At 43.4% G+C, this 144,179-nt stretch overlaps 1 protein-coding gene across 2 annotated transcripts; it reads right to left on the bottom strand.

The window, feature by feature from the left end:
- Window positions 1-39,039: 39,039 nt before the first annotated feature.
- SH3BGRL (SH3 domain binding glutamate rich protein like) lies at window positions 39,040-130,990 on the bottom strand. Of its 2 annotated transcripts, XM_029606546.1 has the most exons (5): window positions 130,793-130,990; window positions 74,306-74,491; window positions 72,468-72,509; window positions 56,133-56,213; window positions 39,040-42,897 (listed from the first exon to the last, which is right to left on the bottom strand). In XM_029606546.1, exons 1-5 carry the CDS (start codon window positions 130,835-130,837, stop codon window positions 42,865-42,867), a joined length of 387 nt encoding a protein of 128 aa, XP_029462406.1. In that variant the 5' UTR covers window positions 130,838-130,990; the 3' UTR covers window positions 39,040-42,864. The 2 variants fall into 2 exon arrangements, with proteins under 2 accessions (XP_029462406.1, XP_029462407.1); XM_029606547.1 differs by lacking the exon at window positions 72,468-72,509 and having other exon boundaries at window positions 130,793-130,978.
- Window positions 130,991-144,179: the final 13,189 nt, after the last annotated feature.

Raw genomic sequence — 144,179 nt, 5'->3', positions numbered from 1 at the left:
AGTGGTATCATTGTCCAGGATGGATTGTAGATCTTTGATGATATGTTTCAGTGGATTCAGCTGGGAGCTATAGGTGACAGCCAGAGGTGTTCTGCGCATGTTGTTACAGATTTTACTTGATCTGTGGCAGGGATAATCAAACTATATTTTTTCCTGTGGCCACATTTCTGACTACTGCCTGCTCCGTAGGCCGGGGGTGGGGAGTATCCTATCCCTGGAGAAAACAGGAGCAGGAGATTCCCCCAGGAGAAAAGAGGCTCCCTTGAGAAAAAGAAAAAACACAAAAATAAGCTTCTACCCTTACTTTTCCCCAGTATGAAAGAGGGAAAAACAGGTAGTTTTGGAGTCTTTCCCCTCCCCAGTTTCTCTGTTCAGTACCAGCAGACCCCACAGCATCATGATTCATTGTGCCCATCCACCCCAGCTCTCATTGGAAAGAAGGAGGAATCCATTCTGCACTCCTCAGCAAACCTCCAGAAACACACCAGTTCCCTCATGACAGAATGGCAAATTCCAGCCCTCAATCACACACCCGTGGTCCCGCATATCATGCAGGCTAAGCAAAACATCTCCCACAACATCAAGAGGAGGCCTCTGCCAGTCTCAGAACAGTTATCCCAACATCTTACCCCTTTAGATCATTTAGTTTCCTTCCCTCTATGCCATTGGCCAGGGATCCTTGTTTCCAGCTCGATTCCTCCACTCTCCAGATTCTTTCAGGATGGTTAGAGTCCTGGGTACCAAGGGCCATCATCTTCCAATGGAACAAAAATAGTTTCTGAACCCAAAAATAGAGAAAATCAAGAAAGAGTCTGGAAGGGTGGAAAAACTTCCATGCCTCAACAACAGAGAATATAGTCCAACAATAGTTAAGATAAAGATTAAACAGCTCTGCATCAGATTACTGTCAGGTCCATCTTCTGAAGGAGAGATAGTACACTGCAAGTCTTCCCTACCCCGTGATCCAGCCTTGAACACAGGAATGCCCTAATCCATTGCACAAGGGGGACCGGCTCTCACAGGGAATTCTCCAAAATGGCTTAAAAGGGTAAAATCAAGCAGATTCAGGTCAGACAGGAGGCTGACCTCATAAGGGAAAATTCCTTACTCCTTTCCCATAAATAAGGAGAAAAATATATAGCAGGAGACAATGAGCTCCTATCTGCAGGAAAGTCTAACTCAAAATCCTATCTGCACAGAAGCCGAACTAAAAATCCATGAGGGGATGATAAACAGCTAGATCACATCATCTACAGCTCCCACATGGGGGAGCAAAACCCAAAACTCTCTTCACCAATTGCTGCCTGAACCTCTCCAGCTGGTTTGATCACTCCTGTTAGCTAGGGATACCAAGGGTTCTCAACATAAGTAATATATGGAACTCGAACAAACATTTTTAAAAATGAATTACTCAACCTGAATCAATCAACTCTAAATGAAACTCTCACATTTAGACATCTTTAGGTTTGATCATTAGGAGCAGATGAATCCGGTCCTACTTTTCAACTTTCATCTTGAGTAAAGAACTGAGGTTGCCGTGTTAATCCATTTGAATATATAGAAATTATATATATATAGTGTGTGTGTATATATATATATATAATAACTCAATACATGTATGCCTAGCTATCAAGAACAGGTCACTGAAGAGAAAGCTCAGCCTGTTCACTGACTCTCCTGTTCACTAACTCTCGGAAGCTCAGCCTGTTCACTGACTCTCCTGTTCACTAACTCTTGGAAGCTCAGCCTGTTCACTGACTCTCCTGTTCACTAACTCTCGGAAGCATGTCTGTTGACCTTTATTTCTACAACTTTCATTTAAAATCTCTAGTTTTAGAGGGTTTGCTATCCTAAAAGCAAGGCTACCAGTCCCCGCATACTTTTGAAGGCTAGAAGAAAACCTTAGACCAAACAAACATAGCACTACCGATGTGAAAATAACGTGTGGCCATTCCAATCAGGCACCTAAATTACTATACTAAAGATAAGTGCATCAAAGGAAGGGTGCTCAGGCTTTCTAGGATTGAAGCTTGCAATGACTACAAAATAAACCACAACTACATCACATACATTACTTCCCCTGTGCTCACTTTGGCAGCATAGCAAAGAAAAGCGCCCACTAAACAGTGGAAAAAGACAAATTGCAAAATCATGTACTCATGAACCACTTCCACTTTTGTCATTATCGCAGTGCGCGGAAAATATATAGTGGGTCAGGAAGTGTGTTCCATTTCTACATAAATTACAGTGTGACAATATTTTGTGATGCAATAGGCTTATCTTACTTATGAGGGAGAGCCATGTCCTCACATTAATCATTTCTTCTCAGTTTTGTTCTCTACATGATTCTGGGAGATGTTCGAGCACAGGTTTAAGAACCGAAGGGCTAAACTGAGCATCACTTCATTCTCAATCCATTTGCTTAAATGGAATGCAAGCGCCTTCCTAGGACACAATTTATGTATTATTTATGGATCTCCTCTTCCTAAAAGCTGGAGGCGATTTACATCATAATAAGACAAAGGCATGCAATCAACACATCGTACAATCAATAAAATATGGTGCAAAGTAACAAATTCATAAAAAACACAACAAAATTATTAGAGTACTTCAGCCCAAAATAACTTGAATATTGGATAAAAACTCTAAAAACAGAATATTAGTGACTCTGTTGTTAGCAATAATTGTAGTCATTTGAACTTTACAATGGGGAGGGTTTGTCAGAAAATGTTTTTTTAAAAAGCTTGCATCTCTGATTTATTTTTTTCTGTTTATGGATATCTGTTTGTGCTAGCTTACTGGAAAAACATGTGCTTATGACTTCGCTTGAGAAGACTATTTTTTATCATTTGGATGTAATATATTTAATGAAATATGCATAATAAAGTGGAAAGAATATTCTCTATATGTACTCAATGCCATCCAAAAGACTATTTTAACTCTAAACTGTGTGTGAAGAGGCACCTAATCCATCCATCGAACAAAAAATCAGAAATGTTTATGCGCAGTTCCCAGCTATTGCATGATGATAGCCTGTCTACCCTATTGTTATGTACAAAAATAGGGGAATAGGCATGTACCCTGGAAATAGCACTTATTTTATTGTTGCCTTGAGCTTTTGCATATTATAACAATAATAATATAAAGCGAGATCTTATTATTTTGATAAAAATGGTCTCCATCAAAACACAAGAACAATAAAAAGATGAAAGTAACATCACTCTTATCAACATCAGAGAATCTCACAGTACATCCTTCATTTGCTTCTGATTATTTGGTATATGCATAAAATACTTTCAACATTTTAAAAATAATTTTTACGATGGCCCTTATTTATAAATAAAATGTATTGGCTAAGTAAGAGCGCTCGAGATACAAAAGTATAGACACAGCTGATTGACTGACATCTTTATTGCAAACTGTAATATGATAAGGCACTGTGCCTATTTGCAACTAGTGAGAGTCTGGGACTGTATATAAACTATCAGGTCAATAGAGTAAAGTGCGGCCGCGGTTACCCTGCTTCTAACCCGCTTTCTACTCACTTTTCGGCCGCGTTAGTCCAACCCGCGATACACTATCCCCTTTAACCCATTCTTACCGCCTCTTTAAATCACCGGGTAACCCCTTCCGCCCGCGGCATGTATATTAGATGTAACGATCAAATTAGCTATTCCCTCCCATACAGTAACGCGCACCTCGACTATCGCTTTTTTAACCTGCCGTTTTGCCGCGCGTTTAACCTGCTAACTTACCGCCCTACCCTTACCCCTGCGTTAGAGGCAGGGGTAAGGGTAGGCGGCAAACTTTCCCCCAGCCCCCCGCTCATCTGCCCTGGCCGCGTCCATGGGTGCTGGTCTCCGAGGCAGCCCCAGTCCTCTCTCCTCTCCTCCCGAAGCAACAAAAGCGGAAAAAAGCGAAAAAAAAAAAAAAAGCAACGAAGCGACTTATTTTCTTGCAGCCCTCCTCCGGAGACGGACAACGGCGGAAACGGACCGCGGCTCCCCTGCCTCCCGGAGGCAGCTGCTGGCGAAGATGGATGCCTGCACGGGCGAAAGCAGCCCCTGTGCTTGCAATTGGGCCGCTCAAGGCGTGACGTCACGGCGTTTGGCATCACGGCATGTGTCGTCACGTCTTGAGCGGCCAAATTGCACGCACAGGGGCTGCTTTCGCCCGTGCAGGCATCCATCTTCACCGGCGGGGCCGCTTTCACCGCCGGCTGCCCCCCGGGAGGCAGGGGAGTTGCAGTCCGTCTCCGGAGGAGGGCTGCAAGAAAAGTAAGTCGTTTCGTTGCTTTACACTTTACATGTCGTTTCACCAGTCCTCTCTCCCCCCCTCCCTGCGCCTTGCTTCGGGAGGAGGGGAGAGAGGACTGGCAATCCCGAGCGTAGGAGAACCGTCCACTTCCTGGTACCTGTCATTTCAAATGACATTTGAAATGACAGATAACAGCGTGTCCGTGAAGCGTTAGGCCAGCACACCTAGGATACTGTATAGCGCTCTATACAGTAAAATGGGTTGCGCGGGCCTAACGCTTCACGGACGCTTCTTGGACGCAGCTTGCATTTGCATGACATTTCAATACGGTATCGAGCAGTAGGTGAGCCGGACTGTGCGTGCGGCAACGGCAGGTGCGCCCGACACTAACGCAGCTCTTCCTATCACTCCTTACTGTATCGGCCTGTATGTGAGGTTACCAATTGGCTCCTTTTTTTTCAGAATAGATTGATCTAACCCTGGATTTACTCTGTGGCCTGCATAGATGTAGTTCTTTTTTTTTTTTTTTTCTAGATCAAAGTATTGTGGTTGGCGTGTTTGTCCATTTGAATATGTAGAAATAAGGGTCAACAAACAAGTTCTAGGTGATGCCTTTTTATTGGACTAAACCAATAAATCTGTGACTAGCTTTTAAAAGCTGTGCTCCCTTCATCAGGTCAGTGAAGAAATAGCACAGTTACTGGGTTTAAACAGAGCAGAGTCAGCTAGGCCTGAGGTTATATTTATATGCCATTACAGTTCACTAAAGGGACAGGCTGAGTTGCAATGGCATAAGCAAATAACCTTTTACCTAGCTAAATCTGTTCTGTTTAAACATAAGAACATAAGATTTGTGGAGATTTCAGGAGACCAAGATGGCTGCCAACTAGCGTGCATGCATAGACGCTCTCTCTGTGGACCTCTTAAAATTTCTTCTTTTACTTATTCCTATTATATGCCGCATACAAAAAGAAAAGCAAAAGTAAGACAAGTTGCGACTTCTTCTCCAATACCTGATTCACGGCAGCAACAGATAGATTCGCTCTTTGCATTGCCTCCGCAGTTACCAACGGAGGGAGGGGCCGCTGGGGAGCTCGGTGGGGAGCAAACACCAACCCCCTTGGCCGAAGAAACATCTTTAAGCCCCAGTACACCATTGGCCCCATTGCCACCTTTTACAGTACCTGATTTTACCTCGAAGGACAATATACCATCATCACCAAAAGAATCCCTGGTGTTAAACGCGGTTTTCCATATCTCCTCAGGCTGGATACGCACGAGGTTGTACGCTCCACATAGATCAAGCTTCATGAAGATCTGAGCTCCTTGTAGACGGTCGAATAATTTGCTGATGAGAGGTAGTGGGTAGCGATCTTTACGGGTAATGGCGTTTAGCCCCCGGTAATCGATCCAAGGCCGAAGTCCTCCATCCTTCTTCTTAGCAAAGAAGAAGCCTGCTCCTGCTGGCGAATCAGAAGGCCTAATGAATCCCTTCTCAAGGTTTTCCTTTATATATTTGGACATCACCTGGGTCTCGGGGAGCGAGAGTGGATAGGTCCTACCCTTGGGAGGTGTAGTACCGGGTAGGAGTTCGATAGGACAATTATATTTTCGGAGTGGAGGTAATGTGTCAGCTTTCTGTTTTGAGAAAACATCCTTGAAGTCATGGTACTGAGCTGGCAAACCAGCGAGGGTGGTGGCCTTCAGGACGGTCACTGCTGGAGATACTTGTTTCAGGCAATTCTTTTGGCATTGTGGGCCCCGACTGAACTAGCTGTTGTACTTTGGACATTGAGGCGTGGGCCCTTGGTCACTGTAAGAGATGGCACCTCCCACAGGTGCGGGGACTTGCAGCGATAGGCTAGCTCCAAGCAGAGATGGACACAGAGAAATAACTTTATTAAACTGCAATGAAGATGGTAACCCAAGGAACGAGTAATGATCCCAGTCAAGAGATGAGATATTCAGATGGCAAAGTTCTGGCTGTAGGCTGCTGAGTGAAAAAGGCAGTTCCACAGTCTCACCAGGTCGTGAGAGGGAGATGGGTCCGGTAGTGGTCCTTGAAACGGGGTAGGCCAAGAACCACACAGAAAATAAGTAATTAGAGAGGGAAGTGCAGGATTTTGTTGGCTATTTGGATTTAAAGTTGGCTAGTTCAGCTTTGCTGTCTGTTTCCCTCAATCTTTATTGACTCATAAGGCATTCTAAACTGCTTTACTAAGGCTTTTTTCTCCCATTCTGGGTCTGTGGGAATAAAGCTTATTAAGTCAGGCCCTTAATTAGAAATTTTTATCCCTTCAATTCTTGTTATAAGTTTGCTTTTTAGGTTCTGTTGCTCCACCTACTAGGAGTGTTCCACTCATTACCCTTGTCTTACCATAATAATTTTTTGATACTCGTGTCCCAGTGTTCTGCCTACAGTATCAGTTATCCAATTGTTTAATTGGTATCTATCTTAAACTTTGTTTATTTTTTATTCTGACATGTTACTCCTTTAGCTGAATACAAATTAAAATTTTTTTACATGACATCCCGTTGGAGCTCACCTTCATGTTGAGTCTACTTTTAGGTCCTCCTTTCATGTTTAATGTATGTGATGAATTGTTTTACAGTCCTCCTTCACGTCTGACATGGAGCATCCATTTTTGATTGGCTGCCAAAATTTTCACGCCAAATTGTTTAAAGTTAGTTACCGGCTTCATGGCAGCGTCGCACTCCCAGTGACGCTGTCTGTGAAACCGGCCCAGGTATTTTTCAATTTTATTTTCGTTTTTTTGTTGCTCACTTTGCTTAAAATGATGTTAGGTTTGTTTAAATTGATGCCAGTTATTTTTATATCTTTTCCTTTCACTTTCTTTTTTATTTACATTTGTCTGTTTAATTACGTTCGTTTATTTACCTTTGCGTTTGGTTTCACTTTCTTTCTTTTCAGCGGTTTTTTATACTGATTATTGGATTTTCTAAGCCAGATAATTTCCGTGTTGATTTTGTTTTTTTATGTTAGAAAAATAGTTTATATTGGTATTTCAATATTTTTATGTTTCACACGGTGTCCTGTTGTAGTTCTTTCATTTTCAGTTTTTTAACATCCGACATACAGCAACTAATCCTGATTTTCTGTTGAAGCTTTCACGTTATTCTTGCTTTAAAGTTTTTTAGTTTTGTAGTCGTTCCACTCTTAATGCCGTTGAATGCGAGTCCGATTCACCATTCAATTGTTTTTACTTGGGTCCGAACATGTCATACCTCTAACCCTGTGGAAATTTTCTATGTTTTAGTTTTCTTTTCTTCTGCTTTTCTTTAATTTCTTACGTCCGTTTTGCCGGAATATGCTGTGCTAGATTATTTACTGTTATATCATATTTTTTACAAAATGTTAAATTTATCAAGTTCTATATATAGGTACTTGGTCTATATGTTAGTATCATTTCTAGTTATGTCATGAAATCTTATTAAGTCTGCCAGCTCCATTTCTTTGTTGTCCACCTTTTTGAATTGTTGCTTTTGTAACATTTTTTCTGTTTCATTTTCTAGAAAAAATAAAATATTGTTCTGTCCCTCCCGATGCAGCCTTGCGGCGAAACATGGGTCTGTGTTGGGGGACCCGTCCTGAATCATACCCTGTTATAAACACTGTGAAGTTGTCATCTCAAAAATATAATTCTTTCACTTAAAATGTGTGGACATTGAATAATTTTCTGCACATTTGCTTGCTTTATTTGATTGGTTTGCGTGTAGTAGTGCTCCCTTCTTGTTTTTTGGATCAGAGCTCTTTCTGCCATCCAGAGCAACAACAAGCAATTTCAGAAAATAATTGTTTTGTTCGTGGAGTGCGTGGGGAGAGGGCTGGGGGGGGGGGGGGGGGGGTTGGTTATTGTTGTGCTCATGGAATCTTGAGTACGAGAAAGGAATGTGTTTTTTTCTGGCTAAGATGGGTTTTTGTTCAAATTTGAAAGCAGCAAGAATTGGGAAGCATGGGCCAGTGCCCCAGACTGGTTACATGAGCTACGCACACAACCTCGGACCTGATGCCAACTCACAGTCTCGAAACACAACAGTTCTGAAACAATGCATTCATGGTAGGTTCTACTGGCACCCCAACAATTGCTACTTGCATTCCGTGTCCTGCACAGGCAGTTTAAACTACAAGACTGTGCACAACATTCTCAGCAGAGAAGAGAACCTCTGACCTCCTGTGATGCACAAAGCAACAAAGTGATGTGGCCTGGATCGCCTTTGCACTACAACAACTTTGAGTTAGTCTCACGTTGGGGCGACTGCTAGAACCACAACCCACAAAGAATCTAAGGCGACAGAGAGACCGCGTTTGACCGGCCACCAGAGGCCTTCGTGCACTATAGTAACTGCTGTAGATTCTATGGAATATAATCACTGATGAAAGAATGCATCACTTAGCAACCTGTGAAACATTCTGACATGTTATACACCTTGTCATTTCCAGACAGGGAAGAAAGGCTTGAAAACTTTTATCGGTCATATTCCTCCCACGTCTTCGTCCAGCGGGACCTTTGTCACACGCTGCTACCATCACAAAGAAAACAAAAATTCACTTTTCATGTCTGAAAATAAAAGAATGAGTATTAAAGTGTATTACACCAGTGTCTCAGGATCTAGGGAGGTAAGCAAAAAAGATGTCTGTGTGAACAGTGATAAGCACACAATTTATTTTTTTTGTTTTCATCTGGATCCTTTTGGTCTGCCACTTTCACAATCTGAAAATGACCCGGAAGGGGGAGATCAGCAGAAACATGCATGGGATCAGTTTGAGTTCATACTGAGATACAGCAGAAATGGCATAAGCTAATCTTGCTGTATTCTAATCTGTCATGTCTTTTGTTCATGCATTGCCCCCATCTTAAACACCATTTCAGAGCAGCTCTGGGTGGGGAAGGTCAGGATCTGCAGCTCTCTTGTGTGTGTGGAAAATGAAAAAGAGCTAGAGCCATTAGGAAGGTATCAGAAAAGGTGAAAACACAGTAAAAAGAAAAAATTCTAAAAAGTAATTAGAAAAAATAAAGTGCCGGGGAAGACTGGTGAGACTAGAAAGCCAGCTTCACACACACATACTTTGCCCCCTCAAGTGAGAATGATGCCAACCCAGTCGTATTTAAATTTGCATTTATTTAACTTTCTGGTTATTATTTATTATTATTTATTTATTTAATTTTATATACCGGCAACCGTTTGCACATCGTGCCGGTTTACAAGTAACTTACAACAAAAGATATATAGGCGTAGCCTTTACAGAGAACGGTGTTATAAACATAAACGCAGTAACAGAATAAATAACTAAATAACTAAAGGGAGGGATGGAGGGGGGTAGTCGAGACAAAATGGGGGGGCAGGGGGAGGGTGCAAACAGACACAGGGGATAAGATATGAATTGGGATTCGAGGGAGAATATGTACACTGTTTATTATACAAAATTGTATGAATCATTAGAAGGGGAGGGTATTGGGTGTAGGACCTGAACGGGGGATGTTGGAGAGAGATGAGGGTTGGGCTAGCATGTTAGTTGGTGGAGCTGATGAGGAAAGGGGGTAAGCTTGGAGGAAAAGCCAGGTTTTGAGTTTCTTTTTGAAAGTAGGTGTGGAGGTTTCGGTACGTAGGTCCAAGAGGCATAGAGTTCCAGAGGGAGGGCCTGCAAGGGAAAGGGCTCTATTGGTGGTGGAGGGAGGGATAAGGGTTCCACGGAGGGAAGCACGGGTGGGTCTTGTGGAGGTACGAGGGAGGAAGGTGTGGGTTTAGCCAGTTTGTAGTGTTCGTTAGTAATAATTTTGTGGATGAGGGTGAGGGTCTTGTAAATAATTCGTGAGTGAATGGGAAGCCAGTGGAGATCAATGAGGGTGGGAGTGATGTGGTCTCTCTTATTGACATTGGTGAGGATGCGAGCAGTAGCGTTTTGGAGGAGTTTGTAGAGGTTTTTGATGTGGGTAGAAGGGAGTCCAAGTAGGAGAGCATACAGTAGTCAATCTTTGAAAAACTTATGGGATTGGAGTACTGTCCGGAAATCGGAAAAGTAGAGAAGGGTTTGAGTTTTTTGAGGGTTTTGTAGTTTGAAATAGCAGCTGCAGCAGCTGCAGGCATTCTGAGTCCAAAGCAGACCACATGTAGCACATGGTATATAATATACCACTAAAACAAACTGGTGCCAGTCTGTCTGCAGTGAGTGTGGCCCATTCCCAGAATGATTAGTCAGTTTTGACTTATTTCTAGTTAGAATGGGATGCTGCTGGCCTTTTTGTGTGTACCATCAAAAGATGATACCATTGTGGCTGTCGTAGCAGTAGCAGCAGGACACAATTTATACTAGAGACGTGCATGAAAAAAAATGTGATTTTGTTTAATTTTTCATTTCCAATTTTTGCTTGTTTATTTCACTTTAGCACGTGCTTAGTGGTTTTAGCACACACTAAAACCATTTAGTGTATGCAACAGTTTCTTAGCATTTTGTGTTGCTTCACAACATAAACAACAAATTCTGTTGTTTCCATGTGTTTAGCGCTGGCAGTATTGTCAGAGATTGTTGCAAGCCCCCACCTGGTCAGCTTGTAGAAAAGTCTGCATTCATGCAAAATCAATTATACCGTATCCAGTGAGTATGATGGGAGGTGGGGCAGGTGGCAGTTCAGAAGCTTACTTGGATTCCGTGGTGATGAGTTTCTAGATGTCGATTGAGAATAGGACACCAGTGGCAAAACTGGCGATGACACCAATATGGCTATTATTGTTCATTGCATTGTTGCCACTGTAAACAGCATCTTTCTGATTTCTCGTATGTGCCTTCTGCCCCATAATGCCTTGCTTTTAATTGCCAGTAGTGACTGCTACTTGTTCTTCAGTTCTTGTATCACTTCTGTGCTGTGACTATTTTAGTGGGGGGTTTTGAACCACTGACATAAACAAAATTAGAACTAAATCCTACATAAATCTTCACCATTGTTTGCCTTCCAACCAGTGTTCACCTGTTCATTTAAGGGGAGTAGATTTAGCAGCACCACTGGCCAAAACTATGGGCTATGATTTGTCAGCAGCTGCCCACTGAAGAAAGTAGAAAAAAATATGTTATGTGTGTATGTATTCAGGTTTCTTATAAGCTGGTTCAAGGTTTATCTCAGTCACCTACATTTGTGCCATATCCAGGAGGCTACACAAATTTGGACCTTCAGGAGAAAACCTTATAAGCTTACAAGCTTGTAAAAAGTTTCATGCATCTTCACAAGCAATACTGTTTTCAGGGGCCTTCACATTATTGGCTTCAGTGGGATGAATGCAAAAGAACAAGAATAGAAGAATACAAGTCTTTTCAGCATCGTAATCAAATATAAGGTCTCCTGTAATCCTTTTCGTGTGGTGTAGAAGCACAGAGTGTTCACAAAAGTCAGTAATCAGCTTGAGCAGAAGATACTGTCACACAGAGAAGATGCTGCCTCTCTCCAGCACACCTTTCACTGGTGTTCAGTCCACGAGATATCGAAGAGCAGATCCTCCTTTTGCACCTGGTGAAACACTGAATGGGTCATTACTCCCTTCTCATACCAAGCCTTGTGCCATATTTGTACGGAAATATACTTGCCCACGTGAAGTTTCTTCACAGGTCCTGGGTTTAAGATGATTTAAAAGGTTGTTTCAACACCATCCTGAGTCTGTGGGCTAAACTACCCTCCTCCTGCGTCTGTTAATCTGATGAGAATTTGCACTTGTACTTACATGCTGGCCCAGGACTTCCCAGACCTGTTCTGGTGAATTCACAGCCAGTCAGATTTTCAAGATATCCACAATATACATGCATAAAATAATATTGATGGATATTGGGTCTCTGGTTTTACACAGCTTCTGTATAACTAAGCATAATCAGTATGGGTATCCTGAAAACTTGACAGGCTGTGGGGGTCACCTGGCCAGGTTTAGGAAGTCCTGGGCTAGCCACTCTTCTCCCTAGCTGTGAATTTTTTTTAATTCTGGTCATCCTGAGATTGGCCATGAGTAGTAGGGTGAATGGGGGAAGGGGCAAACGTTTTCCTGCTCAGACTAATATGGATTAGCGGGTGGGGGTGGAGTGGTGCAATGGTGTCAACTTCTCCCTACATCAAATCTGGATTGGCATTGGAAGGAAGATAAATTGTTTCGCTCCCCCAAACTATCTCTATCACTCCTCTCTCCCCTTTCTGTCTCCAGGCCCAACGCCCTACCTGTTCAGCTGCAGCTACTCCCTCCTTTTCCTGGCCCCAGCGGGCTGCCATGATGCCTGATCCTCCCCCTTCCAGCCCACGGGAACCAATGTGCCACTGCCTCCTCTTCTTCTGCCCTGATACAACACTGGCTTCTTTTTTGCCGGCACAGGCAGACAAGATCCCTGCTGTCTTCTAACAGCCCATGTGGGCTGCCAGAATGCTAACTTTCTTCTTCCAGCCTGCACAGGAGGATACAGTTGGTGACAGCACCTAGAGATTGCCAATGTTTCTCTGTACAACCAGTTAATTCATACTGAACCCCCTTTTTTCAAGATGGCTGCAGACTTGCTCCCATTCGAGCTATTTTTTCTTCCTGATTTTATTTATTTATTTGTTTATACAATTGCCCATTTTCCATAAGAAACGTAAGGGGAAGTTTCAGACTTTCCCCTCTCAGTCTGATCCATGTATTCCTGGCACTGTGGAATGGTCTATTGAATGATCAGGCACTGGAGATATCCCTGGTGTTACAGATTCCCAGCCCACTCTGAGTCTCGGGGCCTAAACTCCATCCCCTGTATCTATCGGTCCAGGTTTACTTGGATGCGGCTACCTCCTAAATGGAGCAAATGTGCCTTGCAGGGGAGAAAGGGTTCAGCCTGTTTTGGGACAACAAAGACGGATCTCAAAACTTGAAGATGCTGGCGTTGTGCTTGACTCAAGGCCCTACTGTAGGATGGCAACAAACAGCCTGCACTCATACCAGGATCGAGTAGAGGGTGTCTCCTTCTGAAATTCCCTGTGCCTGGACCTGTAGGTAATGCAGTCAGGAGAGCTAGCATAGCACCAGGGAAAGTGACACTGGAGTAGATATAGGTAGCTAATACCCATATGCACAAATCTCTATCAAGATGCATAAATTGATCTTTGTATATTCCCTTCTGAGATAGTGTTCAAACTACAGGTCCAGGATTTGAACAACGCAAGAATAGAATAGTACCTGGCAGGGGTTGAGGAGAGGGCTCTTCCATCTAAGCTTGTAATGCTGCCCTTATACAGGACAATCTTTCACTTCTAACAGACTTGAACCGCTGGAGGAATGCTAACTGGAGTATACATTTCAGGCGTATCAACTTTCCTAGATCTCCTGTCTCTGTCCCCAAGTAATATACAGCGCCTTGGAAAAGTCTTCATACCTTTGCAAATGTTGGAGATCTTTAATAATTTCCTCAGAAACTCTCCCACCTCTCTCAAATGTAAATTATTTAACGGGAGGAAGGATAGTGGCGGATACTCCCACCGTTGTCTGACTAGCCCCAGATGTTAGCAGTTTTGCTTGAGGGGGACACAGGATGGAAATGATAAGCTGTGCCACTCTTTTGGTTAAATTTGCACTGGACCCAGACTGGAATTGGACATTTCGACTTTTCTGTCACCATAAAGATTTCTTGGACAAAAGTCTGTGTTTTCTGATATCTCTAAAACTCACAGGGAAAAGCAAGAAGTAATGTCCTCAGGTACTAATTTTGTTTTACAATTTTCTTGTGTGTGATTAACTATCAAAGGGTTAATTTTGTTTTTTCCTGATCCATAGCATTTAACTGACTTTCTGAAAGTTTTAGGGTAAGAACATAAGAATATAAGAACATGCCATACTGGGTCCGACCAAGGGCCCATCAAGCCCAGCATCCTGTTTCCAACAGTGGCCATCCAAGCCATAAGAACCTGGCAAGTACCCAAAAACTAAGTCTATTCCATGTTACCATTGCTAGTAATAGCAGTGGCTATTTCTAAGTCAACTTAATTAATAGCAGGTAATGGACTTCTCCTCCAAGAACTTATCCAATCCTTTTTTAAACATAGCTATACTAACTGCACTAACCACATCCTCTGGCAAACAATTCCAGAGTTTTAATTGTGCATTGAGTGAAAAAGAACTTTCTCCAATTAGTTTAAATGTGCCACATGATAACTTCATGGAGTGCCCCCTAGTCTATTATCTGAAGAATAAATAACTGATTCACATTAACCCGTTCTAGACCTCTCATGATTTTAAACATCTCTATCATATCCCCCCTCAGCCGTCTCTTCTCCAAGCTGAAAGTCCTAACCTCTTTAGTCTTTCCTCATAGGGAGCTGTCCATTCCCCTTATCATTTGGTAGCCCTTCTCTGTACCTTCTCCATCGCAATTATATCTTTTTTGAGATGCAGCTACCAGAATTGTACACAGTATTCCAGGTGCGGTCTCACTATGGTGCGATACAGAGGCATTTATGACATTTTCCGATTTATTCCCATTCCCTTTCTAATAATTCCCAACATTCTGTTTGCTTTTTTGACTGCCGCAGCACACTGAACCGACGATTTCAATGTGTTATCCACTATGACGCCTAGATCTCTGATCTCTTGAGTGTGTATGTCGCAAAGCTCAGGGGAGGGGAGGGAATGGATTTACAGTAATTGTGATTATTAGGTTATATTTTGGCCCTTCAAGATAAGATGAAGTATCAATCTTTCTGTTTCCTTTCTTTCTTCCCTTATGATCCCCTCTTACTGTAAAATAAGGAGATTTTTTTGGTTTTGTCTTATTTCTTTTTTTTTATATTGATTTGTTGTATTGCTTTCAAACTTGATTTGTAATATTTATAAATGCATAATAATAATATGCTGAGTTTCCAGATGTGGAAAAACAGGAGTTTTAATGTATTGTCTATCATGTTGTAAAATTCACTTTGATAACATTTTCTCTAACAATCTTGAACTGGACAGCAGGTGGCAGTATAACAACACGTATTCCATAGGCACCAGAAGCTGCGCTAAATGGGGTGCATCCCAGAGTCAGAGCTAGCTAATGATAACACTCTGCTGCTGCGGCTCCAGAAGAGAGAGAAAAAGTCCTGCTTCAGCTCAGAAGTACAGCTGTGGGTTTACAGCACAAAGGTTACATCGACTCGCCTATCTGATAAGATGCAGCATTTCAGAGCATCCCCAAATTTGATCCTTTAGAGCTGCAATCCAGTTAGATTTCAAATATTTCAGTATGGAAATCCTATTTTCATACAAATGAGGCATTGCATGCAAATGGATCTCATGCATATTGTGGAAATCCTGAAACCCGACTGAGACTCCCAATGTGACCAAACAGTTTAAGTATAGTAGTTAGTGGGTTCTTTCCCCCTGTTTATTGTTTGCAGTTTTTCAAGCTTTCAGTTCATTGTAAATTCCTTTTTGTGAATAAACTTTTTTTTAGTTTATCTGCACTATGTTTTTTGTGACTGATTAGCAACCCAGGTAAGTGACTTGCTATAGGATCCCAGTAATTTTAGTAAACGGTCTGTGAGTGCCTTTCTACGAGCTCTGAGATCTCAGGCTGTTGTGAGTTGCAGTATCTCCAGCATCCCCTCACGCAAGGTCCACTCGCTTGTAAGCAGTGAACTTGCCCAGAGGCAAACAGAAAACCTAGTTGACCGGTAGGAAGTTGCCAGGAGAAAGTCACATGTACAAATGCAGGCAAGGCCCATGCAGTGCTTGCTGGGATCCTTAAGTAGCCTAGGGTTTAATCCCTAGCAGATGGCAGGGCTAACACAAGGGCATTATATGACACCAAGTGAGCTTATCTCTAGCATGGGCAAAGGTACTGTTATTAAAGACCAAGTAGCTAGATTCATGGATTCCTTGTAGATTTGGATGCGCTTCATTCTCTCTCTCAGAGCTAGCACCAAATATCCTCTTCACAACAACTAAGGGTCGCTAAACCCCTTCTACCGGTAGCCTTCACATCAGTCCAAATTTAGCTTTTGGATAAAAATTACTAACTAAATAAGAAACCCCCTATGAATGCTTGAAATCAAAATAGCCAACTATGCTTTTTTTTTTTTATCAGATGATGCTTTGATGTAATTTGGGAAAGCTTTCCCAGATTCTTCCAATTGTGAGCTGAGCTGGAAATTTGCTGACAATACAGCACCAAACAGTGGTGATCGCACTGCTACCTGGCACTGATGAGGGGAGTTTTCTTCTACTTGTCTATTGCTGCTTTGGCTGCTGTTAGGCTTCTTTTACGAGAGGACATGGTTTTAAATGGCATACCATGCTGCCAATTTTAACAGAGGCGATGCTGCTGCAGTCACTCCTGGGGCAGCTCATCTGATTTTGCTGTTGCTTCTAAGGAAACAGCATGCTCTTGACTGATTCCTAAATCCACTTCTCTTAACCTAGGCCTATAATACCTTACTTGCAGTTCTGATTTTGGCTGCTTCCTCTTCTTCTAGTACTACTTCTGCGCTCTGACTTGGTTTTTGTGAAGGAGGTATAAACTGATTTAGCAAAGATTTTACATAAAAAGTAACCTTTGATAAAACAGAATCTGGGTGGCATACGTGAACTCTCCACTTTCTTCAAACAAGCTCTCACGTTTGTTACCATTTCTGCTTACTTCAAAGAGTGTTATAGGGTGTGGTCTCATTCTTTCAGGGTTATTCATCAAAGTGACGTTAACATGTTAACCCCCGCGATAATACTATAACGCACACAATAGTTATTGCAGCTCGCCGGCATTTGGAGTGAGGAAAGTCAGGCTAAGATGAGATGTCTTCAATGTTCTTTCACCCTAGCTTGATAGTTCCCTGGTAGAGAGTCCATCAAGCTAGGGTGAGGAGAACATTGTAGAAATCTCATCTTTGTGTGACTTTCCTCACTCCAAATCACTTCAAATCTTCACCGAGGTCAACTGTGCTATTCATGCATCTCACTCTACATGTAAAACTGGCCCCAAAAACCCTAGACCACCACCAAATCCTCACCCCTCGAGTTACTAGCTGGCCCTGCTATAGCAGTATAAATAGTTGACTACTATGTCTGCCACCCCAGAGGCTCACTCTCTCTCTACTCCACTCCACAACCACAGGTTAGGATGATTGCGTCATTGGAAACTGGGAAGAGGCAGTACGCTGCCCCCAGGGGGCACCGACACTCCAACCTTCCAGCTCAGGACTCCTCCAAAGTCATGGCTAATTCAGCCTGTTTATCAGTGGAAAAGAGCAGTTTGCTTACCATAAACAGTGTTTTCCATGGATAGTAGGATGAATTAGCCATGTAATTCCCACCCACCTCCCTGGACAATCTCCTATCAGACTCCGTTCAGAGCTTGGATAAAAGACTGAGGCGGATGGGAGTCACATGGGAGATACTCCCACAAGGGAACCATAGAGCCCAGTTCTGTGTGCTTTGAGAAAGCTCCGCCACCTAGAGGACATTCCCCCCAAAGTCATGGCTAATTCATCTGCTATCCACGGAAAACATCGTTTACAGTAAGCAAACTTGCTGTTTTGGTTCAAAGGTGATGAAAGTATTTGTATTCATTATCTTATCCATATTGAGGTGATACATCTCTGGCTTATATATTCTGGGATGTAGCAGAAGACTGAAAATTTTGCATAATGTCTCCATCACAGAATAGAGCAAGGAGAGAATGGCTTTACAATAGAAAAAAAAACTTCTGAGCCAAGTTGTCACACCTGTGTTTTGGTTTTTGTCTTCTTTATTTAGATCAAAACAAGACAAGCAGAAGTAGCTCGAATTTAGACACAAAGAAAATTAAATTGAACTAGTGGACATATCACTTCATGAAACTTACTGAAGGAGATTGAGGCAGAAGGCTGGGAATCCTCTGCTGTACCACCTCAGATATCAATGGAGATGTCTACTGTGGAGTAAGAAGTAATAATAGGGTTTTCTTCTTTTATATTAGCAGGTGTGAACAGGGTTTATATAAGCATTACTGCTAATTTATTATACAATTTACATAACTGAACATTCATTACATAATTAACCCAGCCAGCTTTTCCTTTACCATATGTTTTGCTCACATTCCTAAGTCTATAAGAATAAATACCTTTTTTTTTTTTCATGCATCCAAAGAAACCCAAATAATTTGTAACTGCTTACTTGCCCTTGGTTCAAGTGCCCATGTGATCGTGGCCGAAGAACACAGCAGCTTTACTTAACATCTAGGGACAAACACAGAATATACTTCTAGCAAAGGACATTGATAATTTATAACAGAATTCTTGTCTCACTGCTGAGTGACTGAACACTGGTTCTACAACAGACATACTTAGGCTGTTTATATTGATTACAAGCTTCTTGAGTTCCTTTCTAATTAAGGGCCTGACTTAATAAGCTTTATTCCCACAGACCCCAGAATGGGAGAAAAAAGCCTTAGTAAATCAGTTTAGAATGCCTTATGAGTCATAAAGATTGAGGGAAACAGACAGCAAAGCTGAACTAGCCAACTTTAATCCAAATAACCAACAAAATCACTGCTCCATTATAGGACAGCCAAGAGACCTTGTAAACACATTATAAAGCTTTCTGATATTGGCTTTCATTTTGATATACAATAACCTCCCACTGAAAACTGGAATGGGACAGTTCTCTTGCAGAGAATCGTTCTATTGTATGTCAGCCCTCCTCTAGAATCATGAGAGATTAGTACATTGTTACCCAATCATGTCATCCTCCATTTCTTACAATTCCACACCTTAGCTGATATTGTTTAATGAACTTTTCTTTAATTATATTTCTTTTAAAATTGTTTCTGTAAGCAACACTTCTCTTGTCAGAGTGGTTTCTGTAGGCTAGCTGGAACACACAATGGCTAAGCTGACCCGGTTCCCAGAATCCTCATCAGCAACCCCTCTGACAAGAGAAAATGTCTCTGCATGCTGTGATAAACAGATGCCTCATCCTGTGAAATCTACAAAACAATTATGCACAGAGAACAATCTCTGTGGGGCAGTGTCAAATAGCCCCACATTAGCGGGAAAAATGTCTGGGCAATTTTTACCATCGCTATAGGGGCAGATTTTAAAAACCTGCGCGCAGGCGCCAGATTTGTTCGCGGCAACCCTGGCGCGAACAAATCTATGCCCAATTTTATAACATGCGCGCGCAGCTTGTGCGCATGTTATAAAATCCAGGGTCGGCGCAACGCAAGGAGGTGCACAATTGTGCAACTTGCGCGCGCCAAGCCGCGCAGCCTGCTTCCGGTTCCCCTGCACCTTCCCCTGCCTACTAACCCGCCCCCCCAGCCCTATCTAGAACCCCCCCCTTACCTTTGTTGAAGAAGTTATGCGCGCCAGCCGACGGCCAGCCCGCAATCCCGGGCACAGCGGCAAATGGCCACTGTGACTGGAGGCTCAGGCCATGCCCCCAGACCGCCCACGCCCCGCACCTTTTTGCAAGCCCCGGGACATACGCGCGTCCCGGGGCTTGTGCGCGCCGCCGAGCCTATGCAAAAATAGGCTCGGCGCGTGCAGGGGTTTTTTTTTAAGGGTTACTGCACATAACCCTTTTAAATCCGCCCCTGTGGGTCTGCGCCTACCCCAATAGATACACAGAACATTCAACTAATGCGCCTAAGTTTGAGAGTTCCACACGTAATTAATTATAAAAATTACACGTGCAAGTTGAAAAGTACATGGACACACACAAACTGATTTTGGAAATTAGCATGCCATTGCCTTTGGAGATTTTGTGTACTTCACGGCAAACACCTTTCCAATCTGGCTTTTGCAGCATAGGAAAAATAGGCTGGGATGACTAGCTGGAAGTGCTTGGTTATTTACATGACTCGGGGATGTTGCTGTAATTAAGGTCCTTCACAATGAACACTGAATAAGTATTGTATTCCTACTACTGATTTCTGAAAATCACTCTTAATTTAATTGTATTCTCCCCCACAGAAAAAATAAGTGTTATTTAGCCAAACATTTTTTACTGTCAAGCTCTTTACATTTATATTTAATCAGGATGGGGTTTTAAAAAAATAATCAATGAAGGCTATCCAGCAACGTCTTCATTATCTTAATATTATAAAAGAATTGGAATTATGCATGCAACTCATATATTAATAAACTTCTTCTAGGACTATCAGATGATGTATGAAGCAAATGAAAACTGTGAGTTTTTTACTTTTCTGACGATGGCATCAGCAGGCCCACCTGAGTTAATATAAATCTGCCCACCGTGACCCACACAGTCCACACCAGAGCTAAATCTAGAAGTTTTGTCAAACTTTTAAGATTAAAAATTTTAAAGTTTCTTAGCCTTGTTATGCGTGCGCTTGCTTCCAAAATAATGTGTTACAAGAGTTTTGTCTGCATAGCAAATTTCATGTGAATTTGTATATCCTATTTTAAAAACTACTTTAATATAACCAGACAGTTCCCTGAATGGTTTCCACAGCATTGATATTATGTACGCAGTGACAGAACAAGGCATGAAGGAAGGAGACAAGCGCATCCGAGAGTCCTTCGCTCTGTCGCCAAATTACTTCAGCCTAGAGCATTTGTATGGTAAGCAATTCATAAACTGAAGAAATAAAATAAAATAAATCAGTCTCCCTTGAATTGTATAAACTCCATCCTCTCTGTGAAAAATAGAGGCTAGCAAGTAAGTTGTAGGTGACATCCTTTTTCTGGACCACCAGCATACATGTGACCAGCTTACAAGAGCTCTGCTCCCTTTAGTAGGCCAGTGCAGAATGAGCTGTGGAGGATGTTAGCCTGACTGACCAAGGAAATTACAGGTTGCTTTACAGTGGTAGTGTAGCATCCTCCTCAGCTTATTATTCACTGACCTGATGAATGGACCACAGCTGTAGAAAGCTAGTCACAAAGTTAGTCCAATAAAAAGGTCTCCCTTACAGCTTGTTTGCTGACCTTCATTTCTATGTATCCAGCAGACTACTAATGGTAACCATATGATTGCCATATAATAAACACAAACCTACCCAGTAATTTTTTTTTTTTAAGCCTACAGCAGTTTGTAATGCAGGAGCCCTTCTTGTATGCTGGACTATTGAATACATCATAGTTTCTGTTTCTACCTTCAGATCTGCTCATTGACCCAATACCACACGTTCCTTACTCAAACATGTTAAGTTGCATGATTCTTTTTTTTTTTTTTTTTTTTAAATCATCAACACATTTTCTCCTCCTTTGTACTGAGATTTGCTCTTATTCCCAAATACTACTTTCTAATTGCCTAGATCTTTCTTTTGCATTGAAAAGTCCAAAAGCCCAGTCTGTTAGGCTCCATCACCATGGGGATGTTCATTCACAACTACCTGGGGATTTTTTCCCTCTCTATTTTATATTCTCTCCCAATTCACTAAATCCATTCGTTGCAGCAAAGGTCCTTGGTCAGATCCATACACCAGGGCTCCCTCCAAAACCCTGTCAACCAGAGACTCCCTCCCCTCTATACCTTGGTAACATCAAGCTAGGTTGAGAGAAAATTGCACAAATTTCATCTTTGGGTGAGTTTCATCACGCCAAAGGTAATCAAATCTTCACAAAAGAGCACTGTTCTGTTCATACGTCGCACTCTGAATGTCAAAGTGGCCCCTAACCCTTACACTAAAACCTAAACCTCACCTCGAGTAGCTAGGTGGGCCTCATATAGAGGTATAAATACCTACCTAGTATGAGGACCTTATAGCTAGGCGCTCTCTCTCTCTCTTTCCCTCCCTCCCAGTGGTGTAGGTAGGAATTACAACAATTCTGGCACTTACCGCAAAGTGCGAAAAAGTTATCGCAGTTTGCAGTAATACCTAAGCGAAGTACTAAAATAGCGCACTTTGTGATAAACAGCCTATTACCATGAAAACACACCCCTTTTCCTATCGCATGCGATATTAAGTGTATTTTGATAAATCCAGGCCTAAGTATGCACAAAAAGAGCCACTTTTCACTGATAATCTCTCAAATGGGGCACATTTTCAAAGGGTTACGCATGTAACCCCCGAAAAGCTGCCCCTGCGCGCGCCGAGCCTATCTTACACAGGCTCGGTGGTGCGCACAAGCCCCGGGACGCACGTATGTCCCGGGCTTGCAAAAAGGGGCGGTCTGGGGGGCTGGGCGGGGCCTGAGCCTCCAGGCACAGTGGCCATTTGCTGCTGTGCCCGGGATCGCAGGCCAGCTGTTGGCCGGCGCGCAAAACTTCTTCAACAAAGGTAAGGGGGGTTCTAGGTAGGGCTGGGGGGCGGGTTAGGTAGGGGAAGGGAGGGGAAGGTGCGGGGGGGGGGGGGGGGGCGAAAGGAAACATAGAAACATAGAAATGACGGCAGAAGAAGACCAAACGGCCCATCCAGTCCGCCCAGCAAGCCTCACACATTTTTTCTCTCATACTTATCTGTTTCTCTTAGCTCTTTGGTTCTATTTCCCTTCCACCCCCACCATTAATGTAGAGAGCAGTGATGGAGCTGCATCCAAGTGAAATATCAAGCTTGATTAGTTAGGGGTAGTAGGGGTAGTAACCGCCGCAATAAGCATGCTACACCCATGCTTATTTGTTTTACCCAGACTATGTTATACAGCCCTTATTGGTTGTTTTTCTTCTCCCCTGCCGATGAAGCAGGGAGCTATGCTGGATATGCGTGAAGTATCAGTTTTTCTTTTCCCCTGCTGTTGAAGCAGAGAGCTATGCTGGAAATGCATTGAAAGTGAAGTATCAGGCTTATTTGGTTTGGGGTAGTAACTGCCGTAACAAGCCAGCTACTCCCCTCTTTGTGAGTGCAAATCCTTTTTTCCACATTTCCTCTTGCTGTTGAAGCTTAGAGTGATGTTGGAGTCACAGTAACCATGTGTATGTTTATTGAATAAGGGTATTGTCTCCAGGCAGTAGCCATCATTCTGGCGAGTCCCCCACTCTTCATTGGCGGCCTCTTGAATTTATGGATCCACAGTGTTTATCCCACGCCCCTTTGAAGTCCTTCACAGTTCTGGTCTTCACCACTTCCTCCGGAAGGGCATTCCAGGCATCCACCACCCTCTCCGTGAAGAAATACTTCCTGACATTGGTTCTGAATCTTCCTCCCTGGAGCTTCAAATCGTGACCCCTGGTTCTGCTGATTTTTTTCCTACGGAAAAGGTTTGTCGTTGTCTTTGGATCATTAAAACCTTTCAAGTATCTGAAAGTCTGTATCATATCACCTCTGCTCCTCCTTTCCTCCAGGGTGTACATATTTAGATTCTTCAATCTCTCCTCGTACGTCATCCGATGAAGATCCTCCACCTTCCTGGTCGCCCTTCTCTGTACCGCTTCCATCTTCCATTCCCTCCGAGGCCGCTCTGATTTCGGAGCGGCCTAGGAGGGAATGGAGGGAATGGAGGCAGGCTGCGCGGCTCAGCGCACACAAGTTGCACAATTGTGCACCCCCTTGCACGCGCCGACCCTGGATTTATAACATGCATATGGCTGCGCGCGCATGTTGTAAAATCGGGCGTAGATTTGTTTGCGCCAGGTTGCGCAAACAAATCTGCGCCCGCGCACAGGGTTTAAAATCTGCCCCATTATGTTTAGCATTTAAGCAAAAGCTACCCTGTGCATAAAAACTGTTTAACAAGTCAAGACCCAAAATAAGTTACAGACTATGAAATGTCACTTTTGTCTCATCTTAAAACACACTGAGACTACTTGTTTTATATTTTCTTGGAAAAGGTCTCTTCTTTCCAAGTATATACATTTATCTGATAAAGTTGCAGCTGCTATCGGCAAAATATGTCACTCTACATTGTAAATAACTAAAATACATGAAATTGATATAAATTCAATTTTAAATAGAATAAATAAAAAGAAAAGCACATTGCCAGATACAAAACAAAAAAAACCTTTTGAGCACAAAATCAAATTAAACCACACAACAAACCAGATGCACATCACAAGAGGAATTAAATGTGAAATGAAATAAAATAAAAGTAATAAATACATTAATGTAGTATGCATAGTTCTCTTCTCCAAGCAAACCAGCATCTGCAGCATTACCAATGAAGGCTTGCAGTTTTCTCTTCTGGCCACTAGATGTCAGCAGAAATACTGATAGTAACAAGCATCAGAAGCCTGCCAAAAATGTCTGCACTTGGACTTTGAATTCTTTCTCCCACTATAAGATTGGCTGTATTCTGCTGGTGGAACTCTGATTGGATAAAAGAGAGAGCCAATCGGCTTGCAGCACAGTATTGCTACCAGTATAAGAGAGAGGGAGGGCTGTTTTCAGTTTGCTGTTATACCCAAGAATAAGGAACCAGAACTCAAATTATATTTTTGCCAGCAATTCCATATTAAAATAGACAGACTGAACTGGTGCGGGTTTTACCTACTGCAAGGATGTAGACATAGAAATGCTTTTCCTAGGGAAATCAAAAAACTAAAGTCTATGCATGAGGCAGGATAAAACCGGAATGAGTTCAACCTGTCCCTTATGACATTGAAGTATAAAAACCCTAGCTCAGAATCATGCTTCTTTCTCAGAATAGTGGGAGAAATAGGTCAGCCTAGTCTTAACATTCAGTGAAACATTCACGGATAAGGGTTGAAAAACCAGGAGGGAGAGGGTGTATCTAAGAAATCTATTTTTAGTTTCAGGATGGTAAAAATTTCTCTGGTACTGGCAATTTTCAGCAACAGCTAGAAGAGTGAACAGCAGTGGGGAGGACTGATCAGCAGGAAGTGCACATGCCCACAGTGTTGGGGCTCTCAGTATCTCTTGCTGTAGCCATGGTGCAATGAAATGACACCCTTTGTTTTGAGAAAGAGGCAGGAAGGATTAAAATAGCACATAATTTGCCAGCACGCTAATATGCTGTGGTTAGGAATGCTACAGGAAGTCTCTTTTGACTTGCAGAATGCTTCAGCAAGGTAGGAAACCAACAGAAGATCCTATGGGTATGGTGTTTAGGCATCAACAAGCATAGGACCAGAAGAGATAATCACAGCATATCCCTAGCTGCAAAGACAGGAAGGAAAGCCGGCGATCAATTAGGGTGCAGGCATGATGGGCAGTATAGACATAGCCCGTTGTTTCTGGAGCACTTGGAAGCAGAGACTATTACAACAGATAGATTTCTTACTGCATTCTGAACAGCCCTTGGCAGAAAAAGCTGGCCCAACATATTGCTGAGAGGGTTACAAAAGACTACTATAGCTAAAATGAGTGAGACTCGTGGCTGTCATGGAGAACACAAAACAGCAACATACACACATTCTTGAACAGGCGAGTCATATTGCCGGCTCCCTAACTTGCGGGCCGATACAGTAAAGTCCGTGGGAGAGCGGGCAAACACCTGTTCTCCCGGCGTGCGCACAGGCCACTCTTCTGTGCGCGTGATTCAGTATTCAAATTAGGGTTGGCGGTAAAAAGAGGCGCTAGGGACACTAGCGCGTCCATAGTGCCTCTTTTTCAACAGGAGCGGCGGCTGTCATCAGGTTTGACAGCCGATGCTCAATTTTGCCGGCATCAGTTCTCAAATCCGCTGACAGCCACGGGTTTGGAAACCGGCCGCCGGCAAAATTGAGCGTCCGGTTTTCAACCTGCAAGCTGCGGGCCGACTTCAATTTTTTTTTTTTTTACCTTTTTGTAACGTTCGGGACCTCTGACTTAATATCGCCATGATATTAAGTCGGAGGGTGCACAGAAAAGCAGTTTTTACTGCTTTTCTGTGCACTTTCCTGGTGCCCGGAGAAATTAGCGCCCACCTTTGGGTAGGCGCTAATTTCTGAAAGTAAAATGTGCAGCTTGGCTGCACATTTTGCTTTCTGAATCGCGTGGGAATACCTAATAGGGCCATCAACATGCATTTGCATGTTGCGGGCGCTATTAGGTTCAGGGGGGTTGGATGTGCATTTTTGACCCCTTACTGAATAAGGGGTAATGCTAACACATCGAAAACGTGCGTCCAATTGCGGGTTATCAGCCTGTTGGAGAAGCTAAGGAGCCACTTAGATAAGATTTTAGAGCGTGCTGAGGAGAGCCTATCTTGGTACATGTGGGTACCAATAACATGGGAAAGTACAGGAGGGCAGCTCTGGAGGCTAATTTAGGATTTTAGGTATGAAACTGAAATTCAGAAACTCCAGGGTTGCATTTTCAGAAATGCTCCCCATTTCAAATTCAGGACCCCAGAGGCAGGCTGAACTCCAGAGTCTCAATGCGAGGATGAGACGATGGTGCAGAGAAGCGGGGTTTATATTTGTCAGGAACTGGGGAAGCCTATTCTGGCAGAATGGGCTTCACCTTAACCAAAGTGGAGCCAGGCTGCTGGCACTAACCTTTAAAAAGGAGATAGAGCTGCTTTTAAACTGGATAATAGGGGAAAGCCAATAGTTGCTCTGAAGCAGATGGTTCAGAATGATATATATTTGAAGGATACTAACCAAATAGGGATGATAGGGCATCCTGATCGAAAGGTTGTAATAGCCCATGTGCCTTCTCTGTACCTTCTCCATCACAATTATATCTTTTTTGAGATGCAGCGACCAGAATTGTACACAATATTCAAGGTGGGGTCTCACCATGGAGCGATACAGAGGCATTATGACATTTTCCGTTTTATTCACGCACCCTTTCGTTCATAGGAGCAGATCTAAACACTATCCAGGCCAAAGTGTTCCTTCCAAACGACAGAGGACACTCTTATCAACTTTGGCTAAAGCAGTGCAGACTTGTCAAACTACCACAGCTTGTCATCTGCTAATCCTCTTGGGTCACATGGAGTCTACAGTTCATGTCACTCCAATGGCTCTACTGGCCATGAGGATAACACAGTGGACTTTAATGTCCCAATGGTCCCAGTCAAGCCAACCCAAGTCCCACATTGTCCAAGTTACCAGCCAGCTACGTCTCTTACTAGCTTGGTGGTCAAGGGAGTCCAGTCTTCAGACAGGACTACCCTTCCAGTCGTCAGAACCTCAAATTACTCTAACAACAGATGCATCCAATCTGGGTTGGGAAGCACATGTCAAAAACCTCCAAACCCAGGGAACCTGGTCCAAACAAGAAGCGAAGCACCAGATAAATTTCCTGGAGCTTCGAGCAATTCGATATTCCCTACTAGTTTTTTTTGATTGCCTCTCCAACAAGGTAGTCTCAATTCAGACCGACAACCAGGTAGCAATGTGGTACCTCAACAAGCAAGGGGGCACAGGCTCCTTCCTTCTATGCCAGGAGGCGGCACAGATCTGGGTCTGGGCTCTCTCCCACTCCATACTACTACCTGGCAGGTGTGGACAATGTGATATTGGACAATCTCAGCCGGACCTTTCATTCCCACGTATGGTCCCTGGACCCCACTGTAACAAACAATTTTCCACCAGTGGGGCCGCCCACACATGGACCTCTTTGTATCAGTTCACAACCACAAAGTGGACAGCTTCTCCTCTCTATGCCGTAGCTACAACAAAACACCACAAGATGCCTTCACCCACTCGTGGGCAACGGGTCTTCTGTATGCCTACCCTCCACTTCCACTCATCAGCAAGACTCTCGTGAAGTTACGGCAGGACAGGGGCACAATGATCCTCATAGCCCCTCACTGGCCACGACAGGTTTGGTTCCCCATCCTCCGCGACTTCTCAGTCCAGCAACCAATTCGCCTGGGCACAGATCCAACCCTAATAACACAGAACAACGGGCTGTGGTGTCATCTGAACCTTCGCGCCCTATCTCTGACAGCTTGGATGTTGAAAGGTTAATCCTGCAATCTCTCAACGTCTCTGACAGTGTGTCCCAGTCCTCATAGCTTCACAAAAGCCTTCTTCTAGGAGATCGTATTGTTCCAAATGGAAAAGATTCTCCATATGGTGCACTAATAAGGAAATAGATCCATTTTCCTGTCCTATTCCAAAGTTCCTGTACCTTTGGTATCTCTCGGAAGCTAATCTACAGGCTTCCTCCATCCGTGTACATATCAGCGCCATTTCAGCTTACCACAAAGGTATAGGAGATACCCCGATCTCGGTGCAACCCCTGGTTGGGCACTTTATGAGAGGATTACTACAACTAAAGCCTCCATTGTGTCCTCCAGTTCCAATGTGGGACCTTAATGTTGTTCTAGCACGGCTAATGCAACCACCATTCGAGCCTCTGCATTCCTGCAAGCTTCACTGTGTACAATTCTGGTCACCGCATCTCAAAAAAGATATAGTTGCAATGGAGAAGGTACAGAAAAGGGCAACTAAAATGATAAATGGGATGGAACAGCTCCCCTATGAGGAAAGACTGAAAAGGTTAGGGCTATTCAGCTTGGAGAAGAGACAGCTGAGGGGGGATATGATAGAGGTCTAGGATCATGAGAGGTCTTGAATGAGTAGATGTGAATTGGTTATTTACACTTTCAAATAATAGAAGGACTAGGGGGCATTCCATGAAGTTAAATGTGCTACTTGCTAAGACTAATCGGAAAAAATTCTTTTTCTCTCAATGCACAATTAAGCTCTGGAATTTGTTGCCAGAGGATGTGGTTAGTGCAGTTAGTGTAGCTGGGTTCAAAAAAGGTTTGGATAAGTTCTTGGAGGAGAAGTCCATTAACTGCTATTAATCAAGTTTACTTAGGGAATAGCCAAGGCTATTAATTGCATCAGTCACTAACCAACCTCTTTCCCTTTTTAATCAATTCACCAACTTGAACGTGCAAGGGAATCCTTGTCTGGTGGTTTTTTTTGTATGGAGGTTTCTGACAAGGGTAACCGATTTGCAGTTATCCTTTTCTTTTCCTCCGTCTATTATTCTTTTATTATTTTCAAAACTATTTCTAAAGATATTCACTTTTTTTATTTTTTCTAATTTTTCTTAAAGTCCCTTCTCCCCTGCTGCTTTTCCAACCCACTTCACATAGTGCCGAAACATGGCCCGTGTCGGACATGCAGCTCCGTACCCATGAAACATCAATAAAGGTGGCGACCTTGATAAGTATGAAACAGTAATTGAAGTGGATCGGAAAAGCAGCAAGGGAGAAGGGACTTTAAGAAAAATTAGAAAAAATAAAAAAAAGTGAATATCTTTAGAAATATTTTTGAAAATAATAAAAGAATAATAGACGGAGGAAAAGAAAAGGATAACTGCAAATCAGTTACCCTTGTCAGAAACCTCCGTACAAAAAAAACCACCAGACAAGGATTCCCTTGCATGTTCAAATTAATTGCATCAGTAGCATGGGATCTTCTTAGTGTTTGGGTAATTGCCACGTTCTTGTGGCCTGGTTTGGCCTCTGTTGGAAATGGGATGCTGGGCTTGATGGACCCATGGTCTGACCCAGCATAGCAATTTCTTAGGTTCGATACCTCACTTGGAAAGTGATCTTTCTAGTTGCTTTAACATCGGCTCACAGAGTCAGTGAACTACAGGCACTGGTAACATACCCACCATATACCAGATTCCTTCAAGATCATGTGGTACTCCGCACACACCCTAAATTCTTGCCGAAAGTAGTGTCATATTTCCATTTGAATCAGTCAATAATACTTTCCGCCTTTTTTCCAAAGCCTCACACACAATCAGGTAAGCAGGCTCTGCATTCCTTGGACTGTAGATGTGCTCTTGCTTTTTATTTGGACTGCACTGCAGCCCATAGGAAATCCACCCAAATGTTTGTCTCCTTTGATAAAAACTAATTGGTAGCTTCGGTGGGCAAGCAGACCCTGTCCACCTGGCTGGCGGACTGTATCTCCTTCTGCTACCAACAAGCAGGCCTACCGCTACGAGAACGCATGAGAGTGCATTCAGTAAGAGCTATGGCAATATCTGTAGCACACCTACATTCTGTACCTCTTGCTGACATCTGCAAAGCTGCAACATGGAGTTCTCTTCATACTTTTACATCTCAGTACTGTCTCGACAAGACTGGCAGGCAAGATTCCAGCTTCAGTCAGTCTGTCTTGCGTAATTTGTTTCCAGTTTAATAACCCAACTTCCTGCCAGTGACCCACTGTGAAATTCAGGCTGCCCGACTAACCAAAACCACCCCAGGTGTTGTGCCTGTTGCGCGTCATTGAGTGTTTTTGGCCTATTCTTTTCAGGCATCCTATAGCTCGCTACTCACCCACATGTGAGGACTACCATCCTGCTTGTCCTGAGAGAAAGCAGAGTTGCTTACCTGTAACAGGTGTTCTCCCAGGATGTTAGTCCTCATGAAACCCGCCCACCACCCCGTGGAGTTGGGTTCACTTACGTTTTCTTATTTTATTTTTCGCTCGTACTTTTATTACAAACGAGACTGAAGGGAGATCCCTGCTGGATGCAGGGTTGGGGGCATGCTGAGCATGCTCAGTGTGCCAGTCATAGTTTCTAGAAACTTTGGCAAAAGTGTTCCGTGATTGGGCTCCATCCTGATGATGTCACCCACATGTGAGGACTAACATCCTGCTGTCCTGGGAGAACACCTGTTACAGGTAAGCAACTCTGCTTTCTTCATTTGGATTCCTTTTCCATTTTTTGAAGGATGCTCTTTTGGCTAGAATAGAATAACAGTGGTGGCTGACCAGAATGAACAGACAGATGATGAAATGCTAACAGAAATCAGGGAGGCTAACAAAATTAGTAATAATGGGTGATTTCAATTACCCCAGTATTGACACAGTAAATGTCACATCAGGACATGCTAAGAAGGTAATAAATGAATGCTTCATGGAGCAGCTGGTACAAGAACCGACAAAGGGGGTGGGGTTGGAAACTATTTTAGAAGTAATTCTTAGTGGAACACATGATTTGGTGAAAGAGATAATGATGTTAAGGCTACTTGTGGTCATAACATGATCAAATTTGACTTAATAAGTGGAGGGAAGATGCTAATGAAATTGTGATTTCAAAAGGGAGATTATGGTAAAATAAGAACAATGGTTAGGAAAAAAACTGAAAGAAGCAGCTGCAAAGGTCAAGAGTTTACTCAGGGATCTGTATTGAGACCCGTACTGTTCAATATATTTATAAATAATCTGGAAAGAAATACAAGTGAGGTAATCAAATTTGCAGATGATACAAAATTGTTCAGAGTAGTTAAATCACAAGCAGATTGTGATAAATTGCTGGAAGACCTTCTGAGACTGGAAAATTGGGCATCAAAATGGCAGATGAAACTTAATGTAGATAAGTGCAAGGTGATGCATATAGGGAAAAATAATCCATGCTATAGTTACACAATGTTAGGTTCCATATTAGGAGCTACCACCCAAGAAAGATCTAGGCGTCATAGTGGATAACACATTGAAATCGTCGGTGCAGTGTGCTGCAGCAGTCAAAAAAGCAAACAGAATGTTGGGAATTATTAGAAAGGGAATGGTGAATAAAACAGAAAATGTCATAATGCCACTGGGGAACGCCTTGATGTCCTGGGTCCAGAGGGGGATGGGGCCCCCTTCTCCCCGGGACTTCTTCGTTGGTGGCTCCGTCGATGCCGATGGCTTGCTGGTGGAAGCATCAGAGATGTCTCGTCGATGACGGTGCTTCTCTCGATGCTCCGTCAGGATCTTCTCGGGCACCGAGGAAGATGACATTGTTGCCTTCGAACATATGGAGGTTGGTGAAGGAAGGTCATCAATGACTCGATGTCATTGAGACTTCGATGGCGATGGAGTCAATGAGGACTTACGACTCTGTGATGTTTTAGCTGGATCAGATGGAGATAGTCGCTTAAAGAGAAGCTCCATCTTTTCCAAGTGGGCCCTGCTTCCTTTTCGCGTCATTTGGGCAGTTAGTGCACTATTGGATGTCGTGAGCAGGTCCTTGACATAAAACACACACGTCATGAGGCTCCGCAATGGACATCCTTGGGCACTTGGGACACTTACAGAACCCGGTCGCCATGTTTTTAGAAAAATAAAGGCATATGCAGACATATTGTTGATAATCTGTAAACAATCATTAAAATAAACTACGGTACCTGAAGATTGGATGGTGGCTAACATAATGCCAGTTTTTAAAAAAGGTTCCAGGGGTGATCTAGGAAACTACCGACCAATGAGCCTGATGTCAGTGCCGTGAAAAATAGTTGAAATATTCTAAAGAACAAAATTACCGATCAAATAGATGGACATTGTCCCAATAAACTAAGTCAGCATGTATGTAGCCAACAAAGTCTTGCCTCATCAATTTGCTACATTTGTTTTTTGAAATCATGAATAATCATGTGGATAAAAGTGAGCCAGTTGGTATAATGTATCTGGACTTTCAGAAAGCATTTGACAAAGTATCTCATGAGAGTCTTTTGAGGAAATTAAAAAGTCATGATAGGAAGCAATGTTCTGTTGTGGATTGAGAACTGGTTAAAATATTGAAAATAGAGAGTAGAGCTAAATGGTCAATTTTCTCAACAGAAAACGGTGAATAGCGGAGTGCCCCAGGGATCTGTACTAGGACTGCTGCTTTTTAAAATTCATAAATAATCTAGATATGGGAACGACAAGTGAGGTGATCAAGTTTGCCGATACAAAATTATTCAAAATTGTTAATCACAAGAGGATTGTGAGAACTTGCAAGATCTTGCAAGACGGGGCATCCAAATGGCAGATGACATTAGGACAGTACCTTTTAAACAGTTACACAGGCACACATTTGCATGCGTTCATCAGCCTGCATCCAAGGATGTGGCTATTTTATAACTTGTGCACTTAGGGGTAGATTTTCAGAGCCCTGCTCGCCTAAATCCGCCCAAAACCGGGCGGATTTAGGCAAGCAGGGCCCTGCGCGCCGGGAAGCCTATTTTACATAGGCCTCCCGGCGCGCGCAGAGCCCCGGGACTCGCGTAAGTCCCGGGGTTCTCGGAGGGGGGCGTGTCGGGGGCATGTCGGGGGGCGGGCCCGGTCGTCGCGGCGTTCCGGGGGCGTGTCGGCAGCGTTTTGGGGGCGGTACGGGGCGTGGCTACGGCCCGGGGGCGTGGCCGCGCCCTCCGTACCCGCCCCCAGGTCGCGGCCCGGCGCGCAGCAGGCCCGCTGGCGCGCGGGGATTTACGTCTCCCTCCGGGAGGCGTAAATCCCCCGACAAAGGTAAGGGGGGGGGTGTAGACAGGGCCGGGCGGGTGGGTTAGGTAGGGGAAGAGAGGGGAAGGTGAGGGGAGGGCAAAGGAAAGTTCCCTCCAAGGCCGCTCTGATTTCGGAGCGGCCTTGGAGGGAACGGGGGGAGGCAGCGCGGCTCGGCGCGCGCAGGCTATACAAAATCGATAGCCTTGCGCGCGCCGATCCAGGATTTTAGTGGATACGCGCGGCTCCGCGCGTATCTACTAAAATCCAGCGTACTTTTGCTTGAGTCTGATGCGCAAGCAAAAGTAGGCTGATCGCGCTTCTTTTAAAATCTACCCCTAATATTTTAAATAGCCTGGCCATATGCACAGGTGCGCCAAATTTTCTAAGTGGGTGCACAAATTCCCTTCTATCGCGTAAATCGGGAGATTTTAAAAGGGGCTCATGCCTATGCCATTCCCACTATACCAGTTCATTCACCAGTTCACCCAGTTAACAGCTAGATCCTCCAACTCCCCCTGGTTTGATAGCCTACACTCTCTCCACTTACCCCAGACCCTTTAAATCCCTCCAAAATGGTTCGATCCTTTCATTTTATGATTTAAACATTATCCATAGCAGAAGTAAAATTACATGGCAGGGGACCTGGACACGTATTTATGCACGCATCTCTTGGCCAGGCCCTGAAACGCCCATGCCCTGCCATTTTTTGGAAATTTTTCATATGCATGCCGTGGCATTTACATGCATATTTTGGCATTTTTAAAATGCAGTTAGATTGCATGTCCGACTTATTCGCACATCCAATTAATGCACGCACCAGGCTTTTAAAATTCATTTTCAATTGAATTAGCTTATTCAAATTGAATTAGCTTCTTCATTTGAATTGGCTTATTCAAATCCCAAGACATTCAAATCTGCCTCATCTACACCCCTCCTGGCCTACTGGAACACAACCCTTCCCCCCTTATAGAATTTATCTCCAACAACCTCAATATAGACTTTCCTGCCATCATACTAGGAGATTTTAATCTCCATGTGGATTCCCCTCTCACCTCCTCCTGTAAGACCTTCCTCAAGTCCCTAAATGCCCTCGGCTTCTGTCAGCTCATCTCATCTCCTACTCACAAAGCAGGCCATACCCTCGACCTTATTTTTGTCAACTCCTATATGCATTCCCCCTATTCATCCATTTGTAATCCCGTTCCTTGGTCAGACCACACACTCAATGCATTCCTGTCTTTAAAACTTTCCAACACACATATCCCCACTGACAAGAAAATCCTGCTCCACTCAGGACTTGATCACCTCCCTCTCCAAATCCCTGAACAATCTTGGCCTCTCCAGTCCTGATGCAGCTCTCTCTTCCTGGAATAACCTCACCAATAACATTGCTGATGAATTATGCTCCCTCACCAGCAGAGTGATTAATCACACACACACACACACACACACACACAACACCAGAAAACCTTGGTACACACCCGAATTTAAAAAAATTGAAAAATGAACTTAGAGTTAAAGAACAAATTTGGCACAAAGACCCCACCCCGAAGCACCTATCCACATATAAATCCACCCTTCACACCTACAAACTTTCCACATCGCAGATCAAACGTGACTACTATGCTGCCAAAATTCATGACTACCAGTACAATGCAAAAGCCCTATTCTCATATGTGGCAGACCTCACAAAATCTACTCCCCCTCCTATCACTGACGAAGAAGCCAAATGTAAATCTAAAGAACTCGCCCAATTCTTCAAAAATAAATAGCAAAGATCCTCCTCCGTTTCCCCACTACCCCTATACCGGCCAACCCCATCTCAAAAATCCCTAAAGCCAACCTAGATTCACTTGACCTAACCTCAGCTAAGCAAATCAAATCTATCCTAAATAAAATCAAACCTGCAACCCACCCATCCGACACCATCCCTACTAAAGCGCTGCTTACCATCCCATAGCCAAACTCCTAGCAGACATAATTAACTGCTCCATCTCCCTTGGTAAAGTCCCTGATCCCCTCAAACTTGCCGTAGTCAAACCCCTCCTCAAAATACCCACCCTCGACCCCTCCTACCCCTCCAATTTCCATCCCATCTCCAACCTCCCTCTCCTAGCTAAAATTATGGAGAATGTCATCAACTCCCAGCTCTCCGAATACCTTGAAGATCACAACATCCTACATCCATCCCAATTTGGCTTCCGTAAGTTTTTCAACACAGAAAACCTTTTACTTTCGCTCCCCGACACCCTCCTTAAAGGCCTAGACCATGGTCAATCCTATATCCTTGCCCTCCTTGATATCTCTTCAGCATTTGATACTATAAAAGTCACAATATCCTACTCACTCTCCTGTCCGAAATTGGCATTTCAGGCACAGCCCTCTGCTGGTTTACATCCTATCTGAACAACAGAAACTACATAGTTAAAATCGGAACCTCAGCATCCTCTCACGTCTCGCTCACCCAAGGTTTCCCACAAGGCTACTCCCTATCTGCCACCCTTTTCAATATATATCTGCTACCTCTTTGCCAACTCCTTTCAGACATGGGCCTCAAGTTTTTCCTTTACGCGGATGATGTCCAAATCCTCATCCCAATACAAGAATCCCTCCCCAAATCTCTAAAGCTCTGGGAAAATTGCCTTGGGTCTATTAACTCCCTCCTTAACAGTCTCCACCTGGCCTTAAACACCTAAAAAACAGAGCTCCTCTTCATATCCAACCATCAGAATCCCACGCCTCCCTCCCTTTGCAACCCTGCCCTCCCCATGACCTCCTTCACTGACAGTATAAGAGACCTAGAGGTCACTATTGACCAACACTTAAACTTTAAAAAACACATTAACACTACCTTAAAAGAAGGCTTTTACAAGCTCCATGTACTCAAAAAACTTAAACCCTTGCTCTATACGCATGACTTCCATACAGTCATTCAAGCGACCCTGATCTCAAAAATGGACAACTGCAATTCCATGCTCCTAGGCCTACCGTTCTCCACAATCAAACCACTCCAAATGTTGCAGAACTCGATGGCCAGAATTCTTACTAATACCCGTAAATCTGATCACATCACCCCTGTTCTTAAAGAACTCCATTGGCTCCCCATCTCCTCCCATATCCAATACAAAACCCTCACTATCATCCACAAAACTCTCCATAACCACAATCTCCATTGGCTCGATGATGTCCTCTGCTTTCGCCCCTCTAATAGACCCACCAGAACAGCCCACAAAGGTACCCTCCACGCCCCCACACTTAAAACCGCACACCTCACCAGTACAAGGGAGCGAGCCCTATCTGTTGCAGGCCCAGCCCTTTGGAACAGCATGCCCCCTGAAATCTGACTAGAGTCATCTAGTCAAAAATTAAAAAAAAACTTAAGACATGACTCTTTAAACAAGCATACCCTGAATAGGACCCTTAATCATCCCCCGCTTACCCTTATGATAATATTCATTAAATAGTCTCTCTTTTATACTCCTACAATCTGTAAATATGCTACTCTGCCATGTTATCTTGTGTATAGTTATTTTGTATAAATGCAAAACTTTGTTCCATGTTATACTTGTGCTTCATGCAAATTAATGTTTTTCTTCTAGTTAATCTGTCCTTTTTCACCCTTTGTACTTTGCCTTCTACCTTTCCCACTGCTCCCCTCTCCTGTTTTTTGTAATTTCTCTCAGTTACATGAAAAACTGATATGATGTACCCACGAATACCGGTATTAAAAAGTTGTTAAATAAATAAATAAATTTTTAAACGTGGACAAGTGCAAAGTGATTTACATAGGGATGAGCAATCAAATTTATAGCTACACAATGCAAGGTTCCACTTTGCGAGTCACCACCCAGAAAAAAGATCTAGGCACCATCGTGGATATGTTAAAATTATCTGGTCAGTGTGCAGCAGTAGCCCAGAAAGCAGGTCAGTTCTGCTGAATCATCACCTTTGAATATCATTTCTGACATGGGTATCTCTTATATCTTCCCTCAGTGAATACCAAAACAAATAATTCATTTAGTCTCCCTGCTATATGTTTGTAATCCCTAAATATCCCCTTTACCGTCTAATGCTCGAACTGAGTCCCTCGCAGACTTTCTATTTTGAATGTATCTGAAAAGATTTTATGAGTTTTTGCTTCCATGGCAAGCTTCTTTTCAAATTATCTCTCTACCTTCCTTATCAATGCATTGCTTCTAAGTCGCCAGTGCTTATGCTGTTTCCTGTTTTCATTTGGATCCCTTTTCAGTTTCTTGAAAGATGTACTTTTAGCTATTATAACTTCTTCTCACCTCACCTTTTAACCATGCCAGTAGTTGTTTAGCCTTCCCTTCTATGTTTTCTAATATGTGGACTACATCTGGTCTAGGCTTCCAAGATGGTATTTTTAAACAAACTCCATGCTTGATGTAAACTTAACCTTTGTAGATGCTTTCAGTTTTTTTTCCTAACCATTATCATAGTTACCATTTTGAAAGTTAAATGCTGTCGCAGTAGATTTCTTTAGTGTCCTTCCTCCAGTTATTAAGTCAAATTTGATCATGCTGTGATCACTATTGCCAAGTGGCCCCAACACTGTTACCTCTCACAGCAAATCCTGTGTTCCACTAAGGACTAGGTTTAAAATGGATTCCCCTCATTGGTTCTTGTACCACCTGCTCCAAGAAGCAGTCATTTATTTCACTTAGGAACTTTACCTCTCTAGCATGTTCTGATGTGACATTCACCCAATCAATTCTGAAGTAATTGAAATCACCCATTATTGTGCAGCTGATTTTGTTAGTTTCCCTAATTTCTTTTAGCATTTCATTGCCTTTTCAATCTGGCCAGGTGGAATATAATACATCCCCAACTGCTATTTTATTCCCCTTTTCATCTTCAATTTCTATCAATAAAGATTCAACATTGCATTTTGTTTCTTGCAGAACTTTTATTCTGATTCACTCAATGCCCTCTCTAATAATTAAATTTGGATTCATTGTTGGAGGATGTGGTGAAAGCTGCTAATGTAGTTGAGTTTAAAAAAGGTCTAGACATGTTACTGGGAGAAAAGGCCATAAACCATTATTAAGATGGACTTAGGGAAATCCACTGCCTATATCTGGGATAAGCAGTTTGGAATCTATCCACATTTTGGGATCTTGCCAGGTACTTGCGACCTGGATTGGCCACTGTTAGAAACAGGATATTGGGCGCGATGGAGTTTTGGTTCGACCCGGTATGGAAAATCTCATGTATTAAGGCACAGTCAGAATGTCTTCAGTATTCTGGGAGAAATTCAGATGCCAGAACTACTGGTTTCAATATGTCACACAGGAGTTATGCCAGATGGATTCCAAGATTGCTATAGTTTTTTTTTTCTCAGCCTCTTATTGGGTCACATCTCCATACCACCACATGCTGCTCAGCATAGAGGAGGTGTAGACCATCTCCTCAGTATCCTCATACTTTCCCCTACATGCTATTTCTCACTCAATCACATAGAATACCATCCCTTTCTATTAAATATCAGGAGAAGAAAAAAAATGATCTCCTTGCTGTTTTCCTTATGTTGTTCTTAGACTGCCAAGGCTTCACAGGATATTACTCCACTGTCTATGGAAATCAACGTCATACACTTAATTCACATATAACTTAACCAAGCATATCTCTCCTTTAAAAGCACAGCAAGGCGAGCAAAATCTCAGAGGGAGTGTTTTAACTAACACACGCTTTTATCCATTTCTGTCCCAAATTTGATTGTGCTCTCATAAAAAAAAGTCATAAAAGAAAAAAGGCAAATACAACTGCTTGTCATATCTCTAGAAAACTTTATTTGTACAGTAACCACCACTGTGACCTGAACAGCACAGACAAATGCAGGCATGCAAATCATACTGCAGGCTTAAGGAGCTCATTTCAGTAAAGATTTTTATAGTATTCATAACCATGTTCTTTGCTTTTAAGACATATTTAAAATGTAAAAAAATACAGAAAAAATACAAATTGGAAAATCTCAACTATGGCAGTAAAAACAAGACAAGCACATATGCAAACATTTTAGAATGCTGTAAAGGCACATTAGAAAGATCTTAGAGGAGGACACAATGGTTTATTTGTAATTCAACTGGAAGCGAGGCCAGCAGGAATGAATGAGAGTTACAGAACTAGGAACTGAAAGAAGTACAGAGAAACCACAAAGCTAGTTTAAACACTGGTTAAGAACTGTGCTCTATTTCAGTTTAAATTATGAGAGAGGCAAAAGGCTATACACACCTCTCCCACTCATCACCACCAGCAGAAAGTTTAGCAGCTTGAATACAGGCCAGCATTTGTGCATCCTTAAAAATCTTGGAATGGTATTAGTGAAGACGATTTAGTTTCATGGATACCCTGTGCTACCATTAAAAAGAGGGACTCTTTTTCTATTGATATTTAAAGACTCCCCACCACCTGTACATAAAGACAAGATTGGAGGCCACTTAAACAGGAACATTAAAAAAAAAAAAATCTCTGTTCTATTGCTCTTAAAAAATCTTCCATGCTGAAGGAACATTAACCAGTAAGGAGTGATAAATTAAGAAAATTAAAGATTTCTAAGAATTCATTCTTCAGCACTTCTCAGATTCAGGCCCCTTCTTCCATCCACCCTCTCTCTTTTTTACTTAAGTGAAAAGAAAAGACAATTAGGGTTGTCAGATGGTTCCATTTTTTCAGGACAGGCCAAAGCAGTCCTGGTTTTACCCCATGGCATACACAGGAAGTCCCAGCATGCAATGGGGTAAAACTAGGAACAGATCAACCTGTTCTGAAAGGTAATAAATGGGGGGCCAGTCCTCAAACCTAGAGCAATCTAAGATTGTGTCACCTGCTATACTATATAAGCAAAACACTCAGAATATAATTTATGAAGGGCGGTCACATTTTATGTTTGTGCCTTCAATTTGCTAAGGATTTTGCCATAGAATTCGTGGCTTTTCAGGACAGCGGGGCCTGATTTATCAAGAACCTTTTTGCATTCTGTAACACAATTCTCGATAAGCAGACCCAAAGATATTGAATTTGCTACCTTTGTTAAATATCACAACTGCAATGGCTTGAGTTTTGAACTGAGAAATTAAATCATCCTACCACATAACATCAATGCATACCCCTCTGAGCATTGCCATCTACTGGCAGTGCTACAACACTCTAAAAATAAACATTTTCCCTAACTGCTAAACAGAACCGTTAAATTAAGTTCAACATTACATATTTCTGTGGCAGCCTTTCATTGTCACTGCAGAAAAAGCAGATTGATAAAATCTGAGAACATGTAACCATATATTTTTTGGAATATTAAATTCATTTTTAAAGTCGGGACAGAAAAAAATAAGAACTGCTCCTGCTGAGGCAGTACTGCCCAATTTGCTTACTGTAAAGCTCAGGGCAAACAAGAGGCAGTTAGAACCTCCGCACATATGGCCATACCTATACCTGGCACTAGCATTTCATTAATATGAATCATTTTTAAAAAAATGGTTGCAAAACACCTGACTATAGATTTCTCAATAAGGCATTCTTCTACTGTGGTGAAATGAGACAGAAGTCTTCTGATATCACAATGCATCCACCACAATTGCTTTCATAAATCTGGCAATCTCCTTAAAATTAAAGTTCTTGCAAAAATTAAAGATGTCAGGAAAAATTCATGTATCTTGGGAGAGGCGGAAGACAGACCAAAAAAAATGTAAATTTGTTTGTTTTTCAGCATTACATTTAGCTGCTTCCCAATTTGTGCATAGTTGGAGGGGGAAGAGAACTTGTGTGTCTGCTCCCATATACTACAGAAATGTACTCCGTGGTGCTTTAGTAAACGCTGTGAAGTGCTGCATTTGAGTCTGATCCCCTTACACAGCCCTACAGCTACAAATAAAAATGAAGGAATTAAACAACATTTCTCAGTGAACATTTGCCCAGAATGAACAGAAAATGTGGAATATGTCTGGTCAAGTTCTGCTCACCCTGTAAATTACTTAGCTTTATGAATGTACTTGGGGTAGGCCTCGTGTCTCAGTGGCAGTGCTATGTGTTGCCGTGCAGAGGGACCGAAGTTTGATTCATGGACCAGGCCTGTTTCCTGGACGGCTGGGGCTGAGGGTGCTCCGGAGGCAGCATCCCCAGCTTCTCACAGGGAGGAAAGCCATGGGCTTTGCTCAACAGTGACTTCTAGCAGCCAGATTGAAGGATGAAGATGGCATGCTCCATAGAGAGCATGGCTGCTTGATCCCTGGCCATGAACCATTGCTGTACTGGCTGGCTTTAAAGGGAGGGATAAGGCTACAAAACAGAATAAAATAGCCCAGGTGTGAAGGATTATAGTGCTAGCTCTCAACCCTACTTCTGACTGAACTGGAAGAAAAAATGAGAAAGAAACTACCAGGTAACAAAAAAAAAAAAGAAAAGAGGAATGTACATTATTTCCTGCAATTATAAAGGCTGTGTAGCACTGATGCACTAAAATACAAGCTTGCTCATATGAAAAATGTTTTTTGCTTTTGTGTTTCAGTTTTGTCTAAATTTTACCTTCCCTCTCTGCTCTTTGCCACAGATCTGAAATGCATGGTCACCATTTTCAAAGTACATTTGGATATATCCACTGTGCTCCTCTGAGCAGGCATCAATGCATCTATAGGATATCAAGTTTAATAACACATCTGATAAATGGAAGGCTCTGTTTAATGCAATAAGCCGATGTTGTTCTACTGTAAGTTACTTGTATAACCACCGCTTCCTTTTAAAGCTGGCAAAATAATACAATAAGAAGCTCCCTTGCTTAAGAATTTAAATGGCACTATTTTGAAAGAAAAAGGTGACAACAGCACACCTGCATATTCTTCTAAACAATAACAGTGAAGGAAATGCGTTGAAAATCAATCTGGTGGCATATCACAGACAATTCTCAGTCTAAATGTGGTCTACAAGAGCTGCAGAATCCAGCAGCAGCATCTCATGCCTATCTTGGCTTTTGTGTGGAAAGGTCCCACTTTGGTCAAGCAAATATGGAATTAAATGGCAATGGTTTTTTTGGGTTTGTTTTTTTTTTTAAAGATGTATATAAATCACACAATGCACTTTGTTACAGTACATAGAGGCTCAATCTGTGTCCCAGAAAAACATAGAACATCAAATCTACAATACGCAGTCATCAACTATTCATTTTTTTACCCAAATATCAGAAACTCTGGACGGTTTGATAAATGTTGAGGCAACTCAGGTAACTGGTCCTAATTATTCTTTATTTTCTTCCGTTTTATGGTCAGTAATTAGATTATTCTTCTCTGGTTATTACTGCCGAAGTATGTGTTTCATTTCTCTGCAGAGAGGCTGCAAAACTATAACCAATCACTTCTTGGTCTATAGTTTCCAAGGATTTTTATCTTTTCATGATTTTTTTTTCTTTCCACTGATTCCAAACTGTTCACACTTCAACTGCAGGTCTCATTCTTCTCTCTTCATGTGTTGTGAACGCAGCAATCACAGCTATAATCAAAAAAAACTTGGTAGTAAACTATTGTTTTCCTTAAAGCAAAAGACAAAATTTGCTATTCATGTAAGCTATGGCGATTCCCTTTAGATAACGGAGAAGGCAGTCGAGGTTCATGCATTCTGCTTTGCCTGTGCTTCAGCTTCCTGCAAAACACAGTAAAAAGTCACATTAAAAGAAGTTCTGAGGAGGTGCACACAGTTCAGCACAAAAACTAATGTTCAGACCAGATGGAGTTTGAGGGGTGGCGAAGATATCCTGGCAGTTTCCTCCAGTTCAACTGGAACCAAGTTTGTGAAATAGTAACAGTTTAAATGTTAGTAAAACTTTTCTTATCTGCTCAAGTCAGCACGTGGCTGATTTCCAGGCTCCCCATGCTGGGGCAGGCTGGGTTGCTGTTGGCCTGGCTAGAGAGTGCACAGGTACATCAAAGGAAGGCTACATTTTTTCAACGATATTTGCATCCTTAATTAGAACCATAGCTGGAAAATGGTGTCCTGAGCCTTCATTTGCAACTATGATGAATTTTTTTTTTTTTTTTATATCCTTTCCATAAATCACCAAGCTCAGACACTGCAGTGACAAACCTTGACCAATGACCCTGCACGAGGGCTCCTTCTGGACCCTACAATCATGGGCCCTCAATCTGGCCGCTAGGTGTCGCCACTGCACAATGACTGGGACGCCCTCACCCCAGGTTCTGTGAACACTGCCTTTGTAGCACACACTACCCTGGCCAAACCGGAAGACCTGACCCTGGAAATCAAACCCGGGTCCTCTGAATGGCAGTGTGCAGCAGTGTCAATGAGCTACAGGGCCAATCCATATTATTTTTGCAATGTAAACAAATCATTTTATTTATGTATGGACACTTGATATTCTGCCGTTTCCCAAAGTTGGTTTCAAGGTAGCTTACAATCAATAGAATGTGCAATTAAGAGTAGCAGTGGTATCCAACATGGGAAACCCATTTGTGAATAGTTTCTAGGCCCAGTTGAGAATGTACGTGGGGCTGGAGTTCAGGGAGCTGAGTCAGAAGTGGGTCTCTGAGGAAGGCCTGGCTGAAAAAGTCATGCCTTTGATTTTTTTTTTCTGGATCTTAAGGTAACAAGGCTCTGGGCACAGGGTTAGTGGTACAAAATTTTCACTTCCCAGGCAGCTACTCTCTTGTTTTCAGTCATTTTGCATTAACCTTATGCTGTATTAAGCTAGCACAAATGTATTAAGTTAGTCCAAATATATATATATATATATATATATATACATACACACATACACACAGCTTGCTTACAGACTTGTTTCAACATATCCAAATGGACTAGCACAGCAACCACTCAACTTCATCTTTTTCTTCCAATGCAAAGAGAGCTTCGTCCAAAAATAAAAAGGTAAAATAATCATGACAGCTATACAAGTAGCAGTGACTGGGATGTAGACTTTGATAGATGGACAACTCTGTGGCAACTAGAAATGGGCTGCGAATGGGGGGGTGGGGTGGGTCCAAAACTAAAATGGAACAGAAGCATGCTTACTCTGCCATCAGGACCAGCTTTAGCACCAGTGGTGACCTGTGCTCTCTATGGCTAGAGAGGTGGGGTGGGGGGGGGGGGAACTGATACTCCCTGGTGCACTGCGCTTGGCACCCCTTCAAAGCCACTGTGCCCTTGAAGCCCATCCTGTCTGCAACACTTCTATGATGCAATTCACAAGAAGATTTTTCTGCAGCTTCTTCTAGGCTGTGTCTCAGGCTTCTGAACTTGAGACCGGGCAACATCAGTCTCAGCTTCCAGACTCTGTTTTAGAGCCATGTAGCACTCTTTTATTGATAATCTAGCGACCAGATGAAGAACAGCACCGAAAGTAGCTTTGAGGGAGTGCCATCCTGTGCCAGATGAATGCAAAGCTCTGTGTATATACACACAAGGGGTGGATGAACAGGGAAAGCGCTGAAAGCTATGTATGATGACTCGCTGATAACAGCAGGTGAGCAGAAAGGATTTGTAGGGGGAAAATATACATTCTTACTTATACTATGCTTTTCATATCTCTGGGTCTGCTAACTGCCCTCTGTAAGTTAATATTTGCATGAGCTATTTACTAAAGCACGGAAGGGCAAGTACAGCATGTTCTCAAATGGCTTGGCAAATTGATTGGGAAACTGTGTGAAAAATGAGTTGTAGATCAAAGGCCTCATGAGCTGTACATGGTATTTTTTCAGCCTAGATAGCTCTCCATCTCACATTGAGCAGGAGAAATGCTGAGCTCACTGCACGCCATCCACACTCCCTTTAGTTCAGCTGTGTAATGGAGGCGGGGGGGGGGGGGGGAGAGAGCAGAACGTCTGTCCCAATTTTCCAGAACATGTTTACGCAGTACAAAATCTGCCCAGTTAATTACTGCTGCTTGTAACTGCCATAACCATCTGGATTTGCATTAAGAAAAAAAAAAAAAGTGTTCTTGCAACTGCAAACCTTGAAATGCAAAATACGTCTTACTTGGAATCACAGATTGGTGTCCTAACTCAATTCATTGTCGGGTCTATCCTGTAAAGTGCGGCCGCATTTACCCTGCTCCTAAGCCGCTTTTTACTCACTTTCCGGCCGCGTTAGCCCTTCCTGCGATCCCGAATCCCCTTTAACCTACTCCTACCGCGTCCTAAATTCCCCGGGCAACCCCTTCCGCATGCGGCATGCATATTGCATGCAAATGAGCGAATTAGCTATTCCCTAGCATCCCGTAACCCGCGCCCCGACTATCGCTAGTTTTCCCTGCCGTTTTGTCGCGCGTTTAACCTGCAAACTTACCGCCTACCCTGACCCCTGCGGTAGAGGCAGGGGTAAGGGTAGGTGGCAAGCTTTCCCCCAGCCCCCGCTCACCTGCCCCGGCCGCGATCATGGGTGCCGGTCTCCGTGGCAGCCCCAGTCCTCTCCCCTGCTCCCAAAGCCAAAAAAAAAAAAAGCGAAAAAAACGTTGCAGCCCCCCTCCGATGTCCGGACTGGGGCTGCCACGGAGACTGCAACGGCGAAGCAACGGCGAAGAAAAAAAAAAAACAAAAGCAATTTTGTTTTTTTTTTTGCTTCGCCGCTGTGTCTCTCCTCCTCCCGGAGCAGGGCGCGAAAAGCAGCCTTGCTCTGGGAGAAGGAGAAGAGACACAGCGGCGAAGCAAAAAAAAAAAACCCAAAAGCAATTTTGGTTTTTTTTTCAAAAAGCGACAATTTTGGTTTTTTTCCAAAAGCGACTTACTTTTGGGATCTGTCAAGATCCCAAAAGTAAGTCGCTTTTGGACGCCTGCAGAACTATGATTGTGTTCCTGCTGATGGCTTCAAAAAAGTAAGTTCTGCAGGCGTCCAAAAGCGACTTACTTTTGGGATCTTGACAGATCCCAAAAGTAAGTCGCTTTTGGAAAAAAACCAAAATTGTCGCTTTTTGAAAAAAAAAAAAAAACCAAAATTGCTGGCAGCTGAGGACAGGGAAATCCCAAGAGTAATAGACTGGTTTAGCAGGACTCAAGGAAGAAGATTATCAAGTAAGAATAATTTAACCATTTTCAGCCACAACCTAGATGGCTAGATTATGACTGAAAATTTGCTAAAACATAGCTGATTAAGTCCCCACTCAGTGGCATCCTGAGAATCTACTCCTGTGTTTATAAAAGAAAACCTGAAATGTTAAATGGCCATTTCCTAAAAGCACTCAAAGTACATAATAAGCAAGATAACATGTTTGCAAGGGTCTTAATGATTTTATATAGAGTCACACACAGGTCTATCCAGTACCGAGCGGTAGGAAGAGCTGCGTTAGTGCCTACGGCACCCGCGGTTACCGCCCGCACAGTGCAGCTCACCTACCGCTCGATCCTGAACACTAATTTTATTTAAATGTAAACCGCGTCCATAATGCCTTAGGCCCGCGCAACCCATTTTACTGGATAGAGCGCCTATACAGTATCCTGGGTGCGCGGGCCTAAGGCTTCACGCCACGCTGGTATCTGTCATTTCAAATGTCATTTGAAATGACAGATACCAGGGAGGAGGGGAGAAGAGATGACAGCGGCGAAAAAAAAAAAGCGAAAAAACCAAAAGCAAAAAGTTGCTTCGCCGCTTCACTCTTCCCTCCTCCCGGAGCAGGGCGCGAAAAGCAGCCTTGCTCCGGGAGGAGCATATGTGTGTGATTGAGAGTGCACATGTGTAACTGTGACTGAGAGCCTGTGTGTAAGTGAGAGCATCTGATTGAGATCATCTATCTAAAGTGTGTGAGAGAGAGCATGTGTGTGATTGAGAGAAACTGGTCAGAGAGGTGATGTGTGTATATAGGACACACAATGGAAGTGACTGGTTAGGGAGATGACTGGAGTGTGTGTGTGTGTGTGAGAGAGAAAGTGATTGTGGGAATGAGAAGTCTGTGCATGTGGAGAGAGCTAGCATAGGAGTGTGTGTGAGACACAGCATGGGAGTGAGAAGCCTGTATATATAAGATAAAACATGGAAGTGGGAAGCCTGTGTGTGTGCACGAGAGAGAGACTGTTCGGGAAGGTGACTGGTGCATATGTGTAAGAGAAAAATTGGTCAGTGTGTGTGTGTGTGTGTGTGTGTGTGTGTGTGTGTGTGTGTGTGTGTGTGTGTGAGAGAGAGAGAGAGAGAGAGAGAGACTGATCGGGAAGGTGACTGGTGTGTGAAAGACAGAAACTGGTCATGGGGGTGTAACTGGTATGTGTGTATGAGAGACAGAAAGACTGGTCTTGGGCACTAAGGAAGAGGACCATGAATACAGAGCTTCAGCCACTACTGCTTCTGATGTGTGCTACTGGCTGCATGGAACAGGAGTAGGAGAGCTGCTGGAGGGGGTTAGTAAAGGTGGCTTTTTAAGTTTATTTTTCTTGAATGACTGCCATTTTAATTACTGAATATTATGTGATGTATCTGCTGTTTTGAAGTATTTTATTGGTGTTTGGAGAATTTTAAATAATTTGTACGAGTTTTTAATTGTTGGATATTATTCTGTTCATAGTTGTGAAACATTTATTCTGCTTACTCATCTGCTGACCACCCTTCCTCTCCTGAGTTCAGCATGACAGACACCCCAAACGAGTCTCTCTGCCTCTGCACACCTCGTGGATGTTTGGGGGCTGCAGTTTTGTCTCCCAAAGATCCATGGTCAAGGGACTTTGCCCCTGCCATAGCATCTGTCTTCTACATGGTGCAAAAGGCCTGGTGCATTACCAGAACCAAATCGGGAGAAAAGCCCACTGGATGCATCCCTGCCAAGCCTGTGGCAGGTTCTGGAACAAAGTCCTGCTCTGGGTCTAGTGCTCTGTTCCCTTGGAACCTTTCAACATCCCTCTCTATCAGAGGGACTTATCATGGCCATGTGCCCTGGGTTTAGGGCTTTTTCTTCCCCAAAAGTGCCCAGTGTGACATCCAGAGTTGCTGCACTTCTCTCCCATGGCCCTTCACTTGAGGGGGTTTCTCACTGGGCCCTTCCCTGGGTTCTACATCTAATGCACTGCTGCAAGAAGGGTAGAATGAGTCTACTACACTGGCCACCTTCCTGGTACCACATGAGCGAAACTTGTGGCCCAAGCACATTCAGCATTTCAAGTCACCAACCGCTCGAGTGGAGAGGCTTTCAGGCCTTCCTTCAGCAACTTTAAGGCAAGCAGTTAGTTTCCTATCAGCTTGGGGCAGGGTTATCCCTGTGCTTACCCCAGCCTAACGCTGCTTCAGCTGAACCATTTCCCATGCACAGCAGGTTGGGTGGGGGGGGGAAGGTTGTGATACTGCCACTGATATGCAGACTTGCTCCAAACTCCCCTCGGCGCAACATGAACTGTGCTTTGCACCCTCAGTTTTACTCACTAACTCCAGAGGAATGTGCTTTCATTGCCGGCTGTTGCCCTAAAACATGGTTGTCCTGCCTCAGGCCTCTCCTCCCCAGGAAGTCTGCTCTTCCTCCCCCTGTTTTTTTTTTTTTCTTTTTAAAATCAGCTTTATTTGACTTAATCCTGCAGTACACAGGAAAGGCAGAAGCTCAGAGGGAAGGAGGCAGAGGGGGTTTAGAGAGGAGACTTCTAGCCCTAAAATTTGGAAAGGCCAGGTCCCTTCCTAGGGTGGATCCTCGGTCCCTTGGGAATAGAGATCCAAGTTCTAAGAGCCTATGACCAGAAAAATTTCTGGGAAGCAGCCGAGCTGGGAAAAATCAACCCTGAAAGGTTGTTTTCCCAAGAGCTTGGTAAACTTTACGAGGCCAGAGCCGTACCCCAATTCTGGGAGTGAGCAATGAATCAGTTTATTCTTGTCCACAGCTGCAAGAGACAGACACTACTGACAAGGGCCTCCAACCACTCCTCCCTTTGTGCAAAAGAGTGACATTATAAAGTGGGTGTAACCTTTGTCTCCAGCAGTTGAGGTAAAGGGAAATTCCAAGGGTAACTGACTGGTCTAGCAGACAAATGAGAAATTACTACTTACCTGATAATTTTCTTTTCTTTAGGATAGTCGGATGAATCCAGAACAAGTGGGATGCACCCCAGCTACTCCCAGGTAGGGGGCTGCCCACGGTCCAGACAAAACCGCACACGAAAAGGCCGCATCCTCCCGGGCCTGAACATCCAGGCAATAGTACCTGGAAAAGGTGTGCAAGGAGGACGACGTTGCAGCTCGGCAAATGTCGATGGTAGACAACAATATAACTTCTGCCCATGACCCTGCCTGAGCCCAAGTGGAATGAGCCCGAACCTGAAGAGGCAACGGCTTTCCAGCATCCACATATGCATCTGTGATTACCTTCTTAATCCAGCAAGCTATAGTTGCCTGCGAGGCTGGCTCTTCCCTGTCCAATACCGCCATGAAGGACAAAACAGGCGATCCGACTTCCACAAAGGTTCAGTAACCTCCAGACACCTGACAATATGTCTCTTGACATCCAAGGGTTGCAACAGGCGATACTCCTCTGTATCTTTCTTTATCCAGAGACGGCCTGATTCAAGTGAAACCCATTGACTACTTTTGGTAAAAATGAAGGAACAGTACTCAGCTGTACTGCCCCTGAAGTCACCTGGAGAAATGGCTCCCGGCAAGACAAGACCTGCAATTCAGAAACCGTATGCGCCAAACAAATTGCCACAAGGAACACAGTTTTCAAAGTCAGCAACTGCAGTCAAAATGTAGGGCCTGCCAAAAACTTCAAGGCCAAATTAAGATTCCATGGGGGCACCGCAAAAATGCAAAGGAGGACAAAGATATTTCACTTCTTTCAGAAAACAGACCACATTAGGATGAGCCAACAAGGATCCACCATTTACCTGACCCCTGAAACAGACGAGAGTCACTACTTGTACCTTTAAGGAATTAAGAGCCAACCTTTATTCAAGCCATCTTTCAAAAATTCCAAGAAAGAAAGGAAGGAAGAGCACCTCGATCCTCACACCAGACCTCATAACAACCTCCAAATTTACACATAGGCCAAGGAAGTGGAGAACTTTCTAGCTCTTAGCAAGCTGGAAGTCACTGCGGCAGATTATCCACGTTTCAGCAAGCGAGCCCTTTTAAGGGCCATACCGTAAGACAAAATTGAGTCGGATCTTCATGAAGGAAAGGTCCCTGCTGCAACAGGTTCCTGTGTGATGGAAGTCGAAGAGGCAAATCCAGCAGGAGCCTCCGCAGATCTGCATACCACGGTCTCCTGGGCCAATCTGGAACGACCAAGAGCACCATCCCCCTGTGGTGCAAATCAATCTGTCTAACATGGGCCATGGAGGAAAGGCATGCAGCAACTTGTCTGCCGACCATTCCTGCACTAGGGCACATTCCCCAATGACTTCAGATTCCTTCTGCGGCTGAAGAATCATGGAACCTTCACATAGTGCAGATTCGCCAACAGGTCCAGGAGACCCCAGAGATTCTGTTTAGCTGAAACACCTCGTCTGACAACACCCATTCTCCTGAGTCCAGACTCTCTCTCTGCTGAGAAAGTCTGCTTTGCCTGCAATGTGTGAGGCTGAGATCATCTGGAGATGCACCTCCGCCCATTCCATAAGTTGATCTATTTCCAGTGACACCTGCTGGCTCTTGGTACCTCCCTGCCGATTGACGTAAGCCACTGTTGTTGCATTGTCCGACCTTGCAGTCTGTCGCTGAACTGCAAACATGCCAACCAGACGGCCCTGGCTTCCAGTCGACTGATGTTCCAGAGACTCTTCTGCACACCAATGCCCTTGTGCTATCAGCTCCTCACAGTGAGCTCCCCAACCTCGGAGACTAGTATCTGTTGCCAGCACTAGCCATTCTGGTGGAGACATGGAGAATTCCTTCTTTAGATGATCCACCTGCAGCCACCACTGCAGTTGGGAGAATATCTCCATCAGCAGTTGGAGCCGAATAGAATTGTCCTGAAACTGGGGATTCCACAGAGGCAGCAGGGAGCATTGAAGTGGATGCATATGTGCCCTCACCCACAGCACCACTTCCAAGGTCGCTGCCATTAAGCCAAGAACCTGCAGGTAAGACCATACAGGTGGGTACAGAGTGTTCAACAGACTGACAGACTTGAGCTAGCAACTTCCAAATTCAAGCTTCCGGTAGGAACACCTTGCCCTGCTGTGTGTCGAACTGACTGAGGTATTTTATTTATTTATAAAATTCTTATATACCGTCGTTCAGATTGGCCATCACAATGGTTTCCGAAACATAAAATGCAAATAAAAGAACAGTTAAATTTACATAATACACAACTACTAAATTATTATATAAAACACAAATAAAATAACCGGATAATATGAGCTCGCTCCTTTAAAATAGATTAAATTAAACAAAATAAAACACAATAAAATACATTCATAATAAAACAATATAAAGTAATCTAAAATGCATAATATATAAGTAATTTTTTGTCTTGCACTCTCAGCTGTAAAAATAGCTGCTTCGTAGGTATATAAATAAAATAATTGCAGGCTCGCATCAGCTAAAAAGGTGGCAGCGGGTTCCATAACTGCTCTGAAATTTATTCCAGAATCATCAACTTCCTGAGAGAGAAGCAGTCAAAATCATGCTACTAGGGCGCAACAAGAAGCTATCTGTAAAGTAATTGCCACTGCTTCAAAGGCTTGCTTAAGGATAGTCTCAATCCACCTGTCATGCATATCCTTCAGGGCCGCTCCTCCCTCCATGGGGATAGTCATCCGCTTAGAGATGGTACAGACCAGCGCATCCACTTTGGGAAAATGTAAATGCTCCCTCAATGGTGGATCCAGGGGGGTACAGGCCTTCCAATGTCCAAACCCTTTTGAAACTTGCCTGTGGAGCTCCCCATTCAAGATGAATCAATTCCTGCATGGTGTCCATAACAGGGAAAAAAAACAAGAGGCTTTACGCAAGGAAACCAAAATGGGATCTTCTTCGGCTCAGACAAGGAATTTGCACCAGGAACACCCAGCATCTTCAAGTTCTTGGAAACCAGGGCCAGCAGTTCCAATCATGGAGGAATTTCCCCATCTTCCAGGGAACCAGGATCTGCCTTATCAGTGCCATCCGGGTTCCTGTCGGTATTACCCACAGCGAACTGAGGTTTTTCTGGAGCCTAAACATAGGACTGGATGAAGGCGGGGCCACCAGCTGAGGGTTCTACCTGACAAGAGTGGGCAAAGCTGAGGACTGCACCTGAAGAAAGGATTGCAAACCTTGAAAAAACTCCATCCAAGAAAAAGCAGCCGGATTAAGCCAAACCCAGAAGGAACTGGAGTGGGGTTCACTGAACTGCCATCTCCTGTGGAGGAACCAGTCAAGGAAGTTCCAAGATCCAGTGTACCTCCAGACAGATCCTTAACCAGACGATCATCAGGCTGGGAAGATCCAGGCTTAGTGAAATCAGAGAAAGCCAACTCTTCCTGAGCCTCTAAACAGTGCTGACACAGGTTAGACGATATGTCAAGCAGAGATGCCTGAATATGACAGATAAATAGAGAAAACGGTGCTTAGGTTTCTTGCTCATTGGCGCCATCAGTGCACAGGTGACTGAGAATGTGCATCCAGCTGGCTCACACTGAAAATTTCAAGTGCACAAAGTTTATGCGCACAAAAACTAGGCGCCCCAAAAGTAAGTGCTGCAAAAAACACACGCACAGACTGTATGTCAAGGCCTGGGTGCACTACCAGCGCTGAGAAATTTGTGCGAGCAAAAGGTGCACCTAAAACTGAGCACACAACGCATGCACAGAGAAGACGCACCGCGCACACGACGTCCTGTAGAGGGCAGTAAGGCATGCTCAGATGCGCATGAAAACACCACCATGGCCTACAGGCAAAAAGCCTAACTGTGAGGCCTAGCCCACTGGCACCACTTAACCTTTTAGGCTGCCTAGTTCCCCTTACCCCCACGGGAGCGGGAATGAATGTTGGAACAGCACGCTGAACACGGAGACTGGAGTAAGTCCCGTAAACCCCTCTATACTGTCTCTGTCTTAGAAACTTTTTTTTTTTTTAAACTTACCCAAGCTCAACTCTTACCGGCTAAGTACAGAGACTGTCTCCGGCTGTGGGGGGAGAGGTCATGTACCGTCACTACCGTGCTCAGCCTCCTTTCCCGCTGCCTTTAAGTTGTACAATCAGCTAAGTCCACACAGGGAAACCCACCTACCAGATAAAGACACACATCTGAGGGACACGGAAATCACCTCAGGAATTCTCAACGGGGGGCGGGACCATTTGATATCACTGCAAGAGAGTGGGGCTTTTCTTTTGTTAAATTCTCTTTCCAAATTCTAAAGCAATCCCCATAAGGAGAGGCACGTCCACCATCTGCTGGAGACGGAGAATACTGGCAGGCTAGTGTCACTGCGGAGTATATGTACTGTGACATCAGCTTGTTCAGACTCCATCTGCTGGCAGGAGAGCATAACCCACTGGTCCCGAGTCCATCTGTCTACACGCTAGAAAATATCTAAATTCTTGACCCAAAAACAAAACCATCCTTGTAATGAAAAACTAGTCTCCAAAGGGGGGCAGAGTCAAGATGGCATCTCGACTGGCTACACACAGACTGCTCTGGAGTTTTTTTTTTTTAATTGTTTTTTAAGATTTCTTAAGAAATAATGCCCCCAAAACGAAAAGGGAAGCAGAGGACTTACCCCTCGACGTCCTCGCTACCCCCCGGGCAGAAAACCATTCCTTGATGCACCATCAAACCTAAGGAGGAGGGCTTGAGTGGTCCGGCTGTCGGGCCGGTGGAAGGAGACTGCGACTCAACTTCGGAAGTTTCCCTCAGCCCCTTGGATCAGAGGCTACTTCCAGCTGAACGGGGAACTTCGACTCAGTGCCTGACAGGAAGTCCCAAAGTGGATCTTCGTGGTGTCTTGGCAGAGGGGGCTGAATTGGAGGGTAACGCTGTTCAGACGCCCAGAGAGTCCGGAGAGAATACCGCCAGAGGCTTTGTGCTGGGGATGGCAGGAGATCAAGCCAGTGGATGTGGTGAGAACCTAGATTCCATTACTCCTATTAAACCTGGCGAAGTAATAAGCATGAAGAGACCGGAGATAGTGACTTTAGAATCCCTGTGGTGTTTAACATCTACTTTGGCTAAATCTTTATCAGAGTGCTCTGTAAATATAAGTGTACTTTTCTCTCAGATGTGCCAGCTGAATGAGAACCTTCAAAAATCAAAGCAGGAAACAGTAGGTAAATTCCAACAAATTGAAGAAGAAATTAAACAAGTTAAAATGGTGCAGTCAACTATGATGCAGAACTATGGTGCTATAAATAGAAAAATTGAATATATGGAGAATGTGATGAGACATCTAAATCTTAGGATTTTAAACTTTCCCAGAGTAATAGGAGAATCACCTCGTATAACCATGGAAGAACTTGAAATTTCCTCTGAAAAAACTCCGCCTCTGGATAAAGTATGCTTTCTCCCGATAAGTAAAGATCAGAAAAAACAAATAACTCCTAATGTTCTTGAAAATCTGACTGAATTCCTTGAATCATCAGCATATGAAATAGCGGAGAACACAACATTCCTTATCTCTTTTTTTAATGAAAAAGACTTAGGGGTCATTATGCGGGCTTATTTTAAAAAGCCCAAAGCAAATTTCATGGGTGCAGTAGTCAGAATCTAGCCTGACGTTACAAAGAGTACACAACAGAGGAGAAAGGCATTTCTTGATGTAAAACAAGAGATACTAGCATTGGGAGCATCTTTTAATCTACGCTTCCCATGTAAGTGTACCGTAAAATATAAAGAGGACACATATTTTACCAGCCAGAGCACCTGATGAGCTTTGTAGAAGGGAAAAAAGCTTTGTTACAACTGAGCAATAGGAATTCTGATTAAAGTAATGGTTTGTGAGACCCATATGTTTAAATTAGTTTAATGTTGTTTCCTCTGTAATCTCCTAAATGTGCAGTTACTCTGTCCCTCCCCCCCCCAAGTATAGGGGTCTAATGGGTATTATATATTTGGAAAAAGATTATTTTCCTTGATTTATTTTCGTTTTTTCTCATTTATAAAAATATGTTCATCCATGTAAAATAATACCATATTTCTGTTTCAAAGTGGATACTTTGTAAGTTTTTTGAAAAAATTAATAAAGACAAAATAAAAAAAAACAAAAAAAAACCTAGTCTCCAAATCCAATCTGGCTCCAACAAGATATTAAGTTAAACTAAAGCTATCCATGAGTCAAGTCACCTTCCCACCTTCTTTATGCTTTCTACTAGGCAAAAGGTAAACCTTAGCTATAGGTGGAATTGATTCAGCAGGAATCAGAAGATTGTTGAGTTGGAACAGCAAATGGAATCTGTTAATGTAGCAACAGTTAAATATTCAGCAGCTGGTTAAACTGGAAATGTTGGAAAACCATTCAAGGAGATTGAGATTTTTGAATTTCCCTAAATTGCCAAATTCAATCTCCTTGAATATGCCGTATTGCTTGAGCTGGGGAACATCTCAACGAATACAGCACAGAAAAGATGGCTGATGCATCCATTCCTTGGGGCTCAACAAAACCTCATACAACTGAGGTTCCACTGTCGAGCCTTCAGTGGAGGACTCCTCCAAAAGACAAACCACCAGGGTTCTGCATGAAAAAAAACCCAAACTAAGGGTTATGAGGAAGTGGTTGACTCCAGGAACTGGCCTCGCTTTAGCCTTCCATCCCCATAACACAGGTAAAGGAAAAAGGAAATAAGTATTTTTATTGAAAACATGAGCACACAATCAAAGGTGTTACAGTCAGGTACCACCTTGGATTCCCATAAAACTCATTTTTCAAGAATGGAGATGCAGTTTTTAAATACCGCTTAAACAGAATGAAGATTTTAAAAAAAAAAGTTCCTAGAAGTATGGTTACAAATTGGTACATAAAGAGTAGAAAGAGAAGTAGAAAAAATACCTTTGAACCAGGTGGAGCGGTCAAGCCTAAAAATGCATACACTGCGTTGTTTTCTCTGGCCTCAAAGAAAGCATCATAATCCTGATGGGGAAAATGGACAAAGGAGTTATAAACCATCCAGAATATAAGAAGCAACAATACAAAGTTAGAAACCTTCACTAAAAAGTTCTTACTCTCGCATGGAAAGGCTGCTCATCATCTTGCTTAAGGATAGGCAGCCTACAAATCCTCAGTTAACACGTGCACGCAAAACATACTACTCAGTTCTACTCATTATACAGGGTGGCCCATAGAAAAGTAGCCGGCCTCCAATGCCACCCTGTAGGTTAAATACATTTGCAGGGGGAATTGGGTGGAATAAAAAGAAAAACAAACCATTTGCTATAACGTTTCTCTGAATTATAAGTAAATGAGATTTCCAGAAGACTGCCGAATGCAATGACATCTCCAGGATTGACTTGCATCTTGGTTCTGCCCCTGCTTTGCAGGCTGTAGAAAGATCATAGAATGTATAGAAGGGAAGTGGGCAGGAGCTTGCCAAAGCCACCAACCTGCTCTGCATTGCCTTGTCATGCGTAAGCATGAAGCTTAGCAGAATATAACCCTGTCCATCCCGACCAAAAAACACCAACCTCTGCTTATTTATTTATTATTATTCATTTTTATGTACCGAAGTTTCATGAGAACATCTCACATCGGTTTACATTAGTTAACAAATATTCATTTAAAAATATTTGCATTTCCAAAATTAAATGAAGAGAAGTAAATACAAAGTTTCATAATAAGCTAATAAAAACAAATAAAATAGTAAAATAATCATAAAATGTAAACAGTTAAAGAAGCAGAACAATAAGATCAGAGATAATACAATTAACTAAATATTTATATTAAAGGTGGTATATAATCCTTAGGTTAAAACTCTTGGAAAGTTTGTTTGAATAGCCATGTTTTAATATCCTTTTTAAATATTTTAATGGCCGATTCCATCCTTGGTTCCTGCGGTAGAGAGTTCCACAGCTGGGGCCCGGCAATGGAAATAGCCCTGTCTCTCACATTATTTAAATGAGCAATTTTAGGAGAAGGTATGGTAACATCCCTGTACCTGCTGATCTTGTAATTCTTGATGGGATATGAAAATGTATCTTTTCGTTGTAGAGGGTTTTATGAATTAGTGATAGAACTTTATGCTGAGCTCTGTATTTGACAGGCAACCAATGAAGGTCCTTTAATATCTGCATAATATTATCAGATCTTCTAGTTCCTGTCAAAAGTCTAGCGCTGAGTTCTGTAATAATTGCAATGGTCTAGTAACATTCGCTTGTAGGCCCAAAAACATCGAATTACAGTAATCCAATTTTGACAAAACAAGTGCTTGTAAAACTGTTCTAAAATCTTTTGGAAAAAAGGCTTCAATCTTTTAAGAACATTCAATTTAAAATACCCATCGTAATTAAAATGCAACTCTTGCAGAAACCACGAATATTCCCAGGTCCAAAAGATCAGGTTATTTAAAACCTCATAGGTTACCATCTGCTTAAGGGAAGATCTACCTTAAGCTTAATAATAATGAGAAATTACTACTTAGCTGATAATTTCCTTTTCTCTAGTAAAGACAGTTAATCCAAGACTAATGAGTTATGCACCTCTACCAGCAGATGGGAACGAAACAAAGCTGACGTCACGGTATATATATATCTGCTCCAATATCAGCCTGCCAGTCTTCTCTCAAAAGCCATCTGTGGACAAAACTAACAATTCTTGATTATAACTATTAACAGACAACCACACAAGCACTCAGCCAACAGGAAACACTGAGCTCAAACAAAGAGTGTAACATAATTAATCTAGGGACTGAAACTGACACCGGTTATCCCTGGAAAAACAGCCTCTCAAGACCACCACAGAATCACAAACCGGCAGCCAAGGGCAGGAAGGTGGATTAACCTGACATCACTAGAGAACAGAAATTATCAGGTAAGAAATAATTTATCATTTCTCAGCATTCAGACAGGTTAATCCACAACCAGTGGGATGTACCCAAATTATTCCCAAAGAGGGTAGGAGGCTGCCCACAATCCGACAACACCACATGTGCATAGGCTGCGTCCTCCTGGACCTGCACATTCAGTCAGTAATACTTGGAAAACGTGTGTAAGGAGGACCATGTCGCAGCCCAGTAAATTTCGACAGGAGGCAACAATCAAAGCTCTGCCCATGACACTGCCTGAGCCCTAGGAGAATGAACCCTAACCTGCTTAAGTAACCCCCTTAATCCAGTGGGTTATTGTAGCCCGCGATGCCAGCTCACCCTGTTTGCCCCCACCATGGAGCATAGTTAGTCGGTCTTTCTAAGAGGTCTAGAAACCTCCAAATTCTTCAAGAAATGTTGCTTGACATCCAAGGTCTACAACAGACTATATTCATCCACATCTTTCCCTATCCAGCGTCGGCAGGGAAATCGATTGATTCACGTGAAAGTCCGAAACCACTCGCAGGAATGGTTCCCAGCAAGAAAGAGCCTACAGTTCGGAAACTCTATGCACAGAACAAATCGCCACAAGAAAAATCGTCTTCAAGGTAAGTAATCTCAAGGACAGGATACACAGTGGTTGAAAAGTGGGACCCACTGGAAAATCCAGAACCAGATTAAGGCTCCACAAAGGCACTGGCAACCGTTAGGGAGGACAAAGATGCTTTACCCCTTCAAGAACCAGGCCACATCCAGATGGGCCGACATGGATCCACCAATCACCTGACTCCTGAAACAGGCAAGAGCTGCCACCTGAACTTTAAGGAATTAAGGGCCAAGCCCTTAATCAGCCCATCCTGTTAGAAATCCAAAATGAGCGGGATCTTAACCGAATGGAGGATGAACCCCTTGTTCCTCACACCAAGTCTCAAACAATTGCCAAACTCGAACATAGGCTAAGGAGGTGAAAACCTTTTGAGCTTGAAGAAAGGTGAAAATCAGAGCCATGGAATAACCACATTTCAGCAAATGAGCCCTTTCAAGGGCCACACTGAAAGACAAAATTGAGTGAATCAAAACAGACCCCCTGTTGTAACAGATCTTTGGACCGGAAACCAGAGAGGAGAGCCCAAAAAACATCTCTGCAGGTCTGCATACCACGGTCTTCTGGGCCAGTCAGAAGCCACCAGAATCACCATCTGTGTGCCTCTTGATCCTCCAAATAAACCTGCCCAACAAGAGCAACGGGGGGGGGGGGGGGGGGAAGGCAAACAGAAGCTTGCTCTTCAGCCACTCCTGCACTAGAGCATCAATGCCCAGAGAATTTAGATCTCTGCAACTGAAGAAACAAGGAACTTTTGCATTGTGTGACGTCGCTAGTAAGTCCAGATATGGTAGGCACCAGCGGCACACTATGAGCTGGAAAGCTTCATCTGACAATGCCCATTCTCTTGGATCCAGACTGTCTGCTGAGAAAAAGAGCTCTCACATTGTCTGATCCCGCAATGTAGGAGGCAGCGATCTCCTGGAGATGTACCTCCGTCCGTACAATGAGTTGGTCTATTTCCTGTGACACTTGTTGAATCTTGGTGCCTCCCTGGTGATTGATGTAAGCCACTGTCATCGCACTGTCTGACATTACTCGGACCGCTTGACCCTGCAAATGGTTGACGAACTGCAAGCATGTCAACTGAATGGCACGCGCTTCCACATGATTGATGCTCCAGAGCAACTCCTCTGCACTCCAGAACCCCGGCACCATCAGTTCCTGACAATGAGCCCCTCCAACCCTGGAGACTTGAATCAGTCCTCAGCAGCAGCCATTCCAGAACTTTCAGGGAAACTCCCTTCCTTAGATGATCTGCCTGCAACCACTATTTCATTTGGATGTCAGTCTCCACCTGTAACTGGAGTCTTATCGAGTATTCCTGAGACTGTGGACTCTACTGCACAAAGCAATGTGCGCTGAAGAGGACGCATATGCGCCCTTGCCCATGCAACCACTTCTAGGGTGGCTGTCATATTACCTCTCCAACTGGTTCAGACTATCCAGCTCGAAACGTCCCATCCACGGATTCGTTTTCCATTTTTTTCAAATTGAAAGTTGAAAAAATTTGCTCTTCTTTTACAGATGTTCCAGGTTGGTACTCTCAATCCCCCATTCCTCCCACCTCCCAGTGGAGTAATTTTGATACCGTTTCTTCTTCTGAAGTTGAAACTTTAATCTCTAAATCGAACACTCTCTGTCCTCACGTGCTTTGCTCTGCCGCTTTGTTCAAATCTTCTCAAAATGTTATTTCACCCATTTTAGCCAAACTCAATCTTTCATTATCTGAAGGTCTTGTTTTACCTTCGCTCAAGCATGCAGTTGTATGCCCTCTTCTACAAAACCAAACATTCTCTTGATCCATCTGATCCCAATAATTATTGCCCAATTTCATCTCTCTCAATTTTCACCAAAATTTTAGAATCTGCGATCCTCATGCTATTGAATGATTTTGTTGAAAGAGCTGAACACCTCGATCCGCATTAAATCTGTTTTCGCTGTACGTTAAGTACAGAATTCCTTCTCTCGCTTACGGACATGCATAGACGTGGCTTAGATTCTGGACAGCAGTTTCTTCTAATTTCCCTTGATATATCTGCCGCCTTTGAAACGATGGATCACGGCATACTACTATATAGACTCCAGGAATTTGGCATATCAGGTTTGGTGTTAAAATGGTTTCGTTCTTACCTTTCTGATCGTACTCAAATCATTAAGCTAAAAAACGCCACCTCTTCAGTTTCTCACAGGGATCATCTCTTTCCTCTACTCTCTTTAATCCTTTTGGGGAAGGGGGAGTCTCTTCCGAAGGGATAGGCTCCACCTTAACCAGGGTGGAACCAGACTGCTGGCACTAACCTTTAAAAAGGAGATAGAGCAGCTTTTAAACTAGAACAAAGGGGAAAGCAGACAGTTGCTCAGCAGTGCATGGTTCGGAGAGAGGTATCTTTAAAGGATACTAATGATGCATTAGAATTAGGGCATCCTGACAGTGAGGTTCCAATAATTAGAAAAGTAGTCCAAGTGCCTGTAACTAAAAACTCATCTGAGCTAAAACATTCTAACTTATCCCTATCAATTAAAAAGCAGAATGAAAATACAAACAAAAAACTTTGAAATGTTTGTATGCTAATGCTAGAAGTCTAAGAAGTAAGATGGGAGAATTAGAATGTATAGCAGTGAATGATGACATAGACTTAATTGGCATTCTCAGAGACATGGTGGAAAGAGGATAACCAATGGGACAGTGCTATACCGGGGTACAAATTATATCGCAATGACAGAGAGGAGCACTCGGGAGGAGGTGTGGTGCTTTATGTCCGGGATGGCATAGAGTCCAACAGGATAAACATCCTGCATGAGACTAAATACAAAATTGAATCTTTATGGGTAGAAATCCCTTGTGTGTCGGGGAAAACTATAGTGATAGGGGTATACTATCGTCCACCTGGTCAAGATGGTAAGACGGATAGTGAAATGCTAAGAGAAATTAGGGAAGCTAACAAAATTGGTAGTGCGGTAATAATGGGAGACTTCAATTACCCCAATATTGACTGGGTAAATGTATCATCGGGTCACACTAGAGAGATAACGTTCCTGGATGGAATAAATGATAGCTTTATGGAGCAATTGGTTCAGGAACCGACGAGAGAGGGAGCAATTTTAGACCTAATTCTCAGTGGAGCACAGGACTTTGTGGGGCCGCTTGGCAATAGTGATCATAATATGATCAAATCTGATTTAATGACTGGAAGAGGAACAGTGTGCAAATGCAAGGCTCTCGTGCTAAACTTTCAAAAGGGAAACTTTGATAAAATGAGAAAAATTGTTAGAAAAAAACTGAAAGGAGCAGCTACAAAAGTAAAAAGTGTGCAAGAGGCGTGGTCATTGTTAAAAAATACCATTCTAGAAGCACAGTCCAGATGTATTCCACACATTAAGAAAGGTGGAAAGAAGGCAAAACGATTACCGGCATGGTTAAAAGGGGAGGTGAAAGAAGCTATTTTAGCCAAAAGATCTTCATTCAAAAATTGGAAGAAGGATCCAACAGAAGAAAATAGGATAAAGCATAAACATTGGCAAGTTAAATGTAAGACATTGATAAGACAGGCTAAGAGAGAATTTGAAAAGAAGTTGGCTGTAGAGGCAAAACTCACAGGAAAAACCTTTTTAAATATATCCGAAGCAGAAAGCCTGTGAGGGAGTCAGTTGGACAGTTAGATGATCGAGGGGTTAAAGGGGCACTTAGAGAAGATAAGGCCATCGCGGAAAGATTAAATGATTTCTTTGCTTCGGTGTTTACTGAAGAGGATGTTGGGGAGGTACCCGTAATGGAGAAGGTTTTCATGGGTAATGATTCAGATGGACTGAATCAAATCACGGTGAACCTAGAAGATGTGGTAGGCCTGACTGACAAACTGAAGAGTAGTAAATCACCCGGACCGGATGGTATACACTCCAGAGTTCTGAAGGAACTAAAAAATGAAATTTCAGACCTATTAGTAAAAATTTGTAACTTATCATTAAAATCATCCATTGAAGACTGGAGGATAGCAAATGTAACCCCAATATTTAAAAAGGGCTCCAGGGGCGATCCGGGAAACTACAGACCGGTTAGCCTGACTTCAGTGCCAGGAAAAATAGTGGAAAGTGTTCTAAACATCAAAATCACACCACTGCTGTACCTGGTTTGTTTGGATCATAAGATACAAAAAGTTGATTGGATTTCCTGTGGACTGCAGTGCGGTTTAAGTAAAATGCTAGTGCCCATTTACAGTCCAGGGTATGTAAGGCTCATTCTCCTTGGTGAGAATGAGGCCTTGCAAAGAATATGGATAAAACTATGGATTGGTTCAAGTGGAATTCCGTGACAACCTTGGGAAGGAATTGTGGATGTGTACGGAGAACCACTCTGTCATGTAAGAACTTTGTGTAGGGTGAGTACGTGACAAGTGCTTGTAACTCACTAACCCTTCTAGCTGATGTAATGGTATGAGGAAGATAGTCTTCCATGTGAGAAATTTAACATCACAGGAATCTATGGGCTCGAAAGGAGAACGCATGAGTCTTGTTAAAACCAGATTGAGGTCCCATTCTGTGACTGGAGGCCTAATTGGTGGTTTAAGTTGAGTTAAACCTCTCATAAACCTGCTGACCAGAGGTTGTGTGGAGACTGGTACATCTCCCATCTTGTTATGGTAAGCTGACATTGCACTTAAGTGTACTCTCACCGATGAAGTCTGGAGACCAGATTCTGAAAGATGGTATAAGTAGTCTAGAAGAGAAGTAGTGGGGCATGTGAAAGGATCAATATTGTTTTGCCTGCACCACAAAGTAAATCTCTTCCATTTGGAAGAATAGATCTTTCGTGTGGAAGGTTTATGTGAAGCTATAAGCACTTGAGATACATTGGTTGAAAGATTGAGTGGTTGTAAAATCAAGCTTTCAACATCCATGCTGTCAGGGATAGGGATTGAAGGTTGGGATGGCGCAAACAACCCTGATCCTAAGTTATGAGAGTGGGAGATACCCCCAGACAAATGGGATCCCTGACTGAGAGGTCTAGAAGAGTGGGGAACTATACTTGTCGAGGCCAATATGGGGCTATGAGTATCATTCATGTGTTTGTGTATGTGTGTGTGTATGTATATATATATATATATATATATATATATATATATATATATATATATATATATATACATACATACATACACACACATACATATATATATACACATATATTATTTATTTATTTAAAAGCTTTTCTATACAGTCATTCGTAGTCACATCACAATGGTGTACAATATGTTTAAGTCTGTTTGACAATCACATATTCAAATACAAAATAAAATCTTAAAACTAAACAATACAAAATCACAACAATTAAAACTTATTAAACTACTCTAAAAAACTAAAAAAACCATAAAATGATACTTAAAACATATTAATGATGACTAACAGTTGCCTGCAAAAGCTCGCTCGAAAAGGCATGTTTTTAGTCCTTTTTTAAAGCTCCTAAAATCTGATTCAAGGCGTAACTCTGTTGGTAACGTGTTCCATATGCATGGGCTTGCAACAGAAATAACCCTTTCCCATACTGAAATCAAATGAGCAGTATTTACAGATGGAACAAGCAGCAAACCCTTGTTGGCGGATCTTAAAGATCTTTGAGATGTGTGCACTCGAATAGAAAAATTTAACCAGTCAGATTTATGGGCATATATTGTCTTGTGAATAATACAACATACTTTATAAAGAATTCTTTGAGTAATAGGCAACCAGTGCAAACTAATTAAGATTGGTGTAATGTGATCACGCCTGTTACAATTTGTTAAAACCCGTGCTGCTGCGTTTTGTAACACTTGTAATGGTCATAAAGTTGATTGTGTCCCAGTAAAAGAGAATTACAATAATCTAATGAGGTTAAGATAAGAGCCTGGAGAACCGAACGAAAATCATTAAAATCTAATAGTGGCTTCAAACGTCTAATTACTAAAAGTTTATAATACCCATCTCTTGTTTTTATTGAAATATGTTTTTTAAAATTTAGCTCACAATCAATAGTTATCCCTAAGTCTCTGACAGCTTCTGCTAAGTCGATTTTAACATTATGCAAAATGGGGTAGACTTTTTTACCATCAGATCTACATACATACATACGAGCCCGTACCTCCCTGTTTGTTGATGTACCACATGTCCGTTTGGATCAGAACAGTCTTGTGTGAAAGGCAGTCCTTGAACGCATGCAGCGCATAACGTATAGCTCGAAGTTCCAGAAAATTGATTTGAAATGTTGCTTCAAGTTTTGTCCAAGTCCCCTGGGTTTGGAGATTGTTTATGTGAGCTCCCCAACCCAAGGTGGATGCATCTGTAGTTAACGTTATCTGTGGGACTGGTTGTTGGAAGGGTAGGCCCTTGCGCAAATTGTCCTTGTTCACCCACCAAAGTAGAGAGGAACGTAGCTGGTGGGTTACTTGAATTGGAGAGGACAGTGGTTGAATGACTTGGATCCATTGTGATCTTAAAGTCCATTGGGTTACTCTCATGGTGAGCCTTGCCATAGGAGTGACATGAACTGTGGAGGCCATGTGGCCTAGTTAAGTTAGAAACTGATGAGCTGTTGCATGTTTCTTTGAGCGGAGCGAGTCTGCCCGATCCTCGGGTAGAAAAGCCCTTGAGAGGATAGTGTTCAATTCTGCTCCTATGAATTGAAGTAGGTGAGATGGAGTGAGATGGGACTTTTGATAATTTATGAGAAATCCCATCAAATGGAGTACAGTAATTGTTTGATTGAGAGAAGCGAGAGCTCCTTGTAGAGATTGACTTCTGATGAGCCAGTCGTCTAGATATGGAAACACATGGACACCTTGTTTGTGCAAGTGTGCTGCTATTACTGGAGGAGGAGGAGGAATAGCCTAGTGGTTAGAGCAGTGGACTATGAACCAGTCGACCAGGGTTCGAGTCCTGCTATCACTCCTTGTGACCTTGGGCAAGGCACTTTACCCTTCATTGCCTCAGGTACAAAAAAAAAAACTTAGATTGTAAGCCCTCTGGGGATAGAGATATACCTACAGTACCTGAATGTAAACCGATGTGATATCTCAATTGAGATCAAATGTCGGTATAAAATAAAATAAATAAATTACTGCCAGACAATTGGTGAACACTCGGAGCAGAGGCAAGGCCGAATGGCAATACTCTGTATTGGAAATGTTGCTGACCCACCATGAAGCAAAGGTATTTGCGATGAGGAGGGAATATTAGAATGTGAGCGTAAGCGTCTTGAAGATCCAGAGAACAAAGCCAATCTCCTTTTTGAAGAAGTGGAAGCATGGTGCCTAGAGAAACCATCCTGAACTTTTCTTTCTTCAGAAATTTGTTGAGATTTCAGAGGTCTAGGATGGGACGAAGGCCTCCTGTTTTCTTTGGAATGAGGAAATAACAGGAATAGAATCCTCTGCCCCTCTGAGACCGGGGTACCGGCTCTACAGCCCTGGCTTTCAGAAGGGTGGATAATTCTACTTGTAATTGAAGTATGTGATTTTTGCTGAGATGAAAATGACTCGGGGGAAAATCTGTAGGAATTGAGAGGAAATTGAGTTGGTAACCTCGAGATATTATTGAGAGAACCCATTGGTCTGACGTTATTGTTATCCAATTGTTGTAAAATTTGGATATCCTGCCTCCTACTGGAATTTCTGGCTGAGGATTGGAGAAGTAGCTGAGTTCTCTGGAAGTGGTTTCAAAAGCCAGCAGCAGGTCCTGTGTAGCAAGTTGAGGCCTAGCTGCCCTGGGCTGTCTTGGTTGTGGTCTCTGCTGAGTCCTAGAAGGCCTGGTACGAGATGTAGGAGGATAATACCTCCGTTGTCTGTAAAAGTTTCGTCTCGTGTCCTTCCTTTGAGGCCTGCATCCTGAGTGTGCAGGAGGATCTTGTGGAAGGGAAGAAAGCTGCCTCAGTGTGCTCCTTTAGTTGAGTCACTGCATCTTGGACCCTGGATCCAAACAGGTTGTCTCCCAGGCAAGGGAAATCCACTAACTTATCCTGAACCTCTGGTCTAAGGTCTGAGGCCTTAAGCCATGCCCATCTCCTGGCACCGATTCCTGATGTAGCTACCCTTGAAGCTGTTTCGAATCCGTCATAGGCCGCACGGACTTCATGTTTTCTGGCCTCCAGACCCTTGTGGGTGATGGCCTGGACAGCCTCCTGATACTGAGTAGGGAGAGATGGAACAAAATCTTGGATTTGCTTCCATAAGTTTCTCTGATATTGGGTCATGTAGAGCTGATAGGAAGAAATTCTAGAGTTCAACATGGCCCCTTGAAACACTTTACGACCCAGGGAATCCAGAAATCTGTGGTCTTTACCTGGGGGATTTGATGAATGTGTTCTTGTTCTTTTTGATCTCTTTGTGCTGATTCCACCACCACTGAGTGGTGAGGGAGCTGCGACTTCTGATACCCAGGAGTGGATTGCACTAAATAGGTACTGTCCATTCTCCTGTTTACTGCTGGAATGGAGCAGGGATGTTCCCATAGACAATGTTGTAATTGTAAGAGAACATTGTGCACTGGAATGGCAACTACCTGTTTTGGAGGATCGATAAACTGAAGTACCTCCAAGCTTTCTTGTCTGGTGTCCTGCTCTGTTAATAATTTAAAGGGAATGGAGTCCGCCATTTCTTGTACAAAAGTGGTGAAAGTAAAATCTTCTGGAGGAGATTTCTTTCAGGGATCTGGTGGTGATGGGTCAGACATAAAATCCTCAGATGATGTGTCTGAGTTTGTTTCACTCCAAGTGTCATACTCTTGGGTTTGTTGTGGAGGTGCTGAAGGTCCTGGTAAAGGATCGTCAGGAGACGAGTCCTCCGGATTTTCCTCCCTTGGATTAGAGGGTAGGGAATCCAATAAATCTTGATATCTTGTGTGTCCTGGAGCCCCAGGAAGGAGTGTGTCCTGGAGCCCCAGGAAGGAGTGGCACCGTTGGTGAAGGCTTCAGCATCGAAGAAGCGATTGGTGTCTTCGATGTTCTCCTTGAAGTCACCGTAGTCGTTTTGACTTGTCTTCCGTGTGTCGGTGCAAGGGTGAAGATTAGCATCGGTGCCGGAACCGATAGAGCCATCGACATTGTCATGGTGTCTGGTAAAACCGAAGGCACCGACATTGGTATTGATAGTGGCGTCGAGGTCACCAGTGGAATCTATGTTGCCACTGGCATCGGGGTTTCCCCCGGCATCGGGAATAGTCCCGGCATCAGTGATGTCACTGGTATCGATACTGCCATTGTCATCGGTAAAGTTACCGGCATCGGTGATGTCACCTGCGTATGTGACGTCACCGGCATCGTTACCGGGAGTTGTTCCTTTAGGGCTTGCATTACTGCTTGCTTGATTAGCATCGACAAGTCCTGTGGTATGGGTGGAGCAGCCGGCGTCGGTAGAGGAGGAGATGATATCTCTTGCGATGGCTGTGTAGGTTGCACCGAAGTAGGCCCTGACAGTGGCGGTGTTTCCTTGTGTTTTTGCCGCTTTGCGATCGGTTCCCCCGAGGAGGGAGCTAACTGTGGTGTCGGGGCATGACTGTGACTATGTTTATGTTTAAGCCTTTGCTCGGTTACCGACCTTATCGACGCCGTTGACGGTGTTGGTGATGCCTGATCCCCTGATCCCTCCAGTTGACGTTTCTTCAGCAGGACTTTTTTTGTAACTCCTACTGGGGATGATTTTGTCGACGTCTAAGGTGAAGGAAGGAGTTGGAGGTGAAAAAGGTGTGCCATTTTTTCTTGCCTAAGCTTTCTTCCTTTAGGAGTCATCTCTTGACACTGTTGGCAGGACGAAATATCATGTTTTTCGCCTAAACAGACAACACACTCAAGGTGTGGGTCTGTGATAGACATGGTCCGATTGCAAATTGGGCATTTGTTAAAACCCGAAGCCATGTCTCTATCAATGGCCGTCTATGGAAATGGAGAATGTTATGAGAGAAAAAAATTGTTTTTACTTAGTGTAAAAATGATATCAATTTCTCACCGTCCGGTGAGAAAAGGGAGAGTGAGATCCCGTATGGGAGAAACATTTTTGAAATAATGACTTTTTCAGTCAGAAAAGTGAGTAAGAACTCCTATCACCGCGATGCTTACAGCAGCGCGGAAAAACGAAGACTAGAGTGAGACCCCTGTGGCAGAGAATATCATGGCATGCTGGGCATGCTCAGTGGCCTCACAGTGCCAGTCAAAAGTTTCTAGAAACTTTGACAGAAAGTTTTCCCGCAATAGAGCTCCGTCAGTAACGTCACCCATACGTGAGGACTAGCATCCTGCTTGTCCTGGGATAACAGCACAAACTAAAACAAAATAAATTTTATAATGTATAGGACACACCAGTTATGCTAAAAATCGGCCACAGGGTGCAAAGAAAAAAACCCAAAACAAAACAAACTTGTGTCCTAGGTTAATCATCATCTGCACAATTAAGTATTTGCTTTAGTATATGCAAAATGGGAATAAAACCACAATAGTAATTTGTGCGGCCAAACTTGTTTAATATTTTTAGCTGCAGGATATTGCCTGTGGCATCAAACTCTGGTCCGACAGGGCAGCAAACAAATTTTCGTTGCAGGGAATCTATAAAGAATATTAATTTTACTATTAGCACATGGTGGCTATAGTAATTTATTTACATATTTACTTTTTCTGCAAGCTAGATAGGCTTGGAAACTTTCAAGGACAGAATTTAACACCCACCCGAATACATACAGTAAGTTCTTGTGGAAGCTTTAACTTTCAGGCCAAATTCAATACAAGTAACATTATAACTTCTTTGTCACACCAGGACAGCTTTACAATAACTTGCAGCACAGTACAAGTCTCCAAAAAAAGTTACAGGACTGGGTGATTAAAAAAAAAAAAAAAAAAAGTTCTAGGAGTAGTGGTTCATATTTATATATATATGTATATGTACACAGACACTATAATGCTATTAAGCCCCAGCAAATGGTATATTTTGGGACCAGTGGTATTCATGCCTGCTGTCATATGCACCTACATGGGCTGGAGAGAGGACCAAACATTGGCATCCTGCCCAGGCAGCAAGACCTAGACCAGGGGTGGGCAAACTATGGCCCGTGGGCTAAATCTAACTCATCAATGCTTTTCTTCCAGCCCTCCAAGGTCTTATAAATGCTGTATTATGTGCAGTCAGCTGACGCACAGACCTGCTTGCCTGGGTGCCAAATTGTTGTCTTGACACAATGAAAAGTGCAATGTCGGCCTTTAATGACATCAGGCAGGCAGGTTTGAGTGTTGGCCCACCATCCTGGAGATGTTCTCCCACCGCGCAACAACACGCTCTGCCAATGAGAAGAGGGCCTGAGGGTCGGTGCTATATAATGCTGTGCTGGTGGGGTTCTAATGTGGTGGAGATTCTGGTTCCCATCCTCGCCAACACGACAGAGGCCCCATGTGATAGTCCCCTGTTGTTGCACGCAGGCTACATTCCCACCCTCTGCCAGCGAGGAGAGGTCCCAAGCAGTGGTGGGCCCAGTGGTGACCTGCCATGGGCTTCCAGTATCAAGCCAGCAGGTAGAAGACAACAACAATGACATCATCCTGGGGAGGAGGGGTGAGTCATGGCAGTAGTAACTGAAAGGGAATGAAAGGGGGGTGGTGAGAATGAGGAGAGGGAAATGGGTGATGATTACATAAGAACAAACCATACTGAGTCAGACCAAGGGTCCATCAAGCCCAGCATCCTGTTTCCAACAGTGGCCAATCCAGGCCATAAGAACCTGGCAAGTACCCAAAAACACAGTCTATTCCATGTTACCTTTGCTAGTAATAGCAGTGACTATTTTCTAAGTTAATTTAATTAAAGCAGGTAATGGACTTCTCCTCCAAGAACTTATCCAATCCTTTTTTAAACACAGCTTCACTAACCACATCCCCTGGCAACAAATTCCAGAGTTTAATTGTGGGTTGAGTGAAAAAGAACTTTCTCCGATTAGTTTTAAATGTGCCCCATGCTAACTTCATGGAATGCCCCCTAGTCTTTCTACTATCCGACAGAGTAAATAACAGATTCACATCTACCCGTTCTAGAACTCACATGATTTTAAACAAATCTATCATATCCCCCCTCAGTCGTCTCTTCTCCAAGCTGAACAGAGGGAAGGGAGTCAGTGGGAGGGAGAGGGTGAGTTACTAAGGAAAAGGGGTGAGAATGAGAGAAGGGAAGAAGGGAAGAAGACTGAATGGGAGGGTGAGTGATAGAGGGAAGTGATGAGAGAGGGAGTGAGGGGGTGAGTGACAGGAAAGGGAAGGCGATTGAGTAAGGGTGAGTAAGAGGGAAGGGAGGGAGGGAGTGACTGGCAGGGAAGGGGACTGAGTGGGAGAGTGAGTGACAGAGGGAAGGGAGAGGAGTGATGAAAGGGATTGATAGAAGGGGAGGGAGTAACTGAGGGATGGGAAGACGGGAGTGTGACAGGGGGAAGAGAAGGGGCAAGTGGAAGTGAGGGAGTGCATAACAGAGGAAAGGGAAGGAGGTGAGTGAATGAAAGAGGGGTGGGAAGAAGATTGAGTAGAAGGGTGAATGACAGAGAGAGGGAAGGGGGTTGAGTGACAGAGGGAAGGAATGGGGGACTGAAGAAGAGAGGGTAAAAGGGTGCATGAGTATAAGTGTGTGTATATGAGACAGTCCTGGGGAATTCTGCGCTTCTGTGGAGCGCAGAATTTGCGCAGAATTGCAGAGGAGACGCCGGAATGCTGTGAACAGAGCGCGAAGATGAAGGCCCGGCGCGCCACTCGTGGCGAAGATGGAAGACCCCCCCCATGTGCCGCGGATGATGTGCCCGGGCCTTCATCTTCGCCGCGGAGCGTGTCCTGCAGCACATGCAGATGTGCTCCGGTCGCAGCACGCCGGTGAGAGAGGGGAGGGGAGGATGCTGGTGAGAGAGCATGGTTGGTAAGAGGGGGGGTGGGGATGCTTGAGCGTGGGTTTCAGAGAGAGGGAGCCTATATTAGGGGAGGGGGGGGTGAGAGAGAGCATGGGAGGTAAGAGAGCGGGGGGGATGCCGGTGAGAGAGAATGTGTGTGTGAGAGAGGGGAGGGTGAGACACAACATGGTTGGTAAGAGGGGGGTGGGGAGATACTTGAGTGTGGGTTTCAGAGAGAGAGAGAGAACCTATATGAGGAGATTGTGAAGGAGTGTGTATGTGTGAGAGAGATTGGGAGCTCGTGTGCATGAAAAAGGTATAGTGTGTATGTGAGGGTGCTAGCCTGTGTGAAGGGATTGTGTATGTGTGAGACAGAGCCTGTGTGAGGATGTCTGTGTGAGGGAGAGAAGGAGTTTGTGTGGGTGTATATGCAAGAAAGAGGGCCCTGTTCATGTTTCATCCCAATAAAAATTATTTTGAGAAAAAAAAAAAAAAAAGAAAGAGGGCCCTGTATGAAGGGATGTGTGTGTGTGTGTGTGTGTGTGTGAGCGCGAGAGTGTGAGGGAGCCTGTGTGTATGTGTACTAGAGAAAGGGTGCATGTGTGCGACAGAGGAGGGACAGAGGGAAGGGAGAGGACAGAGGGAGCCTGTGAGGGGCAGTAGTAGTACTGAGAACGGGGTCAAACTCTGGGACTGGCAATACAGTGGAAGGGGTTGAGCCTAGAGGTGGAGGGGAGAGATACTGGCAGGTGGAGAAGTTAGGGCCTGGGGAGTAGGGAGAGCGAGTGGAAGGGACACTCTTACAGTGAATTTCTATGGAAATTCTGCTCAAAATATTTAAAATCCTGCATCTCTAAGTAATAACATTTTTCTGTATTAATTTAAAATGTACCGTATTTTTCGCTCCATAAGACCACCTGACCATAAGACGCACCTAGGATTCAGAGGGGGAAAATTAAAAAAAAAATTTGTGTTAAACCTGCTCTGTCCCCGGGCATCTGTGCGTCTTATGGAGCAAATTAGGGGAGTGCATAACATTATTTTTCCTCCCCATTTTGTTTTCGGGTCTGGGGAGGGCCATTTTGGTCCACTCCCCAGATCAGAAAACTTCTTTTTTTTTCTCTCTCTCTCTCTTTCTGTGGGAACCCCCCCCCCCCCAAAACAAAACCCCCATCCCAACCCTTTACATTAATTAACAAACCCCCACCCTCCTGACCCCCCCCCCCCCACAAGACCTGCTAAAAGTCCCTGGTGGTCCAGCGGGGGTCTGGGAGCGATCTCCTGGACTTGGGCCGTCGGCTGCCAGTAATCAAAATGGCGCTGACGGCCCTTTGCCCTTACTATGTCACTGGGGCTGAACAATGGCAGTGGTAGCCCCTGTGACGTAGTAATTGCAAAGGGCTGCCCCAGTGACATAGTAAGGGCAAAGGGCCATCGGTGCCATTTTGATTACTGTGGGGGGGGGGGGGGGGTTTGTTATATTTTTTTAATATTTTTTATATTCGCTCCATAAGATGCACAGACATTTTCCCCCCACTTTTGGGGGAAAAAAAAGTGTTTCTTATGGAGCGAAAAATATGGTAATTACTTAAAGACTGTCATGTAACTTGTTTTATTTTTTGACCAATTTAAAGTTTGCAGAATTTTAAGTTTTTGTGCGCAGAATTCCCCCAGAAGTAATGAGAGAGAAATGAAGGAAGTTTGTGTGTTCCACCTCTCTCCCTTCCTTCCCCCTATTAATCCACTACAATCTCATGTTGACTAAAAACAAAAAGTTTCCAGGTACGGAGAGAGGAAATTTTTTTAGCCTTATTAGTGTTAATTGTGTGTTTGATGATTCTGCTATTTTGAAATATTTGATTGATTTTTGAGAAATGTTTAAAGTTTTTTATCCTTATTTATTAGATGCTCTGTGTGTCATCTGTTTTGAACTTTTTTTTTATTAATATGGTTTACTCACTGTTATAACTGATGATTTATATTTTATAAGAAATGGTGATATTTCTGTTTTTGCATTATTGTACTGATTATGGGTCTGGCTTTTAGCAGTTTTCAGTTCAATTTTTTTGTCTGCACCTTTCTATTTATACTTTACAGCCTTTTTATTCATATTTGGTAAGGCTGTCTGTGTTCTGCATTTGTGACTGAGGTGAGGTAGTCTGCTAGCCAGGAAAGCACCTTGCACCTCTTGGGTTGAAAGTTTTGCTGATTTTGGTAGAGGCTGGGGAGAAAATGTCTGTGCATCTTATGGAGTGAATATTAAAAAAAACCCAAAAAAATCTAACAAAACCCCCCCACCCCCCAAGACCTGCCAAAAGTCCCTGGTGGTCCAGCGGGGGTCCAGGAGCAGCTCCTAAGGGGCTAAAAACGATGGTGCTTAAGCCTGCTGGATACTGAAATGCCTGTAGCAAGTGCAGAGGAGATTCAATTACTGTATCAAGGAGCACCAAGGGGCTCCTTTGCTGTGGTTGATAACTTTTAATGCAGCCCCAGAACAAAAAAAAAAAAAAAAAAGTTTACCCACCCCTGACCTAGACAGCAGGTCAGATCTCTAAATGATAGATCTCTCTATCTACACACACACACACACACACACACACCCCTTTCTAAACTTGAGCTAGTAAGAACACAGAAAATTTAAGAGAACCCATTCCTATATCAAGTGATATATGCATTTAAGCAATTCATCCATTTGCTAGCAAGAATTAGACCCTTCTAACTTCTCCTTACCCCACAGTACTGACTGTTGTTGAAGATCTGAGGCGGCAACGGGTTTCCAGTGGCGGGCCTATGGTTCTCAGGAACATTTTCTCTCATCCATTTTCGATTCTCTTCGTTGGCGGCAATATCTCGCTCTTCATAGTTAATCTTTACGGCGGTAAAGAAACCCAAAACATCTTGCTGCTGCTTCTTAATCTGAAAGAATAAAACAAGAAAAATAGTTGGTCAGTCAAGTCCCACAGAGTACAGGATGAAACCTGGAAAGCTTATGGATGGAAAGCTTCCTTGGTTGTTCACCACCTCTTAATTGGAGCTAGTTATGAAGAAAGACAATGGTAGGAACAGTGTAGCAGCCTATTGAATTGCCTGGTCGCAAAGGACAGAAGAAGCCATCCTAGGCTTCACTATGAGGGTATCTAGCTTCACATGCAGCCTAACAATTCATCTTTATATAAATTTATTTTTATTAACGCTTAGAGTCAGATGAGATCATTTTACTCCCTGGGGCGCGTGATTCAGTATCAGCCCGTATGCAAATTAGGGCCCGCAGTAAAAGGAGGCGTTAGGGACACTAGCGCGTCCCTAGCGCTTCCTTTTTGACAGAAGCGGCAGCTGTCAGCGGGTTTGACAGCAGACGCTCAATTTTACAGGAGTCTGTTCTCGAACCTGACAGCCACGGGTTCGGAAAACGGACACCGGCAAAATTGAGCGTCCGTCTTCCAACCTGTGGGCAGATTTTTAATTTTTTTTAATTTTTGGGGCCTCCGACTTAATATCGCTATGATATTAAGTCGGAGGGTGTAAAGAAAAGCAGTTTTTTCTGCACACTTTCCTGGTGCCGGCCGAAATGAACTCCTGCCTTTGGCAGGCATTAATTTCTGAAAGTAAAATGTGCGGCTTTGCTGCACATTTTACTTTCCACACGCTATCACCTCTTACTGTATAAAGGGTAAAAATAGCGCGTTGAAAATGCGCGGCCAAGCGGGGGCTAACAGTGCGCTCAGCCTGAGCGCACTTTACTGCATCGGCCCGAAACTTCGATTCAATCCATCAAGAAGAGCATTATAACGCTACGTCAGTGACCGAGAAACTCTGATTTCAGATCTTCTGAGGAGCCAAGGTGGAATTAGAGCCCCAATACACATTCAGATGGGTTATGAAAGAAATCATGAGCAGTTATCAGGAAAGTTGATACCAAATCCACTGTCAAGACCATTAAACATTTTGTTTCTAAAAATGTATCACTTGAGATTTATTCCACTCTTGTGTTTTCTTCTCGGTTAATTCTGAACTTTTCCCCTTCGGTTTATGGTACCCATATAGCTTCATGTCCAGGAGTGGCAAGCTGAGCCGGTCCTGGTTCTGTCCCCATTCATGCAATGGGGATGTAGCCCTCTTTTTTTTTTTTTTTTTTTTTTTTTTTTTAGAGAATGCAATAGGAAAAGTCAGACCTACATCTTCATGCCTTCAGTGGGGGAAAACTGGGGCTGGCACAGTTTGCCTGCCTTCCCTCCAGACATAAGCAATATGGTCATCCTTAGACTGCACCTAGACTAGCCTTTGGCTTAAGTACAGTGTGGTCAAAGTGTTTATCTTGATGACTTGTTTCCCCATGAACATACTGCTTAAGCCTTCTCCTTAACCCCCCCAAATGGCAGTGATTTGAGAGAGAACTACAAGAAAAGCAGCGAGATGGTTCACAAGCTTCTTTGCTTGTGTCCTACAGCATCCAATGCTCCTAGGGGCTTAGACTCGTGCCTCAGCCTTTGCTAGCAAGGTTACTGAAGAACACATGGGCTGTGGGAAGAGGAAGAAGACTGAAGATAAAGTGCCAGGTGCAATGCGTGATGAGCCCTGTGAGGCCCTCAGGTCTGTTTCTTATCCTAAGGTAGTCCCTGAGGCTGGATTAAGTCCTAAATACAACTATGAAAGCAGACAGCTGCCACAGGGAGAGAGGAAGGAAGGAAGGAAGGAAGGAAAGAGAAAACTTGCTTTGTTTACAGACTGAGGAAAGAAAATCTTTAGAGGTGGATTAAAATCTCTGATCACATCATCTATAACTAGAATTTTGCATTTTGAAAAAGCTGGAATCGTGCAACCAAGTCAGCCCAGGAAAGCTTTTCTGATAGAAAGCCCTGCTATGCAGGCAATGTGCAGGTGAATAAAACTGGGTTTGTTTGGCCTTGATAAAATATAGGAACACAGGGCAAACTCCTTCAAAGGTTTTTAAATATTTGGCACAAATATTTAAATAGGCAAGTGTATTTGCTTATGCTCATTATTTTATTCAATACCAAATCTAAGAAGTTCAGCTGCAGAGAAACCAGCACACTGGGCTTCCATGCTGACGTATGAGTAACATTTCTGCAGTTTGCAGCTTTATTTTTGGCAGGGATGAACAAGCTGTAAACAACTGACTGACAGGAATGCTCGGCCTCTGGTAAATGAAGCCCAAGTGGGAGCCAGATTAACCAAGAAACTGCCAAAAGTCGTTTGTTTGTTTTTTATAGGAGTTAAAGGGGTTGTTACGGGTAGGATGCCTATAATTAACGGTTGAAGGAGTGGCGGTGGGAGGAGTGTGAAGATGAATCTATCCTAGAACTTAAAAACGGATCATATCTTTAAATCTGCTGCTCAATCAGCATTCTCCTCCCGTATAAGGAAGATGCACGCAGTATGCCCGCAGGGATCGCCAGCACAGGGAGAAAGATTCATGTTGCCTTTCAACGAAATTCCATAGCAAAACAAATTCAAAAACTTAAAAAAAAAAAGTGCACAATCTACCCACAAAACCACTTTCATGTTATGCATATATACGATGGTTTGCTCTATTTTCTTCATATATTTAAAAGTCACCAGGCACAAGAAAAAAAAAACAAAAAACGTTGCTTTTGGGTTAGAAAATCAGCTCAAACCATGCCTTGCAAGCAGATGAAACTATGACATCTTTATTTAAAAAAAACAAGGCATTTTCCTACAAAAAAAACAAAAAACAAAGAAAAAACCCCCATACACACTTCTGGGTGCATTTTCTTAATGTATGTTCTGTACCATTTTATACACCAAAAAGGCACAACCTACATTGCCTTTTCAACTCGAGTGCTGCATTAGCCGGAGAAAAAGCAGCCTCTTCTGCCGCCGGCCTCCCTGCTTCAGATGACAGCACAGCCGCTCCATATAAGGCCAAGTTAAACATGCTCGCACACTCTCCTGCCAGCAGACAGCACAGAAACGCCAAATATGGCCATGCTGATCTCCAAGTACTAAATAAAGCATTTCATAAAGTGCATTACAACTCTCATACACATACACACTAATCTAGTCCCTTAAGAAGCATCTGGTTTATTACCAGAAAGACAAACCTCAGAACAGGCCCATGTGTTTTTACGGCATCTAATCTGCATCCATAATATTCCCCCTTCCCCTCTTTTTTTTTTTTTTTTTAGCTTGTCTCTCCAAATGATGCAAGCAGCTCACAGCATTATTAGAATTCAGTACAGGTAGTTCCTTTGCCAAATTAACATGCGCCCATCCTCCTCTCCTGGGGGAGCAGTAGGCAAATGACCCACTTCGCTAAAAAGGAGGCACTAGGGGAACCTGTGCATCCCTAGCACCTCTGACATTGGGCGCCCAGAAGAAGTGGCTTTGCACAGGTTAGGAAGACGGACGCTCATAAAATTGAGCATCCATTTTCCTAACCTGACCACCAGTAATACTTTTTTTTTGTATTTTTTTTTTATGTTACTCCTTTTTTCAGTTCCTCTGACTAAATAATCGCCACAATATTAAGTCGGAGGAACTAAAGAAAAGCAGTAGTTTATGGTTTTCTGTTGAGTCTTGAGGAGCCCCAAAAGTTAATGCCAGCTCCGGGGCTGGTGTTAAATTTTTGAGAGTAAAAATATTCGTGAGATTTGAACTCTGGTGGCTTGAATTCTCACTGGGCTATCTACTAGGCCACCACACCTCCCAATTTTTTTCAGTATTTGGAAGAGTGCCATGGGACCCCCATCATTAGAGAATTTCTTGATGGATTGAACAAATCCCTCTATACCTACCAATCTATTTCAATGGAACAGAACACCTGGATACAGCGAAGCAAATTCAACATGAAAAATAGATGTGCAGCACAAAGCAAATTTAATGGGCAGCTAGATGTCTCTTCCTTCTCTCTTTCATGATCCAGTTAGATATGCAAAAATAACATCTTAAATCCATCCCAAAAGCTTGTAAATATACCTCAGAGACCGTGGTTCTGTGCGAGCTATCTTGTACTGTTTTATCCCTTTAATTTCCAACACAAGATGGGGGCGGAGGATAGTGGAGCATATTCTTCATGAAATATAGTTTATTAAAAACCAAGACATCACTCTCTTTACAAAACAGACCAGAGCATGTCGGACTTGTCAACAGACCTTCCAACCATCCATGTGTACATATACTTATAGTACAACAAATAAATCATGCATCCATATCTGCCAGCTGAGCGTCAGTTATAAGCTTTCATTTCAGAATTCTTCATTCAAATCCGATTTTTGCCTCTGTTTTGATTCATATTTTGGTCTCTTTTCCGAGAGCACACCAGGGTATCTAGCTATATGACACCCACATGTGCACATTTGCACTTCCTGGAAGCCAAAGGCCTTGTACCTCAATGCCCAGGTGTGCCCATACATATTCCAACTTGCTTTGCTTGCACAAAATAAATCCAATGAGCTGACTGAAGACACGGGGAAGCAATTTTGAAAGCCATTTACCCAGGTAAACTGGCCTGACTAAAAACTGCCCTCTACCCAGAGGAGCTTCCATGATGTGCATGCTTTTGGCCAGGTTAAAAAAAAGAGAGAATCCTCAGAGGTGTGTTCAGTTAGGGGGAAAAAAGAAAACATGGGCATTTGCAAAAAAAGTCTCCTCCCTGCTCCCTCCCCTCACCCAAATAGAAGGTACAAAGTACACAGGCACTTTTAGCAACTTTCTAGGCTTCTCAAAAGGTATCCCCATAATTTCTCTATAAATTATTTTATAAATTTCCTCATATTTTGTTATGAAACAGCAATCAATAATGTGCCTACATTCAGTCCATTAGATGTCTGCTGTAAATAAATAGAAATAAAATACCCAGGAATATTAATGGGGGAATTCTGTTCAATTAATTATTTATCCAGCACTTTAGTTTACAGACTTGTCTGGGTGGGTGAGGCAAAATGTGCTGTGCACCTTAGGACTAATTGTTCTGTGGCTGTAGAAAGCAGAGACATGAATATCACAGGGTGGGGAGAAGGTGGAGCTTTTAGCACAAAACTCCTCCAAGTTCGATTAGAATGCATGCAAGAGTCTTGCCAAAACTGCACAAATCCCAGATCAAGAACTGAAAATGGATCAACTGATGGAATATTTATTTATTTATTTATTTATTTATTTAAAGGCTTTTATATACCGGAGTTCATTTAATATAACATAACATGGAAAACTCAAGACTAGAAAACACAGCGTGATCACTAAAAGTATCATGACACTTTAAGAAGTTATTATCGAGGAGCATTTACAAAAAAACATAAATAAAAGGTGGGCTAGCACATTGCAGTCCAAAGCTTCAAAGGGGTGCAAGTCAACTGTTAGTCAAACCCCCAGCTGACCCTAGCTCTGCAGCAGCTTCCCCTTTTCTCTAGTACCAATTAGGAATGTGCATTCATTTAAAACAAATGGCCAATCCATGACAAGCATGCCCTTTCGTTTGATTCGTTGACTCCGAAAACAAATGAGGAATGAAGCATAAGTCAGTTTCATTCATGTTCGTTTTCCATAGAGAAGCATTGGCTGCATTGTAAAGACAGAGCCTGAGACTGGTCAGGTCATGTGGGAGTTTCCATAGCAACCAGTCCTAATGCCAGTCTGGGGTGCTGCTGTGCGCCTCTCCTATGCTTTTGAAAGCTTGATGCCACTTTGTCTGAATCCTGGTCCCTGTCTGACATGTTTTCCCTGTCATGTGTTCATGACAATATTGCTGGGCTGACATTCTCTTTTTTTTTGCACCTTGGGGTTTTTGCTCCTCCTCTTGCTGCTTCTTTGCTCCACTCACATTACTTCTAGGAATTCCTACCTATTCTGTAAGCCTGCTACCTCTTTGTGGAGCCTTAGGGGTAGATTTTAAAAGAAGCGCGCGCGGCCTACATGCGTGCGCGCTACCCGGCACGCGCACAAGTATGCCTGATTTTATAACATGAGCGCAGGCACACGCATGTTATAAAATCGGGGGTCGGCGTGTGCAAGGGGTGCACAATTATGCATCTTGTGCACGCCGAGCCTCGCTGCCTTCCCCCGTCCCCTAACTTTTCCTCCCCTTAGCCCTACTCTAACCCCCCCCCCCCCTCAAAATTTTTTATTTACCTTTTGCGACTGCCTCTGGGGAGGCGCAAGTTGCGCGCGATCCCAAGCACAGCGGCAAATGGCCGCTGTGCCTGGAGCCTCTGACCCCACCCCCTCCCCCTTCCCAACCCTTTAGTAAAGCCCCGGGACTTAGGCCCGGCACGTGTAACCTTTTTTTTTTTTTTTTTTTTTTTTTTTTTTTTAAGTAAAATATTTTTATTGAATTTTACTAATAAACATACTTAATACAAACAGATTAAGAGGTGCGTGGCTCTTCTACACCTCCCAACTTGTACTCCAAAATGATTAACGTCTAAACTGTTACATGTGTTCCCCATCTCCTAATTCCCCTATGCCCTCCCCTCCCCCCTTCCTCCTCCACATGGGATCTGAAGGATGCCCTATGGATAGGCTATTTATGCCTCTTTTTATACCACTTTGCAGTTCTTTCCCCCTTCTGATGATTTCTTCTCACACGTTTCATTAGAAATGATTTACAAAAAACAAAAATCCCTATTTTGGAGCCCAGTAGACTGTATTGTTTCCCCCCATAGGTTTTAATACAAAACTAATAAAACTAAACTAATGACAAATTTTTCGTACTGAAACAAATGAAAGAAATATGGGTCCCAAACGCACCAAAACAAATTTTTCCCTTCTGCACATTCCTAGTATTGATATACCATTACTGGAGTGAAATGTGAGGTAGACATGCAATGAGACCAAAGAGCACCTGAAGCCTTCATCGTTTGCAATTACAGTGTGTTTACGCTTTCTTCAAAATACATTTTTACCTGAAATGTCAAGTTATTGCTGAGAAGCACCAGACATAAAACATTCCCAACACAATCCTATCACAATTCATTTCTTATACATGTCAAGTTCTGCCTATAGCCAAACCTGGAACAGATGTTAATTATACATAGGCAAATATTATTTGCCGACATAAATCCAAGTCTTTAGTTTCTTCTGGAATGTAGCCAAATTTAACTCCTCTCTTATCTCCAAAAGCAGACTCTTCCATAAACTCAGGATTACATTTGAAAGTGATCTTGCACCCAATCGGGAATAAAGTCATTTTTTTTCTACCGATGGGAGACCCAATACCACCATTTATGATTTTAAATGACAACACTGCATTCTTGAATCTGCTTCTATCCATTATGGATAACCAATGCAGTTCGAAGAACAAAAGGTCTGGCCGAACTTCTTCGAGGTTTTCCCAAAATGGGCGGTCGTATTTTCAATAAGTTGTAATTTTCGAATCGCTTTTTCCTGTAATCCCAGGAACAGCGCATTGCAATAATCGAGATTTGAAAGAACCAGGGCATCAACTACCACCATAAAAAAAAGAGTAGGCAACTCCAAATATGGTTTCAAATGCCTCAGTAATTTCATCCTAACATATGTATTTCTTGCAACTTACAAGATATGTTTTTCCAAAGAAAATTCAGTGTCTAAAATTACCTCCCACAGACTTTACCTGATCTTTAGAGATCAAAGCTAAACCATTCATGCTAGGGCTAACAGAGGGATTTCCCTGTCCCTATTTTCAACAACTCAGGTTTTTCAGCATTAAGAACCAGCCTATTTTCAACAAACCATCGAGAAATGGCTTATAAGCATAAATTTAATCTGCCCACCACCACCTCCTCAGAGATTTTTTTTTTTAAATGAGGCAAAATCTGTATATCATCTGCATAAATAAAAGGAGTAAAACCAAATAATCGAATCAAATTACCCAGTGGGATCAAAACAAATTAAAAAGCAAAGGGGATAAGGTAGAATCTTGAGGGACTCTGAAATTCACATTACGGGAAGCAGAAAGATTGCCTTGAACAAAAACACATTGTTCCCTACCCTGGAAAAAGCTAGAAAGCCATAGCAGAACCTGACCCTTGATCCCTAATAATTCACAACAATGTAACAAAATTGAATGATCAACAAGGTCAAAAGCACTAGCGAGATCAATCCAAAGTAAAGAGAGATGATGCATCCTTATCCAAACAAGATAAAAGGTTCTCACCCAATGAAATAAGTCTCAGTGCTACAGTATTTTCTAAACCCTTCCTGAGCATCATCTAACATTATTTTCAACCACATAATCAGATAATTGAGAAAACAATTTTTCTAGGGCATAATATATGGATAAGGAAGGAAGAAAAAAAAAAAAAGATACATGTAACCAATGCGACCTATTGGAGATATCCTCCATTTAATAGAAACGCAAGATAGAACTTTTTCAGTCACTGGCCCCCTCCACTAGAACCACGCTGCCAGAGCAACTGTGCCTAACCATGTGATTTATTTTTTTTAAAAATTTTTTTTTTTAAAACACCTGTTTGAGCAGACTTTTCAGCAGAGGCAAGCTTGATAATTAAGCAGTAATTAACCGGTCAGTTTATGCTTCTTGTTAGACATCTTGCAGGGTTTTCACAGTTTTAAAACAGAGTTGCCATTCTCATGAGGCTGCAGTAAATCACTCCTGGAATAACTATTTTCTGAAGCTTTGCATTAAAGCGGGTGTTAATAGCAAAGGGTGCATGTCACTTTGTGATTGCGCGTTTTGCTGCTACGCTTTGTTTTGATATTGGCTATGCTGTTTTATGTACCCCATCGAGAGTTTTGGATCTGTACAGGTTATAAGTAGTTTTAAAATACAATAAAGGCGTTTAATTCTTTTTTTAGCCCATTTTTAGCCTGCTCTCAGTCACGAAGGGGAGAAAATTAAAGTAATTTGAAGCTTTTTTTTGGCCCAACAGTTTTTGTACCCCCTGTGCAATTCAGCTTCCTACCCACACAGAATTTGGGCGAGGGCTGACAGGAAAGAAGGGAACCAGCTGGTGTCCTCACCTGACACCACCCACTGCACTTGTCTATCCGTACCTCTCTCACCTTGTTTAGACACTTGCAGCAGTAGCCCCCAGAACAGATGTTCCTTTTTGGTGCTGTGTCCAAATGTCCATGCTGGTCTCATGAGACAAAGAAACCAGTGCAGGAGTTTTTGGGCATTGTGCTGTTCAAATGCATTGATAGCTATGCAGTACCGAAAGAGAACAGCTATTCCAGAGACCACGAGTGTCCAAACAAGGTGAGTTGAGCATTGAGAGATTGGTAGAGATTGGAGGGTTGATGGAGATTGACTAGAAGGATGACCAGCTGAAGACTTGAGTCATGAGAGGCAAGCCAGGAAGGGAAGGGGGGGGGGGGGGGGGAAGCGTGTGTTGAGCAGGAAAACTGAGGAGACCTTGTGCTGGGGGACAAAGGGGTGTGAGGGAGAGAAACAAGCTGGTGCAATGAGAATATGGTGGTGGTGGGGACAGAGGGAGTGATCTACTACCTTATGCTTAGGGCTTCTAATTTGGTTATCTGTAGATCCCAACATGAGTTATGGGCAATACCGGCTCATTATAACTACTGGCATTTGTAGTGCAACATCATGATCAGAGATCAGGGATGTCCATACAGACCCTGAGAAGTCATAGGGTTCTTTTAGGGATAATGTCTCCAAATGGGTTCGTTTTTGTTAGGAATGAATCTCACTCATATGCCAGGGGATATTGGATATGATGAGAACATAAAAAATTGCCATGCTAGGTCAGACCAAGGGTCCATCAAGCCCAGCATCCTGTTTCCAACAGTTGCCAATCCAGGCTACAAGTACCTGGCAAGTACCCAAAAACTAAGTATATCCCAAGCTACTGTTGCTAGTAATAGCAGTGGCTATTTTCTAAGTTAATTTAATTAATAGCAGATAATGGACTTCTCCTCCAAGAACTTATCCAAACCTTTTTTAAACCCAGCTACAGTAACTGCACTAACCACATCCTCTGGCAACAAATTCCAGAGCTTAATTGTGCGTTGAGTGAAAAATAATTTTCTCTGATTAGTTTTAAATGTGCTACCTGCTAACTTTATGGAGTGCCCCCTAGTCCTTCTATTATCCAAAAGAATAAATAACCGATTCACATCTACCCGTTCTAGACCTCTCAAAATTTTAAAGATCTCTATCATATGCCCCTCAGTCATCTCTTCTCCAAGCTGAACATCCCTAATGTCTTTAGCCTTTCCTCATAGGGGAGCCATTCCATCCCCTTTATCATTTTGGTTGCCCTTCTCTGTATCTTCTCCAGTGCAACTATAACGTTTTTGAGATGCGGCGACTAAAATCGTACACAATACTCAAGGTGCGGTCTCACTAAAGGAGTGATACAGAGGCATGACGACATTTTTCATTTTATTCACCATTCCCTTCCTAATAATTCCTAACATTGTTTGCTTTTTTGACTGCCGCAGCACACTGAGTTGACGATTTCAATGTATTATCCACTATGATGTCTAGATCTTTTTCCTGGGTGGTAGCTCCTAATATGGAACCTAACATCATGTAACTACAGCAAGGGTTATTTTTCCCCATATGCAACACCTTGCACTTGTCCACATTAAATTGGATCTGCCATTTGGATGCCTGATCTTCCAGTCTTGCAAGGTCCTCCTGCAATGTAATCACAATCTGCTTGTGATTTAGCTACTCTGAATAATTTTGTATCATCTGCAAATTTGATTACCTCACTCGTCATATTCTTTTCCAGATCATTTATAAATATATACTGAAAAGCACCGGTCCAAGTACAGATCCCTGAGGCACTCCACTGTTTACCCTTTTCCACTGAGAAAATTGACCATTTAATCCTACTCTGTTTCCTGTCTTTTAACCAGTTTGTAATCCACGAAAGGACATCACCTCCTATCCCATAACTTTTTAGTTTTCTAAGAAGCCTCTCATGAGGGACTTTGCCAAAAGCCTTCTGGAAATCCAAGTACACTACATCTACCGGTTCACCTTTATCCACATGTTTATTAACCCCTTTAAAAAAATGAAGCAGATTAGTGAGGCAAGACTTCCCTTATTTAAATCCATGCTGACTGTGTTCCATTAAACCATGTCTTTCTATATGCTCTGTGATTTTGATCTTTAGAACAGTTTCTGCTATTTTTGGTTAGCTTCTTTGATTTCTCTTATTTCATCATCTATGTGACCATTTTGACCAGATGGACGGTAGTATATTCCTATCACTATCCTCTTACCAAAGACACGGGGGATTTCTACCCATATAGATTCTACTCAGCATTTAGTCTCTTGTATGATCTTTAGCTTGTTGGACTCTATACCCTCCTGGACAAAGTGCCACACCCCCACCAAATTCTTATCATTGCGAAATAATTTGTACTCTGATATTGCACTGTCCCATTGTTTATCCTCCTTCCACCAGGTCTCTGATCTCACATTTATTACTAATGCTCTTTTAAATACTTGCATTGTACCAAAGACAGCCTCCTTCTGGAGTCCATCATATCAAGATGCGTTTGGAAGTTCTTTTTAAAAGCCACCCAATATAACTGGACCTATTTCTGTATCTTTGTCATCTTTCCCTTGATCTCAGATTGCATTTTTTGGTACTTGAGGATGCTCTCTCGATCCATATAGAATAGTCACTTAGTACTGATACTTCTATCAACAATGTTGTTCTTGTGCTTTTCTCCTTTACCCAAACAAGATCCTGTTTTCTTGCACCAAGTTTATCGTTTGAATAGGAATGCCTCAGGTGATCAGAACTTATTATCTACAGTTATCTCAGGTTTGTGATCCCAGTGCTTTTCAGGTACCATGATCTTGAAGCGTTTACACAGTTTCCAGTGGAAGAGTCATGCCATCTTATTCTTCATTTCTGTATATAAGCCTTCTGACATCAGCAAGCCACACCAAGCAACAAGATGTGTAAATCACGTCAAGTTCTCTTCTTCAGAATCTGCATTTTATCAGTTTTATAGTATTTTTTTGAGGCTGGCAGTGAACCATTTTCTCCACAGTCTACTATCCTATGGTGCAGTTATCAATCTCTCATTTTTAGGTTTAAATTCAATTCTCCTTAGCCATTGCTGTGTCAAGTTTTGATCAATGTGGGATTTCTGAAGTAACTATTTCCACCAGTATTCATGCTTTTGTCAATTATTTTACCCTTGTTTGCTGGTCTAATTCTTTAATGAGTTTCTTTTACTTTGCAAATTCTGTTGCTTTTTTTCCCTCGTGCACTGGTAAATTCTCATTTACCCTACTTGTTGAAACAATTATCCAGGTTTAACAATGGAGACTGATTTTGGCCGTTCACTTTTGTACTTCAGCACTTTTTGAGTATTTGGATTTGCTGATGCTGTTAGGTATGTTGGAAGGAGTAACAGAAGCTGTATATGTAAATTATTTCAAAAAGGCCCATACCACCTTCAGCCCATGGAATGTATAATCTTGGTATATGCTGATTCTTACAGATTACTTGATTAACTGATGGGCATGGAGGGATTTTCTTGTTCTTACATCCAACTATTTGAGATCTTTAATCGGTCTAATCCATAATTTCAAAGCCATAGGATAGTATGGAGCTTGCAAGTTAATTGATAGCTTGTATTTTATTCTGTGCTGTTAAAGCACTTTTCAATATCAATTCAATCTCCTAAAGTATTCTCTGCTGATCTTTTATCTCCATATCTTATGCTGGATTGTTGCATCATCTCCTCCAAGATATTCATAAACTCCTTCTTACTCAATTTTTATGTTACATTCTTTAGTCAGAGAGATTTTTCCATTTTGCTTAATTTTCTTTTATGGATAGTTGCCTTAGCACATTTGTCCAGGCCAAATGTCATCCTAAGGTCATCTGAAAAGCTCTTCACTACTTTGAGTTGTTCTGCTAAATAGTTAGAGGAGCTATAAAGCTTCAAAACTGTCTACAATTATTAAGTGTAATTTTATCTGTGGCTCATTAGAATTAAGACTATATCCATAGTCCAAGAAGTTGAGTGCTCGGTGGATTCCATGCCAGATGAAACAGAGTGGTGAATCTCTCAAATATTCCTCACTGGATTTTGATGTTAGGAATGACATATTGACAACATCTTCATAGTTCAGACTGAGTGTAGTCTGTCACATTTTCATGATAAACTTGATGTACTCGGTCAATCCAGGGTTCACTCTGTAGATTGCAAGGCAATTTATTATCCAGAAGTATGGACGTTATCAAAAGCTTTTTAATCCACTTTACAAGTTCCAACCTTACAACTAGCCATGATGATTCTGAATAAAGTTAATTAGTATTTAGTTCCATAAGCTTCTCTTTTGTTGCCCATCTGTACTGTCACCATGATGTTATTAATGTCTATGTGATTGTGTGTGATGTTATTTGGGTCTCCATTTGGAAGGAGGCGTATTATTCTAAGTATTAGCCAGAACTAATACTACAATTGCTATCAGATTAATTGATTTTTGCAGTTTGCCAGATGTTTGTGGAGATATGTTACAGAGTAATATCTCCAGATGGGTTGATTTTGCACATACCTTGACAGGAATGAACCTTACTTGTAAGTCAGGGTATGTTGAGTATGATTGCAATCTCTCAAATTCACTGCTAATGCCATTCTTACGACTAGATAAAGAAGTAGTGTGGTTGCTGTTATCCTCCCAGAACTCACAGCTTCGACAGGAGCCAGAAAGGAGGAGGAGGAATAGCCTAGTGGTTAGAGCAGTGGACTATGAACCAGGAGACCAGGGTTCAAGTCCTGCTGTCGCTCCTTGTGACCTTGGTCAAGTCACTTTACCCTCAATTGTCTCAGGTACAAAAATTTAGATTGTAAGCCCTCTGGGGATAGAGGAATACCTACAGTACCTGAATGTAAACCGATGTGATATCCCGATTGAGATTGAATGTTGGTATATAAAAAATAAATAAATACATTTCTTCCTTCACTATGCTTCTAGTTATGTCTCTCTGGCTCTCGGCTCCTTTCTGCACAGCTACACATACAAACTGAATATTTCCCACTTGGGGCCATACCACTAGGGTTTTAAAAAGTCTAACATTTTACAGTTCTTTGAGCAACACCATGTGGCCAAGGGACTACAACAGCAGCCATCACAGATATGCAGCTCGGAGCTCCTTGGGTCTGTCAAATTTAAATCCCTGAAACCAGAGACCCTAGATATGGGTCCTGAGGGAATTTTGCACCAAAACCTCAACAATTCTGCATCTTTTAAGAACTTTCTGTACTGTAGTTTAAAGACTGATTATATTGCATTATTTTTCCCCAAAGTAAGCAGAATATTATATTGCAAGACTAAAAGTTCCACACCTAGCATTTTAATTTTTAGGACAGAATTCCCCCAGGAGCAGTCATAATAGATATCTTGCCCCAATGAAGATTTTCCAATAAATGTCTATAAACAAAAACTCTATGGGACAGGATTAAAATTCACAATGATCTTGAAAGAAAAACCAGAGAGCTGATATATATATATATATATCTATATATCTATCTATCTATCTATCTATCTATATATCTATATATCTATCTATCTATCTATCTATCTATATATCTATATATCTATCTATATATCTATATATCTATCTATATATATATATATATATCTATATTTTTTTTTTTAAGGATGGGGATTGGCCCAATGACTCAGTAGCAGCATGAAAGAGAAACCAGGGCTCAAATTTCAAGTTCAACTCCTATTCTTCGACAGTCCGAGGTCAGAAGATGCACTCAGCTGTCCACACATTCTGCGCACAACTTTGCTCCAGATTTAACAAGGAGTTTAACGAACAAAAGAATGGCTACGCAAATATATGCGCTCCTCAAGGCAAGTCCCATATTAAATCAAGGCATTAGCTATTAGTCCCCAATGGAGAGGAGATGTGTAGGCTTCACTTTTATTTTCCTAACACTAGAAATGTATCTGCTGATCAGAAGTAAAGTTTCAGAGACTAGCATAACCCTATGGGGTTGAGCTTAAGAGTCCGTGGGGCAGGGGAATTTATGTGCACTAACATGGGCTACGTGCATACATGTTTTGTATGTACTAAGCGCATGTTTGTGTGCACATTTTTGTGTAAGTGGGCTTATTTTTACTGAAGTCCCAATGCATTATCATACCGTTAGTTTACTGCATCAGGAGTCAACTGCTTTTAGCACATGAGTAAAGAAAAGTGCACTGAAGCTCAGCTCATTATTTCTGTATTTGTTAGCGTCTTATTGCATCAGGTTCAGCAGGGGCAGGGGATGGAGGGAAACCCAGCTATCTGCAAAAGCCATCCTATTGGCTATCCTCAGGGTGCAAACATAAGAATTTAGTATTTACTAATTAATACGCCGCACATCCATTATCCAAAGCATCAATTAAAACGCTCGGATGAAGCATTGTGTGCAGCCCTGATCTGGGACTATTCTTGCAGTGGTTGGGCTAATCATATTGGAAGCAGGTAGAGGATTTTAAAGCAAAAAAAAAAAAAAAAAAACAACACACCACCCTAGTTAGTTACAAAAGGAAGGTTCGAGGTGTCACAGTCCAGTAAGAGCTGGTCTGATGCAACTGGAAACCCAAAAAAGGAGGAGAAAGCTGCCTGAATCCCCAAACAAAAAACAAAACAAAACAAAAAAAAAAAACAGAAAACCACCGAGATGAGTCAACAGCAAGACAAGTAAAGCAACTATCCCACTTTATTTGACACAAATAAAGCTTTAAAGTACTGCGTCTAATTCTGGGACTCATACAAACTGCTGTTCAGAGTTTGGAGAACATTGAGCCCAATGTAATAAAATGAGAGTAAGAAATGTGCTCTAAAATTTAGTGCACATTTTCTTTACTTCTATGTTAAAAAAAAAAACCTGCTCCTGATGCAGTAAGAAAATAGTATGCAAATACCTCAGGAGTTTAAAAATGTGCACCAAGATAAAAGATCTGCTCCTGTTTTTTTAGCACAATAGTGTGCTAAGATTAGTGCACCTTTTTATATTGGGCTAGGTTTGCTAAAACCAGTAGTAAAGTTAAAAACATGCATCAACTTTAACTAAAAAACTAGAGGTAATCTGGTCCAGACCAGGACCCCCCCACCCACCCCCCTGAGTCAGGAAGATGCTACTCAGAATTTGAGCCAGGGGGACTGTACCCTGGAGGCCACCTCAACCATCTCTCCCTCCATACTTACCTATCCGGTAGAATGCCGCCGCCTCCTGTCCTCACCACCAGTCACTGACCTCAGCTGGACCAGCGAGGAAGACGGGAGGGCAGCATTCTACAGGACAGGCAAGTATGGGGAGGGGAGGGACAGGTTTGTGGATGGGTGGGGGCTCTCTAGTCCTGGAACATAGTCCCTTTGGCCCCAGGATCTTAGCCTATGGTACCCCAGTGCTTAACCTTGTGTATTTTTGTTTTTTGGGGGGAGAGGAGGAGTGGGGAGCTGTTAAATGCAGGAAATTTAACTTAACTCCTGGGTCTAAAGTGTAGTAAACTCACATTTCTGGGGCTAGTGATTTTAGTCTATAATGCTATGGCAGCATGGACCTGAACCCAGGGTTCCTGAGTATGGAGGGCCACCCTGGACCTGGGGGACCTTGCACCCAAGAACCAGGACCACACTGGTGCAGAACCATAGACTAAAAGCAATAGGCCCAGCAATGTGAGTTATCTTTACTGCATCTATGACCTAGCAGTTACATTTCTAGCATAAAAGAAAAAAAAATTTAGGATTAAGCAGGTTAGGCTTTAATGTACTTACTTGTACTGGCAAGCAGTAGCTAACTTCATTTAAATGGGATTTTCATGCAGGTGTGCTAACTTTAGTGCATATTTTTACTCCCATTTCAGCACCAATTTTTTTTTTTTAGCATTAAAATCCCTGTAATACAGGCCGCAGGGACTCCGAGCATGCACAGTGCTGCAGAGGTAGGCGGAGGAGGTGACCCATGGGGACCCATAGCACTTCATAGGGCACAAGTTCCTGCAGAGATTGCTCCATTGTCCTTTCTACTGAAAGACCTGGAGAGCAAGCAGCACAGAGCCCTGCTACTTCTGCCTGCTGCCCTATCTACAGCTGGGAAGTTGGGGCACAAGCCGTTGGGGCCGGCCCCCACCCACTGGTCTCTCTTTTCCCCTTCCCCCTTCAGTAGCAATACCACTGTATATATAATGGTGGTTTCCACAAGAAACATGGAAGTTAAAAAAAAAAAATACTCAAGCATATGGGTCAGGCATTGTGAAGGTAGGTAAAATGTCAGCTTCCTTGCAACGGCATCTCACAGCTTCCCTCTTATCAAAATAAGAACATAAGAAATTGCCATACTGGGTCAGACCAAGGGTCCATCAAGCCCAGCATCCTGTTTCCAACAGTGGCCAAACCAGGCTACAAGTACCTGGCAAATACCCCAAAACTAAGAAGATCCCATGCTACTGATGCTAGTAATAGCAGTGGCTATTTTCTAAGTCAACTTGATTAATAGCAGTTAATGGACTTCTCCTCCAAGAACTTATCCAATCCTTTTTTAAACCCAGCTACACTAACTGCAATAATCACGTCCCCTGGCAACAATGGTGGCGATAATCAATCAGAAGTTGAAACAGAGACCAAATTATTAGATTTTATTTATTTTATTTGGTTTTATGTACTGGTGTTCTGGATCAATCACATCAGTTTACATCAATAAAATGTTGCAAATTAAAAACACAACATAAAATATATCAAATCCTTATACACCCATACAAAGTCAGGGCATTTACAAAGCTTTAATGATTAAACATATGTGGAGTAAAATATCTTTAATTGAATGAACAGCTTAAGTGGATAGGTGACTATCACCTCTCTGTAACCATCAGGTGTGGTTTTTAGACACATTTCAGAATTAAGTGAAAGCACCTATAGTTTTTGTTTGATTGTCCATATGTATCTATCATTTGTGCCCACCTCTGCTTCCAGCCACAGGCTCGGATGGCCCCAGTGCAGGAGTCTGCAGCTTGGTTACATGTGTTGCTATAGGCAGGGGAGAAGGGTGATCAGAGCAACAGACAAAAGGATTGAAACGTGACTTTTTTTTTTGCTGTGCGATTACTTTGTCAACTTATCAGTTCTTTTGTGCAGACTGTTCTGTTCTACCTTCTATTGTGATGTAATTATTCTCTAACCCTCTCAATTACTTCCTGAACAAACATCACTGTCAAAGTGCCAAAAGGTGTGGCACTTTACGTCCAGGAGGGTAGAGAGTCCAACAGGATAAGGATCATACAAGAGACTAAATGCTCAGTAGAATCTATATGGGTAGAAATCCCATGTGTTGGGTAAGAGTATACTACCATCCACCTGGACAAAATAAATCAGACAGATGATGAAATGCTAAGAGAAATCAGGTAAACTAACTAATTTGGCAGTGCAGTAATAATGGGAGATTTCAATTACCCCAATATTGACTGGGTAAATGTAACATCAGGACTTGCTAGAGACAAAGTTCCTGGATGTAATAAACGGCTGCTTCATGGAGCAACTGGTTCAGTAACCAAAAGAGAGGGAGCTATTTTAGATTTAATTTTAGTGGTACGCAGGATTTGGTGAGAGAGGTAACTGTGGTGGGGTCACTTGGCAACAGTGATCATAACAAGATCAAATGTAAACTAATAACTGGAAGGGGGACAATAAGTAAATCTACAGCTTTAACACTACATTTTCAAAAGGGAAACTTTGATAAAATGAGGAAAATAGAAAAAAAGACTGAAAGATGCAGCTGCAAAGGTTAAAAGTGTTCAACAGGCATGGACATTGTTTAAAAATACAATCTTAGATGCGCAGTCCAAATGTATTCCATGCATTAAAGAAAGGTGGAAGGAAGGCAAAACGATAACTGGCATGGTTAAAAAGTGAGGTGAAAGAGACTATTTTAGCCAAAAAAAATCCTTAAAAAATTGGAAAAAGGATCCATCTGAAGAAAACGTGGCAATCTTTATGCTTTTTCCTATTAAGTGTAAAACATTAATAAGAAAGGCAAAAAGAGAATTTGAAATGAAGTTGGCCGTAGAAGCAAAAACTCATAATAAAAACTTTTTAAAATATATCCAAAGCAAGAAACTTGTGAGGGAGTTGGTTGGGCCGTTAGATGACCAAGGGGTTAAAGGGGCTCTTAGGGAAGATAAGGCCATTGCAGAAAGACTAAATGAATTCTTTGCTTCTGTGTTTACTAACGAGGGTGTTGGGGAGATACCAGTTCTGGAGATGGTTTTCAGGGATAATGAGTCAGATGAACTGAACCAAATCACTGTGAACCTGGAAGATGTAGTAGGCCAGATTGTCAAATTAAAGAGCAGCAAATCACCTAGACCAGATGGTATGCATCCTTGGGTTCTGAAGGAACTAAAAAATGAAATTTCATATCTATTAGTTAAAATATGTAACCTATCATTAAAATCATCCACTATACCTGAAGACTGGAGGGTGGCCAATGTAACTCCAATATTTAAAAAAGGCTCCAGGGGCGATCCAGGAAACTATAGACCAGTGAGCCTGATGTTAGTGCCGTGAAAAATTGTGGAAACTATTCTAAAGACCAAAATCACAGATCATATAGAAAGACATGATTTAATGGGACACAGTCAAAATGGATTAACCCAAGGGAAGTCTTGCCTCAAAAATCTGCTTCATTTTTTTGAAGGGATTAATAAATATGTGGATAAAGGTGAACTGGTAGATGTAGTGTATTTGGATTTTCAGAAAGCATTTGACAAAGTTCCTCATGAGAGGCTTCTAAGAAAACTAAAAAGTCATGGGATAGGAGGTGATGTCTTTTCATGGATTACAAACTGGTTAAAAGCCAGGAAACAGAGTAGGATTAAATGATAAATTTTCTCAGTGGAAAAGGGTAAACAGTGGAGTGCCTCAGGGATCTGTACTTGGACTGGTGCTTTTCAATATATTTATAAATGATTTGGAAAGGAATACGACGAGTGAGGTTATCAAATTTGCAGATGATACAGAATTATTCAGAGTAGTTAAATCACAAGCGGATATTATACATTGCAGGAGGACCTTGTGAGACTGGAAGATTGGGCATCCAAATGGCAGATTAAATTTAATGTGGAAAGTGCAAGGTGTTGCATATAGGGAAAAATAACCCTTGCTGTAGTTACACAAGGTTAGGTTCCATATTAGGAGCTACCAGCCAGGAAAGAGATCTAGGTTTCATAGTGGATTGAAATAGTCTGCTCAGTGTGCTGCAGCAGTCAAAAAAGCAAACAATGTTAGGAATTAAGAAGGGAATGGTGAATAAAACAGAACATGTCATAATGCCTCTGTAGCGTTCCATGGTGAGACCGTACCTCGAGTACTGTGTACAGTTCTGGTCACTGCACCTTAAAAATGATATAGTTGCACTAAAGAAGGTACAGAGAAGGGCAACAAAAATGATAAAGAGGATGGAACTGCTCCCCTATGAGGAAAGGTTGAAGAGGTTAGGGCTGTTCAGCTTGGAGAAGAGACGGCTGAGAAGGGATATGATAGAGGTCTTTAAAATCATGGGAGGTCTTGAACAAGTAGATATGAATCGGTTATTTATACCATCGGATAATAGAAGGACTAGGAGGGACTCCATGAAGTTAGCAAGTAGCACATTTAAGACTAATCGGAGAAAATTCTTTTTCACTCAACGCACAATTAAGCTCTGGAATTTGTTGCCAGAGGATGAGGTTAGTGCAGTTAGTGTAGCTGGGTTTAAAAAAGGTTTGGATAAGTTGACTTAGGGAATAGCCACTGCTATTTCTAGCATCAGTAGCGTGGGATCTTCTTAGTGTTTGGGGACTTGCCAGGTTTTTGTAGCCTGGTTTGGCCTCTGTTGGAAGCAGGATGTTGGGCTTGATGGACCCTTGGTCTGACCCAGCATGGCAATTGCTTATGTTCTTATCAGCCTTGTTTATGCCTGTATTTGTTCATGCCAAAAACTATCATGCATCAACTTTTTACGTGAAAAAAAATATGTTTTTGTTATATCATCCAGCAGGCTGGAGCTTTATGCAGGAGCCACCAACCTGCCTTACATGGTAGGGGTAGTAACTCTGCTTCCATGGCAACCCTCCCCTATTAATTTCAGAACGTGAATTCTCGACTGGTGACTTGGCAATATGCCTTGATTGGAAACCAACGACATAAAATGAAATGGAATTTAATGAACCAGCCAATGTTGCTATCTTTACAGCTCAAGATAAACAGCTACATAAATCTGCAAATGTCAAGCCCCCCTCATTGGGGAAACCTTGTTACTAACTGATCATGTTGCTGCCTCTGCTGGACAAAATAAAACCCCCACTACCCTTTTTCTTTTGCTCACTTTCAGAAAATACTAATACTTAAAAAGTAGTTTCCGAGCCAAAAGGTTACGGTACATGCAAGGAAGGTCATCTCTTGATTATGTTCCCATGAAAACGCAGGAAGAATCTAAGCAGACTATTTTCATACTTTCCACTACAGTTGTGAGGCATCACAGAAACAGAATGTGATGCCAGAAGAGATTCGCAGGCCCATCTAATCCAGCCATTTCCTCAACCTGCTGCAAACCGTTCTTCATGTTCAGTTTCACCCTCACTGCCCCACCGCTGTCCCGGGCTTTGTTGAATTCCAGTACCATTTTTAATCTTGCCACCTCCCTGCAATTGCCATTTGCTGCCTTCACCTGCCAATAATCTCGCATCCTCTTCAAAACACTAACCCTCATCCACAAAAGTATTATGAACAAAAACCTCAACTGGCTCTGCCCCCCTTTTCTTCCTCGCACCTCCACAAGACCCACTCGTCCAGCCCTTCAAGGAACTCTCTGCACCCACTATCAAACCCTACAAACTTATCTCAACTCTGAACAGAGCTTTTTCCCTTGCTGGCCCTACACTTTGGAACTCTCTCCCCCCAGATCTGCGCACGGAGACATCCACTCCCAAGTTAAAAAAAAAAACTAAAAACATGGCTCTTCCTACAGGCCTACCCGTCCTCTACCCCCACCATATAATTGTATTCTGGAATCCCCGTTTTCGCCATTGATTAGCTATGTAAGTCTGTAAATAAGTTCTTTCTTAGCGTTTAACCTATGTACTTTTGGCTGTTTTTGTTCTCTCAGTTTTTACCTACTGTTACCTGTTCCATGTAAAGGCCCAGCCTATAACTTCCAAGTTAAATGTGAACCGATACGATGTGCAAACTGTTATCGGTATATTAAAAAATGCCAAATAAATAAATAAATAATTCCTTATACTAATCCTGAATTTATTCTCTCCAGTTCCGATATCCTGACCTCTGGTACCAAACCTTCACTCAAAACAAAAAAAAAATATTTGCCTCTTGGAGGTATTTTAAGGCCTCAAATCACATCCCCCCCCCTTCCTGCACTCTAATATATGCATAATCCGCTCAAGTCTCACTTCATGGGTGTCTGGGTGGAAACCACAGTCTTTTGCTAGCCTCTACCTCGTCTGGAAATGTATCCTCAAGCACCAAACCCAAAATGATCTGTACTGAGATATTACTACCCAAGGCTCTCGGTCGCCTGTTGCAGTACAGGGTAGATTTCATAGGTTACAAAAGTGTGTGTCAATTCCACCACACATAATATAAAGCATAGGCAAGCGTATCAGGTAATTTTCTGGCAAGTTTTGCAATTTTCATTATGAAAACAAAATATTTTCTAGTATGGCATATGCATCTATTTTCTTTCATATTTACAATTGCTTCATTTTATTTTTTCCTTCACCTCTCCCACCTTCCATTTAACTGTTTCTCATTCCCAAGCTTTTCCTTTCTTCCCACTACATTTCTTCATGTCTTTTGTCCTCCAACATACTCCCTTCGCCATCACACGTTTGTCGAATCAGGTAGCAACTCCGTGGAAGCGGAAAGAGGCCGGAAGTGAGAGAGAGAGAGGCCTCACATGGGAGACACAACTGGCAGTTGGACCAACCTACTTCCCACGATTCCGCAGCCATTACCATAGCCACCAGATCTCAGAAAATCGGAAATCCAAGTTATATACCTCTCTCTTTGTACCTCATCGTTTCATTGGCTCTCCCCAAGCCTTGTCACACTGTTGAGAAGTCGCCAAACTGCTGAAACAATTCAGAAATATACTGTTATAGGTAGAGTTCATAATCTTCCTTGTAGGTGCCGAAATGTCACACCCGCATGCCAACAGGTAAGATAGACCTGGATATCAAAGCAGCTCCTTATATGGAATTTACTTATGAAAGAGTTTGCTGTAACAATTTACCCCAGGAAGAGGAAATGGCAGATTTTCACTGCCGAGATAACTGTACAAATCAGTCATACACTATAATACATGTTATTAAGGAAGCGGGTTTCCTTGCCTTGCAGAAGCTTAGTGCACTGGTATCTCCAGCAACAAACATAGAAAAAAGACAAATTTAAACAATTTCATCCAAAACTATACCAGAATTAGTATCACGCTCATCATACGATTTTCACACTGTTCCCTGACAAACATACCACAGATCCTATACCTGGTCCTTCAGAAGCTCTTAAAGAGCCGGTTTTCAGAGTAACCACATTCCCAGCTCAAAAATATTCAAATCAATCCCATGAATATTTATATTCCCAGAATCTTGAAAACCAGACCTGCTGGGGCCTCTCAAAAAACAGATTTGGGAAACACTGCTCTACGCTTGTGTATGTATTTTTACCGCTGGGAATGCAGTCCATGACTTAAATTTAACATATGGTATTATCACACAAGGGTCAAAAAGTAAACAACCTCTTTGTCACAATAATGTAAAAAGTACACAAGAAGAGGACCTATTCAACAAATGAATTTGTTTATTCATATATGCCAATCACCTATCTTAACATTAAAATCTAACACACTCATCCATCACACATACACCCTCATAAAATCAATTTATCAATAAACATGAAATATATTGTATACAATGTATATAAGAATGTAATTATACAATAATATTTTTTAATCTTTAATAATTTATATAAAGTGCAAGTAGTATATAAGGTGCTAATATTCTATAAAGTACTATTTATGAAAGAAACAGATGTTAGTCCAAAAAGTCCAACAAAGATCTTCGTTTCGCCTGATATCTCTCAAAGGCTTCTTCAGGGATGGACTTAAACATCGAAAATTAACAAACAACTATTCCCAGACAGTGTTCCCCTGATGCTTTTCAACAGGTGTGTTTGTTAATATCATCAACTCTTGAAGAGCCTTCAAACAGAGCGCTTATACAATGAATCACAATTGTGTCAAACCATATCCCAACAGGGTATTCATCATCTTCAAAAATCTTCAAGGCTCTTCAATAATTTGCTCACACAGTCAATCCAGAGGTTCATATCAAAATTCACCATCTTTAAGCGAGTAATTACACGTTCAATTTAGACTGTCTCATAACATCTCCTTTCCCAGAAAAGATTCACCATCCGGAAATGACGTCCACCTCATGTTTGAAAAAAAAAAAAAGGTCCTCTTCTTGTGTACTTTTTAAATTTAACATAAGCATGACGAATGTAGTTTCCAAAGCAAGATAACAAATAAAAGATATCGCCCTTCTTCTTCCCTAGGAAGGGGACATAAAAAGTGTATGCCTTTAGCTCAGTGACACAAGACGACTTAAGTTTTGGTCCGGTGAACAAATGCCCAAATATTAAACATTCTTCTGTTTGAAGAATAAAAGGCAGGAGAGTGGTCTAATGGTTAAAGCAATAGGCTGAGAACCAGAGAAGTTTGAGTTCAAATCCCGTTCTCCCCCACCAACACTTCTTGTGACCTTGGGCAAGTTACTTTTATCTCCCATTATCTCGGGTGTCCACTTAACTTGTAAGTTCTTTGGGGCAGCGACATCTACCTGAATACTTATTGCCATTGTTCATACCGTGTACATTCTTGTAGTACTATAAAGGTTTTGTTAAAAAGAACAAGTGAAAAGACGTGTTTATTTTGTATTAATTGTTTAGGCCTATGTGGTGCAAACAGTTGACCTATAAGGAAAGCCATTGCAGGGCTAATTGTTCTGCATGCCATTTCTTTCACATTGGTTGTAAAACAAAACATGCTGGTAAAACGAGATGTTTTATTTGTAATACCAGCCTCTAAAATAGAACTAAAAGTAAATGGAACACACACCTACAGACTAAACTAGAAAGCTACAAATTGATGGTGCTTCCTGTAACATAGCCTTAAGATCAAGGTTTGTAATACGATAAGAATATAAGAAATTGCCGTGCTGGGTCAGACCAAGGGTCCATCAAGCCTAGCATCCTGTTTCCAACAGTGGCCAAACCAGGCCACAAGAACCTGGCAATTACCCAAACACCAAGAAGATCCCATGCCACTGATGCATAAGAACATAAGAAAATGCCATACTGGGTCAGACCAAGGGTCCATCAAGCCCAGCATCCTGTTTCCAACAGTGGCCAATCCAGGCCGTAAGAACCTGGCAAGTACCCAAAAACTAAGTTTATTCCATGTTACCACTGCTAATGGCAATAAACAGCAGTGGCTATTCCCCAAGTAAACTTGATTAATAGCAGGTAATGGCCTTCTCCTCCAAAAACATATCCAAACCTTTTTTGAACCCAGCTACACTAACCACATCCTCTGACAACAAATTCCAGAGCTTTATTGTGCGTTGAGTGAAAAAGAATTTTCTCCGATTAGTCTTAAATGTGCTACTTGCTAACTTCATTTCAGCCTGCTACAGCACTTCAGCCAAACAGGTTATGTCCCCTTACCAGGCCAGCTTCTTCATGACAGAATTACCACGCGATCACAAAGTAGTGCCGCACAGAGAAACCCTATCTTCTCTGCCTCCAGCCACTGCTAGGATGATGGCTGGTGCAGCAGCATTTCTTCTTTGGCCTGCCTCAAGCTGTCAGGGGGATTTAGGCAGTGGCTTCGGTTTAGGCCAGGATCCTGGTTTTCCCACGCTAGGGAGCCCATTTCAGACACCCAGTCCCTATCGTATCTTGGATGGGCAGGGAGAGAGGAGGGTTAGCACCAGCCATTTCAGCTTGTTGAAAAGGATGTGGAGCCTGTCTCCACCCCCAACCCCATACTGTGCAGCAAGGCATCTTGGGGGGGGAAGCATTAGGAAAGGAACTACAGCTAGAAGGCACACGGTCTGCTAGAAGAGGGGTAAGTCTTACTGGAGCTCTCTGTACCAGGAAAGTTTGAGAGGGGGCAGTGGCCCTTGGATAGAGGAGTTTTCAGCCAGCACAGGGTCTTTGGCTGAAATCTAATGGTGAAAAAGAGAACAAGAAAGAGAAACATTTAGCATAAAGACTGAATACCATACAACCCAAGGTCAGGAAAAGTTACTTTATACTAATGTGCAATTTCTCCATGACAATTTGTATATTGTATAAATTTGTATATTGTCTGAGCTATTTCTTCATTGAAATTTATTGCATTTACATTAAAAAAAACAAACCGACATGGACGGTAACAGGTGCGCAGGCGCACATGTGCACACATTTGCCAGCTCGCACCCATGGATGCAGCTATTTTATGACATACACACGTAAAGCATGCATGTTATAAAATAGGCAGAGCGCGCACATGTGCTCGCAAATCCTGCTTCCATCGCGTACATGGAGGAGTGATATTAAAAGGGGTGTGCATCCAACACCATTGCCAGTTTCACCAGTTCGTTCCCAGTTCATCCAGACAAGGGATAGAACTTCCCAATCCCCCTTTCTCTCTGTTAGCCCAAACCCTTAAAACTCCGCTGACTAGCCTAGAATTTTTTTTATTTTTATTACTTACACGCCATCCATAACAGTAGTAAAGTCATTCGGCAGGGGGACCCTGGTATGCACATAAGTATTAACGTGCGCGCCTCTTGGTCTTCCCAGACAAGCCAACACCATGCTCTCACCCCGCCCCTTTTTTGAAAAAATGTAATTGTGTGTGTGTAGTGGGAGATGCACACATACTCGGCCGGTTTTTAAAATCCACTTGGCGCGTGCCAGCCCAACTTATGTGCGTATCTCCCACTTTTGGCAATGCACAAGGCTTTCAAAATTTGCCTGAAAGTCAGTATTTCTGCAAACTTGTTTCAACACAGGTAGAAGGATATATTTTGGTTTGTAGCACCTAACAGCCCAAGCCTGGCATATTTACAGTGGTATGATAATTTGCTTCTCTCTCTCTAAATATCTGTATCCTAGAGAGAGCAAATGTTGCTTACCTGTAACAGGTGTTCTCACAGGACAGCAGGATGTTAGTCCTCACATATGGGTGACATCATCAGGATGGAGCCCAATCACGGAAAACTTCTGTCAAAGTTTCCAGAACTTTGACTGGCCCCTAATGGGCATGCCCAGCATGGCACTGACCCTGTAGCCAGCAGGGGTCCCCCTTCAGTCTTATTTGAAAGCTACAGGCAGAGCCAAAAAATAAAACAACAAAACGTTACGAACCCAACACCGCGGGGTGGAGGGCGGGTTTCGTGAGGACTAACATCCTGCTGTCCTGTGAGAACACCTGTTACAGGTAAGCAACATTTGCTTTCTCACAGGACGGTAGTCCTCACGTATGGGTGAGTACCGAGCTGAGGATGTCCGAACATGCATCAAATGTACCCAAAGGCGTGCAACAGGCACAACAACTGGGGCGGAATTTGGTAGAGGGCATCCTGAACCCCACCAGGCAGGCGGAAGGGTGTTGGTACATCACGTTGTAAATAGGTTACGAAGGACAGACTGGCCAAAGATGGAATCTTGTCTTCCAGCTTTGTCCAAGCAATAGTGGGCTGCAAAGGTGTGAAGAGAACTCCAGGTAGCAGCCTTGCAAATCTCAGGAAGCGGCATCGATCGTAGGTGTGCTACTGAAGTTGCCATGGCCCTCACAGAGTGTGCTTTAACACGGTCTTGGAATGGAATGCCCGCTTGCTGATAGCAGAAGGATATGCGGTCCGCCAACCAGGAGGAGAGAGTCTGCTTACCCACAGGCTTCCTTAACTTGTTAGGATGGAAAGAGATAAACAATTGAGGGCTTTCCCTGTAGGCAGCAGTACGGTCTAGGTAAAACGCTAAAGCCCGCTTACAGTCAAGGGTATGCAGAGCCTGTTCTCCTGGGTTGGCATGGGGCCTGGGAAAAAAGGTAGGTAGTATGATGGATTGATTAAGGTGAAAATCCGAAACCACCTTAGGTAAGAATTTAGGGTGAGTGCAGAGTACCACCCGGTCCTGCAGAAGTTTAGTGTAAGATGGATAGGTAACTAGAGCCTGCAATTCACTAACTCTGCGAGCTGAAGTGATAGCCAAAAGGAAAAAATCACTTTCCATGTGAGATATCGAAGGTCACAGGAGTGAAGAGGCTCGAATGGTGGTTTCATGAGCCGACCCAAAACCAGATTAAGGTCCCAAGAAGGGGCCGGAGGACGTAGTGGAGGCTTGATATGGAGCAAGCCCTTCAAAAAGCGTGTTACAAGGGGTTGTACTTATATAGGGACATACCAGACACCTTTATGGAAGGCTGCTACGCACGGACATGCATTCTGATGGAGGAAGTCTTCAGACCTGACTCAGATAGATGCCAGATAGTTCAGAAACTTCGGGATTGGACAGGAAAAGGGGTCAAGGGACTGAGAAGAGCACCATGATGTGAACCTTTTCCATTTGTAAGAGTAAGATTTCCTCGTGGAAGGCTTCTGTGAAGCAATCAAGACATGGGAAACTGGTTCAGAAAGGTTAAGTGGTTGAAGGATTAACCTTTCAACATCCATGCCGTCATGGATAAGACGTGAAGATTGGAGTGGCGTAGGCTCCCATCGCTCTGAGTGATCAGAAGCAGGTACTTTCCCAAGGGAATGTGCCTGCTGATGGAGAGATCCTGAAGTATTGGAAACCACACTTGGCATGGCCAGTGAGGTGCTATCAGGATCATGGTTCCCTTGTCCTGACGTAACTTCAAGAGAGTCTTCCAGAGAAGAGGAAGTGGAGGGAATGCGTAGAGTAGACAAGTTGCCCACGAGAGGGAGAATGCGTCTCTGGGCTGAGAGAGTTTGCTGCGAATGAGAGAGCAGTAGTTTTCCACTTTGAGGTTTTGTGGGGACGCAAAGAGGTCTATTCGAGGATACCCCCATTGTTGAAAAATGGAGTTCGCTACTGAGGGGTTGAGAGACCACTCGTGCGGTTGAAAGACGCGACTCAGCTTGTCTGCCAGCACATTGTCCACTCCCGGTAAGTAGGTGGCCTTGAGGTACATCGAATGGGAGAGAGCTTCCGCCCAAATCTGTGCAGCTTCCTGACACAGAAGGAAGGAGCCCGTACCTCCCTGCTTATTGATGTACCACATGGCCACCTGGTTGTCCGTCTGAATCAGGATGACCTGATTTGATAGGCGATCCTGAAAAGCCCTGAGAGCATATCTGATTGCTCGAAGTTCCAGGAAATTTATTTGGTGTTTGGCTTCCTCTGGAGACCAAGAGCCTTGTGTCTGCAGATCGGCTACGTGGGCTCCCCACCCGAGGTTGGAAGCGTCAGTGGTGAGAATGATTTGAGGATTTGAAACCTGGAAGGGCATCCCTGGAGGAGATTGGTCTGATTTTCCACCAGATGAGAGACAGAGTGAGTTGGTGACGTGGACAATGGCCGACAGAGGCTGAATAGCTTGAGTCCATTGAGACCTCAGAGTCCAGTGCATGAGTCTCATGGCCAAGCGGGCCATTGGTGTGACATGGACTGAGGACGCCATGTGTCCCAGCAGGACGAGAAATTGGCATGCAGTCGTGGAGTGCTGAGACTGCAGCTGGTGAGCAAGGGATGCAAGAGTCAGTGCTCGTTGTCGAGGCAGGAAAGCCTTTGCCTGTAAGGTGTCCAAGTCTGCCCCAATGAACGACAAGGTTTGAGATGGGACTAAGTAGGATTTGTCGTAATGGACGAGAAATCCATTGCTTGAAAAATAACAATGTTGTGTGTGCAGTTTAACAGGTGAATTTTCAGAGTCACGCGGGGTTCTGTACTTAAAAATAGCAAATATGCGCACAAGTAACGTATTTTATAAACCTTCCTTGTACACACATACTTGCAGTATTGTGTGTAAATTTTAAATGGGAAATAAAAGGGCAAACTAGGTGCCGTCAGGGCAGGATTCACAAGTAGGCGCATAAGTTGCTATTTCGGAGCTTACACCTGCTAACTGACTCGTGCAATTGAAATCAGATTTGTCTTTCATCTGCAGTTTTCGGGTGGGTGGTCTGGATGAACTGGCAACTTAAGAGGTCGGTTTTCAGAGGCCTTATCCAGTCGATCCAGTTAAATTAATAGTTGGGCACTTATCTGGCTTGATTTTAGCTAGATATCTTATTATCCGGCTAAAATTTAGGCACATAAAGTAGGGGCATTTTGCAAAGGAGTTACATTAGCCAGATAAGTTATCCAGCTAACTCCGATATTCAGAGTTAGCCAGATAAATTATCTGGCTAAGTCTGGTCGTGCCTTAGCGCGGTCCTAAAATTAGCCAGATAAAGTTCTCCAGCTAACTTTAAGATAGCTGACTATATTCAATAGTGTGGATGCACTATTAATTGAATATATCTTCATAATTAGCAGGCTGTTTGCTTAACTTTGCTATTCGGACTGTAACTGAATATGGACCTCAGAGTATTTTCAGAACAGTGTACTTGGATACATTAAAATAATTTCATCTGCATTTAATTCTGGGTTATTATATGTGCATTGCTATTTCACGTGTAAAATATATGCTCATATATTTTTTTTAAATAATTAGCAAAAGAAAGTGTGTACCTGCATTCAAAATCTATGCATGTGCTGAAATATATGGGCTTACTTTTGGGGAGAAACATACAGTATTTTACAGATACATACAGATAAGTGGCCCGGAGGAGCATTGAGTGTTTCAGGGCCCAGCCCCAAATCTGTGCAGTTTCTTGACAAAGGAGATACGAGTCCGTAACTCCCTGTTTGTTGATGTACCATTGTCCGTTTGGATTAGAACAGTCTTGTGTGAAAGGCAGTCCTTGAACGCATACAGTGCATAACGTATAGCTCGAAGTTCCAGGAAATTGATTTGAAATGTTGCTTCGAGTCTTGTCCAAGTTCCTTGAGTTTGGAGAGAGTGTCTATGTGTGCTCCCCAACCCAAGGTGGATGCATCTGTAGTTAATGTTATCTGTGGGACTGGTTGTTGGAAGGGTAGGCCCTTGCGCAAATTGTCCTTGTTCACCCACCAAAGTAGAGAAGAACGTAGCTGGTGGGTTACTTGAACTGGAGAATGCAGTGGTTGAATGGCTTGGAACCATTGAGATCGTAAAGTCCATTGAGTTACCCGCATGGCTAGTCTTGCCATAGAAGTGACATGAACTGTGGAGGCCATGTGGCCTAGTAAGGTTAGAAACTGATGAGCTGTTGCTTGTTTCTTTGAGTGAATCGAGTTTGCCAAGAGGGATAATGTTTCTGCTCGATCCTCGGGTAGAAAGGTTCTTGATAGGATAGTGTCCAAGTCTGCACCTATGAATTGAAGCAGGTGAGATGGAGTAAGGTGGGATTTTTGATAACTGATGAGAAAACCCATGGAGTGAAGTAGGGAGATCGTTCGACTAAGAGAGGTGAGAGCTCTCTCTTGAGATTGACTTCTGATGAGCCAGTCGTCTAGGTATGGAAAGACATGGACACTTTGCTTGTGCAAGTGTGCTGCTATTACTGCCAGACATTTGGTGAATACTCTGGGAGCAGAGGCAAGGCCGAATGGCAGTACTCTGTACTGGAAATGTTGATGACCCACCATGAAGCGCAGATACTTGCGATGAGGAGGGAATATTGGAATGTGAGTGTAAGCGTCTTGTAGATCCAGAGAACAAAGCCAATCTCCTGTTTGAAGAAGTGGGAGCATGGTGCCTAGAGAAACCATCCAGAACTTTTCTTTCTTCAGAAATTTGTTGAGATTTCTGAGGTCTAGGATGGGATGTAGGCCTCCAGTTTTCTTTGGAATGATGAAATAACGGGAATAGAATCCTCTTCCCTTCTGAGACCAGGGTACTGGCTCTACTGCCCTGGTTTTCAGAAGGGTGGATAATTCTATTTGTAATTGAAGCATATGATTTTTGCTGAGATGAGGTTGACTTGGTGGAAATTCTTGGGGAATTGAGATGAAGTTGAGTTGATATCCTTTATATATTATTGATAGGACCCATTGGTCTGAAGTTATTGATATCCAATTGTTGTAAAATTTGGATATCCGGCCTCCCACTGGTAGTCCTGGCTGAGGATTGGAGTAAAGGCTCAGTTCTCTGGATAAAATTTCAAAAACCAGCAGCAGGTCCCGTTTGTGGAGCAGGTTGGGGCCGAGCTGCTCTCTGTTGCCATGGTTGCGGTCTTTGCTGGGTTCTGGAGGGCCTGGGTCTAGATGCAGGAGGGTAATATCTCCATTGTCTGTAGAAAGGCCGTCTGGTATCTTTCCTTGGAGGTCTACGGCTATTATGTATGGAGGGATCCTGTGGAAGGTAGGGGGGAAAGAGCGGGGGAGGTAGGGAATGGGGGAAGGCAGCACAGCCTGGCACAGGCTCGGCGTGCACCCCCTTGCGTGCGCCGACCCCTGATTTTATAACATGCGTGCGCCTGCATGAGCATGTTATAAAATCGCATGTCCATGTGTGCGCACTGTGGAAGGGAAGATAGCTGTCTTAATGTTTCTGTGTGCTCTTTTAATTGAGACACAGCATCTTGTACCTTGGATCGGAATAAGTTGTCTCCTAGGCAGGGGAGATCCACTAACTTATCCTGCACCTTCGGCCTAAGGTCTGAGGCCTTGAGCCAAGCCCACCTCCTGGCACTGATGCCTAACACAGCCACTCTTGAAGCAGTCTCAAAGCCGTCATAGGCAGCTCGGACTTCATGCTTTCCGGCTTCTAAACCTTTGTTTATGATGGTCTGTGCAGCCTCCTGGTATTGTGTGGGGAGAGATGGAACAAACTCCTCAATTTGTTTCCACAGATTTCTCTGGTACTGGATCATATAGAGGTGATAGGATGAGATCCTGGAATTCAACATTGCACCTTGAAAGACCTTACGGCCCAGGGAATCCAGGAACCTATGGTCTTTACCTGGGGGATTTGATGAGTGGACCCTTGTTCTTTTAGACCTTTGCTGCGCTGATTCCATGACCACTGAGTGGTGGGGAAGTTGTGGTTTCTGATATCCAGGCGTGGATTGTACAAGGTAAGTACTATCCATGTGCTTATTTACTGCTGGGACAGAGCAGGGATGTTCCCAGAGACGGTGTTGCAGTTGCAGAAGAACATCATGTATAGGAATTGCAACAATTTGCTTTGGAGGGTCGACAAACTGGAGTACCTCCAAAGTCTGCTGTCTGGTGTCCTGCTCTGCTTGCAATTTAAAGGGGATGGAGTCCGCCATCTCCTGTACAAAGGTGGTAAAAGCGAAATCCTCTGCACCTTGCACGCGCCGAGCCCAAGGGGCGCCCCGATGGCTTTCCCCGTTCCCTACAAGGCCGCTCTGAAATCGGAGCAGCCTTGGAGGGAACTTTCTTTTGGTCCCCCCACCTTATTTTATTTTTTACTCCTGCCTCTTGCAGGCGTATCTTGCGCGCGCTGGCCAGCTGCCGGCGTACGAACCTCCGGCATGGCTGCTGTGCCGGAGGACTCGGGACCGCCCCCGATTCGGCACCATGTCCATGACCCCACCCCCGGCCCGTCACCCCGCCCCTTTTTCAAAGCCCCGGGACATACGCGCGACCAGGAGCTTGTGCGCGCCACCGAGCCTATGCAAAGTATACTGAATATACAGAATTCATAGCATTTAGACAGAGCTATAACAGCTCTCTTTGACAGATTTCTAGCAACTCATTCTCCTTGCAGGAACTCAGGATACAGTCATGTGAACCACAACAACACTCTGAGTCATCATATTCTCAGCAGCACAGGGAGGGGAGCAGGAGCTCTTACAGCTGCCTGCACATCTTCCACATGCAGTAACATACCCAGAGAGAGAACTGGGAAAAAAAAAAAAACATGCCACATCGCAGCAATGCTTTCTTAGAGCTCAAATTTCAGGTCAGTAAAAAAAAAAATCTTTACCCCTTATTTCCATATTTTAACCTCTGATTATATATAAAAGACCTATTAGTAGCTTTGAAAGCATAAGTTTACATGATCCACAGCTTAACCAGTGAGAATCCTGTTGGATTGGGCACGTCTTGGTAAATGTAGGAAAAGAACACTGCTGCTGAAAGCCTAGGAAAGGGCATTTTAGCCCGGGTGTCAGGCCGCAATAAAAAGGAGGGGCCTGGAGGGGTCCCTGTGGACCCCATCCTGCGGCAGCTAAAGAAGAGGACCAATAGGTCGCTAAAGACCCCATCCCACAGCGGCCAAAGAAGAGGCCCAGCGTGAGAGCCTATGTGAGTAAATGTGTGAGTCTGTAAGGTAGCCTGTGCGAGGGAGCCTCTGTGTGTAAGGAAAGAGAAAGTGTATTTGACAGAGGATAAAAAGTTTGTACACCCTCGCTTTGCCCCACTCCACTAATCCAAGGCATCTCAAGGTGACTGGAAATCAAAGGTTCCCATGTAGAGAAAGAAGGATATTTTTTTATCCCTATTAGTTATAATTATTGTGATATCTGCTGTTTTGAAATATTTATTGGTGTTTGAAACATTTTTAAAAATGTACCGAACTTATGAGTTTTTAATTACTGGATATTATCCTATTCATCAACTATTTGGAAATATGTATTTTTTATTACTTTGATTCTACTATTATGTTTTATAATTCTTGATTGTATTTGATGTTTTATGAAGAAGGGTGATGTTCCTGTTTTTTCATTGTTGCACTGCATACAGAGTCTAGATTCTTGCGATTTCCAGTTCTTTTGGTTTTTTTTTTTTTTTTTTGCTTATTTGTATTTCTGCTTTATGGTTTATTTATTCTGCATTTGGCAAGGGTTTGTCTGAATTCTACATGTGTGACTGAGGTGAAGTAATCTGCTAGTTTTTAGTCTCTGCATAAGGAACTAACACAGCCTGACTTATTCCATTTTTCCTAACAGGAGGTGTATTGGTGTTTTAGGGCTTGGGATAATATTTGCAGTGTTGCTTTTCATAGGCAGGGTTGTTATTGTTTGAGTCTGACAGATTTCCTTTAGGTTCCAAGTACATTTTTTGCAGGATTTTGTACAATGTTCCTGATAGTGGAGGGATTGCACGTAACCCCCGAAAACCTCCCCCTGCGTGCACTGAGCCTATCTTGCATAGGCTCGGCAGCGCGCACAAGCCCCGGGACGCGCGTATGTCCCAAAGCTTGCAAAAAAAGGGGCGGGGCGTGACCTGAGCCTGCAGGCACAGCGGCCATTTGCCACTGTGCCCGGGATTGCGGGCCGGCCATCGGGAGGCAGGCGTAACTTCTTCAACAAAGGTAAGGGGGGGGGTTCTAGATAGGGCTGGGGAGGGGGTGGTGGTGAAAGGAAAGTTCCCTCCAAGGCCGCTCCGATTTCGGAACGGAGCCGTGCAGGCTTGGCGCTCGCAAGTTGCACAATTGTGCACCCCCTTGCGCGTGCCGACCCTGGATTTTATAACATGCGCGCGGCTGCGTGCATGTTATAAAATCGGGCGTAGATTTTAAAATCTGCCCCTGACTGTCTTATGAATGAGTCTGATGTACATATAATTCTCTCTTTATAACATTAATAGCTTTTCTATGGCATACAACTGCATGTGAAAATTAAAGCAAGCATGTGAACTGATGAAAGTTTGAGATTGAAAAGGGGGTCCACGTTCCCAAAAAGGAACCCCTGGTCTACAGGAAATAACCTTTTCTCTATCTACAAAAAAAGTACAAGACTTAAAAGTGGCTTTAAAAAAAGGTGAGTTCTTGAGACTAGATTTGAACGTGGCCTGAGAAGAAGCGCAACACAGCGGCTCAAAGTCCCGCCAAGGCACACGGCGCAGCATTGGGAGGTGGTGAGGGAGCAATTTGCCTGATAAACAGAGCTCACAAGAGAAAAGAGGAGTAATGAGGAACTCAATCCTGTCCTTATCAAGACAGTATAAAACTACCCTTCATCTGGCCTAAAATCAAGCTGCTAAGCTCCAAAATATATTTTTTAATTGGAGTTAAAACATCCGCCCTTTTCTCTTCCAATTTTTCTATAAATGGATTCTTTTGATTAAAAAGGCCACTTTTTAACAGCTAAACCTCATTTTACAGGAAACTACGTTTTGATAACTCAATGGCAACAAGTCATTCTAGGACACTTGCAAAAAACAAAAAAAAACCCTCACTTATAATGCTTTTGGCATTTATTCTCACATTTCAAAATTAGATTTTTTTTTGGGGGGGGAGGATGTTGAAAAGTCATCCAGTTCAAATCCTAGATCTACAGAAAGAAAGGAAATAGAACGAGCATAGCAGCAACAGGAAAAAAATGTCTTCTGAGGACCAAAGGAGCAAGACAACCAAAAGAAAGCTGAGCTCCTGCCAAGATAAACTAATTTTGCAGCAGGAATTGAGCCAGCGTTAAGCCTTGGCTCCATCTGTGTTCCGCCCTTGTTCAACATTCCAATACCAGCAAAAGCAGCTGGGCGGTCCCTGGAGCCTCAGCAGATGGGCACAACTATGGGGACCCAAGCATTGCTCAATTATAAAACAAAGGCAGTTCACGGCCAATCCAAAATCAACTCACTTTAAAAGACATTTCCCCAAAAGTTATGCACTTGGTATTTTCGTCAATGACTTCTCTGTATGCCATACAGAGACTGAAAGCAAATTCTAGTCGCTAAATGGCAATGCTTATGGGAAAGTCTGCAGTTCTTTCAGATCTCGAGTATTCATCACTGCATGCCCTTCTGCAACTGCTTGGCAAGTTATTTTAAGCCAAGTTAAACGTGGCACAGTGCTCTGATGTGCTGGAGACCTATCCACATAGGGTACGGTTTTCAGAAGAAACCACAGCATCACTTCCAGATGTTAGCCAAACATAAAAACAAAACTATTTTTGTCTGTTTGGGTTCGAGAGAGGAAGGTTTCATATGGCAGCAAAAGGCATTTCCCCCTTAGATTTTATGCATGTCCTAATTATCTGACAACTATTAGGTTTCTATGTACAGCTTGACTTGTCAGTAGTATAGATTACATGTTTGAAGAGTCTACATCCTTACATATTCCTTTCTACACACAGTAAGTTGAAGAAGCTGAATTAGTCCTCAGATTCTCTCATCTCAGTCTTAAACATGTATAACCCGCACATTTCGTTACAGTACATGGCAGTTTACAAGCCTTGCCCATAAGTCTCTGTTTTATGTAAAAGATGATGTAAGCTGTTAGATATTTGTACTGTAGCATGAAAACATCACATGCAGATTTAATTATGTCCAAACCCACAGTCTTCAACCAGTTATCTGCACAGCAGCACCGTAATTATTATATATCTTTTGCTCTCCTGCATAGGAGGTGAAAGGGGCATCTGCTGGTGCCTCCCCAGCACCAGTGTGATGTCTATGTTGCAGTGTCGGCACTAGAACTGAAGGTTCTTGTTTGAGAGTCCTGGAGGGCTGAGAGCTGCAGGCACACAGCCAGAACAAGAAAGTGACACGACAACCATCAGCCCAGGAGGAGATGAGGAACCAGCTGAGAAGTGACTGGGGCTGGAGGTGCGAGAGAGCGACAGCGAGACCAATCGCTAGAGCTGGAGAGAACATAGGTGTTAATGGGGATAGAGGGGGAGTAGAGGGGCACAGACTAAAAGGATCACCTAAGGCTCCTAATACCCTTGCATCAGTCCTGTGTGCAGAGCTCCTGGACCCAAACTGTCACTGCAGACTAGGCATATTTGGTGGGGGAGAGGGGGGACAATATCAAATGGGTAGTAGTTGTGTATTGTGTACAGGGCGAGGATGCACTCCATCACTTGGTCATAAGTGTCAAATTGCCTGGCGTGGCTATGGCTCCGTTTGCCTTGTACTGGTAGAGTGGATTTTCTAACATTTTGCAGCAGTGCATCTGTGTTGTGAGAGATCAATTCTGGAAAGTGGAGGAACGATGGATGCACTTGTTAACTTCTTGAAACCCACTATAATGCTATTGGTGCATTAAAGCAACAGTAAATGATGTTAAGTTTTGTTGATTGTAAGTGGGCGGCAACCCTTCCTACAGTAACAGCAGACTTTATCCCTACTGTGCCATGTTAGGGAAACACTAGCGCACTGGAATTTACTGGGAATTGAGAAAATAGCCTGTAGCTTCTTCAGGTCTCACTCATACCTTGCTTCACCTCCTAGTCAACCACTAACAGGATGCTCTGGAAGTGGCTTGAGAGCTGGTCACGAGAGAATGATGAAAAGAAGAGTTGAATAAAGGTGGTGGAAGGGAAGGGGGCAGGCCAGGTAACCATAAATCATTTGCTTGGCTATCACACAATTCTGCTGCAACTAGTTTCCCCGACTGGTTGCAGCAAATTCCCACCAAAACAAACATTTTACATAAAGCGTGTGTGGACAGATCGTACCATGAGGAAGTATGACTGATGTAAGTGCTGACACTAAATGCGGAACAGACAAAAAAGCCAAATTTAAAAAAAAAAGGACATTAGAACAGAAAGACTCCTGGGCACCCACTGGGAGGACAGAATTGCCAACAGAGTCCTGAGCCCATCTGTAGCTGCAAACAAACTACAAACATGTCACAGTCACAGCTATTTTAGAGGCCTGCCCCAGCAGATTCTTGGTTTGTATTTACAGTTTTGTAGCGGTGTTAATACACCGCCTTACTGCTTAGATTTCTACACTATAGGGCTGAGTATAGATAACTGTTGGCAAATAAATACAAGAACAGAAAACTACCATTAAAAGGATGACCGGAGGTTTGATTTGTAGAAGGATTTTCCCCGCAGGAGAGAAATACATTCATAGATCTGCCCTGCCTGGTGTCAACACTGCTAAAAAAATAAAAAATAAAACTGTTCAAAACTTCAGAAAAGTGCTAACATCAGGTATTCAAACATTAAAAAAAAAATGCAAGTCATTCATTTGGTGTCTACTCTCAAAATATTTTATTCTTTGGTTTTCCTCCAAGTAAAGCTGAAAGCAATTCCCTGCTTAAGGATAAAGAGCAGGTGAAGTTTGCTTACAGATGAATATTTACACATAAAAACACAGATTTAAATAGAAAAAATACAAATTCAAAATGTTGTGGAATCTTTTTTCCAACATGAGCTTTGATCATCCACAGTATTAATTTGCCTTATTTATTTGCTTTCAAAAAAATGTCATGCAAGCATAACCTGATATAGAAAGAAAAAAACGCACATATCAACTATAAAAACAACAATACAGCCAATTAAGCTAATAAAATCCAGGAAATAAATATCCATTAGTGCATTATATATGATACAAATATATCTAAAATGGGACCAAGAAAAAAGGCCTACAATGAACAAAAGAAAAAAAAAACCCGCAAGAAAGAGAACCCAGATATCACAAATAACTAAGAAAAAAAATTGTCTAACTTCAGAATATCACAATATAGAAGTCTTCTTGGAATCAATAAAAAAAAACCCCCAAAAACCCCCCACAAATGAGAAGGCTGAGAGAAAATGTACTTCGTGCTAGTTAATACGGAGGAAACATTTGCGAGGAAAATGTAGCAAAAAGGAAACATCAATTACAATGGCCTCTTGGCACATTAACATTTTTTCCTCCTTTCCAGAGTTGCTCTCCAGAGGTCAGAAAACATCCAGGTATTTTTTAAACAGTATTGTCATAGCAGCTCTCTCTGGATTCTGCAGAGCAATAAATTAGTAAGCAAAGATGAGTATAAATCAAAGCCAGGATATCAAATCCTTAAATATTAAAATGGAAAGAGACCCAAAAAGATTTGTTGTTATGGTAGCTGGCCCACATACAACTTTACATATTGAACTGCCACAAGCACCGAATACTACTCACGGGCAGAGGATCCCCAATGCCTAGTCAGCCAAAATCTGGCTGCTTGGTGCAGTGAGGTTGACACTGCCATGGCTCATGGCAGTCCCCTTCCACCTATGCACGTTGGTATAAAGAGTTGTGGTTGTGACTTGAGAAGCTGAGGGAAAGGAAGGGAGAAAATGGCAAAGCCAAAAAAAAAAAAAAGGCACATTCAAAAAGCAAATTCCCAAATATTCCCTCTTCCCTCAAAAAAAACCCCAAAACCCCCAAAATACTCTGTATGAAATAGAACAAAATAAAATATCTATATGTTCCTTATGTTCCCCACTTCCCATTTAAATATTTTCCACCTCTGGGCCCATGTTGGGAAGCAGCTCACACCCAGTGCTGGCATATTTGCTCATGCAGTTGTTCACAGAGTTGCCACCCCTCCAGTATTATACTGAAGTTTCCAGGGATTAAAAAAAGTGCAGGATATTACTACAAGCAATCCTGGAAAAACTTGGGTCTCCAATGTATACAACTCTCTCTCATGCATCTTCATTGTGGCAATTCTGAAAACCCGACCGGTTAGATGTGCCTCCAGGAGTAGGGAACAGTTTCTAAACATTTAATATTCCGCATTTACAGTACCAAGCAGGTCTGGTTAACTTCCTGTTACATTTGCATCTCAGTCTGTAATCAGCACAAAGGAGGGGCATATAAAATAGGATTAGAGCTAGGAGGACAATTGTAGCATTCATCTAAGGCATAACATAAGATATATGGTAGCAATGTGGGTCTACTAGAGGAGGGTTAGGAAAGATGCAACAGTGCAGGTGCAATGCAATAAGGCAGGCACCTAGTGCAGAGGAAACAAGAGTCAGTAAGTAAAGAAAGGGTCTAAAGGCAGGCAGGACGAGCAGAACTGCAGCTACCCAACCAATAATTCTGTACTAAATCTAATATGGCATTCATTTCAGTACATTCCTCAGAAATGGTTGTACTAGACAGTAACAGAGAGTTTGCGGAAGTTATTTAACCCATGTTCACCCACCACAGATGTAACAGACAGAGCTCTGGCACGAGTCACCATAAACTATAGCAGGGCACAGCAACATTGGCACAGGGGGTGCAGTTCATGAAACTTTCCATAAAAATGGTATAAATCACACGTTTCTTGTTGCCTGGGGCATCTGAACGTAAGAATAGCAAATGGTGGAGGAGGATGATATTGCTCTCAACTCCTTAATCGTTTCTTATATTCCAGTCAGCATTTGCTGGGTTTTTGATTAAGCATGGGATCCTTCACGCCCATCAGCGATACCCAGGAGGGTATGGACCCAAGAAGGAAGAAAGCAAACCGACTGGATAAGGAGTTATATCCTGCAAGCGGTCAGGCAGATGGGCGATACCCTTAAACTTCAGAAAGGAATAAGCGGGCAACAGCCTCTTTGGTTTTGATGACAAAATTCCTTCCTTAAAATTATGTGGTCCAGTGGCAGCACTAATGAAGGGGGGAGGGGAAGCGTTCCCCAGAAAATGAGAGAGAGATGGGGGGGGGGGGGGGGGCGATAAACTCCCTCCCTCCCCTGATACTTAACCTCATGGGTCAACCCTACTGCAGGGCTGTCATTTTAAGAAGTAACTAGCCAGTTTAAGAAACGGGTTTAAAAATAGCCCTCTCTCCCCACACTTCCTTTCCCAGTCAGCCAACAGTTATTATCCTCAGAAAAGAAAATGCTTCCCTCTCCTTGGGGACGTTGCAATATATCGTGCTCAGCCTAGCACACAGCTTGATGCGCATTTTGGACACACTAGAACAACCTTGGACACAATAATGGGATTTGCGTGTAGCTAATAACCTCATCTGCATGGCATTTACATGTGATGAGCGCTATTAGCTATAACCCCCAATGCAAAAAAAAAATCACCACGCGCCCGACATGTGCGTTTTAACATGCAAAAATTTAACATCCACCCTGGAGCTGGGGATAAGTCTTGTCGCGCCCCAAGCCTCAACAAAAAAGCCTAATACTGTTTTTCTGTGAACCCTCTGACTAATATTGTCACAATACTAAGTAGGAGGAACCGCAGAAAGTAGCAACATGAAAAAAAAAAAAAGTGTCTTGATGGCGGTCAGTTTAGAAAAAACAGACACTCAATTTAAGAGTGTCCATTTTCCTAACCCATGGCTGTGCACCGATTAGGAAAATGGATGCTCATAAATTAAGCGTCTGTTTTCCGAGCCCACAAATCCACGTTTGTGCACACGATGCCAAGAACGCTCTAGGGACGCACAATGTATCCCTAGTGCATCCTTTTTAGCGTGGCATCTCATTAACATATTGCATCATGCACCCAGGAGAGGGGGATGGGTGCCCGTTTTCTACGCGCCTTTATTGCATTGGCCCGTCTCAAAGCTAGAGCCATCAGCTGATCTTTGGGGGAAAGAAAAAACAAAAAACCCCCCAAAACCCTCCCTCTTTCCCTCCCCCATCCAGTCAGCCACCAGGTGGTCATTTAAAAAAAAAAACAAAACACAAAAACAAAAAAACCCCCACATATCCCTCTGTTTCCCTCCCCCAGTAAGCCTACCAGTATCACTACTACAATTAATACCCCCCTCATTGCATGGACTTCTCCCTACCCCCCCCCAATCTCTCGGAAAGGGGGGAGGGCAGAGCACTTCACCTCCCCTTCCCCTGCCAGCTCTTTGGTTTGGCCAAAGGTCTATTCACTGCAACACAGAAGACTTGAGTTCAAACTTTCCATTCCAGCACTGAGCAGACGTTAAGGTGCTCGACTCCCGTACAGGAGGAAGGCCACGCCTGTTACTGGAGTGAACCTCTACTGGCAGAAGAGCAGCAGTGAGTAGGATTAAGAAAATTAAAACTAATAAAAGTGAGACCAGCAACTATTTGAGTCAGTGGAATGGGAGCACCATGTTAGCCCAATGATAAAATATATGTATATATGATGGTTAAAGGTGGCTGCCTAATAGTTTTAGGATCAAGCTTCCAGAATTACTTGAAAAGGTCCTGTCCTCAGGCACCCATTTCCTACAGTGTAATGCAAGTTGAGACTTCCTTGCGCTGTAAAACAGGCTGCATATGGCAGCTTCCAGAGATCAGACCCAAGCAGTCTCATGGCAGAAGTTAATGGAACCTGGTTTGTGCTAGTGAAGACAGAACTAAAGTTCAGAGCAGGCTCTAGAAAAAGCCAATCCCTGTCCTTTGGGGGCTCACATGCTTGCAGATTAAAAGACAGACCGACTCACAAGAGCAGTGTGGCGACCAGGACGGTTGCCCTGCTTGCCCGCCCCTTGCAACAGCCCAGCTAAGGTCTATCACACTACAGTAGATTAGCCCCTTTTGTTCTCTATTAGATAAGACAATCCGACCGGTATTTGTAGGGTCCTGGCTTGTGAGAAATGCTTTCCTTGTGAATTTGCAGGAGCCTTCTGACTTCACTACACAGACGCGTCACACAGACCAGCAATCTATGTACACAGTAAAACAAAGCACTGCCATCAAAACACCTTCTGCCTGTGCTGCTCTTAAGACTATCAACTGGCACAGCATCTCCTGGTGCACTGGCTTAGCACCTGCGTTATGAAAGCCCAGTAAAAACAGCTAACTGACCTACGGGCCGATACAGTAAAAACCGTGAGAGCGCGGCCTGTGCACCCGCTCTACCGGCGCACGCACAGGCCACTCTCCTGTGCGTGTGATTCAGTAAATTAATTTATTTAAATTAGGGCCCGCGGTAAAAAGAGGCGCTAAGGACACTAGCGCGTCCCTAGCGCCTCTTTTTGGACAGGAGCGGTGGCTGTCAGCCAGTTTGACAGCCAACGCTCAATTTTGCCGGCATCGGTTCTCAAACCCATTGACAGCCACGGGTTCGCAAAACGGACGCTGGCAAAATTGAGCGTCCTGTTTTCAACCCGCGAGCCCAATTTAAATTTTTTTTTTTAATTTTTAACTTTTGGGTCCTCCGACTTAATATCACCATGATATTAAGTCGGAGGGTGCACAGAAAAGCAGTTTTTACTGCTTTTCTGTGCACTTTCCCGGTGCAGAGAGAAATTAATGCCTACCTTTGGGAAGGCGCTAATTTCTGAAAGTAAAATGTGCGGCTTGGCTGCACATTTTACTTTCTGAATCGCGCGGGCATAACTAATAGGGCCATCAACATGCATTTGCATTTTGCGGGCTCTATTAGTTAATAGTTTCGGGGGGGGGGTTGACGCGCGTTTTCGGCACGATATCACCCCTTACTGAATAAGGGGTAAAGCTAGCGCATCGAAAACGCGCGTCCAAATGCGGGTTAACAGTGCGCTCCACCGGAGCGCACTGTACTGTTTCGGCCTGCTAGTGGGCTATTGCAGCAACAGTCCTGGGCCAATGGCTACTGACCTGGGTTCCTTCTGGAAGCCTGCGATCAGGTCATTAGGTGTCATCCTTCAGCAATGACCAAGACTCCCTCCACCACCTGAGGTAGTGAACGCTGCCTCCACAGAATCCCTGGCCACAGACCACCCGGGGAGAGGAAGACAGGACCTGAGGATCAAAGCAGGGGGCTCTGCTGCATGCGTTGCTCCAAGCCAGCAGGCCAATTCTCACGGAGAGGAGGTTTGAAACACCTGAACCTAACAAAATAAAATGCATGTCGCCTAGGTCATTGCACAAGCAAAAATGTCTAGACCTGTGGGACTTTTACCACATTAATCTGTGTAGCAGATTAATGTATCTAACTGAGCCATGTCTCCATAGCAAAAAGGTGAAGGGGTAAGAATGAATAGCTATGCAAGGACATAAGAACATAAGAAATTGCCATGCTGGGTCAGACCAAGGGTCCATCAAGCCCAGCATCCTGTTTCCAACAGAGGCCAAACCAGGCCACAAGAACCTGGCAATTACCCAAACATCAAGAAGATCCCATGCCACTGATGCGATTAATAGCAGTGGCTATTCCCTAAGTAAACTTGATTAATAGCAGTTAATGGACTTCTCTTCCAAGAACTTATCCAAACCTTTTTTGAACCCAGCTACACTAACTGTACTAACCACATCCTCTGGCAACAAATTCCAGAGATTTATTGTGCGTTGAGTGAAAAATAATTTTCTCCGATTAGTCTTAAATGTGCTACTTGCTAACTTCATGGAATGCCCCCTAGTCCTTCTATTATTCGAAAGTGTAAATAACCGAGTCACATCTACTCGTTCAAGACCTCTCATGATCTTAAAGACCTCTATGATATCCCCCCTCAGCCGTCTCTTCTCCAAGCTGAAAAGCCCTAACCTCTTCAGCCTTTCCTCATAGGGGAGCTGTTCCATCCCCTTTATCATTTTGGTTGCCCTTCTCTGTACCTTCTCCATTGCAACTATATCTTTTTTGAGATACGGCGACCAGAATTGTACACAGTATTCAAGGTGTGGTCTCACCATGGAGCGATATAGAGGCATTATGACATTTTCCGTTTTATTAACCATTCCCTTCCTAATAATTCCTAACATTTTATTTGCTTTTTTGACTGCTGCAGCACACTGAGCCGACGATTTCAATGTATTATCTACTATGATGCCTAGATCTCTTTCTTGGGTGGTAGCTCCTAATATGGAACCAATATGGAACCAAGGACAAAGATTTATTGCAACTTCTGGAATGGGAAAATATGTCCCAGAAAATGGTTGTGCATATAAAATGAAGTGCTCTAACTAAATTAATACATCAAACTGTATATTATCAATATTATAAACTAAGAAACATCATAAGCTCGAGCTGATGTCAAAGTACATTTACAAGATTTTTTTTGTTTTTAAGCATGGAAGCCTCAAACTAGGAGAACTTTTTCTGTGTCAAGAATAGCTCTCGTACTGCTGGCTCTGCAGTGTTTTAATATTTACTTTACAGTCAAACTTGTCGCTTAAGACTGTATTTTATATTTCAATCATAGGTTTCCACACAAATTAACAGATTTTTTCAAAAACCTTTTTTTTTTTTTTTTTAAACATTTCTAGTAGGAGACAGGACACATTGCAAAACGTGTTTCGTTTGCTTCGTCAGGGGTAGTTATTGAATTGTGAATTGTGTTCATTATGTTCCTCGCATCATGGAAAAGGCAGTCTACGTTCTGCAATGTGTCCTGTCTCCTACTAGAAATGTCTAAAAAACGTTTTTGAAAAAATCTGTTAATTTGTGTGGAAACCAATGATTGAAATATAAAATACAGTCTTAAGCGACAAGTTTGACTGTAAAGTAAATATTAAAACACTGCAGAACTGGCAGTATGAGAGCTATTCTTGACACGGAAAAAGTTCTTAGTTTATGAGGTTTCCATGCTTATAAACAAAAAAAATCTTGTAAATGTACTTTTGATACCAGCTTGAACTTATGATGTTTCTTAGTTTATAAAATGAAATGTGGCACTTCTATCAAATATAGAAGTGCCGCACTTCATTTTATATGCACAACCATTTTCTGGGACATATTTTCCCATTCCAGAAGTTGCAATAAATCTTTGTCCTTGCATACTATTCATTCTTACCCCGTCACCTTTTTGCTATGGAGACATGGCTCAGTTAGATACATTAATCTGCTACACAGAAAGTTTAGCTCCTTGTGGATCTTTGTAAAGTGCTTTGAGAGAATTTATAAAAGGATGTTACATACACCAAATTCCTTTCCTTACTCCGTCTACAGTTGTCTTCTACCAAAACAAACAAAAAAAAAAAGCCAGAATCAGTACCTCAAAGGTTTGAGATTTGGACACACCATAAATGCATCACTTTAAAAATAACTTCCTGGAAGTGTTATATTCATTTTTCTGCACTTTATAACAACAGTAACTAAAATGTAGCCATCCCCTGCCCCAGTTACAGGGGCAGAGGGGGCAAGAGTCCCATTTAAGAGGTCTTATAGATGTTGAAATGGACCATTGACATCAGGGGAACACAGTTACTGTAAAAAGGCCCTCCACACACTGGGCTGGTGTTCCCAATGATTTCACTTTGATAAGGAGAACAGTTGCAGGTATTTACAACAGAAACAGAAAGAAAAATTAAATCTATGTTTGTTCTTACTGAATAGTCCTTGCCTCTCTCCCAACTCATAAGAACGCAAGATATGCCATACTGGATCAGACCAGGTGTCCATCAAGCCCAGTATCCTCTTGCCAACAGAGGTCAAGCCAGGTCACAAGTATCTGGCAGTATCCCATGCTGCTAATCCCAGGGACAAGCAGTGGATTTCCCCAGGTCCACCTTAATAATGGTTTATAGACCTTTCCTCCAGGAACTTGTCCAAACCTTTCTTAAAAACGCAGCTTCACTAATAGCTTTCACCACATTCTCTGGCAACAAATGCCAAAGCTTAATTATGCATGAAGTAAAAAAAAGTATATTTTCCCTTATTAGTTTTAAATGTATCACCCAGTAACTTCATTGGGTGCCCCCTTGGTCTTTGTACTCTTTGAAAGGGTAAATAACCAATTAATGGTTTACTTGTTCCTCTCCACTTATTTTATAGTTTTCTATCGTATCTCCCCTCGACAGAACTAATGCACGGGTCTCTTATTAACTAAGCCTTCAAGGCCACAAGGGAAATCCTTTAGGACACAAAAGACTTCATCCCAGGCCACTTGAATAGATCAAAAAGTGTGCTACTGCCTGACCACCATGGGCCTCTTGTGGAAGCTACACCCGGGGCCGGCTCTCTTTCCTCCCAGGAGCATGCACCCTGGCACCTCAGGAATGCCAATGTCCAGTTGCCTCCATTTGAGTGAGCTGCATGAAAGATGGGGTGGTGTTGGTTTCAGCCTCTCACTGACCCAATTCCTCAGGCATCTTTACTCCCGATGCCTCAGCCCTTCATGAGAAGATCTCTGAAAATTCTCCAGGATCTAAGTACATCCCCTACTGGACTAAAAACAGACTCCCAGCAGAGGTGAACGGGGATGCAGCCATATTTGTTGGTCAAGAGCACTGAATTAAAATTAAATCAAAAGGAGTTTTACACATACTAAATACATTTTGTAAGAGGTGGCAGTTTTAATTCGCAAGAGAACTTCTTTCAGATAGAACTGAGGATTTGTTTTTCCCATAACTCACTACGAATATTCTATGCTAAAGGGCTGGGCAGATTTTGTGCATCTTACTGGACAACATAAGTAGTGCCATGCTGGGTCAGACAACTGAAGTCCTCATCCTGTCTCCGACGGGGCCAATATGGGTCTTTTGGAATTATCTGGTAGATCCTAATGGAAAGATCTATCCCATGGTGCCCGCTCCCAAAACTAAAAAAAAAAAAAAAAAAGTGGCAACTCACAAGTTTACCTGGCTAACAACTGCGAATGGACCAACCTCCAGGAATTTGTGCAAAACACAATTACAGACTAAACTCTCACAACTAAACCAGAGGTCAAAAAAAGAGACACAGGAAAGATTTTGCAGCAAATCAATTGCTATGTGCAGTCTCTAGGGAGAAAAAATAATAACATTTTCTCGTTCATACTAAATTAGAGTTATGAAGGATTTCCTGGACCCTGCAAAGAAAACATAGCTGCTTTTAATCTCCAGCAGACAGAACTCAACAATGTAATGTCATAAGTGCAGTCTGCATTACTCAACAGATCTACGATTGCTTCATTTGCAATTTCAGTGAAAAGTCAAAAGTATTTCCCTCTACTGCAATGGAACTACTCTGGGCCTGAACTGCCAAGGCTTTTGTTCCATTCCCTGAGTGCAGCCTCACTCAGGCCCTCGGTATTCATTAAAAACACAGTCCTCTAAATCTTCTGTGCCACACCATAGGATTTCAAAAAACTTCCATTCTCTTAATTCCAGGAAAATGGTGGAGGGGTTTCATCAATCTGAAACAGAATATATACACAACAGGAAAATAAAGAGAATGAAATCCAGGTTGTACCGTCCCCATAGCAAGTGACAGAACAGCAGGGTAGAATTGTGGCCCTTGTGTGCTCTTTGCTAGAATAATGATCAATTTTGCACTTCTGCATCTGGGGTTTTCCAGGTGGTTTTAAAATATGGCTTGAAGTCATTAACATTAGATTGTTTCTCCTCCACAAGAGATAGCCTGGCAGGACAAGAGACGTGCATTGCACTAGTGCACCAGGGAGGGTGAGATTCCAATTTCCTTTTGGACTAAAAGCCCGTGACCACGGAGCATCGTTCTGCTATCAGTTTTTCCCTGTGCGTGTTAAATACATGAATCACAAAATGAGTCATACCAAATCAATAGTGCAAAACACATGAATCACCAGACATTTTCTAGTTAAAAAGAAAAAAATATTTCTCACCTACCTACAGCATAGGATAGTCTGAGAGGGAAACTCATGAAATAGTTCCAAATGACCGAGCGTGAAATAAAAATTTGTTTGTAACTTAAAGAAAGAGCTGCTTCATAACAAGAAACAAGGCTCATTACAAAAACCTAGTCAAACCTCCTCCTTTAAAAAAAAAAAAAAATCATCATCCTGTTTTGGCTCTGATCCTTACATTGTGACCACAATGGTGGTGGTGGTTTTGGTGGGGGGAGTGTCAGGCAACGTTCTATTAAACAGGCTCTCAATCTGAGCCAGTCTGATGCCAATGGGCATCCTCTGCTCACAGCTCAGACCCTGTGCTTGGATTGCAGCCAAAGAGACCACATTCACCATTTACCCTATTAGACCATCATTTCCTCCATCTACATGGTGGTATTCATCTCTCAGCAGCTTGCTTCTCATATTGCAAGAGATTTCCTTTCATGTACCCTTCCTTTCAAATTGTAAAATATATCCTGACTTCTCAATTTTATATACAGAAAATGTAAATCATATTTAAATCTTTGTATTCCACAGCAGTGCCACATAAGCCCAAATGGCAAAGAGACCCACTAGAATGAAAGAAGCCTCCTCTTAAGGTCAGTTCTTGCCTCTTGCTAGTAGAGGGCCTTGGTGTGCCTCTTGAACTATCTGTTTAGACCTCCTAGCTCTATGGCTGCTGGTGGCCAACTTGTTCCTGTCTGAACACAGTTCTATTCCAGGCTCTCAGTCTGAACTTTGCAAAAGCTTGGTCCTATGTTTGGTCTTCATGGTCCTAGACTCAGTCCTACATTTCGTGTTCCTGTATCCTGTGTTCCTATTTGCTTTGTATATGCAGTCCTCCTGCACTGGTCCTATACTGTTTCTGTGGCGCTTTTGTGTTTCAAAGTTTTTCTGCAGTGACCCTACCTTGCATCTTTAGTCTCTCTGGGTTGGGGTTTTACATTGCTTTAGTATATTCCTTGCATTTCCTGCTGGCTGCCAGCATCTGAGAGCTCAACCCAAGTAGAAGATGGCAGTTGCGGGCAGAAGATTCCTGTCTTTGCTCTACTTAGAACCTGCCAATCTTGCCTTGGTCTATGCATCACCTGCTCTTGGCTTGGTCACACCTACTGTCCAAGACACATCGTTTGTGCAATCCACAAATATACATGGAATCAAAGAAAATAAAACCCACACACTTGCCAGAGTCCCCTGACATGTCCTGAAAACTTGAATAGGGACACACACAATAAACCTTAGCTTTCTTTAGAAAGGGGCCTGTTAAAAACATTTACAAGAAGTCAAATGTAAATTTCACTTTAATCCTATTATCTTTTTAGATTCCCAGACTTAAAGAATACAAAGAGAGACAGCATACAGAACTACAAATAGGGTGAAGCAAGGTTTTCAAAACTTGCCTGGATTTTGTGTGTCCCTTCCCTCCAACAGCAATGGATCTAATTCTGGTCAATTTCAATATAATAAATTCTGTAACCACAGTTGGCCTTCACACAAAGTTTGAAGCTCATCAATCCACTTCAGCGTGCCTCCAAAACAGAGAGATGGAACTCCTGCACATTAGTGCCAACAACCACTTGAATCTCCAACGATGACAACACATGCGCTATGCAGAATGCGAGAACTGCGGAATTACTCTTTTTCTACACAAAAGCAAGCCAAATTACTGTGCCTCAAGCTCTTAAGGTTTTAACTTGATAATGCACAGCTTCAATACCCAGTCCACCCTCAAGTTGCACCCTCCCTTTCAATCCTAACTATACCCTAGCAAGAGAATTCTAAACACACACAGATGCTCGAAGATGTACTCAAACTATTACGTAACATATGTATCACCTGTTTGTACACTGTTTTTGCTCACTATACTACCTGTTCAATTAGCTTGTCCATAGAAGTCTATGGAACGTAATAAGGCGTTCAGTTAATAAGTTACTTGGTTTTTGTTTCTTTATTTGTAATAAGTTGTAAAACTGTAAACCGGAGTGAAGGCAGATTGCTATACCTCGGTATATAAGAGATACCAAATAAATAAATAAATAAGTTGCTGCTGTCTAGGGCATGCCTAGAAAACGGACAGACTAACAATCCATAAATGCTACACACTTTTGAAAATAAAAATGAGCTCCATTGTGTACTGTCAGTTCCTCTTTCACCAACTTACCAGTACCAATCTGGAGCTCGATCTCAGCTATTTGTGTCTTATACAATCAGATTTGTGTATTAGAGTGTGTATTAGACACTTCTTATGCTCAAATTCTGAATATCTAAGAAGAGAGTACATCAAATAAAACGTATAACATATAGCTTCAGTGACAGCTACAGAAAATTATGCACAAGAATAAAAATGTGCTAGAAACTGCCAGAATGTGCTGCAACTTTAGAAGAGGCCTAGGAGTCCCTCCCCTATTAAATCTTTTCCAGCAGCAACTAAACTTATAGAAATATTGTGTTCTGATGGGCACGACATTTTCTATACCAAATTCTAGCTCCCCAACTGGATGATTCATTCAAAAGGTGGTATGGATGGCTCACAAAGAAGCCACAGGCCGTTCACAGAGCTAGAAGTAAACCATGATCTTGAAAACAGAACCCTTCTGCTAATTCACTAAAGCAGCATGTCGTACACCAGCCAAGTCAAAATACTGCCACATAGTGCAAACCATCATCTGAATGAAAAAAGCAAAGCTAAATAAAAGTTGTCCACTTTCCTCACTGCGCTTCAGTTTGGCTGCTTCTTGCAGTCCTCCAAGTCCTGTGGGTGTTATTGGAGAACAGGCTCGCCAATAATATGACAGTAATGGAGGATTAAAAAGGGGGCATATATTACTAGAAAACGACAAATTTTATTATGCATGTTTGCTGTACCTCACCCTGAACACAGGAAGGATGAGTAATAAATATTTTAAAATAAACAAAATAAGCTCCACCTCTCTGTAACAGTCAGTGAAAGAATATTCCAGCAAAACCCACAAGTGATATTGCTGTACCATATGGAAGCATGGCAGCCTTGTTTACTTGTTGGCTCCTGAACTTCAGCTGAAAATTATGTTCTGGCTTGGCTACACTTAGGAATACAGTTTTTATAGTTTTCCTGGCTCCTGCAAACTTTTTGGCCCAACCCAGTAAAACCAGGAAAAAAAATTATATAAAAACATTTCCAAGTCACAATTAACAGTCTCCAAAGTACTGTACTGTCAGTTTGACTTAAAAGAAAACTGTATCCACCATTTGCCATGTAAAGATTCAAAAGTGTGGATGTAAACTAGTCAATAATCGTCCGATAGTCTGCAGCAGATAAAATTTGGTTTTGTTACTGCAGCTGAAATTATTTTAAGATGCTCCTTTGAAAATTTGCATGTGTGGCTGTGTGTGTGTGTGGGGGGGGGGGGAAACAATTATGTTTTGAATAATGCCACATATATATGACATCACGTAGGAAGGCTTCGAGGCACTTTATGTTACAGTATAGGATGGGATTTATATCAGCTGATTCAGAGTTTGGAAGGTAATTTTGAATATGCCTTGGAGCACAGCTGTTTCCAGATACATAAATCCTTGTTTTTTGCATTTTGACATCTTAAAAGCAGCTCAACTTTTCCTCTACACTCATTCTATTTGAGTTTCCCTCTAGTCATGGCCCCCCTCCAAAATATTATACGTATATATATGCAGACACAATAGTAACATTTTAATTACATGGGCAAGTTATTACTAATTTATTAACTTTTGAAATATTGCACAACATACATTGAATACCGTTCTTTTGAAGAAGAGAGCCACTATGCAGTAATGGTTTTTGGAATTTTTTGTACATAAAAAAAAGTTTTACAAGTATTTAACTTCCAGATTTATATTCTGCTTTGTCCAAAGTTCTTTGGAAAAACGCAGATCACAATAAGAACAAACAAAATTGCACTACCTGCCCACCTCGCGAACCACCCATAATCTTAGCCCTCATCCACAAGAACCCCACTGGATCCGCCAACCAACTAATCCACTGTGCATCCATTCCAAGCTCCAACACATACCTCAGCAATCCTTTCCTTACTGTTTGAGGTGTCAGCTCCCTTGGGTTTTACCTCACTACACAGTAGCGCAGCCTATGGCAGCAGGTAAGGATCCTAAGGCCTCTGTTCATCTCACTTCCTTTTGTGGTGCCACAGAACCCAGCACACATCTGGCTTTCCCTTCACTTCTTCACAATTAAGGATCCTGTGTCTTACAATTTGTTCCTGTTTTTGCGTACCCTGGAGGGCTGTTCTATGCATCCATCACTAAAGTATTTTCTACTGTTACTCCCAAGTCTACCCCTTTGAGCTTCATGACCTTTTGTTCTATAAAAGTTTCCTTTCCACTGAAAATACTTCCCTTTTGTGCATTACTTGGAACTTGAGGCACCTGAAGGTCTCCATCATATCTCCCCCCGCCCCCTCGTCTCCTGTCGGGTATACATATTTAGGTACTTAAATCTCATCTCATTGGGCTTCTGGTGCAGCCTTTACCCGACCATATCCCTTTGAGGTACAGCCTCCCAAAGTTATAGAGCACTAGGAAGGTACGCAGTGTAGCACAGTTCATATGGTTACAATGCCCTTGTTCCAAGAGAGCTTACAATCTAAGTTTAAGGTTAAATGAATGAGTTCAATTCTGTAAATACTTGACCCCACTGCAATACAGCAACAAAGATTATGTCAGCAAAGGCTATTTTGCCATCTCTTCTTCAGGGCATGTTTGCCAGCTGCCAGCGTAGGCCTCGGGGGTTCACCCTGGAGGATGTTTTAACTACGCTGCAGCCCTAAGGGTTCACAGAAGCCCTATCCCTTACACTACCTCTGTTGATAGCTGTTCTCCCTCACAGTAAATAAATATTTCCTAAGCCTTTCTTCATATCATGAACCCTTATCACTGCATTTCTATTTATATGAAAACTGCTTCCTCCATGTACTTTATTGAAGCCCGATAAACATTTGAATGTGTCTATCTTATTCACCTACAACTCCTTTCCTGTCTCTCTTCCAATGGGTGTAATCTGAGTTCCCTAAGTCGGTGTAGAGTTTGTGTTGCGGGCTCTGCACTATACAGGCCGATACAGAACGGTGTGCTCAGCCGAGCGCACCGTTTAGCCCGCGCGTTTTTGACGCGCTATTATTACCCCTTATACAGTAAGGGGTAGTAATAGCGCATGGAAAACGCGCAGCCACCCCCCCTGAAACTAATAGTGCTCATCACATGCAAATGCATGTTGATGAGCCTATTAGTCACCCAAAATACCCAAGCCACACATTTTACTCTCAGAAATTAGTGTCTGCCAGCGAGTTCGACAACAGACGGCGGTAAAATTGAGCGTCGGCTGTCAGACCCGCTGAGAGCCGCCGCTTCCGCCAATAAGGAGGCGCTAAGGACGCGCTAGTGTCCCTAGCGCCTCCTTATAAGCGCGGGCCCTAATTTAAATAAAGAATTGCGTGCCCAGGAGAGGTGCCTGGGCGCTCGCCTCGGAGCGCCGGCTCTCCCGCGGACTTTATTGAATCGGCCTCAACAGCCCTTCTCTGAACTACTTCCATTCTTTCAGTGTTCTTACAAAAGATACAGTCTCCAAAACAGAACACTGATATTTGCATCCTTTACGCTCCTTGGCGCTGAAGCACAGCTTTCAAACCCTTGACCCTTTTTCTCAAATCCCTTTCATTTTTCCACCCTTCCTGGAGTGTTTCTCACATTATAGATATGTGCATCATCTACAGACATATTTTCATTGCAAGTCCCTTCGCAATATTATTAAAAAGACACTGAACAGAACTAATTCTAGTAGCTAGCTCTGTCAAACCCCACTGGTCTCATCTGCAGCTACTGAATAGCACTCTCTTAAGTTCTGGTGTTCAACCAAAAAGAGCCCCCAGTACACAAAACACACCTACACTACTTTATCAGTCCCAGACACTTGCATACCCTTCCAAGGGCTTTCTGACCTCTGCTGCAGAGTTCAAGAAATTTGGTTTTGTTTGTATAAATGCCAAAACGTATTGACAATATTTTAAAATCCTGCAATGTAGATGTCTAAAAACAATGGAGAAATTAACAAGCGTATTGTGCACAAACTTTCAGTCCACGCAGCTGAGTTCAAAGGAAACAGTAATCACTGTGTAAATTTCTGTTTAGAGAAGCAAATGTTTTACTTATGCACGTCTTTAGCAATTTATTGCTAACTTCGTTTGTTTTGTTACCTCCGCTAGGCATTAAGGATGAACGGGGAGTTTTGAGCATCATTCACCTATTTAGTGATCCTTTTTTGCTCGTCGAAATTGAATACACACGCGTCTGAATTTTACAGGATTGGCATTTCCTCACCTACAATAGCAGCCGAAATCCAACAGGGAATCATACAGCAGAGAAAGAGTATGTACTGGCTTACATGAGCCAAGAAAAATGAAGAAGCTCTAAACAGCTCGTCCCATGAAGGAAAAAAACAAAACAACTTCTTGTTTACACATAGGCTGATGAATTACGATCATACATAAAACCAAAGTTCCGCTTTTTTAATCAACAGAACTGCCAGAGGAATGGGGGGGGGGGGGGGGGGGGGAGAGGCGGCCAGTATTTTGTACTGTACCAGATGGAGTGACCAGTGCTTCCCCTCTGGGAGGCAATTTACAAAACAAGCAGCAGACAGGCATTACTAAACGCTCTCCCCGTTTCTTTAATTTTGCCTCCGGATCTGCACCTACTGCAGCATGCATAACCCGAAGGAATATTACAAGTTTACAGTTATGTAATCATCGTTCATCCTAGAAACTGGGTTTTAACCCATTCATAGTACTGAGCTACAAGGAAAATGCCCACAAAAAAAAAAAGCTGTCGCATTTAGCTGATGAACTTAAACGCATTCGTTTATTTACGCCCACGCGCTTTCGGCCCAATTCCTTCACTCAGTCAAGCGCGACTAAACGACTTTTAACTGAGACAACAGACCCTGAATGCGATGCATCCAGGGAGCACAACGTGCTCCCAGCAGGTGAGCGGCTGCACGGAGCCCCTTGCTGGAACACTAAAGAACGCTTTCCTTACCCGAGTGGAGCCGGAGGAGGTGGCAATGTACACTTGGACCGCCATGCTGACCAGCTCCTCGCCGCTTTCTCTCTGGGGGAGGGAGGGGGGTCTGGTGCTGAGGACTTGCAACCAAAAAGGAGGAAGAACAAGAATCCGGCCAGCCCCCTACTCGTCCCAGCCCTGCTCCTCCTTCAAGCCGTGGCTCAGCCCTCCCCCCCGCTTCGAGACAAATAATGCACGCGGAGGTCAGCGCTTGGCTTTCTAGGTGCACAACTACAGACCCTGCGCCTAAAAGCTGCAAAACGCTCAAGAGCAGGCGGGGCTCGTTCGGGAGGGACCGCATCAAATGTGTGTTTTTTTAAAAAAAACACTAGCTATGATTCCCACTTCCAGTAGTTTGGCTCATGGGTTCTGCTTTTTCCAAAATGCTCAGTATTTACAGCTCAGCCTAACAGGCAGGAAAAGTCGGAAATGCAGTCTGGCGACCAGCCAAAGCTACACTACTAACCCGGACAGTTTTTAAAGAGCACAGAACACTTCTAAAGCTGCTTGCTCACGTCTTTTTTTTTTTCTCTTGGCTGAAACCAAAATATGTCATAACTCTATTTATTTAGAAGCTTGGTTTGTAGTAATTTCCATATATGCCAGATTTCTTTTCTACATTACAAAAGAAAAATAATCTTAAGGATCTTCATGTTATTGGAATACCTAGTCTACCTAGCGATCTTTGTAAAGAAACAAACAATAATAATATCATTTTGCACGTTTAAACATCTTTTCTCGAGCACAAAATCCTCGGCCACCTCCGCCAAGAGGAAGTGCTGTGACGTCATAGAAACCCCTCTCCACCTTGCCGGTAGAGGGAGGTTCTTGTTGCTAGGTTGAAAGGTAACGCGGGTTCTTTAATTATGAGAGGGAGGGGGGAGGAGATTATGAAATGTTTCCTTTCTCCCTCTGACTGAAATCTTTTTTTCTCCTAACAGACATATAAAATATAGAGTTGGCTTTTTGTGCACCCGAATGGAAATAATCTGTTAAGAAAAATGGGGTTCTAATAGTTATATTCGTCCTGGAGAAAAGCTGAGATTTGTAACTTTTAATGCTTTTTCAGGTGCCAACAAAAAAGATGTGGTAGTACAATTAAATCCCTTTTGCTGGTCCTTTAAAAGGGATTACAACCTGTGAAGTCCCAGTTTGGTAAGAAATGTAACACATGCTTAAAGTTTTTTTTTTATTTTGTGAGAAATCAAGATGGAAAAGCAGTTTATATGATGGACAGTAGATTCTTTCTTACAGTAAAATCCATAACAATAAGGAATTTCTTGACAACTCATCTTGCAAGCTTGTTTTCATAGTTCACTTAAGTGGAGTAAAATTGCTTTGATACCTGATTGTAATTTATTGCATTTCTCATGTGAAAGAAAAATCAGTGAATTATTATTGCTGGTTTTAACATTACTAAAATAGATATTTTCATTTCAAATTGTAGATGCAAAGATGCAATATAAAATTAAATATATACACAGCCACCACTATCTGGAATCTCTCAAAGTCAAACATGATTGTCCTCCATGGATAAATATGATGGCCAAGGTTTGTGAATAGTGGTGAATAATAAAAGTACCAGCTTGGCTTCAGCCTAATAAGAACATAACAACATAAAATATGCCATATTGGTCTGATCAAGGGTCCATCAACTCCAGTATCCTGTCTCCAAGAGTGGCCAATCTTATGTTCTTATTTGTGTGTGTGACAGAGAGAAAAAGACTGCATGTGTGTGTGTGCAACAACCCCTCTTCCTCTCTGCCTGCTAATCCATGACAGGCTCAGAACATCTGAAAATCAAAAGTTCCCAGGTATGGCAAATGGGGGATTTTTTAAAATCTTATTAGTTTTAATTATTGGGTGTTATTTGATTTGTCTATTTTGAAATATTGCATTGGTAGTCTGAAAATTTTTGTGTTTTTAATTATTGGATGTTATTCATTAGCGGCCCGATTTTAAAAGTCGTACGTGCGTTTATACCGGGAGATATGCGAGTGGCCATTTTCAAAGGCCCGCAACCACGCGAGTATCTCCCAGTATGTGCCGAAGAACTGAGTAACCAAAAAGGGGCAGGCCAGGGGCAGGGTTTGGGCGGGCCAGGACAGCGCGCGCTGGCAGCTGGCCAGTCTGCATAACCTACTACTGCTCCCGAGAGTAGGTAAGTATTGAAACAAAAAAAAAGTTAGAGGGGTTTTAGGGTTTGGGAAGGATAGGGGAAAAGGGAGGCAGGTTAGCTAGGGGGTTAAGGAAGTTCCCTCCTAGTCCTCTCCTTTATTGGAGCAGACTGGAAGGGAACTGGGGAAAGGCTGGATAGGGGATTTTATAACATGCGTGCGTTGACGCACGCGCACATTGGCAGGGCCATGTGCGCGTGCACATGAACACCTGCGTGCAGGTTTTAAAATTGACCTTTAGTTATTTTGAGTTATTCTTTTTGTTGGTATGGTTTTACTAATTTTGTTGTTTTATGAGGAATGGTAATGTTTGTTTTTCCATTGTTGCAGTGCATACAGAATTTGTCTTATTGCAATTTCCATTTATACTTTTGTTACTATTTCAGCTGCTATGCAACCTCACTGTATCCTAACTACGAAACCTCCCAACCAGCAGAGGCCTCCGGTGAGCCCCACTCAGAACTGTTCTCACCATCTCGTCCCTAGACTCATCACTCAGCCTGTCTTGCAGCCTCCCCCTACACCAGGAGACCTCAATTAATATTCTCTCCAGGCTGGCCAAGCTCCTCCTTCCTGCCTGCCCCACACCTAGACTCCAGCCCTACATAACCCTGCCTTACCAAACCCAAGATGCTTCCACATCGAGTGTCCCGTGGCTCCTTGCCCTAGCCATTCTTGCCTTGCGGCCTACCCAGTTTTGCCTTGTAGCCTCTGGGCCTTCTCTCTCCTTGTCTTGCCTTGTAGCCATCCAGCCTTCTGCTCCTGGCTTTGCTTTGCCTTTCAGTCACCTGGCCTCCTGCTCCTTGCCTTGTAGCCTATGGACTTTTCTTGCTCTTTGCCTAGCCTTGTGGCCTGTCTAGGCCTTACCTTGCTTTGTGGCCTATCTATGCCTCTCCTTGTCTTGCCCCTTGGGGCCTTCCTGCCTAACTCTGCCTTTATATTCCATGTTCTGTGTTGTCCTTGTTTCGCCCTGTCCTGTTATGTCTTATTCCAAGCCTCAGTTCCAGACTTACCTGCACGCTGTGTTGCGGTCTCCACCGCTTAGGGCTCAAACCTGCCTACCTCTGCCTTAGGAATCTCCGCATTCCGCCCGCTCTGGACCCCGGGGGCTTCTCTCACTCCACGTGGCGGCTGCCATTACGTGCCTGCTTCTCGTCTGTCTCGTGCGCGAGGACGCCCGTCTTGAACGCTCAACTCCCGGAAGCCTGACCCCGCCCGTGCTGCTGACGTCACGCCCAAGCCCCGATATAACCGGCGCTCAAACTCTCTCTCATCGCCTTGCAACGAGGTTCACAACTCCATAGTTGTTCTTAGTTGCGTTCCTGGTGATCTCCACGTTTCCTGCTTTTGACTCCATTCTGCTTCCGACTCCGCTTCAGCCAGCTGCCTGCCTCTGACTCCGGTTTGCCTCTGACTCCGTGTCAGCCTGCAGCCAGCCTCTGACCCCGGCCTGCTTCCGCTTACAGCCTGCTTCAGCCTTCGGATTGCTACCGACTCCGCTTCAGCCTACAGCCTGCTTCAGCCTCCGGTTTGCTACCGACTCCGCTTCAGCCTACAGCCTGCTTCAGCATCCGGTTTGCTACCGACTCCGCTTCAGCCTACAGCCTGCTTCAGCTTCCGGTTTGCTACAGACTCTGCTGCCGCCCGCTGCCCTGTCTTCAGCCGGCCCTCGGCCCTGTACAGCCGGTCCCCTGCTTCCCGGGTACCTTGGACTTCCATTCTCCCCTGTTTGCTCTGGTCCCGGTCTAGCCTATCTCATTCCCTGGACTTTCTGCCTGTATTTCCAAGTCCCGAGGTCCCAGTGCCCTACAGGCTCCTCCCGGGGGGCTCCTGGTTCCCGGGTGAACACCTCCTGCCTGTGGCTCCGCCCCTGGGCCTACCCTGTCACCCTAGGTAGGCCGGCCCAAGGGTCCACTATCTCGCCAGCAGTGTCCAACTGCAACAGTTTGCAAGGCCATGGACTCGGCAGAGGCCCCAAGCCTGCAGGCCATCCCGGGGATGGCACAACGACTCCAGCAGCAACAGCACAGTATCGACACACTTGCCGCTACCGTGGAACAGCTGGTCTCCCGCCTGAAGGCCTCTCCTCCGGAACCGCCTCCAGCCCCTCCTCCGGCACCAGCACCTAGTTCAGTTTCAGTGAAATACCCCGGTGGGGAACTCCAGATCCGCGCTTTCATCGATTCATGGATTTACCCAAGGGAAGTCTTGCCTAACAAATCTGCTTCATTTTTTTGAAGGGGTTAATAAACATGTGGATAAAGGTGAACCGGTAGATGTAGTGTATTTGGATTTTCAGAAGGCGTTTGACAAAGTCCCTTATGAGAGGCTTCTAAGAAAAGTAAAAAGTCATGGGACAGGAGGCGATGTCCTTTCGTGGATTACAAACTGGTTAAAAGACAGGAAACAGAGAGTGGGATTAAATGGTCAATTTTCTCAGTGAAAAAGGGTAAACAGTGGAGTGCCTCAGGGATCTGTACTTGGACCGGTGATTTTCAATATATATATATATATATATGAATGATCTGGAAAGGAATACAATGAGTGAGGTTATCAAATTTGCAGATGATACAAAATTATTCAGAGTAGTTAAATCACAAGCGGATTGTGAAACATTACAGGAGGACCTTGCAAGACTGCAAAATTGGGCATCCAAATGGCAGATGAAATTTAATGTGGACAAGTGCAAGGTGTTGCATATAGGGAAAAATAACCCTTGCTATAGTTACACGATGTTAGGTTCCATATTAGGAGCTACCACCCAGGAAAAATATCTAGGCATCATAGTGGATAATACTTTAAAATTGTCAGTTCAGTGTGCTGCAGCAGTCAAAAAAGCAAACAGAATGTTAGGAATTATTAGGAAAGTAATGGTTAATAAAACGGAAAATGTCATAATGCCTCTATATCACTCCATGGTGAGACCGCACCTTGAATACTGTGTACAATTCTGGTCGCCGCATCTAAAAATAGATATACCGTATTTTTCGCTCCATAAGACGCACTTTTTTTCCCCCAAAGGTGGGGGGAAAATGTATGTGCGTCTTATGGAGCGAATATAAAAAAAAAACCAAACAAAAATCTAACAAACACCCCCCCCCCCCCCCGACTCCCCCAAGACCTGCCGACTTAATTTCCTACAACCCCCCCCCCCCCAAAGACCTGACAAATTAATTTCCTGCAACCCCCCACCCTCCTGACCCCCCCAAGACCTGCCAAACGTCCCTGGTGGTCCAGCGGGGGTCCATTAGCGGTCCGGGAACGATCTCCTGGGCGTGAGCCGTCGGCTGCCAGTAAACAAAATGGCGCCGACGGCCCTATGCCCTCACTATGTCACTGAGACCGACCGCTGCTATTGGTCGGTCTCAGTGACATAGTGAGGGCATAGGGCCGTCGGCGCCATTTTGTTTACTGGCAGCCGACGGCCCTATGCCCTCACTATGTCACTGAGACCGACCAATAGCAGCGATCGGTCTCAGTGACATAGTGAGGGCATAGGGCCGTCGGCTGCCAGTAAACAAAATGGCGCCGACGGCCCTATGCCCTCACTATGTCACTGAGACCGATCGCTGCTATTGGTCGGTCTCAGTGACATAGTGAGGGCATAGGGCCGTCGGCGCCATTTTGTTTACTGGCAGCCGACGGCTCACGCCCAGGAGATCATTCCCGGACCGCTCCTGGACCCCCGCTGGACCACCAGGGACGTTTGGCAGGTCTTGGGGGGGGTCAGGAGGGTGGGGGGTTGCAGGAAATTAATTCGGCAGGTCTTCGGGGGGTCAGGGGGGTGGGGGGTTGCAGGAAATTAATTCGGCAGGTCTTGGGGGGGTCAGGGGGGTGGAGGTTGTTAATTTAAAGGGTTGGGATGGGGGGGGGGGGGGTTTGGGGGTTCCCACAGAAAGAAAAATTTTCTGATCTGGGGAGTGGACCGAAATGGCCCTCCCCAGACCCGAAAACAAAATGGGGAGAAAAAAAAAAAACTATGCACTCCCCTAATTTGCTCCATAAGACGCCCAGACGCAGAGCCGGTTTAGCACAATTTTTTTTTTTTTAAATTTTCCCCCTCTGAATCCTAGGTGCGTCTTATGGTCAGGTGCGTCTTATGGAGCGAAAAATACGGTAGTTGCGATGGAGAAGGTACAGAGAAGGGCAACCAAAATGATAAAGGGGATGGAACAGCTCCCCTGTGAGGAAAGGCTGAAGAGGTTAGGGCTGTTCAGCTTGGAGAAGAGATGGCTGAGGGGGGGATATGATAGAGGTCTTGAAGATCATGAGAGGTCTTGAACGAGTAGATGTGAGTCGGTTATTTACACTTTCGAATAATAGAAGGACTAGGGGGCATTCCATGAAGTTAGCAAGTAGCACATTTAAGACAAATCGGAGAAAATTCTTTTTCACTCAACGCACAATAATGCTCTGGAATTTGTTGCCAGAGGATGTGGTTAGTGCAGTTAGTGTTGCTGTGTTAAAAAAGGTTTGCATAAGTTCATGAAGGAGAAGTCCATTAACTGCTATTAATCAAGCTGACTTAGGAAATAGCCACTGCTGTTACTGGCATTAGTAGAATGGGATCTACTTAATGTTTGGGTACTTGCCAGGTACTTGTAACCTGGATTGGCAACTGTTGGAAACAGGATGCTGGGCTTGATGGACCCTTGGTCTGACCCAGTATGGCAATTTCTTATGTTCTTCTGAGGACATCAGTAATGATGGAAAATCAATTCCAGGGTTCTGGTGATGCCTTGTCAAACAGGAGTTGTTGTTAGAGACCAGCTCCCCAGAGGGGAGGAGTTAGCAATCTGTTAGAGATCTGCTCCCCCAGAGGGGAGGAGTTAGTAATCTGTTATGAATCTGGATGCTGGATACTCCCATAGGAGGAGGAGTTAACAATCTGTTAGCGATCAGCCCGCCAGGGGGCAGAGTTAGCACTCTGTTACGGATCTTGCTAAGGAGTAGCAATCTGTTAGTGCTCTGCTATTCCAGAGGGAAGGAGTAGCAACTGTTATGCTTTGTTCCTGTAGAAAGATGAACCAGCAACCTGTATGATTCCCACGGGAAGATAGCTATCTGAATTGGATCAGCTTCCACAGAGAGAGGAGTGATGGTCAGATGTGGGTTGGCTCCCACAGAGTGGTAGATGATGATATCGCTCTTATTAGTGTAGGAATAACACTTAGTAGAAATAGTGAATCCCTGGGCCGATGGCAGTTGACAGCGCCCTCAAGTGGAGATCCTGAGAGGGACCACCGGCTAGGCTGGAGTATTGAGACAAACACACAGCTCGATACTGTAAGGTGCGGTTGGAGATTAACTCGCTGTGGGCACACAATTGGGACGCGTAAGGCGATCCTGCGATACAGTCTCCAGTTTCACGCGTCCTTAGCGCTTCTTGAAACCGACCCATAACCTTTCCCGCACGCAGCATGTAAATGATATGTAAATGAACGAATTAGCTATTTAATGAACGAATTAGCTATTCCCTCCGATACTGTGACGCGCGCTCCGACTATCGCTTTTTTTCCCTGCCGATTTGCCGCGCGTTTAACCTGTTAGTTTACCGCCTACCCCTACCCCTGCGTTAGAGGCAGGAGTAAGGGTAAGCGGCAGACTTTACCCCAGCCCCCGCTCACCTGCCCTGGCCGCGTCCATGGGTGCCGGTCTCCGGGGTAGCCCCAGTCCTCTCCCTCCTCCCGAAGGAAAAAAAAAGCGAAAAAAAAAATCCAATGCAGCCCCACTTCGGCAGCTCCCCTTCGACAGAGATAGCAGTGTAAAGCGAGACGGACCACGGCGGACCTTCGGCGGAGACGGCACTGTAAAGCGAGACAGACCGCGGCGCAAGGAGAGGAGGAGAGAGAAGACGCAACTTACTCCAGCCAGCCAGCCCTCCTCCGGACAGCGGCTCCTCTGCCTCCCAGCTGCCGAAGATAGACGCCCGAACGGGTAGGCCCCTCGTGCAATTTGACCTCAAGGCGTTACATCACGACGTTTGGCGTCACGGCATGCGACGTCACGCCTTGAGGTCAAATTGCACGAGGGGCCTACCCGTTCGGGCGTCTATCTTCGCCGGCAGCTGGGAGGCAGAGGAGCCGCTGTCCGGAGGAGGGCTGGCTGGCTGGAGTAAGTTGCGTCTTCTCTCTCCTCCTCTCCTTGCGCCGCGGTCTGTCTCGCTTTACAGTGCCGTCTCCGCCGAAGGTCCGCCGTGGTCCGTCTCGCTTTACACTGCCATCTCCGCCTTAGGGTGGCTGCCGAAAGGGAGCTGCCGAAGTGGGGGCTGGCTGGAGTAAGTTGCGTCTTCTCTCCTTGCGCCGCAGCCCCCCCCCCCTCTGGACATCGGCGACGACCGCGGCTCCTGCCTCCAGCTGTCAGACAGACGCATCGCACGTGGGAAAGCGGCCCCTATGCGTGCAATTGGCTGCTCAAGTCGTGACGTCACATGCCATGACGCCAAACGTCATGACGTCACGTCTTGAGCAGCCAATTGCACGCATAGGGGCCGCTTTCCCACGTGCGATGCGTCTGTCTGACAGCTGGAGGCTGGAGCCGCGGTCGTCGCCGATGTCCGGAGGGGGGGGGCTGCAAAAGTAAGTCGCTTCGTCGCTTTAAACTGCCCCCCCCCCCCTCCTCCCGGAGCAAGGCTGCTTTTCGCGCCCTGCTTTGGGAGGAGAAGGGACTAGCAGGCCCGAGCCTAGGATTGCCCGTCTCTCCCCTCGCTCTCTTGCTACTTTTTCGGTTCTGTTTTTTTTTGCTTCGGGAGGAAGGGACAGGACTGGGGCTGCACCGGAGTCCAGATGCAGCCAGGGCAGGTGAGCGGGGGCTGGGGGAAAGTTTGCCGAGCATCGGAGAACATAACTGTCCACTTCCTGGTACCTGTCATTTCAAATGTCATTTGAAATGACATTTGAAATGACAGATACCAGCGTGGCCATGAAGCGTTAGGCCCACGCACCCAGGATACTGTATAGGCGCGGGCCTAACCTTCGCCTAACGCTTCGCAGACGTGGCATGCATTTGCATGCAATTTGAAGAGAGTATCGAGCGGTAGGTGAAGAGAACTGTGCGTGCGGGGAACGAGGGTGCGCCTGGCACTGCCGCACTCTTTCTAACGCAGCATAACTGTATCGACCTGACAGATAGATCTTTATTAGACTGGAAGTAGAACCACCAGAGGTGGCAGTAGTGAGTTGATATGCCCGGCAGGGCTGAAGTCCCTCTGATACTGGAACAACGATCTCTGAGTTGCTGAGCTGTAAGGAGAGACTATAGGTAGTGAGTAGACAGGGTATGCTGGGCCTAACCAGTAGTAGATGATACACTCACAATTGTAGATCTCTGTAGTGTCTTCTATATGCAACAGAGAGTCTTCAGTATTCAGGAACAGGAGCCGCAGGAGAGTACTGGTTCTTGTAAGCAGTCTGAAATAGAACTCACAATAACTGTGTATGGGATGGCTTCTGGAATAGAAGAGAGGCTAGGAGAGATTTAGGAACGTAGGCCCTCATGGAGCGAATACCGGTTCCTATCTGTTAATCTGTAATAGTAATCCATAAGATATAGGAATGCGATATCTTCTGAGGAAGAAGAGAGTATGAGAAAGGAATTAGGAACATAGGCCCTCATGGAGTGAGTACTGATTCCTATCTGCAATCTGCAATGGTAACTCACGATCTCTGTATCTGCGATAACGTCTTAGACTGAAGGGAGCCTTAGTGATTAGGAACAGTGGCCCTTGTGGAGCGAGTACCGGTTCCTGTCTGTAATAGGACTCACTGTGTTCACGTCTGCGATCACCTCCAGGCAATAGGAGTCTTCTGAGTCTTCGGGAACGTAGGCCCTCGAGGAGCGAGTACCGGATCCCGTCCAACAATCTGAAATCAAGAATAGAGAGAGCGGAGTCCCCGAGGAGCGGGTACTCCTGGTAGGTTTGAAAAGGCCGAGCAGTGGAGAAGAATTCCCCTTGCTGACTCGGAACGTAGTTGCAAGTAGCGTGGACTGCCGAAGCAAGTCCCGTTGGAGTTCCTTGCTAACTCGCTTGTAGTTAGCAAACAAACATCTTTTAAATTGAAAACAGATGACGTCAGTCCGGGGACGCCCCCGAGGTTCGCGCCCTTGCTGATACAAAGTCTGGAGTGCGCGCCTTTACGTCATCTGGAACATGGCGGATCCGTAGCAGCAAGCCAGCCTGGGGATACCGGGACTAAGAGGCGGGGAGAAGCTGCAGCTGCATCTGTCCATCTGAGCCGAAGGGAGTCACCACAAAGGTAGAGAGGGTGGAGCGAGGGTGAGAATAGGCACGAACGCAACAGTTGTGGCCCACTGAAGAAATTTCTGGCAAAGTCGTTGAGGAACAACAATATTCCCTGGAGGAACTGTCAGTGAGGCAGTAACCATGTTTCTTGCAGGGTCGATGATATGTTGAGGGCTCCTTCAGGATCAAACGAGCATGAGAGGGCATTAGCCTTTTGGCTCTTCTCTGCAAGGTAATATCGCAGTTCAAAGATAGACTGGTTGAAAAATAATGACAAACAGGCTTGCCATGGGTTTAGATGCTGTGCTTGTGCCAAATGCTCCAGATTCTTGTGGTCTGTATAGACAGTCAACAGATGTCGCCATTCCTCTAAGGCTAGCTTTATTGCCAGCAGCTTGTGATCTCCAATGGTGTAGTTTCTCTCTGGGGGAGTAATTGTTTAAGAGAAATAAGAGCAGGTCACAAGAGTTTCATGTTTGTTGTGCTGTAAGAGGACAGCCCCTACCCCACAGGTTAGAAGCATTACCTCCAATATGAATAGCTTTGAAGGGTCTGAGTGGTGCAGGCATGGATCATGGGTGAATACTTCCTTGAGACGCTGGAATGCATGAATGGCGCTATTGTCCACTTGGTATCTGAACCCTTTTTTGTAAGGGTGGTGAGTGGTGCAGCCAGCGTAGAGTAGCTATGAATCAATTTCCTTTAATAATTTGAAAACCTGAAGAAGTGCTGCAGAGTTTTAAGGCCCACAGGCTGAGGCTGCTCCAGGATAGCTTTCAGTTTCTATGGGTCCATGTGTAGGCCTTGCCGAGAAATGATGCCAGGAACGGAAGTTCCTCCTGTTCAAAGGTACATTTTTCTAACTTTGCGTAAAGGTTGTGCTCAAGGACTCTCTAGAGGACTTGCTTCACATGATCTCGATCTTCTTCAATGATTTTGAGATTAGAATATCGTTCAGATATACCACATGGAAGTAGAGAAGATCTCAAAAAAATCTCATTGACCATTAACTGAAAGACTGTGGGGGTGTTGCATCACCAGTTATTCATAATATCCATCCCTGGTATTAAAAGCGGTCTTCCATTTGTCTCCCTCTCAGATCCTAATCAGGTTGTATGCCTCCTGCAGGTCAAGCTTGGTAAATATCTACTTCCCTCTGGGGTAGTCAAATAGTTTTGTGATCAGTGAGAAAGGGTAATGATTCTTCTTGTTAATTGCATTGAGCCCACAATAGTCGAAACAAAGGTGTAGCAAACCATCTCTTATTTCCCCTGGAAAAAGAAGCTGGCCCTAGCCGATGACAAAGAAGGGTAAATGAACCCCCTGTCCAGATTTTCCTTGATATATTTGGACATGGCCTTTGTTTCAGGTATTGAAAGCAGGCAGGCTCTACCCCTGGGTGGGACCTTCCCTGGAATAAAGTGAATGGGACAGTCCTAGGAGCAATGTGATGGCAGGAACTCTGGCTGCTACTTGCTAAAGACATCCGCATACTCTGCGTACTGAGGTGGCAGACCCGGTAGCTCCGGGGTGACTGTCTGGGCGAGGTGCATGGCAGGCGAATCTTGGCAAGACACACTGCTCATGGCAGTGGGAGCTCCATCTGGAGATCTGCAGAGTATCCCAATCAATATGGGGCTGGTGCAGCATGAGCCAAGGTAGGCCTAAATTGACCGCATTGACCATTTGGGAAGCACAAATAAGCTGATCTGCTCTTCATGCAGAAGGCCTGTCTGCATATGAATTGGAACGGTGGCCCTTGTGACTAGTCCAGGTAAGGATTCTCCATGAACAGATGAGATTGTGAGCACATGTCCAATGGAATGGTCAGGATCCATAGTGGTGCACCAAGGATTTGTGAATGAAACTGCCTTCAGCACTGGTATCGAGGAAGGCTTGCGATTCCACATGGGTGTTCCCAAATGAGACATACTGGTGCTAGACCTAGTGTGCCCTCTCCCACCAGACCTAGGTTCTGGAGTTTCCCAGCTTGGCCGGGCAGCAGTTTGTGAAGTGCCCTGGTGCAGCACAAAAAGAACATAAGAACATGCCATACTGGGTCTGACCAAGGGTCCATCAAGCCCAGCATCCTGTTTCCAACAGTGGCCAACCCAGGCTATAAGTGCCAATATAGGCACAATTGAGGCATTAGCACCTCTGTTTCTCCTCATTAGACAGCTTTAGGCGATCTATGATTATGGACTCCTCTCATACAGGCCTGAGTCACGAAGTGACCTGGAAACTACTGGGTGCTGGAAATTAGGGGCAAGGCCAATGGGACGACAAGCCAGGCCCCTTTCTTGAGCCCATTCTTGAAATTGGAGGTCTAGACATTTGGCCAAACTGATTAACTCCCTCCAGCGTATCAGGCAGATCCTGGCCAGCCAGTTCATCTTTAATATGCTCTGAGAGCCCTTGCTTGAACATGGCTATTAAGCTGTCATTGTCTCATTGGAGTTCAGATGTCAGTGTAAGAAAATGAACCGTGTACTCTCCAACAGGGTGGGAGCCTTGTCAAATCTGAAGAAGTTCAGTGGCCATGGAAGAAGTGCGGGCAGGCTCATCAAAAATCATATGGAATTCTCGCAGGAAATTGTTCAAATCCCCTAGAAGGGAGTCATCTCTCTCCCAGAGGGGTGAAGTCCAGGCCAGGGCAGAACCATCCAACAAGGACAAGATATATGTAATCTTGACATGATCAGAAGGGAAGAGAGGTGCTTGCAACTCAATATTGCATCCAGCATTGATTCAAGAAGCCTCTACATTTGGCAGGATCCCCCTTGTACCTCAGAGGTGGAAGCAAATGAAGCATGGGAGTAGAGGGCTGTACTGGAGGTGCCAGAGCAGGTGCTGCAGAGGCGGGACAGATGGCCATATACTGAAGATAATTGGCCATCTTGTGCAGTTGATCTTGCTGCTGTTGGAGCTGGTTAGCTAACACGGC

This window comes from Rhinatrema bivittatum, chromosome 6 (genome assembly GCF_901001135.1).
Source record: "Rhinatrema bivittatum chromosome 6, aRhiBiv1.1, whole genome shotgun sequence".
Classification (NCBI taxonomy): domain Eukaryota; kingdom Metazoa; phylum Chordata; class Amphibia; order Gymnophiona; family Rhinatrematidae; genus Rhinatrema; species Rhinatrema bivittatum.
The sequence above is the reverse complement of the archived record's forward strand: the minus strand, read 5'-3'. Positions and strand labels throughout refer to the sequence as shown.

Coding starts and splice junctions, on each gene's coding strand:
- SH3BGRL (XM_029606546.1), bottom strand. CDS start 130,837: ATGGCGGTCCAAGTGTACATTGCCACCTCCTCCGGCTCCACTCGG. Junction 72,510..74,305: donor ACAACAGTCAGTACTGTGGG/GTAAGGAGAAGT, acceptor TCTGAATCCTAG/GTGCGTCTTATGGTCAGGTG. Junction 56,214..72,467: donor CTTATGGAGCGAAAAATACG/GTACATTTTAAA, acceptor TTTCCCCATCAG/GATTATGATGCTTTCTTTGA.